Source organism: Budorcas taxicolor, chromosome 5 (genome assembly GCF_023091745.1).
Source record: "Budorcas taxicolor isolate Tak-1 chromosome 5, Takin1.1, whole genome shotgun sequence".
NCBI classification, from domain to species: domain Eukaryota; kingdom Metazoa; phylum Chordata; class Mammalia; order Artiodactyla; family Bovidae; genus Budorcas; species Budorcas taxicolor.
In genome coordinates, this window is record NC_068914.1 from 154,502,777 (window position 1) to 154,642,872 (window position 140,096).

The following is a 140,096-nucleotide window of genomic DNA, read 5'->3' on the forward strand; positions in this document are numbered from 1 at the left end:
ATCTCAGGCACTGCTGGACTTCCTTGGTCCCCAGTCACATTCTCCATGAAGTAGGAATAAGCATGGTGTGCATATCATAGGACTGTGGTGGAAATCAACATGGACAGTGCATAGGAAGCCCTTTGCCCATTGCATGGTATAGGGTCAGACTCAGTCAGAGCCTCTGTGATGCTGTGATGGTGGTGGTGATGGTGATGGTGGTGATGATGGTGGTGATGATGGTGGTGGTGCTGGAGATGATGATGATGGTGGTGGTGATGATGGTGGCGGTGGTGGAGATGATGATGGTAGTGATGGTGGTGGTGGAGGTGGTGATGATGGTGGTGATGGTGGTGATGGTGGTAGAGATGATGATGATGGTGGTGATGATGGTGATGGTGATGGGGATGGTGATGGTGATGGTGGTGATGGTGATGGTGGAGATGATGATGGTGGTGATGGTGGTGGTGGTGGTGGTGATGGTGATGATGGTGGTGGTGGTGGTGGTGATGTTGGTGATGGTGGTGGTAGTGATGGTGACGGTGGTGATGGTGATGATGGTGATGGTGATGGTGGTGATGGTGATGATGGTGGTGGTGGTGGTGATGGTAGTGATGGTGATGGTGGAGATGATGATGGTGGTGATGGTGGTGGTGGTGATGGTGATGGTGGAAATGATGGTGGTGGTGATGGTGGTGATGGTGGTGGTGATGGTGGTGATGATGATGGGGGTGGTGGTGGTGGGGATGGTGGTGATGCTGATGGTGATGGTGGAGATGATGATGGTGGTGGTGATGGTGGTGGTGGTTATGGTGGTGGTGATGATGGTGGTGATGGTGGTGGTGATGGTGGTGATGGTGGTGGTGATGGTGGTGATGCTGATGGGGGTGGTGGTGGTGGGGATGGTGGTGATGGTGGTGGTGGTGATGATGGTGATGGTGGTGATGGTGATGGTGGTGATGGTGGTGGTAGAGATGATGGTGGTGGTGATGGTGGTGGTGGTGATGGTTGTGGTGATGATGGTGATGGTAGTGATGGTGATGGTGGAGATGATGATGGTGGTGGTGATGGTGGAGATGGTGGTGATAGCACAGAGATGGTTAGGGTGACAGCCATTGGGGATGACACCACTGGCCCCATACCTGCTTGGGCAACCACCTTCATGGGTCCTATAGCATCTTTCCATCTGTGCCACTTTGCCTCTTCACAGGAGCCTGCAGAGGGAGGCAGGAGGAAGGCTGAGCTTCACAGAGAGAAAACTGAGACTCCAAGAGGCCAGTGGAGTCAGGAGTAGGTGGGGGTATGCTGTAGATACAGTGGGATCCTGATCCCGCCCTTGGTCGTGGAGGCCAGTCTAGTCACACAGCACTGCCTGTGGGGCCACCCTGGGAGCGCTTAGAGGGAGGAGGCTCTGAACATGGAGGCAGCCCAGACTCTGGGGCCAGATGGACCTGAGTTTGAATTCATCAATGCTGCCTACCACCTAAGGTGAGTGGTCTGCTTTCTCTGAGGCTCCATCTGCAGACAGGACAAAGCCCAGGGGGACCCAGCTGCCAACTCCCCAAGAACCTTCAGCCACAGACAATGAGCAGCTGGGGACAGGAGCTGGGCTACAGGCACAGAGCAGAGGGAATTGGGAATGGAGAGCTGAAGCCGGAGAGCTATGGCCTGGGCAGCTGCGAGGGAGCAGGCCAGCAGGAGATGGCCTGGAGGGTCACGGGGGAGCAGGTCAGAGGGTGGAAGCTGGGTAGGGCGGTGGGGAGTGGATTGGTGGCCTTGGCAGTCATGGTCTCTAAGAGCCCTGCAGTGTGGGAGGAGAGGCGTGAAAGCAAAGGACGACACAGTGTGACAGCTTTACACAGGGCCAGGTAAGGCAAAGAGCAAGTTAGTACCGAGTGGATTGAGCTGAGAGCGGGGAGGGGAGGCGGTTCTGTGCGGTCCCAGGGGCCATGGCAGCCGCTACCACCTCTGCTGTTCCCAGCAGGGCTTTGGTGGAGCTGGGCGAGGTGGCACTGGGGCCAATGCCAGGCCAGGCTCTCCTCAAATATACCTCAAAGCCACCCCTTTCTTTCCACCTCCTCCAGCATCCCAGGCCAGCCCAGCCCATCCCCCCAGGCTCCTTCTGGTCCTCCCCTGCCTCTCTACTCTCTTTTCAGCCCACAGAGGGGTGGGGTTAAAACGCAGCCCCAAGCACGCCGCTGCCCGCATAAACCCTTCCATGGCTTCCTGTTGCACTTGGACTAAAACCCAAGCTCCTTCCGTGGCTCACAATGGGCCCTGCCAAACTCTTCAGTTTCATCCCTCCTCCCTGGTGCCAGCTCCGCCACACTGGCCTCATTTCTGTTCCTTGGATGCACCAGCTGTTCCTGGTACCTGGAGGCCTCTTCCCACCGAGCATCCATGGCTGGTGCCTCCAGGTCTTGTTTTTATTGTAAAGGTCGCCATTAGAGGGCAAGATGGGTTCTTCCCGAGCCCACCTTTCTCCCTGTTTATTTACTTCCCAGCACTTTTTACTTATTTAGTCACCAACTGTTTGCTGAGCACCTGTTATGTTCTAGGCACTGTCCAGGTGCTGGGGTGAACGACGCAGACCACAGTCCCCGGTCTCTTGCAGCCCCCTTTCAGGTCGGGAGACAGACACTAAATCATAAATATGTAAATACATAAATTATGCGGCATGTTGGGTGGTGATAAGAGCTTTGGAAGCCTAGAGAGAGAAATGAATTGACCCGTGTTCCTCTCTCTCTCTTGCTGGACTGAAGGCTAAATGAAGGCTGATGCTGAGTCTGGCTTCTTCACCAATGTAACCCCCTGAGCCTGCACGCTCCCTGCACATAGTAGGTGCTCAGGAAATCAGTGTTGGGCAAATGAATGAATCGTCAGGGCCCGGGAGAAGGGAGGATGGGAGATGGGGAGAGGGTGTTCTCGGGAGAGGGAGCCGCATAAGCAGAGGTCTGGGAGAGGAGGCAGCCTGCACCCAGGATGGGACGAGGCAGTGTTTGGCAGGAGCACGGGACCAGTGTGGGGAGCGGTGGACTCGGGCTGGCACGGCCGTGAGCAGACCTGCAGCCACCCTGGGGAGGATGTTTTTCCGCCCAGTGGTTGACACGTGGCGGGCCAAGGTGCCTGGGAGCTTATGTAAGGCCCATGGCTGTTTTTCTGGAACCAAGAGCAAAGCTCTGAGCTCAGGAGAAAACTCGGCCTCACTGACCAGCTGGGCGAAGAGGTAGGAGGTGCCACCTCCCGCCTGTTGCCCCAAGAGCCAGAGAAATGTCCAAATGTATCACCTCTGGGTGGCCCAGCTGACAGCTTAGCAGCCACGGGTGGCAGCTGGGTGGGTACCACTCATCCCTGACTCCCACTGCCCACCCTGGCACTGCCAGGGTGTCAGGGCCCAGGAGACTCCCCTGGAGGAGGATTCAGGGATTGTTAACCTCTTGGGTGATATGGGCAGTGGAAGGCCCTGCCCTTGACTGGCTGTGGAGGGGGCTGAGCAAGGCCGCAGTCAGTTGTCACTGAATCTGGAGGCTGGTGCTGGGCTTCTGGCCTCTAGACGTGCCCTAGTTTAGCCTGTGCCCAGGTGTAACCTGGGCATGCCCCTCCCATCTCAGTTTCTCCATCTGCTAAATGGGCCCAGTAAGGCTTCTGGGGTTGTAATGAGCATCAGATGAAGCCAGGCTGTCAAAGTACCTCTGAGTGGAAGTCAGGACCAGTTAAGTGAGTTGCAGGTCCCAGCGCAAAATGAGAATGTGGGCCCCTTGATGGAAAAGTATTAAGGGTTTCAAGTTTGTGACCGCAGAACATTAAACCAAGCGGAGGGTCCTCCTGAGACACTCAGGAAGCCAGCCCCGATGGAGCTCTGGCTCTGCGTCTGTCCTCTCTCTTCGCCGTGTCTCAGTTTCTCCAGCTGTAAAGAGGCTGGTGTGAGGTCCTTCTGAGTTCTCAGCTTTATGGAGCGGTGGGTGGGGTGTCCCTGGGCTCACCTGTAGGTCTTGGCTCAAGGGTCATTTCCTCAGGGAAGTCTGCCCTGATTCCACCCCGGCTTTCTCGGGTACCTAGAGGTCCCACAGCACCTCTGCTTTGTAGCACACATCATCCTGGCACTGTCTGTCTTCCTAATAACTCTTGTCTTTCTCTTGCAACTTTTCTTCAGTGATGCAATAAATATACAACTCTGGTCTCATTGGGAAAAAAAAACCTTACAACAGTATCACAACTGTGTTCTAAGAAGGTTTTATTCTCTCTACATTTCATCTCCTCCGAATGAGGTTCACCAAGGTTGACCAGACCTGCCCCAATACCACCAGCCTGGAAGTGGTTTCCAACTTGGGTGCCTCCGGGCCCTCAACTCTTCTGACCGTCACAGCCAGAGTGTGGGCGAGGCGCCTATGGAGCTTGAGGCTGAGCTGTCTGAGCCGTGTCCCTTTGTCGAGGGAGGCGGGTGCCAGGCTCGCCCCTAACCCCCTGCCAAGTGCTGCTTCTTTTTCTTCTGCAGGGCTCCCTGCTCAGCACCGACATGGCTGAGAACTCCCCACCGCCCCCTTCCCCCGCTGCAGCCCCGGTGGCTGAACCTGGAGTCACGGAGCAGCCGGGGCCCCAGAGCCCCCCTCCCTCCCCTCCTGGCCCAGAAGAGCCCATGGACGGAGTTGACCCAGAAGTCCCTCACCCGGACCTGGCCCCCGTTGCCTTCTTCTGCCTGCGACAGACCACCAGCCCCCGGAACTGGTGCATCAAGATGGTGTGTAACCCATATCCTTTGTGGGGCCTGGGTTTATCTGGATTCTGCCCGGGCCCCCGCCGGTCCCTCTGGCCAGGAGGCCTGTGGCCTGGACTGAGGCTGAGAGGCTGTGGTGTCGGTTAGCAAGCTCAGGTGCTGGGCCTGGGGGATCTCGGACTAGAGCTCAGACGGATGAGGACCTGGCGTCCTGCTGATGTGAATGTTCTGGAAGTTGCTGATGACCGTGGGCAGTCAGTGCAGTATCCAGCCGGCTCAGGAAGCCCTCGGGTGTGAACTTTAGGTCTGCAGGAGGAAGCAGAGTTAAGTCAGACCCTGGCCCGTGGCCCAGCTCCCGGTGCTCGAGTCATTCGGGGGTTGCTGACCACAGGGGTGATGAGAGATGAAAGCCTGTCGGGGAACCATGGGCCTGGACCACTGACAGGTGACCCTGACACGCAGGGTGAGGCTCCACCCACCTCACCTCCTTACAGAGCTTCCTGCCTCCACTTGCTGCCTCTCCTCTGCTCTGGTCACCCCCTGGTGAAGACCGTCTTGGAGGCACGAGCAGAGTCCCACCCAGCCCCCAGGGCCTGCCCCGCTCCCCTCATTCTGCTTCCCCTGCTCTTCCAGGCCTCAGGGCCTTCTCACACTCTCTCCTTTGAAATGCCTTCCCTTCCCTCTTCACTGGGCCAAACCCTTTGTTGCATCCTTCAAATCCCCACTTACATGTCACTTCCTCAGGGCAGCCCTCTGTGGTTTCTCCTCCACCCCTCTTGCTTGTTGTCCTTAGCTAGTGTGGGACTCAGAATCTCACACTGTCTCCTCCAGGGCACTGTCAGGTGACCAGGACACAGACCAAGCCTGTCTTTTTGACTGTGGAACCTCAGCACCCAGCACAGTGCCTGGCACATTGTGGGCGCTCCTGTAGTGCTCGCTGGGCGCGTGTCTCCACAGTGAACGGAGCAGAGGCCCCATCACGGGGCACTCAGGCTGGGCTTTAGGATCTTGGGGGGATGTAGTGGGATTCTTTGATTCCATGCCAAGGGCTCCAGGATTCTTCCCCAGCCACAAACCTCCCTCCCACCCCTCTTTCCTGGGAGGGAGCTCAGGAAAGGAGCATTGCATAACTCAGTGTTCCTCAGTGCGGGCAGGGTTGGCATTTGGAGTGTGATGGTGTTGTGCGGTCTGAGCTGTCCTGCACAGCACAGGATGTTTGCTCTTCCTGGTCCCTAAATATTGGTAGGGAGCAGCCCTCCATTATTGCGACAACCAAAAATGAGCCATTGCATCTGCAGACGTTGCAGGAGTCTGCTCTGCATCAAGAACCCAAAGGAATGGTGGACATGGAGGTGTCAGGGTCAGGCCAGCAGGGAAAGGCTGTCAGGACCTGCAGGCCTGGGTGGGAGCAGGGTGGTGTGGGAGGTCTTCCCCGGACAGACTGTTCTGAGCACCGGAGTCCCTGGTGCTGAGGGGCCCTGGCTCAGAGCCAGCTGCCCTTTGAAACTTGGTGCTTCCTGACTCAGCTCCTCTCCCAGACCAGAGGCAGGCCCTGAGTCACTGCCTGACTCACTGGAGAGACAGAAGGCCGCTGGGACCCTCCGTAAGCTGCCGAGCCCGGGTGGCAGAGGTCCACTCACCCAGAGGTCAACGCCATTCCTTACCTGGTCTGGGCCTTGAGCTCACACTGTCAGCCGGGTTTCAGCTGGGAGGACTCTGCGTCTGAAATGTCAGAGGGTCCGTTGTGCTGTTTTTTTTTTTTTTTTTTGAATCAACTAATTTATTTTGAAAAGTATTTATTCTGTGGCTGCTGTGGGCCTTAGCTGCCGTCCATGGGGTCTTTGTTGCATCATGCAGGGTTTTCACTGCGGTGCAGGGATTCTCTAGTTGTGGTGCGTGGTCTCAGGAGTTGCAGTGCCTGGGCTTAGTTGCTCCATGGCACGTGGGATCTTTGTTTCCCGACCAGGGATCAAACCCACGTCCCCTGCATTGGAAGGCACATTCTTAACCATGGGACTGCCAGGGAGGTCTCCCCTGTGCTGTCTGACTCATGGGTAAGTGGCATGTGGAAAGCATTGGGGACTGGAGTAAGACAGACCCATGGGCTGGTTCTGCCTGTTGTTTGCTGTGTGACCACAAGCCAATTTCTTAACCTCTCTGAGCCTCAGTTTCTCATCTGTTAAACAGAGGTGGTATTTACGCATTTTACTGGATTACATTGAAGACCAAAGCAGTACATAACTAGCACTTGGGAAAGCAAATCTTTGTAACCTGGAAAACCACACATGTGGTTATCACTCTTATTACCTGTGCCCAAAAGTGGTCAGGGCCCTCACTTGCAGCTGAGTAAACACTAGTCATGGTAGGTTCAACAAGACACTGGGCATCACATCTTTAGATAGAACATAATGCCTTCAGAGGGTGTTTTTCCAGGGAAAATCAGATTCTATCTCTGTGATTTAGGTAGATTTGTGCCAGTTACCATGCTGATACCCGTGCCCTCATCCATGCAGACATTGCTAATCGATCACGGCGTCCTCCAGCAGGGCACCCTTGGCAGCATGACTAATCAGTTTGAAACCCGTTTTCCACCCTCGATTAGACTTTGAGAGCCTTTCTTAGGCATGTCACTGGCGGCATGTGGGTGAACGGCCAGTGGTGGGTTGTATGCACTCTGGTTTCCTTTCCCTGAGCCTTAGTTTTCTCATCTCTGTGATGGGACAATTAAAGATGGTTAGGGATGATTCTTGCCAAGCACCCAGCCACATGTCCAGCCCAGAGGTGAGGCCAGGGGAGGACGGGCGGTGATAATAACAAGAGCCGGCACTTAAACTGTGTGCTGAATGCTTTGCCTGCAGTATCACCTTTTAACCCTTATAACCACTCCCCAGGAGGTAGGTGCTGTCAGAGCCCCATTTACACACGGGAAAAGTGAGCTCAGAGAGGTTGACTAACTTTTATCCAGGTTGCACAGCCAGGATGTGGTAAAGCTAGCAAATACCTCAATCTCTCTGAATTCCCCAGGCTCAGCTTTTATCCAGGACACGGCTGCCACCTTCGGAGGCTGGAGACAGGTTCTCCACACTCCACCGGAGCAAGGATGCTTTGCAGTTCTGGGCGGCTGGGCGGGGGTCTTCCTGGGTTCCAGTGTGTACCTTTGGCAGCCACCTCACTGTGCCAGGAGGACTTTGCAGCCCCCTGCCTCCCCACGTGCCCCTGGCTGCTGCCTGCCCCATGCCAGCTTGCGCTGAGCCAGCGCCGTGTGAGCCAGCCATGCGTGGTGGGAGCCAGTCGGCTGTGGAGGCTGCCTCTCTGCTGGGCAGGGGAGGGCGCCAGCCTGGGCCGGGAGGCGGGAGACACCAGCTGCCAGTGACCTTGGGCAAGTCACTTCCCCTCTTTCGCCCTCGGCCTGCCTGTCTGCAGGATGGGGAGACTCGGGCAGTCTCCCTGAGTCAGGAGGGGCTGTCTGGGGTGCCCGTTTCCCTGCTGCCTTTGTCAGAAAGTGTCCCGTGGTGTGCAGGGATGGGGCTCCGTGTTCCTGGTGGGCGGGCGTCCTCGCTCTGTGCTTTCATGGCTGTGCCTGGTTCTTATCCGCTCCTCCGTCCCACTTCTGTTTGCTTCTGGTGCCCCGCCTGGCTCTGCTGCTAGGACTGGGGGTCTGTGGGTGCACTTGCATTGAAGCCCACCTGGCTGAGACCCTGCCGCCTTGCAGACCCTCTGACCTGGGTCATCCTGGGGCAGGAAGAGACAGAGTCCATTTTCTCATCACAGCCCTGCAGTGTCAAGCCTTGTGCTGTTCGCTGTGAGGGTTCAGTGAATTTGCTGAGGTGGGCGAACGGGCTCTTGTTCATCCGTCCTTTACTCACCCATTCATGAGCTGGGTCGGCAAGCGGTTACTGAGTGCCTGCCATGTACCAGGCTCAAACAGAGGCCAACTGTGGCCATTTTGTGCAGGGGAGGGTCATTCTGGCTCCCTTGGCAATAAGCCAGCCAGGAGACCATCATGAGAGGGGATCTGGGGAGGCCGGTGGCTGAGGGTGCTGGTGGGGCAGGAAAGAGGGGTCCGAGTGGAGGCATGGCTGCCTTGGGGTTGGTGTTGGAAAGACACAGGGGTGACCCCAGGGACTGTAGCTTGGTCAAGCATGAATGTTAACCTTCTTGGCCAAGGGGCCTTTGTCTTTGCTGAGCCTCAGTTTGCTCATCTGTGAAATGGGAACTTCAATGACCCCCATTTGGGAATATCAGGGGTTCCAGTGAGAATTCCAGGGCAAGCATTGACTGGGTAAACTGTTAAGTGTGGAGTAGCAGCTGTGTGCACCCTGGAGCCAATGATGGAGCTGACAGGGACACACCTGGGGTGAACTGGGTGACCCGGCTCAGAACAAGGGTTTTCAAGGCTGGTGGGTAGCTGGGTCCCGTGTCTGGATGATGGTCTGAGAAGCCTGTGGGCCGGGTTGCCCCCAGGGAGAGAGGTGCCGACTCCTGCAGGGTGGAGGGAGGGCATGAAGTTTGGGGAGTAACGAGGAGAAGGCCTGGAAAGCCCTCGCCACGGGAAGAGAAACGGGGCGTCACCACCCTCCATCGCCCTGCTGTCCCTGCTCCAGTCATTTAGTCCATCCCCCTGCCTCTGGTGGGCTACCTCTCTGCTGCATCAGACGGGGCCTGGGGCCAACTGATAAGTACCTTTTGGGCCTTCTGAGGCCCTAGGCTGACTCTCAGGAAGTCCTCCTTAATCTAACCCCCACCCCTCCTGTCCTGAGCCCTTTCCCTGGGTCGGGGCCGTTGGGAAATCTGGGCCTGTATTTCTCCACCACCTCTTGTCTAAACAGGTGGCCTCTGGGATGTCACCCCTCCTGCCCCACTGACAGCTGGCATCTTCCTCCTTCCTCTTCCCTGCACGGTGGAGACAACCCCCAACCAGGAGCCCAGAGTGTAGTGCCCTCCGATGAGTGCCTCTTTCCTGCAACCCTCTCCTCCCCGCTGGCCTTCATCCTCAGGGGGTCCTGGGCTCCCGGTGTGGACGTGGTTTGTCATCAGTCAAGTGCTGTTTGCTCCCTCCCTCCCTTGCTGCCTTCTTCCATTTGTTTGCTTATTCATTCCTCCCTCAGAAACCTTCAGCGGCTCTCTCACCCCCAGAATAGTCTCACTTAGCCTGGATTCGGGGCCTTCCACCATCCACCTGGTTGGCCTCCAGCCGCCTTTCTGCTGTTTCCCTTCACACACTCTATCCTGAAGCCCAAACACGCTGCTGGTGTTTCCTGACACCCCTGCCCGCCCGCCTTTGCTTACGCTGGGTCTGCCCCCTGAGACACCCTCTCCCCCAGTCTCCAGGGTGCCAAATCTTGCCAGCCCCATCAGCACCAGCTTCCTGGCCACCACCTGCAGGAAGTGTTCCTGAATCTCAGCTTTTCCCTCTCTGGCCTCCTGCAGTCCTTCCCTAGCCTCTGGCCTCGGGAAATTGTTGGTGGCTAGCCTTGTCTCCTCCTCCTCCACTGGGGTCCCAGAGGGCTGGGCCTGTGGCTCTCACTTGATTCTGTCTCCAACGCACAGGCGTCTCATCACTTTCCGGTTTACAAGGTACTTTCCCGCTCGCCACGGCTTCTCAGATGCTCTCCTCCCGCGTGGTGCCGGGCCCAGAAGTCTGCCAGCTCCCCATTCTACAGCCGGGAAGCCTGAGGCTGCAGAAGGGAGCCTGACCTGCCCGAGGGCACATGCTGAGTAGTGGACAAAGCCAGTGCAGATCAGAGCCCAGGACTCTCAGGCCAGGGCCTGCTCGTGGCTGGGGAAGGGGTTCTTTCAGGGAGGGTATCCGCTCCTCCTTCAGCCCTGGCCCAAAGGGAACGTCCAGACGGATGGCAAGTGTTGCTGAAAGAAGCAGCACATGTCTGGGAAATTGTCCGTTTCCCTCCATCTGGCGTAGAGAAGGTTGTTTTTCTCAGAAGTACAAGTCAGCACCAAGCTGTGCCTGGGGATGCTCACGGTGGTCAGAGTGGGTGCTGCATGCTCACTGATCAGCAGGGTGGACCTGACGGCCAGTCAGAGGAGCCTGGCTGGGCCAGGGAGAGCCTGACCCACAGGGCAGTCTCAGGTCCTGTCACCTGGAGATGCCTACATAAACAGAGCTACAGGTGCAGAAGCTGCCCCTGACAAAGCCTAGGAGGGTTGGTGAAGCCTGCCTGGAGGAGGGGACGTTTGGCTGGGTCTTGCTGCATGAGTAGGAGTTCCCTAGGACGGCAGTTGAGGAATGGTGTTTTAGCAGGGAGACTAGTGTCGGGAACAGGAAGGAGTTTAGTGTGGCTGGAGTGGTGTGAGGAGGGGCGGGATAGCAGGGTATGAGATGCCAGGTTGGAGCTTACTCTCCATCCTGTGGGCACTGCAGAACCACTGAAGGATGTCCAGCAGGGATAGGGCACGTGTAATTTCATTTATTAGAACAGTTCCTCCTGGAGCAGAATGGCAGGTGCTTGAGAGAGAGAGACTAAGGTCAGGAGACCAAGCAAGAACCACCTATTATAGATATAGATCAGTCGATTGATGGATTCAACAAGTGTTTAGCGAAGCCCAGCTTCAGTAGTGTTGGACACTGTCCTAGACAGAAGTGGAGGGCTGTTCAGCCACGTTGGGTGGGGCCACGGTGTACCAGGCCTGGCACCTGGCCTTGGCCCCCGGGAGACTCCAATCTGATGGGGGAGGCAGAACCACACCCAGATCGTACTCCAGTGAAGAAAAACGGGGTAAAGACTGGGCAGAGGGACTCTGAGCTGGCTGTGGGCACCAGGAGGCTGGTCAGTCCGTTGTGACTGGGAAGCTGCAGGAGCCCTCCATGGACGAGAAGCAGGGCAGGAGAGACTTCGGTGGGGGAGAAGGGGGGGATGGGGCATGATATCCCAGTTGAGGAAATAGCCTGATCGGGGGCTCCGAGTCAAGCTGGGGTCACCAAGGTCGCTGACTACAGCCTGGGGGCTGGGCTGGGAGACCAGAGGAGTGGAGTCTGAGCACAGAGGGGCATTCGGGGTCTAGATTCTGGAAGGCTGTGCCAGAGAGGACACTGGTGATCCTTAAGGGCCTCCCATGTGCTGCTGGGTGCAGCTCAGGTCCCCCCTCGAGATTTCCCATTTGACACCCGAGGCTCAGAGAGGGGACGTGCTTGTCCAGACCACCCAGCTGGGAGGTGGCTGAGGGGGCTTGGGGTGGGGGCCTGGGCCTATGTCGCCAGCCCCTCGAAGCCCCGAGGTGAGCCCAGCTGGGAAGCCTCGTTCTGATGGATACAGAGCGGGTGGATTAGAAGGAGGGCTGGCTGGCTAATGAAGAGTCAACCCCCTCCTGGGGCATTTAAAACGCGATTGGAATTTTACTTGTCAGTCCCGCCTGGGCTGCAGCTTCGTGTCAGAAGCTGACTTTGACCTGTCGCCTCCCTCAGACTGCCTCGCGGTCCTGTTGGGAGACAAATGGCCCCGTTCATTTCCCTGGGAGAGAAATCGATATGGCTTTTTAATCAGCCAGAAGGTCTTCCTGCTCATCTCCCTCCAGCTCTCCTATGGGGCGCCATCCATGTTTCCTTCCCCAGCTGCCCTGGGGAGTCCTGCGTCCCTGTCTCCCCACAAGTTCAAATCCTGACTCTGCTGCTGACTGCTGTGTGGTGCTGAGCAAGCCACGTGACCTCTCTGGGCTCCCATTTCTATCTGGCTCCTGTATGTAGATGAGAAAGCAGAAGGAGAAGCCTTGGCTGACTGTGAGATTCTGTATGAATATTGGGGGCTGGGCTAGGGGAAGAGACCCAGCCCATGTGTAAGCCCTGTGACCTCAGGCGGTCACTCCTCCCGTCTTCATCTCAATTTCCAAAAAAAAACCAGGACTGAGGAAAGGGTTGAGCCATATCAACCGTGATCTTCAGTTGGGAGTGATTTTGCCCACGGAATTTGACAATGTCTCCAGACACCCACTCCAGTGTTCTTGCCTGGAGAATCCCAGGCATGGGGGAGCCTGGTGGGCTGCCGTCTCTGGGGTCGCACAGAGTCGAACACGACTGAAGTGACTCAGCAGCAGCAGCAGACACTGTTGGTTGTCACAGCTCGGGGAGGGTGTGCTACTGGGCGTTGTTGTCTTTCAGTTACTAAGTCGTGTCTGACGCTTTCCGACCCCATCCTTGGACTTCAGCACATCAGGCTCCTTTGTCTTCCAGTATCTCTCAGAGTTCGCTCACATTCGTGCCCATTGAGTCACAGATGCTATCTAACCATCTCATCTTCTGCCACTTCTTTCTTGTTTTGCCTTGTATCTTTCCCAGTGTCAGCATGTGCTACTGGTTGCCAGTGGGTAAAGGTCAGACAGCCTGCAACGCACAGGACAGCCTACAACAAAGGGTCCTCCATCCCTCGATGTCAATAGTGCGGAGGCTCAGAAGGTCCTTGAGATCTCCTGAAGCTCCGAGAGTGTGGAAAGCATGGAGCTGAGGGTCCTGTGAGGAGGAGGGCTGAGACGGAGGGAAGCTGAGGATGATCACTGAGAGAGAAGAGGAGGACGTGCAGAGTCCCAACTGGCAGGGTTTCCTGTGGTCTCCTAGCCTTGAGTTTGAGTCCTGGAGCTGCCATTTAGTGGGAGTCACATTCTCGATCACCCCCCTCCTTCCACCCACCTATCTCCCCACCCGCCTTCCTTTGCTTCATGCATCAATTCATCCAGCCACTCCCCAACCCACTCATCCATCCATCCACCCATCTATCCATTCATCTTTTCATTTCTTCATCTGTTTATCTGCACACCCATCCATCAATTCACTCAGTCCTTACATCTGTGCATTTATCTACCCACCTTCCCAATCATCTACCCATTCAATCATCCATTGCTCCAACCACACAAAGGCCTCCTTCTCAACCTCCTACCTACCCATCTATTAACCATTCACTTATTTGGCAAATGCAGAATACCCAGCCCAACCCTCTGTTGGGCACCATCACTCTCTCCTTGTAGCCCTTACAAGACCTCTTGTACCTAACTTCTTATTTTCACCTTCTGCTAGACTGTGAGCTCCCTGAGGGCAGGCTCCGTGTTCCATTAATGCATGTCTCTTCTTTAGCCTTGACCCTCAGCCCTATGCTGCACATAGTAGGTGTGCAGCAAAGCTTGCAGCAAAGCACATCCTAGTTAACAAGGTTGGAGGTGGAGGTTATACAGACAGAGAGGAGGCTGGCCAAGAGCTCTTACACAATGGAATGCAGAGCCGAGGAATCTGGAAATTCTCTGGAAGGCAGTGGGGAGCCATGGAAGGCTTTTGGTTTTGGAGGAGCCCTCGGACTGCTGCGTGGAGGATGTGTCAGGGAAGGCAGGGCTGCAGGAGGGGCAGGCTGTTCATGGACTTAGAAGTGAGAGAGCGAGGCTTGCCTGGGGCCATGGCGTTCAGAGGGGGATGGAGAGGAGAGATTTAGGGGGTGAGATGGACAGGTCTCTGAGATGGACGTCAAGGGTGAAGGGAAGGAGGGCCCTGATGGGTTCTAGCCTGGACAGCTTGCAGAATTGGTGGTAGTTGGGGTCATCGTTCATGGGATGGGAAGTTCAGGGGGGAGTTTGGTGGTCTGCAGAGAGGATGACCTATCCCATTTTGGACATGATGACTTTGAGGTTCCCTGGGACATCCCAGAGCCTGTGGCTCACTCTGGACCTGTCAGTCCAGGGCAGGTCATCGAGGCTGTGGGTCTGGGTGTGGGTTCGGTGGATGGAGAGGGAATCTCAGGGGCCTGGGGAGCCCGGGAAAGGCCAGCATTTAAAAGGTGAGGTCCACCAAGCAAGATGAGGGTCTGTCCAGGGGCTTGTGGTATCCCCAGCGCCCAGCAGGAGTTTCTGGAACAAGGGTCTTAAACTGAGGTTCGTCCACTTGAATCGGGACAAGCTGCATGTTTGGTTTCATTGACTTCTGACTGAAATGTAGCATTTCTTTGTATTATGAACAGAGGCAACCGAGCACAGTGGGGTTACCGGCAGTTCCTGCCACTGTCATCCGCAGCAGTCACCGATATTTTTGAGCCACATCACGGTTCCTTGTAGAGCTCTGGGAATGTCATTGTCATTCTCCCCAGCTTCCCAGGCACACAGGCTCAGACCCGCCCCTGGCTTTGGTTATTCATTGTGTTGATAACGAAGCACACAGAGTTCTCCATCACAAATTTGTTTTTCTAAAAAATATTTTGACAACTATTTTAACATAACTGGTTTCTTTCCTTTCTAATACTAAGCCTTCTTTAAAAAAAAAATTATGCACTTAAAAACAGTATTCTGAGAAAGGGTTCATGAACTTCCCCAGGAGGTACAGAAATGCTTAAGAGCTGCTGGAGCGGGGAGAGAGTGGGTCGGCCGTACCCAGTGCTGCTGCCCCCAGGGGCCGTGGAGGCTGGTGTGCACACACTTTGGTGTGTGTAAGTGTGGGAGGGGCTCTGTGGGAATGCACATGTGAACATGTACACACGTGTGGTCAGGGGCAGGCAGAGAAGACGTGTGGTGGGGGACAGGCCCCCAGGAGGCCAAGGAAGAGCGTCATCACCCTCTGTCCAGCCTTCACCCTGTCCAACCTCATCTCCGTTAGTGCTTGTGTTTGCTCATGGCTTCTGGAGGGCAGGGACCATGTCATCTTCATTCAGGGTTTCCAGGGTCACTGTGGGCCAGACAGAGGTGGAGCGGGGGCTCAGTGAAGAGAGGCTGAATATATGAATAGTGAGTGATGGATGTTAGAAAGGAGAGGAGGGGGAGTTCGAGGTGGGGAGGGGGGCTGCAGGTCCCTTCAACACAGAAATCCCTCTTTAGCCTCCTTGATGCCTCCAAGTGACGGGCACCTCACTCCTTTCCCCGAGGCTGTAGATGCCCTGAGCTGCTGCTCCAGGTGGGCCTCTGGGCAGAGAGAAGGTCGGATATGCGCTGAAGGTCGGATATGCGCTGCCGCTGGAGAGCACGGCCTGGTTGGGGGTGGGACGCCAGGACAGAAACATGCTGTCGTCAGGGGCACGTCTGAGGTTCTGTAAGGGCCCAGGGGAGGCCTCCACACGCCCTGCTAGGACTCCAAGAGGCTCCTCTGCAGGCGCACCTTCTTTGTGGACGGGCTCCTGAGGCTGGCTGGGTCGGCTCACAGACAGCTGGACCCTGGTCCCCAGGGGCCTTCCCTGCCCTTCTCTTCAGCAGTGGCTGGAGTGTGGCATCTGGTGAGTCTCCTTGGCTGGAGCTTCCTTCCCATGGACCATCCACCCCAGTTTCCTTCCCAGCTGGCGGCCCCAGTTCCCTCGCCCCTGCCTCCTCCACTCCGGCTGTCTGCACTGGGCACAGAGGCCTGCTGGGCATCTGGGAATCAAAGACTTTGACCAAATTCAATGAGTTGTCAAATTACACAGACTCTAAGAAGTGGGTTTGGGGGCAGTGACACTGTTTCTAAGGGATCTCAGCCCACTGAACTTCCATAGCTTATAACTAGAACCAGTCAGCCTGGGGAAGGGCTGTGTGTCATGTGGGGAGCTCCCTGTCACTAGAAGCATGTAAGTGGAAAGAGGATGAGGACCATCTGCCCAGTGGGTCCGTTCACTTTGTGGAGCAATTTTCTGTCTCAGCTGAACCACTGTGTCAGCTTGGGATAATCCTGCCATCTCTGAACCTTCATTTTCTTTTTTTTTTTTTGGCCACACCACGAGGCATGTGGGATGTGAGAGCTTAGTTCCCTGACCAGGGATCAAACCCATGCCCCTTTCATTGGAAGCGGGGAGTCTTAACCACTGGATCGCTAATGGAGTCCTAGGACCTTCATTTTCATATTTGTAAAGTGGGTGGAATGATGTCTGCCATGCCCATCTTCCAAGGTTGCCGTGGGCTTGGACAGAAGAAATTCTTAAACGAAGACAGAATGCTGCGAGGTTCAGATCCCTGTTCTGTCCCTTGCTGTGGCCTTGGGCAAGTCTGTGAAACAGGGGTGACACCCCTCCTTTGCAGGGTTGTGGTTGAAGGTCTTCTGGGGGGTCCGGTGCCCCAGCAAGGGTTGTGGCTTTTTAATTGTTGCATTTTATATTTCCCTATATCTGTAGCTCGGCATCACTTTTTGTTACACTTTTTATTGTGATAAAATTTGCATGCAATAGAGCTCGCAAACCTTAATGTCCAGCTCAAGGCATTTTTCCATGTAAACACACTCCTGTGACCTCACTCCGTCCAAGAAGAACATCTCCAGCCCTCGCAAGCTCCCTCACCCCACCCGCGATGAACTCTCTCTCCTCTAGCATTACTGCCCTTCTGACCTCTTTCACTGTTGCTTCGCTTTGCCTGGGTTCTCACTTCATATAACTTGGACGCTCTTTGCTCTTCTGGCTCCTGTTTCCAGCGTTAGGTCTGGCCGCTTCAACCACGCTGCTGTAGTAGTGTGTTCTTTTAGATCACTGAGCAGCGTTCCATCAAAGGAATGTGCTGCCGTTTCTCAGCCTTGGCACTGTGGGCATTTCAGAGGATTCTTTGTGGTGGGGCTGCCCTGTCATTGTGGTGTGCTGAGCGGCATCCTTGGTCTCCATCCACCAGATGCCAAGAGCCTCCTTCAAAACCCAGTTGTGACAACCCAAAACGTCTCCAGACATGGCCGCATGTCCCCCCGGGGGCCCAGATCATCTCCAGTTGAAATCTCCTGCCAGACTCATTCTCCTGTTGATGGACACTTAGATTGTTCCCAAGTTGGGACTGTTAAGGGTAACACGTATCTTTTTGTGGACTTCTTTGGGCATTTCTCTGGGGGCTGTGGACCCAAGAGTGGCACAGCTGGATCCTAGCATGGGCTTATGTTTTTTAAAGTCACCCTTCTTTTTTAAAAAATATTCATTTGTTTAACTTTCGGCTCTACCTGGTTGTCATCGCTGCACAGGGCTCTCTCTAGTGGCAGAGAGTGGGGGCTACTGTCTAGTGACGGTGCGTGGGCTCCTCACTGTGGTGGCTTCTCTTGCTGTGGAGCCCAGGCTCTAGGGTGCTCAGGTTTCTGTAGTTGTGGCACATCGGCTCAGGAGTTTGTGGCACATGGCTTAGTTACCCTGTGGCGTGTGGAACCTTCCTAGACCAAGAATTGAGCCCATGTCCTCTGTTTTAGCAGGCGGGTTCTTAACCATTGGATCCCCAGAGAAGCCCTCTGTTTAGTTTTAAGAAGTGCTGCCAAGCAGCTTTCCAGAGTGGTTGTGGCTCATAAAGATAAGTTGAATGGATGAGTGAGTAAGTGAATGGATATCCTCTTTAAAGCCCAGGGCCTGCAACATAGCCGACATTCAAAATGGTAGCCACTTCTGGTACAGTGCATACTACGTGGCCTCATACCATGGCAGGTCCTAGAACAGGTAAGCACTCTGGGCACCTCCAGCCTGGCTCATCTCAGTACACTGATGCACAGGTCAGATATCCAGTAGGTGCTCCATGGATGCTTGTGAACCTGGCCTTGGAGGAGCACAAAACTGGCCCAAGAATAAGGGTCTGGAACCTCAGGCCTTGGTCTATGAAGGCCTGAGGCCTGGGTGCCCATCCTTGGATGCCCTGGAGACAGACAGAGGAGGGAGCTCTGTATAGGGGCAGGCTCACCTTCCCTGCCTCCCTGGTTTAGGAGGATGTAGCTCCAGGCTTGCTTTCTCCACTTGATTTATTTAGACAACTGAAGTGCACATTGGGAAATGGATCTGATTTCAGATTTGACAAAAATAAAAACAAACTTGGCTGCCCCAGCCAAACTGAGCACTCCCATCCCCTACCCACCCTCCCAGAGCCCCCTGGAATTGCAGAAACCATGACTGTCAGCTGAGCTTGCAGGATGGAGGGTGGTGGTTGCCGTGGTAACCGTGCAGGCCTCTGGTTCTGGTTCCTGGAGAGGAGGCTGCCCTGAGGGGCCTGGTTGGGCTCTGGACATTGCCCAGCCAGTCAGTCTTCTCTTTAGGAAGTGGCAGGTTCAAGGGGGCCCCTGGCATCATAGCTTTGCTGGTGGCCCTGTCCTCAGGTCACACCCCATCTTCTTAAGACAGGCATGGGATGGAGATGTTCCTGGTCTGGCTCAGCTCTTGCTGGGGACTTTGAGGCTGGCACCCTCTCCTCACTGGCTTCCCCTCCCACCCTCTCCTGCACCATCTCCTTCCTTCCCAGTCGGAGTGAGTGAGTGAGTGAAGTCTCTCAGTCGTGTCCAACTCTTTGCGACCCCATGGACTGTAGCCTACAAGGCTCCTCCGTCCATGGGGTTTTCCAAGAAAGAATACTGGAGTGGATTGCCATTTCCTTCTCCAGGAGATCTTCCCGACCTAGGGATTGAACCCGGGTCTCCCGCATTGTAGGCAGACGCTTTACCATCTAAGCCACCAGGGAAGTCTCCCAGTCGGAAGGGAAAAGCAAATATTCCACTGAGCATGTGCCAGTCCAGGCCCTGTTCCCTGAGGCCACAGCATGTGGCTGAGAACATGGGGTTTGGAGTCAGGAGAAGCATGTTCAAATCCTGACTTTGCCACATACCAGCCATGTGACCCTGGGTGGCTGTGGCTGGAGCCCTGGAGCCAGTGCTGATGCCTCAGTTTCCTCATCTGTAAAATGGGGTAACAGTAGCACTGGCCAGTTGATGGGACTCGGCTGAAGGTGAAGGGCAACTTTCCAAGTTGTAGATTGATTGTATTTAAAGCCTGTGAGTGAAGGTTCAGCCGTTGGGAGGCAGCCATGGTCTAAAGGGTTTGTGATCGCATCTCTTGTCCTTACTCAAGGTCATGTTAAGTAATCAGCAGATAACACCAGTCTGAGATTCTCAGTCCTTTGCTGGTGAGGTGGCTTTTTTTTTTTCACCCCAAAGCCAAAGAATGGGAACCCCTGGAGCCTGTTATAGAAGAGGCAGACAAGGACAGGGGCTTCCCTGTTGCACATACATGACAAGCCCTGGTTCTTGTCCACAGTCACATGGGTCTGTGCTCTGGGGCCTCTGGGCTCCCTTCCTCATGTGCTTACTGTAAGGTTTAAATGACGTATTATTAATATATGCTATTTCATTAGAAAAGCGAAAAGCTCAGGGACCTTGTGGCTGGGGAGTCTCTTTTCTGAGGGTCACTTCTGCTCCAGGGTCATCGTGTCCCTGGGATGCTCTCTGCCCCTCTGTGTCCCCTCTGTGCAGTGGGGGATGGGATCAGGGGCTCTGTGAGGGCCGGGATGGGGTTATTCTCTGGCAAAGATCACCTGGAGAGGCGTGAGAGTCTGGGTGGCCAAGTGGGCAAGGTGGCAGGGTCCTAACCACAGAGCCTTGGGTGCCAGGTGGGGGCCCTGAGCTTCGCCATGGGAGGCCCTCGTGGAGCTGGCACCCGGGCCCCAGCCTGCCCTGTTCCCCAGTGCAGGGAGCCAGCACGAGGAGTCCCGCCTGTGGCAAAGGTCATGAGGTTAAGGGGCCCGACAGGCAAAGGCAAGTCGGGCCATCCTGTACCACCCTCTTTGGGCCCCTGTCCTCTCTTGCACTGTCCCAGAGTCCTGGAGCTCTGCTTGACAGCCTTCAGAATTCCCCGGTGCTTGTGACTAATGATGGCAGCTCTGGGCACTGGGCCAGGCCACCAAATTGCTCAGCCCAGGACCTTCACTCCTTCCACCACTCTCCTTCCCACGCCACGTGGTCTGGTTTAACTTCAAGGAGGGCTTATGCCTTTGATCCCCGAGCCATTGGGGAGTGTGTCAGGATCCGCAGACAGCGATGCCAGCTCTGGCCTGACTTCTGAGCCTTGCAGGCTCCTGGAAAGGGCCCAGCCCTGCCATCTGGGATTTCCCTGAGTGCCTTGGGGCAGGGCTGAGACTGTCCATCCCTGAAGCTGGGCCATCTAGAGGTGAAAGCCGCTCCATCTGCCCCTTTCGAGGGACATGCACCAGAGGTGGCCCTGCGGCAGCGCAGCACCGCTAAGTCAGACCATTCGGGCGACTCACTGACTGTGGCCTTGGCCAGGTCACTCCAGCTCTCCGGGCCGTTTCTCCGTCTGCTCCCTGTGGGCTATGAGAAGAGTTAGGGCCATGTCCCTAGGGGCCTGGCAGGCAGTAGTCATGACTACTGCCAAGTTCATTAACGCGATATGAGCTAGACCAGGTGGGTGGGGAGCACTTCGGGAAGGAGGCTGAGCCACCACTAGGTGAGTGGGGAAAGGTGCTTCAGGAAAGCTTCCAGAAGAGGTGACGGATGACCTGGGCTGTGAAGGATGAGTAGGAGTTTGCCTGGTAAAGTTGGTAGAAGGATATGCATGTTGGTAGAAATGTATGCATGCATACCCCATGTAAAGGGTGTAATTGGGGACAGCCAGAAGTTCAGTGCATGCCAAGGCTAGCGGGAGAGAAGGCTGGAAGAGTTCACTGAGGTCAGGGTGTAGGAGGCTGTGGGTGTCAGACTAGGGAGGGTGATGGGAGCCGCCCTCCCATCACCTCTGGAAGGCTTTTGAATAGGGGAGAGGTCTAATCAGAATTGGGCTTCAGCCAGATTAATTTAGTGATGACGAAATGGGGCAAGAACAGCAGGCTCTGATTTTGTAGCTCAGCTCTGCCTTTTTCCAGCTGGGGTCCTTGCGTAAAAGTGTATTCCCCTTTGTGACTCTGTTTCCTCACTTGTAACTGGGGCTTGTAATAGGGCTGGAGGATTAAATGCAATAACACTTGCAAAGAGCTTGGATAGTATTGGCCACACAAACACCTCAGGACTGTGTGCAGGGCAGATTGGAGTAGCAGAGACCAGAGCTGGAGGCCAGCAGGGAGGCTGGCAGGGCTCAGGTGAGAGATGCTGAAGATGAGCTGAGGCCTCAGAGGAGGGCAAGGAAAGACACAGGAAGAGACGAGCCCTGCATCACAGAGGAGAGCAGGTCTGGTGTGAATCTCAGCTCCAGCGCTTCCCAGCTGTTTGAGCTGGGAGAGACCCCTCATTTCTCTAAACCTCAGTTTTCCTAATCCGTAAAATGGGTCTGCTGACCCCCACGGCTCAGGGCCTTGGTGAAGAAGAAGTGGGAGTGCCAGGTTCCTGGAAGACACCTGCCAAGTGCACTTTGAACTTGAAGCTGGCAGGACGGGCAAAGGGAGCAGAAGAGGTGGCTGGAAGGAGAGATAGCAAAACAGGCTAGGGGAAAAGGCAAAGAGGATGGGGGACGTTTGCTGGTAATTAGAACGTTTGAACTTCAAAAAAGTTAATTAATGATGAAGCTGCTGCTGGAGCGATGCTCAGGCTAGAAGGGGGCCCTGGCAACGACTGAAGTTAATTACAGGCTGTGGCAGGAGAGTGGCAGAGGTTTGAGGGGGCAGGAAGGAGCAGAGTTGGGGTAAGGAGGGTCTGACAGGGAGGCGGGAGGGAAGGCAGTATCCCAAGGTGAGCAAGGACCGGGGATGGGAGGGAGGCTGTTGCCAAGGAAACTGGGTCAATCTTCCATTAGGCAAGAGATCCTCGCCCCACCGCTGGGTGGGGTCTGGCTGAGAGGCTGACTGGCATAGCTGCATCTGAGGTCAGAGTAAGGGCTTTGAAATTGAGGGGCCAGAGCTTTCATTTGGGGACACTCAAGAAGAATCTTTGGGTGTCAGAGTGGGCAGCACCTAGAGAGGTTTACTCAGTCACGACAGACATTTATTTTGCTCCTTCTAGATGCTTGTCACTGTTGGGGCATGAATGCCACCACCCTGTCCCCTTGGAATGTAGGTTCTAGCCTTGGATAAAGACAATGAACGTGTCAGCAAGTTAACCCGTGAATGACCCAGGCCCTTGGGTCCTTCTGGGTTCTGGCTCCCCTGGTTCCCCTGGGGGCTTGGGGATTCTAGGTTTGGGAGGGAGGTATGGGGCTGAACATCAGTGGGCTGTGTTCTAAGACTGAGCAGGAATCAGCCAGGAAGGAGCAGGGTGTTAGAGAGGAGAGCAGCCTGGCCTGGAAAGCCCATTCACTCGGTCCAAGCACGTGCCCTTGAGGCCCGGCCCAGCTGCTGGCTGTAGGAGCCTTTCTGCCTGGACGTGCCTGAGGAGGCTGAGCCCCACCCTGATTCGTGCAGGGGCTGGGGGGAGCCCAGGCACAGACCTGCTGGAGTCTGGCGATGAGCTGTAACCCAGCCACAGGAGAGGAGGGAAGTACAGGGTGTCTGGCCAGTCTCAGCCATGCTGGACGGATGCTCTGCAGGGTTCAGATCCAGGGCTTGGGTAGAGCTGGAGGGGGCGTGGGTGGGGCAGGGGAGGGATGGTCAGAGAAGGGAGGCAGTGACAATCAGAGGAAGGAAGTCAGAGTTAGGCTGGGAGAGTCTGGAGATGGTCTCCCAGTCAGGACTCTGGGGACCTCTTCCTTTCTGGGTCTGGGGGAATTCAGGCTGGGGCAAAGAGGTCGGGGGCGGGCTGTGGGGAGGGCATCCTGGCAGATGGTGGCTTAGTGGAGTTCAGGTTCTCTGGTGGATTTGGCCGTGTCTGTTGTGAGGAGTTGGGGTAGGCTGTTTAAAAGGTCTTTGAAAATATAGGCACTGACCCACCAGGGGAGGCACCTCTGGGGGGCAATGGGGTGGATATCTGTGTTGGTGGTGGGGGAATGGCCCCCCAGCTGTTGTGTCCTTGACTTGGTGCGCACGTGGTTTGAATGTATCAGCATGCTGGTGATCCTGCTGAACTGCGTGACCCTCGGCATGTACCAGCCGTGCGACGACATGGACTGCCTGTCAGAGCGCTGCAAGATCCTGCAGGTGAGGCCGGCTGCCCCGCCCCTCCCAGCCCCTCAGGCCCCGCCCCGCCCCTCAGGCCCCGCCCCGCCCCTCAGGCCCCGCCCCTCAGGCCCCGCCCCGCCCCGCTCCTCAGGCCCCGCACCGCACCGCACCTCAGGCCCCGCCCCGCGCCTCAGGCCCCGGCCCGGCCCCGCCCATCCTAGCTAGGCCCCGCCCCGCCCCGCCCCGCCTAGCCATCTCTTCACTCCTGGTCCTGCCCTCGCTGTGCTCATCCTCTTGCCTCACTGCCAGCTGGTCCTACCTGCCTCCCTTCCATCCTCTCTCCTTTCCGTCCTCTCCTCTCTGTCTCGAGGCCTCTGCCCTAGTCCATGCCCTTCCTTTTCTCCCATCACCAACTTCCTCCTGGTCTCCCCATCCCCACCCCCCTATCCAGTAGAGCACAAGTGGCCTGACACTCCCTGAAGAAAGCCTTGCCCCTCACTCCCAGTGATCCGGATAAAGGCCGAGCTCCGTCACTATGTCGATGCCGTTAGGAGCCGCCTCCTGGACCTCTCCTGTTCTCATCTCACGGAGATCCCAGGTGGAGGCCTGACATTTGGCCCCTATGGCACACGTACACCTGTAGTGCAGGGTGTTGGGTTTATACCCATTTTACAGGCATGGAAACATCTAATTCTGTCTCCCTGAGAAACTCAGATTCCTCCCGAGAGGAACTGCCCTCTGCTTCCTGTGTTCCCATAGGACTCAGAGGTTCCCAAGCCGCCCAGTTTCTCCAATTCCCTTGGGGGTACATGTTCAAGATCCAGACCCTGGCCCATACAAAACCTGCAGAATTAGAATCTGAGGTGGGTCTGGGGTCCAAGTGGGTAACAAGCTCCTGGGCCGGCCCCAGGGTCCTGGGTGGAGTTAGAACCTATTATTAACTTCAGTGAGTACTAGACTGGCTTCCCTACCAGGTGGTGAATTTAGCGAGCATTCATCTCTGGGCTCCCAACACTCAACCTATGAGCTACACAGAGAAGGTGCTCAGCCTCCATTTGTTGAATTGAATTGTCTTTAACCTTCGTTGATTCTGGAAGGAGGGATTCCACCCAGGCCCCATCCCCAGGAAATAGACATGAGCCGGTGATTGTGGCCGTATTTGGGGGCTTCCTTTCTGAGCAGAGGAAGACATCATGGGGACGTGTGCCCAGGGCGGGTGTCAGGCCTGTTTTGAGAAAGCTCCTTCCATGTGTGTTTAGGAGACAGGGAGACCTGAGTGTCATTTCTTCCCTTCACGGCTGTGGGAACTGTGGCAAGTTTCTGAAGCAGTCTGAGGTGCCGGTTCCTCATTGATAAAATGGCAGCATTCAAGGGGTCACTCAGAGAACTGAAGAGGGAATGCAGAGCAAGGATCTAGCCCAGGGCATGGCAATTATTAGGGAGACCCCCCTTTGCCCACTCCCATCTGGGTCCCTTGTCATTATGCTGGCTTTTAGGGAACAAATAGAGGGGGCTGGAAAACCCTGGGCAGGCTCATTCCCCATTCTGGGCCTCGCTCTCCTCCTCTGTGAAATGAATGCCTTGGACTAGGACCTCTGAGGTTCTCTCCCAGACCAGGAGAAGATGTTTCCAGGTCTCTCCCTGGGTCCTCGTGTCCATGCCCGTGTTCCCACCTCACACCGTGGCTCCAACCCTGTGTCCTGCTCTGGGACCTCACACTGTCCCTTGCTTCTTGTCCTCCTCCTGCCCCTGCAGGTCTTTGACGACTTCATCTTTGTCTTCTTTGCCATGGAGATGGTGCTCAAGATGGTGGCCCTGGGCATTTTTGGCAAGAAGTGCTACCTTGGGGACACATGGAACCGACTGGATTTCTTCATTGTCATGGCAGGGTAGGTAGACCATATCAGACAGGTCCTAGCCTCTGATGCATGCCAGACATCATGTAAATAATCTCTGGGGCTTCTTGGTAATAATGATAAAGCTGTGTGTTATTGTCTGGATTCCTCCTGGGCCCCTGTGATGGAAGGAATGATGTGCCTTCCCTGAATGGCCTAGACAAATAGACATTCCTTCCCCCTCATTCTGGTGAACTGTGTGACTTCCTGCGCTGTCAGCTGATACTGGGTCTGTTTTACACTAACTGTGACCTTAAGAAAGCTACTTAACCTCTCTAAACCTCAGTTTCCTCATCTGTGAAATGGGGATAATGTATAACAAAGGACAGCTCCATTAAGGTGAGCACCCAACAAATGTGAGCTATTATTATTATCATCCTAGATCACTTAGCAAGTTAGAGATCCAGCACAGACTCTACCGTCTGACTCCAGACTGTGGTTATTTCTGCCAAGATGTAAGCTATAGTCAGAAAGAGGTCAGGGGACAACAACCTGTTTGGAGCATCTCGGACTCTGCTCTGTGCCTTGTCCTTCCTTTCCTGGGTTAAGCCAGGCTGGTGGCCCATCCACACATTCATCCCACAGTCAGCAGTTGACTGAGCTGCTACCAAGTGTCAGCACTGTCCCAATGCAGGGCAGGAAGGATAGCAGATCTAGACATAAACTTTATCCTTCCCGAGTACCATCTGGAGAAAGGCATTCAGCAGCCACACGGGTGAACCTGCCACACACTGAGACCAGGGCTCTGGGAAAGAGTTATGATTCTCTGAGAGCATCTTTGCACTAGGCTGGGGACTTGGGGATTTGACGACTTGCCTGAGGAGGTGACGCACGCACAACAGCTGGGAGATGGACAGGTGTTAACCATGCCCAGTAGCGGTCAATATGGCAGAAGTGAAAAGCATGGTCAAAGAGGCTAGAGACCCACGAGTGTGTGTGTGAGTGTGTACACGTGTCAGTGTCCGTGAGAGCATGTGGATTTGCATACATGTGTGTGCCAAGATATGTGTGTGATGCCCTTGAGAAGTTGCAGGTAGGGTGGCCAGGCAGGTGGCTGAGATGGGAAGTCAGTATCCCCATGTACACACTGAATTCCGCCGATGTGTCCTGAAGGGCAGTGGTTTGCTCGCTGGTGTTCTTTAGAACGTGACAGTATCCTTTCCTCAGAGCTGTATTCAGTTCCACAGCCACATTATCAGCGATGATTTAGACCGAATTAGAAGGTAAACTGGGTCCCTACGTGGGAGCTGTGTTGCCCTCTTTGTCAGATTTTTCCTGCTCATTCTCATCTTGGTTTGGCTGGAGGACATCCTTAAGTAGTTTTTTTTTAAATTGGATTGGCCAGAAAGTTCATTTGGGTTTTTCCATCACATATTAAGGAAAAATCCAAATGAACTTTTTGACCAACTCAATAAAAAGAAAAGGTGCTTGGATAGTGTCATTTTTCAGTCTTGCCTGTCCAAGCATATATCCCTTTGATCTCGGTGGGTGAAGGGCAGTTTTTGTCTGCACTGCTCCAGAGTCGCAGTTTTTCTCCATCAGAGCCCTGCGTGCGGTATCATCCAAATCGACACCATATATTGCAGCCGAGGCCACTAGAGATCTGATTCTTCTTTGTTGGGAGAAACCTGCTTTTCCTTTGTTAGAAGCTTGAAGGTTTTCTCCTTACCTTCAGAATTCAGACATTTCTCAAGGACAGGGATCGCTTCCGGTGGGGCCTTTTGGAACTCAAGACTTGTGCATCCTTCAGGTCAGAAAAAAATTATTCCGTATCTTGTTTGTGACTGGCCATTCTTCTCTGCTCTCTCCTAGAATTCCCAGTAAGTGGTTATTTCCACCCTCTCTCTATTCTCTACATGTTTTGTTCACCTCTCTTACAGATTTCATCTGTACTAAGAGAGAATTCCTTGACTTGGCATTCTGAATCACTAACAATGTCCTTTTCTCAATTTACTGCCCCTAATGGAAGTGTTCATCTCATCTGTGTCTTTTTAATTCTCAGGATTGCTTGTTGCTCTTGAATTTCTTATTTTTCAGAGCAGCTTGTTTTTATGGATGCAATATTCACTCATATCTCTTCGTAGATACAAATTAGGCTTTAGTGATCCTGAAGTCAAAGTATAATTTCCAGAAAGTTAAAAAAAAATTACCCTCACACAAATCTTAGGAGGAACATGTATATTACAAATTTATTCGACTCATTAATGAGGAATCAGCAGGATGGTAATTGTCAGAATCAGGAAAACAGGTAATGGAAAAAAAACCTGGGGATATGAGGTGCTTAGAATCAAAGCTGGTTAATGGCCTTATAGGGTCATAAAACCGTAATCTTTGGGGTTATCTTTTTCTATTGGGCAGAAACCACTTACAAATATCTCCAAGTTCACATGTAATTTCATAGCAGCCAGACCTTTAATTAACAGTAAAGAGTGAATCAGACCAAGTTGTGTTCCCCCAGATAATGAAATAATCTTTAGATGGGTCTGTTAAATAGTGCTCCAAATGATATCACGAGAAATGCTGCCCTTCCTTTGCCGAAATTCCAAATTTTAGGATGATTTTTCTTAACTCTTGTTTCAAGGAAGTCATTTGTTTTGCTGGCTCCACTGACTGCCTCCCATGAATGCCCCCGCCCTGCCCTTTTGCCTTGAAGAGTCTCCTCTATTGCTTAGCGGTTCCCCTCTGTCTGCTCATATTTATTAAAAAAGACAATAAAGATCTAAACTGAGTGGTCTAAGGATCTGGGTTGGCTTCAGCATTGTGGCGAGGTCTCCGTTTGATATCTTCTCTTGGTCTTTGGGGTGGAGACGGGACGGGGGTGGGGTCCACAGGCCAGCAGCCTCCTGGGGGGTCAGGGAGCGCTGGGTACATGTGCAGCCCCATAGGGCCCCATACTTGAAGCAATGCTCTGCTTTCATCAGTTTGAAATTCTTTTTTCTTTTTCTAGTGGTTGTTGGTCTTCCACAATGGAATTCTTTCTTTGAAAATTTTTGTTGGAGTATAGCTGCTTTACAATATTATGTTAGTGTCTGCTGTGTCAGCAAAGCGAGTCAGCTGTATGTATACATATATCCTCTCTCTTTTGGGTTTTCTTCCTGTTTAGGTCACCGCAGAGCCCTGAGTGGAGTTCTCTGTGCCACACAGGAGGTTCTCATTAGTTACCAGTTTTAGACGTGGAAGCCCCAGTTTATATGTAGTAGTACATCTCTGTCAACCCCAACCTCCCGGTTCTTCCCACCCAGCCCTTCCCCACCTTGGTGTCTGTGCATTTGTTCTTTATGTCTGTGTCTCTATTTCTGCTTTGCAAACAGTTTCATCTATGCCATTTTTCTAGATTCCGTATATGTGTGTTAACACGTAATATTTGCAATTCTTTTCTTAAAAAGATTCCACTTTACGTTAGTTTTTCTTACTTTTGGCTGCGCTGAGTCTGGTGCTGTGCGTGTGCTTTCTCCAGTCTGGGCAAGCAGGGGCTACTCTCTGGTTGTGGTGCGTGGGGTTCTCATTGCAGCAGCTTCTCTTTTTTCGGAGCAGAGCTGTAGATGCCTGGGCTTCAGTGTTTGCAGCACATGGGCTCAGTAGTGGTGAAGCTTAGCTGCCCCGAGGTATGTGGAATCTTCCCGAACCAGAGATCCAACCCGGGTCCCCTGCATTGGCAGGCAGACTCATCCGCTGTACCACCAGAGAAGTTCGGAAATTCTTAATACACTTTGAACAGGAGCCCTACGTTTTCACTTAGCACTGGGTCCTGGGAGTTACGTAGCCAGTCTTGGCTTGGCGGTGGGCTCAACAGAGACATTTTTGTGAGTCATGAAGAGCCCCATGTGGGATGCTAGGAACTCTGGTGACCCAGAGCTCTGGGTCCTTCCTGTTCTTTGTGCCTAGGGATGGTGTGGGTGCAGAAGGCAGGATGGGGAGCCACAAGCCTGGGCTTCAGAGCCCAGCTCCCCCCACCCAGTCCCACCCAAGCCCGCAGCTATAAATGTCCCGTTTCCTGAGCAACAGGCCTGCCATTCTGAGGACGTTTTCCTCCTTCCTGCTCCTCCTTATCCCCAAATTACTGGCTCGCTTTTCAAGCACAGAGAAGACAGAACCTCCACACTGGAAGGTGCCTGTAGAAGTCAGAGCCTTCACCTCCATATCCAGTCAGCCCCTGCTTGTGTGCTGCCACTGGAGGCAACTCACAAGGCAGCCAAATGCAAACTGGGACAGCTTTTGTTGTCCAGTCCCTAAGTTGTGTCCAACTCTTTGCGACCCCATGGACTGCAGCACGCCAGGCTTCCGTGTCCTTCCCTGTCTCCTGGAGTTTGCTCAAACTCGTGTCCAGCCTAATGTGCTGGAAAGTTCTTTCAAGGAGTTTGAAATTTGTCTTCCTGTAGCTCCCGCCTGGTGGTGGATCTTGACACTTACTCATTGACAAAGTCAGCATTTATTGAGCACCTACTGCATACCAGGTGCTACGCAGAGGGCACACAAAAGGAACAAGACAGATGCTGCTGTGATTTCATAAAGCTCACGATTTAGGAAACAATATAAAACAGATAATAAAGTTCTAGATAAATTCTACTTGGGACCAAAGCCGTTGCAGCAAAGTGTAGAGGGCCATGAGGGTGTGGACTGGGTCTGTATACAGCTTCCTGAGGAAGAGAGGCCTAGGGGTAAGAGTTGACCAGCAAGGGGTTGGGGAGGGTGTCTTGGGTAGAGGGGACAGCACGCAGGGGTCCTGGAGGGGCTATTTGAGGAAGAGGAGGCTGTCAGAGCCCAGGGACCCATGGGGTGGGTGGGTGCTGAGAGACGAGGCCAGAGAGGGGGCAGGGGCCTGACCGCTCAGAGGTGTTAGGGGCTCAGTTATGTCTGACTCTTTGTAACCCCATGGACTGTAGCCCACCAGGTTCTTCCATCCATGGAATTCTCCAGACAGGAATACTGGTGTGGATTGCCATTCCAGCAAGGGTGTCCCCAAAAGACTCGTGACAGCCTTCACACGTTGGAAAGAGGCACATTTCCTCCCCTAGTCTCCCCTTCCCCATATAAAATGTTCCCAGCCTCTCCCGCTGTTTGTCAAAGGAGGGGAGGTGGCCTCCGCTGCTGGACCTACTTTAGGCTGTCTTCCCTGGCTGGGGGGAAGGACCCCGGCTTCCCACTGATGACTTGTGGGAGAGAAAAGGGACTGCCCTCGCCCGGGACCATGCGGGATTGTGGCCTGCTGAGGGGCTTCGCTCTCTGGCCCCCCTAGGTTGTGTGCTCTCCAAGCTAGGCCTCTCCTACCCTGGAGCTAAACACAGGTGATTTTTAAAAAAACACACAAACACCCACCTTTGCATTTATTGTTATTAATTTCATTTTACAATGATCTCTTAGAGTCTTGTTTCCATCACTCATTACATTTTCTTCCTGTGCTTGATCAGCCCAGGACAGCAAGGCCCTTGGCACCTCACTAGAGGCTCTTCCAGTGTGTGACAAAGCCCCACTCATCAGTGGGTAATAGTGGAACCTACCTCACTGTGTTATTTAAGCTATGCATCTCTGCCTTAGTCCATTAGGAGGTCATGAAATATTCACTGACATTCTCTTTGAACTTGAGATTTTCTTTATCTATATATCTCCCTTGCTGCATCATACTGGTAATACTACCACCTCCCTTAACCAAAAAAATAAAACCACATGAAATGGCCATTGACAGCTGTGGGGAGGGGTCTGGGTACCTCTGTTAAAATCTTTCCCAAGAATTCTGATGACTGGTGTCTGGGAGGGGTGGGCATGGTGAGCCAGGGCTGTAGGGCTGGGCTGGTAGGGACCTTTCTAGAATGAGTCTGAGCCAGTGCCCTGGCCAAGGTCATGGCTGGTGTGGGTCCCGCCTTGGAGGAGCTCAGGGAACAGGAGTGGCCTTGAGTCTGATGTCCCTTAAAAGCTTTTGACTATGATGGGATCCTGGAGAAGGCCTTGGCGTGGAAAATGGAGCTGCTGAGGAATAAGCATGAGCTGATCAGGAATGGGCTCTTAAACATATGTGCAAACTTGTACCCCTTCTCTCTGCTCCTTGAAATTCAGAGAGCCACAGGGTTACTGGGGCACAGGTTAAAATACAGATTCTGGGGCCTCATCCAGGGGATCCTGACCCAGCAGGTACAGAGGGCCTAGGCATCTGCATTTTATGCAAATGCCCAGGTGGGTCTGGGTTCTTTGGACCCTCACAGAGCTCCTCATCAGGAGTCCTTCGAGTAGTGAGCATGATTCCCAGTTCTGGGAACCACAGGAAGAAGAAGAGGCCTGGGGAGGGCTCTGTCTCTGATCCGTGCCCAGGATCTGAATTAATTCTCAAGACAAGCAGATGTGCTCTGTCAATGAAACAGTGGGGACTCGTAAAAATTTCTGTCATCGTTAATAATATTAACACGAATAGCGGTAACACCAGGAACTCTGCACCTTGGCCAGGGAGGAAGGAGGAGGAGGGGCTGGGCCAGGATCTATCGTGCCCTGGAAACAGCTTCTCCCCAGAGTGCGAGGGGGGCAGCTTCTCCAACCTGACTCTTACAAGCTCTCGGGCAACAAAATGTCAATAAGAATTGTTCCTTATCCCTGAACTAGAGCTTTCTAAAGAGATCAGGCAGGCTTGTCCCCTCTGTGGTTGCTTGCTGAGAGTTCCTATTGTCCAAAGTGGCCCATCAGTGGGACTTTAAAAAGCAAAAGGAATTGAATCCTCTTAGGCATTATCCAGGTGAAAAAAAAAAAAAAGAGCATCTACTGTTTGCGGAGTACTCACTGTAGGCCTGATGCTGTGCATTATCCGGCCTAATCTTCAGACTAGCACTGTGAGGGAGGGATTGTGGTCAGTTCCATTTCACAGATGAGCACAGCGACAGGGAGTGACCTGCCCGAGGTCACGACCTAGTAGGGGGCAGAGCCAGGAGTTGCATCCAGGCAGCTTGGCTCCGTGGGCTGGCATCGAATCCTGGTTCTGTGTAACTTGCTGGTGTATCTGTCAGGGATGCATTGGACTGCAAGTTAACAGGACATCTCACCACAGCACAAATACTGGGATGTTTTTCCCTGCATAACATGATGTTCCGAGGTCAGTGGTTACCAGTAATGGCTCTGTGATGTGGGGGCTGACGTCCTTGTAATTTTCCAGATCTTCTTTTCATGGGCACAAGGTGGCTGTTGAAGCTGTGGGCGTCATGTCTGCATTGAAGGCAGGAAGGGTGGAGGGAGACAGGACTATGCTAGCTGTGCGTGTCTACTTGGATCTGGAAAACAACATTTTCTTTTCTAGATCCTTCCCCATCCCAGCACACTTGGCCAGAACTGGGTCTCATGGCTGTGCTTAGCTGCAAGGGAAGCTAGGAGAATAGAAAACATCATTGAATTTGGGTAAATCAATCAAGAATTGTTCCCTGGGGCCAGGCAAGATTGAAAGAAGAGAGAGTGCACTTTGGGTGGGCAACTCTCAGAGTCTGCCACCCTCTTCTCCTACAACCTGTGTTTCTTCATTTGCTCTTGGCCAAAGCTGTGGCCCTACCATGTCTCCAAGTCCTAATTGGAGCCTCAGGAGCCCTGCCTGGGCTCTCTGGGGATGTACATGATCTGCTGAGAAGTCTAAAGTCAATTGCCAACCCGTGGAAGCCCCGCAGAGGCTGGTGCCCACTAGCAGGCTTGCTGTGGTTACTGGTGTGAGAGGGTCACCACCCGGCTGTTTCCCGAAGCCTTTGCTGCCTGCCTGCCTCCTGCACGGCTCTATGTACTTGATCTCTGGGTCAAGGAAGCACAGCACATGTCGCCAGGTAGAATCCTCTTGGGTCTATGACTGATTTATCCTGGGCTCTATAGGTCTGTCTCCTGCAGGGCTTGTGTGCTCCAGGGCAAGGCCAAGGCTGAGCCATTGTCCCGGAGTCCCTGGAACTTGGCCCCAGGGCCAGCACAGAGGGGAAGCTCCATATTTGTTCCGTATCTTTGTGTCCTGTCACTGCAGAGCTGGGGTATCTGGGGCCATTTTCTTTTAGCTGAATCGGCCCTTGGGTGGGTGTGGACCTGGGAAGGTTCCAGGGAAAGTCCTGGTGTGGATGATTCTCCATTTGCATATGGAATAAAGTGGGAGGGAGAGACAGCATGATGATCACCACTCTGGTCCGTTTCCATGGAAACAGGATGCTAGATGACATGGAGGACTGGGTAGGGGGTAAATCACCAGAGATTCTCAGGCTACAGGTTGACAAGCCAGACACCAGTCAATCATAAATCAGTCATGATTCTTTCAGTTTATACAAACAGGAACCCTCTGAACCTTGTTTAAAGAAGCTTACTATCCCTTTTCCTGAAAGTCCAGGGGTCTCTGACTTTAGGACCCGCTCAATCCAGGATCCTGAAAGATGTCACCAGGCAGTGTGCCCTCCCATCCTACAGCTCTTTTCAGTCCTCTGACTGAGGACTTCCATCCATGGCAGATTTCCTCTGGTTTGGAGGGGGGTGGGCAGAAGAAGGGCACAAACTCCTCCCTCCAGTTCAACAGAAAGACACCGCTGCTTCCTTAGCCACTCTAAGCAGAGTGGGAGCGAGCCTCGTTGGCTTGGATTGGCTGGAAAGGGTCATGTGCTCATCCCTGAGCCAATCACTGTAGCCTAAATGAGGCAGCACTCTGATTGGCCAGACCTAGGTCAAGGTATATGCCCTGGGCCAGGTGTGAGGTTGACCTCTCTCATACCACATGGTCAGAGAGTGGGGAGGGTGCATTTGGCAAATCCCAGGACTGTTACCTACAAGCAGAGAAGGAAGCTCCAGGTAGGCACAAATCAGTGATGATGCCTAGGTGGGTTGTCAGAACTAAGGTTTCCTGACTGGGTTGTGCTTTCTTACTCCCCCACTGTCCTGAGAACTTGAGGCTGTTAACCTCATTTCCCAACTGGGGAAATGGAAGCTCAGAGAGATCAGCAGCCTGCCTCAGGTCACACAGCCTGTAGGGACTGTGTGATGTGTTCAGGTACGACTGTCCCCAGAACCCATCCTGACTTGCAACTTGAAGGGTTTTACCTTTTCAGAGGCCAAAAGATCCCAGTCGCTCTGCCCTGGAGGACTTGGATGGCCTCACCAGCTCTCAGAAGGATGTGGGATGAGTCCCGGAAGAGGGACTTTTTTCCCTGAGGCTCTGGTGGAGCCGATAGAATCCCTATCTGGTTTCCAGCAGCTGTGCCCACCGGCCGTGGTGCCAAGACTACTCTGGAGTAAGGGAGCTGAATTTTGTGGGAGGCAGTCAGGAGGCATATTTTGGATATATACTAAAAAATGATAACACTATTTGCCTGAAGTTCAGACTTAACTGGGCATCCTCTATCTACCTGGCAACTCTACCCAGAGATAAAGCCATTGAGTGTTGTCCCCTGCGTAGAGCCTTGTGGAGAGATGGCCCAGGGTCTCCTGCTGCCGAGGTCCCCAAATTTCTTTTGTGGCCCCCAGTTCCTCCTTTACTCTGAACTTGGCCTGACTTGGTTTCAGCCCATCAGTTTCTTTGTCAGGTAGGCTTAAGAAACCCAGTTCTTGGACTTTGCTGATGGCACAGTGGATACGAATCCACCGGCCAATGCAGGGGTCGTGGGCTCGATTCCTGTTCTGGGAAGATCCCATATGCCGCGGAGCAACTAAGCCTGCACGTCACAACTATTGAGGCACCACTCTAGAGCCCGCGCTCCGCGACGAGAGAAGCCACCACAGTGGGAAGCCCGCGCACCCCAGTGAAGAGTAGCCCCGCTCGCAACTAGAGAAAGCCTGCGTGTAGCAAGGAAGCCAGTGCAATCCGCTCCCCGCAAAGAGAAAGAAACTTTTTTCTGGTCTCGTAAGATTTGTGTGACGGTATCTGGGCAATAATGACCACCAGTCATGAAACACTGGCCAGAGTCAAGCGTTAACATTATCAGTCCCTAATTTTCTCTTTCCGTGATTTCCTCTCTCCCTCCTGCCCTCCCTCCACTGAACACCTACTATGTGCTGAGTGCTGGGATGCTGGCATAAGCTGGTGGTCTAGTTACCGCCCGACACGAGCTTGAGTCATCATAGAGTTGCCTCCTGACAGATGAGTTGCCATTTCCAGCATCTCAGCTTCCTTTCCATTAGCTACATCTTACATTACATTTTAAGAAAGCCCTGTGAGTCCCTCGTAAAGATTGAGGAAACACCCTATTTTTATCAGTAACACTCAGAAATCATCTCCTGGGAGGGGTATTTCCTGGAAAGATGTTAAGTCTCAGTCATTTTATGTTGCTTCTTGTCAGCTCCTAGATTTTTTATTTTTATTTTTTTTTTCTGATCTTGTCCCTCAAGTTATTTGCTTGACAAGCTGGCAGGGGGAGCTGCCTCCAAGCCAGATGCTGGAGAGGGGGCTGGGGACCTAACTAGGGCTCTGAGCCATGCCCTGAGGAACAGGGAAACGACAGCACCCCCTCGAGCCAGAGGTGGCCTGGGGTGGGATCTGAAAGCTGGGAAGGGCGTCCCAGGGAGAGAGGCTGACGGATGCAGAGGCATGTCTGCTGGTGTATTCTGGGCAACTGAGATGTTCGGGTGTGCCTGGACTGCAGGGCAAATTGTGGGTGGTGATGGAGTCTTGGTTGGGGAGCCTCCAGAGGCCCTTATCGCCTGGGCTTCCCCCGGAAGGAAGTGGGATCCAGGGAATGGTTTAAGCAGAGAGCATGTGATTCGTGGGCCAGTGTGCCCCGAGGCAGCAAATAAGGCTGTGATGTAATAATGGCTGGCTTTCGTGTGCCAAACCCTGTCCTGGTGCTGAATCCCCATGTGAACACATTTCATCGACTCCGGGAGGTCAATTCAGTGACTTGCCAAGGTCACCCGGTGCAAACCCCAAGCAGGGATTGGAACCCAGGCTCTGTGCTCTAAACATCCGGTAACACAGCCTCCACGGTTGCTGGCCCTATTCCACATGCTGCCGGTCCGATTTACTGGCTGGCTGTGGGAGTTGCTCTGCCGGACCTGATGACTGATGAAGTGTGGGGGGCAGGTCGTGCAGAGCTCCTGGGCCCCTCACTGCTCAGCTGGGCTCTGTCTGTGCCTCAGCTTCTAGGGTGGGTTCCCTACTTCCTCCAGGGGAAGGGCTGTAAAATGCCTGGCACAGGGCGAGTGCTCCGGAAAGCCCTCTGAAGCAATAGGACTCTGCAAGTTGCCAGGGAGAGAAACCAGTTCACATGACACCTAAGCCCCAAAGGGAAGGGGCTGGCTCGTGTGCCTGGGCAGAACAGAGCACAGATCCACGGTTTGGGTGCAGCTGGGGGGGAGTGCTCCAGCCATATGGTCAGGATCCTGCCTCGCCCCGGTTCTGGCCTCTGCCTTCCTCTGTGTTGGCAGAGATTTCCGGCCACCATGGAGGCAAGATGGCCATTAGCGCCTCCGGGCTTCCTGGTGGTGGCTTAGCCAGGGAGAGCATCTCTCCTCTGCAGTCCTGGCTCAAGGGCCAGCAGCTCCTCACGGCCCATCCGGAACTAGTCATGGTGGCTGGTGGTGGTCATGGGGGCCAGTGTCTGGCAGTAGACTGGGCCTGGGTCTCTGTGCCTCTCCTGGGAACCAGGGGAACAGTACAAGGGGGTGGCTTCTTAGCAGGAATCCATGAGGAGGGCCCTAAGAGCAGGTGTCCAACCTGTCCGCCCACCCTGGCATAGCCTGCACTTCAGCATGGCCACACCCGAGCCCCTCTCCCCAGACGACGACACCCCATCTGACACCCCATCCGGGAGCTGGGTGCAGTCACCCTCCTCCTGGGGTGATGTCAGGACGAACACGCTTGCTTTAAAGCAAAATTACTTACCTAATTAGGCGCTTGGGAGCTGGCAGGAGGTAGTGGGGGGGGTTTTGTTGGTTTTTTTTTTTTTAGACTTTTAGCACTGAAGCTGCACGATAAAGTAACTGTGTAATTAGGGATTAATTTCTCACTCCTGCAAGTGATGTCTTACTTGGGGCCTGAGGGAAGTCAGCCGGATGGTTATTCACCCACAGAGCAGCTCTCTTCCCCTTCTCTTTTGTTGGTTGAGGGAAGAATGTGCCTTCAGCTCTCCCGAGGGGGGAGGTGGCTTCTTCCGTCCCAGGTGTTCTTCGTGCTGCATAGATTCCCCGAGTCAGTGCTGTGCCAGCTCTGTGTGGTGGGGCTGGAGCAGGCTGTGTCTGAGAGATGCCCGGCCAGCATCCAGCTGGTTGTTCAGGGATAACGCCTCAGCCCCACCCCCGCTGGTCCAGGTCTGATGCACACAGCCTGTCAGGGTCCCCACTGGGATTGCACTCGCTTTGCGTTTGCAGCGTAACCTGCTCACTAACAGCCCCTTGCTGATTTTTCCCTCTCTGCTCCCTCTCTGGGCCTCCTGGGATCACCTCCCAAGTAAACTGAGGCTCCTGAGTCCTTGGCTGAGGTGGTGTTGGGGGATCCCAAGCCAGACTGGAGGTGAGAACAGAGTGTGGGAGGAACCAGAGCCCAGAGGGGTGAGGGCAGCCCGCGGTGCAGGGAGGGGAGAGCAGGGCTTCCTGGAGGAGGGGGTCTTGAAGGCGGAGAGTGAGGAGGATGGGCTCCACTCAAAGGAAAGGGACAGGGAAGTGTGTTTGGTGAGCTCGGTGCGCCTGGTGCCCGAGAGGTGTGGAGTAGGAGCAAGGGGTGGGGGAAGGGGGCCGAGGCCAGACTGCAGGGCCGTGAAGACCCTGCTCAGGGGCTTGGACTTCGTTCTGAGGGCAGTGGGGAGCCATTGAGGGTTTAAGGCCAGGAGTGATGCAGCTAGCCTTGCGTTTCAGAAGCTTTGGGCTCACCAAGGCTGCTGTAGCTGTCAGCAGAGAGGGACGGTGGCTGGGCAGGGGCAGGGTGCTGAGGCTGTCAGTGACTGTCCGCGTTGGGCTGGTGGGTACAGTTACCATCGGGGCAGAGACTCAGACCTGCGGTTCCTACCTCCCGGCCCGTCGCTTGGCTCCTGTCTCCCCATCCTTGTCCAACAGGCAGCTTTCCATCCTCTTCCTCTCAGGGAACTGTGAGATCTGCTGGGTTCCTCACCGTGTGCCTGCTGTTTGCTCTCTACCTCTGAAAGCATTTATACCTGGTCTTGCTCCCCCAGATAGGAGATGCAGCTGCGGCAGGACACCCTGATAGGTTCACAAAATACAGAAAAGAGAGTTAGGACCTGGGAGAAGTGTTCAGGCAGAGGAATTCCCAGGGCCAAGGTCGATCATGCTGCCATGGACTCAGTGACTCATCGCATTTCCCCTTTGGACTCGACTACCAGGAAGCTCGGAGAAGGCAATGGCACCCCACTCCAGTGCTCTTGCCTTGAGAATCCCATGGACGGAGGAGCCTGGTGGGCTGCAGTCCATGGGGTCGCCAAGAGTTGGACACGAGTGAGCGAGTTTACTTTCACTTTTCATTTTCCTGCATTGGAGAGGGAAATGGCAACCCACTCCAGTGTTCTTGCCTGGAGAATCCCAGGGACGGGGGAGCCTGGTGGCTGCTGTCTATGGGGCTGCACAGAGTTGGACACGACTGAAGCGACTTAGCAGTAGCAACCAGGAAGCTCAGAGCCAAGATCTTGGCACTAAGTTCTTCAAGAAATTTATCTTGGGGAGTTTTTCCGTGGGGACCTGGGGGCTTGCAGCTGATGAATTCTCAGGGGAATTTTTGCAGTGGAGGATCAGGTCAGAGGTGAAGGGAAGGGGCAGGGCCACTGTGTTGGTCTGGGTCTGCCAGGCTGTGGCTGTGTAGTCTCCGTTGGAGATGGGACAAGAGTCAGATCAGCCTCCATGAGAGGGCTGGGGTCTAGGAGGTGTTCAGATTCTAGGGCTCACTACTGTGGGTTATAGCGAGCCTTGGTGACATCCAGTCATAGCTTGTATTGCGCTCAGGAGGCAGGGGCCAGCCCCGCTTGTTTTAGAGAAACACATGAGGAGGGTGAACCCGATTTCTCGCCGTCGGTCCTGAGTACGCAGGGCATCTGTACTTTCCCATTCCTGCCCTCCAGCCTATCCTGGGTCAGGGCCATGGTGGATGCTCCTGACTTAATTAAGAAGCTTTAGTCTCAGACTGTGGGCTGTGGGTTCTTTGGGAGGGGATCGGCAGCACGGAGCCCGCGAGGCAGAGTGGGGCGGGGCAGTCAGGGACCAGGCGCGGCTGTCCTGAGGGCTCCCAGCGCGGAGCGAGCCCTGTATGGCCTGTAGCCATGGGTCTGCCCTGGTCCAGGGGAGCAAGCAGAGGGTGAGGCAGGATCTGAGTGATGTCGAGGGCACTCAGGAGGTTAACTGAGGTGAATAATGAGAACACACGCAAGAGGCCCTCAAAATCCGTTCTCTTTCCTCTGTCTACCCCTCTGCCTGTGAAGCAGCTATTTATTTTTATTGTGAGACGTGAACAAATCCTGGACTGGCACCTGCTGGAGCTCAGAGGTGTGGCCGGGGCTCCTGGAATGTAGTCCCTGGGTGGGTTCCGTCTGGCATGGCTGGGGAGCCCCCCACCTCCAGCACACCTAGCAAGGCACCAGCTGAGCCGGTTGCCAGGATGGAATAGAACCAGGCAGAAGGGAGAGGGTCTGTGCTGGTGGGGATGGGGGAAGGGGGAGGGGCTGGCTGGAGCTGGGCCTGGCTGCCTGCCCTGGGGTGGCTGTCCCCAACCTGGCGTGTGTGTGTGTGTGTGCGTGCGTGTGCCAGTGGGAGAGCCTGTTTGTGTGCCCACGTGTGCCACCCCCGCAGCGCCTCCATCACATACATCTCCCGGGCTGCCTGGAGAGCTCTTTCTTCCAGATAGGAAAATGACAGTTTGGCTCGCCCACGCATGGAATCCTCACGCAGCCCCCCTCCCCCGGCGCCCCCTTCTCACGTCACCCGCTGCCCCCGGGCGGCTCAGCCCTTGCCCTCTCTGCCTGGCTGCTGCCCCCTGTCCCCACCCCGCATCCCCTCCTACCTGCTCCTCTGGTCCCCCTGGTGGTCTCTGCCTCTAGTTCTGAGGTCTCTGTCACATTCCTTCATCCAAATTTGGGCTCTGGTAGGAGCGAGTGTGGATGAGGGCATTCAAGGAGTGTGTGTGTATGTGTGTGTGCACCAGAGGTTGTGTGCAGGCGTTTGACTCTGGGTTTTGTGAGTGTGTGTGTGTGAAAGAGAGAGGAGACAAACAGAGGGAGTGAAACCTGGGCCCCAGAAAGCTGGGGGATGGATGGAGGCGTTTGAGGCAAGCAAGGCTTTCACTCAATTACTCTTCAAGCAGCGAGGGAGGGTGGGGGGCGGGCAGCTTCACAACAGTCGGACAGGTTTGCACGGTGTGGAGGAAAAGCCTTCATTTCCACCGATGGCGGTGACAGGTGGAACTGGCAGCCGGGCCCGAGTCTCAGGCTTGAGCGCCCAGGTCTGGTGATTGGGGCATCCGGGGTGAGGCTGGGGTGGCAGGCCCCTGGGACCTGCCTTGCAGAGGTGGGGAGCAGGTAGCGACTGAGCAGGGAGGATCTGGTGGATGTGTTGGGAAGTACAGCCCAGGCCCCCCTGCCCGCTTCCTGAGATCTGCCTGCTGCGGAGATCCATGAAGGCCACCTGGAGGAGGCAGACTGTCTCTGAATTGCTGCTGGACTGGTGGACGGTGGGAGGGGCGGGCGGGCCTGTGGGGAGAGGCCCCGAGGATGAGAAGGAGGGCCGCGGTGAGGGCTCCAGGGCCGTCTTTGCCCTGCCTCCTTGTGAACTCCTGATGGTAGGGGCCAGTCTGAGTCGTTCTTGGGTCCGTAGCACTTGGACTGGCCTGGCTTATCATGGACCCAGGTGTGGAGAAACTGCCAGGTCTCCAGGGACTTCTTTACAAAACCCGATTAAGGCTTCAACAGAGGAGGGAGGTGTTCCAGGCGGAAGGGACAGTGGGGGGAAGGCCTGGAGTGGGACAGCGCAGTGAGCCTGCGAGGCTGGAGCCTGCACACCTTGCAGGGGCTGGCCGATGGGTGTGCCCCAAAAGAGGGGGTTATTCCTACAGGTCAAGTACTGCCTGCCTGCCACACCCCCGAGCTGTGGCCTGTGAAGCCTGGCCTCTCAGAGACCAGGTGAAACTCAGAGACAGAGAGGCGGCAGAACTGGGATGGCTGCTGGCTTGAGTTTCTAAAGAAAGGCAATGCCAAAGAATGCTCAAACTACTGCACAATTGCACTCATCTCACACGCTAGTAAAGTAATGCTTAAAATGCTCCAAGACAGGCTTCAGCAATACGTGAACCGTGAACTTCCAGATGTTCAAGCTGGTTTTAGAAAAGGCAGAGGAACCAGAGATCAAATTGCCAACATCTGCTGGATCTTGGAAAAAGCAAGAGAGTTCCAGAAAAACATCTATTTCTGCTTTATTGACTATGCCAAAGCCTTTGACTGTGTGGATCACAAGAAACTGTGGAAAATTCTGAAAGAGATGGGAATACCAGACCACTTGACCTGCCTCTTGAGAAACTTATATGCAGGTCAGGAAGCAACAGTTAGAACTGGACATGGAACAACAGACTGGTTCCAAATAGGAAAAGGAGTACGTCAAGGCTGTATATTGTCACCCTGCTTATTTAACTTATATGGAGAGTACATCATGAGAAACGCTGGGCTGGAGGAAGCACAAGCTGGAATCAAAATTGCCGGGAGAAATATCAATAACCTCAGATATGCAGATGACACCACCCTTATGGCAGAAAGTGAAGAGGAGCTAAAAAGCCTCTTGATGAAAGTGAAAGAGGAGAGTGAAAAAGTTGGCTTAAAGCTCAACATTCAGAAAATGAAGATCAAGGCATCCGGTCCCATCACTTCATGGCAGATGGGGAAACAGTGGAAACAGTGTCAGGCTTTATTTTTTGGGCTCCAAAATCACTGCAGATGGTGATTGCAGCCATGAAATTAAAAGACGCTTACTCCTTGGAAGGAAAGTTATGACCAACCTAGACAGCATATTAAAAAGCAGAGACATTACTGGCAAAGTAATGCCAAATCAAGCTCTGTCTAGTCAAGGCTATGGTTTTTCCAGTGGTCATGTATGGATGTGAGAATTGGACTGTAAAGAAAGCTGAGCGCCGAAGACTTGATGCTTTTGAACTGTGGTGTTGGAGAAGATTCTTGAGAGTCCCTTGGATTGCAAGGAGATCCAACCAGTCCATCCTAAGGGAGATTAGTCCTGGGTGTTCATTGGAAGGATTGATGTTGAAGCTGTAACTCCAATACTTTGGCCACCTGATGCAAAGAGCTGACTCATTTGAAAAGACCCTGATGCTGGGAAAGATTGAGGGCAGGAGAAGGGGACGACAGGGGATGAGATGGTTGGATGGCATCACCAACTCAATAGATATGGGTTTGGGTAGACTCTGGGAGTTGGTGATGGACAGGGAGGCCTGGCGTGCTGCAATTCATGGGATCGCAGAGTCGGACATGACTGAGCAACTGAACTGAACTGAACTGAGCTTCTAAAACCCGTTTGCTAGGTGACCTGGGACATGTGACATCACCTCTCCTACAGCCTTATCTCATCATAAATCCAGGCATCTAACCCTGGCTTGGGGGGTTCCTGGGGGCTTGGGGAGATGGAGGGACTGGGGAGCTCCACCAGACGCTGCTGCTGCGGCTGTAGCTGTGACGGCCAGTCACCATCTCAGCTCAGCCTGGGGCCTCTGGGCGCCTCTGTTCTCCCCCTTGGGAATGGGGTGACTTCTCCCTGTTTGGGGGGCTGCCCTGGAAATGAGGGCAGGAGCTGCCAGTGCATTGCTGGACAGGCTTTGAGGACCCAGGGTCTCTGCTCCTTATTCCCTCTGCCCCCGGCCACATCTACTGGGCTCCTCCGGGCAGTCTACACGATGGACGTCACCAGCCTTGCTTACGGAGAAGGAGATAGGCCCAAGGGGACAGCCCGAGGCCACAGGGCTGACTGGGGCTTAGCCGGGGTTGCTGACCACTTTTCTTACCCCATCCAGGCAGGGGTGGGCATGGCCGGTCTGGCCGTGGCCCCACCGTCCTTCGAGTTCTGGGTCTCACTCCCCTCCTCTCTCTTTGCAGGATGGTCGAGTACTCCCTGGACCTCCAGAACATCAACCTGTCGGCCATCCGTACCGTGCGTGTCCTGAGGCCCCTCAAAGCCATCAACCGTGTGCCCAGTGAGTTGGTGCCCCCAGCCCTGCCCCAGGCCCACCCTGCCACTCACACACTCAGCAAGACTGCCCAACACCTCCCAGTGCCAGGCCTCTGCTGGGCATGGGACCCTTCCGTGACAGTACAGATGTGGGCCTTGCTGCCCAGGCCTCTCGGGCCATTACTCGGGCCTGAAGATGCTGGAGGGTGGCCCTGACGCCTCTGGGTCCCCAAAGCACTCATACTGCAGCAAGTTTCTGGCTTGTTGGGGACAAGGTTCCTTGCAGGGGCGGGGCAGTCAACGTGGCAGGTGTGTGAAAAGAAGCTGGTTGGTTGGGAGGGAGGTGTCATGAAGCTTTCTACTGGGGAGGGGCTCCTGGACCCCCCACTTGTGCCAAGTGACCTGGAACCTGAACTCCTGACCCCCCACTTCATCCCCCATAGGTTCACCCCCCGCCACATGCAGGTCTATCCACCCACTCGGCTCCCCCATCTGATCAGCTGCCCATCCGTCCACCCACCTAGTATTGAGAGAGGTTATCTGAGAACAACAATCCCTGACATCTGCCTAGACTCACACCGCTTTGCAAGCCTTTCATCTCTGCGATTTCTTTTGAGCCTTACCGTCCCCCTGGGCAGGAGCGGGAGGTGGGCTGTGCTCATGAAAAAGAGATGAAAAAAACTGAGACTTGGAGGAGACACGAGGTTACTTGCCCAGGAGGTCCCCTGACTCTTTTCCACTGCTTGGTGTCAAGGATGGAATGGGATTCAGGAAAGGAGTGAGGGGCCCTGCCCCAGGGAGCTTCTGTCCTGATGGAGAAGGACAGGAGCTTTCAAGAGCATCCGCCCACCTCCTGTGTGTCAGGCTCTTGACATCTTGATGGCTGACTTAACCCCCTCGACAACCTATGTGAGGTTCAGAGAGGTTAAATGGCTTGCAGAAGGTCACACAGCAATTCAGGGGCAAGGCAGGAATCTGAGCAGAGTTCTGTCTGTCCCGAGTCCCGCTCTTCCTGGACTCGGTCTGAACTCTAGTTCTTTTCCCTGCTTGAGCCTCTGTTTCTTCTTCTGCAGAAGGGGAAGGGGCTCCTGGTACCTCGTTCTCCTCCCCAGTTGGTACTGACCCTGCTCCACCCATTCCCAGCCTGCCCACCTGTCTGCAGCCGTCCACCTGACTCTGGGCTCGTGTCGGTCAGCCTGGGCAGGCCTGGCGGGGCAGTGGAGGCTGTGCTTTGGGATGTTTGTGGAGCAGAGGGACTTGGGGAGGGGGTGGGCTGGCTCAGACTGGATGAGGTACAGAGGGGGAAGGGCTGGTGTCTCAAGGTCACATGTACAAGGTCACCTCCCCACACATGAGCCTGGACATGATGGGGAACTCAGGGGCCCCTGAGAGCTGCTGTGAGGTCCCCAGGGAGGACTTGAGAGGTAGGAACCAAGAGGTGGGCAGTGGAACTCAAGGTGTCTGGGAGCGGAAGGAGCAGTTCACCTCTGTCCCCTCCTGGTCCCAGGGAGACTCCCTTGGGGCAGAGAAGGGGCATCCAAAGAGGCCATCCTGGCTGGCATCCTTTCTGTCCTTCCCACTTGCCACCAAGCCTAGGAGTCTCCTTAAAGATCACCTCATTCTAAACCATCTTTACCCCTTTTAACAAATGAGGCCAGTGAGGCCCAGAGAGGGTCGTGGCCAGCCCAAGGTCACACAGCAGGTCAGTGGCAGGGACTAAACTGGAGCCCGTTTCTAAGCAGCACGCTTCTCCCAAGGGTGCATGTTCCCCTCCCCAGGCCCCATCTCCTCCTGGGAGGCCGGCCACAGGCAGCCTTTGTTCCCGCAGCGCCCACAACTCTGTCTGGTGTGTAGCAGGGGCTCAGTAAATAGGTGTGAAGTGGAGCCGCTGGGCAGGTATATCGAGCAGCTGTCCTGTGCTGCCCGTGCTCAGACCGAGGGATGCCGGGCATGTGGAGGGCACAGGGGTGCAGGGAGGGGCACAGCTGGGGGCACTGGGGGTCTGAGGTGGTGTCTGAGCTGAGACTCAGCAGAGTGTGGGGACTGAGCCGACAAGGGAGTGTTTTAGAGATGGCTGGCAGCGGTGGGCAAGTGGATACAAGACTGCTCCAGCAATGTGGGTGAACGAGGGCCATGCTGGGCAGGGTGGAGAGGAGCAGGTGGCCGGGAGGTCTGGTCCTAACTCTGGAGAGTCCCGGAGGGAATCAAGTGTCTGGCCTGGGCAACCCCACAGGGAGGGCAGGCAGGGGCTGCATCCCTCCTGGGAGTCCCCCATTGGGTTCCCCATTTCAGGCCCAGAGAAAGGCAGGGCTGCCCCCAGGGGGCGGCAACCACGTGGCCACTGTCACCCTCCTGGGCACTCAGCCCGCAGGGCCGGCCCCCTTTCCAGAGACGCGTGTGCCGGGGTCACACAGGGGCGTTTGGAGGCCATCCTACATTCTGCATCTCCCGTCAGGTCTCAGGTTCTGACAGGCGTGGGAACAGCGATGCGACAGGGCATTTCTGAGAGGTGGTCTGGGTGGGGGGTGGATGATCCCTAGACACACAGGGTATGGGTCTCTGTGGATGGGTTTCTGTATATTTGTGCATGTGTGTGTGTGTGAGGGTCTCTCTCCTTGAGAGACTGTGTCTCCTTGAGAGACTGTGTGTATATGTGTGTGCACATGTGGGAGTGTGCACATGTGGGAATGTGTACACATGGGTGTGCACATGTGGGAACATATACATGGGGGTGTGCACATGTGGGAATGTGTACATGTGCGTGTGCACATGTGGGAACATATACACGGGGGTGTGCACATGTGGGAACATGTACACATGGGTGTGCACATGTGGGAATGTGTACACGTGGGTGTGCACATGTGGGAATGTGTACATGTGGGTGTGCACATGTGGGAACATATACACGGGGGTGTGTACATGTAGGAATGTGTACATGTGCGTGTGCACATGTCAGAACATATACACGGGGGTGTGCACATGTGGGAACATGTACACATGGGTGTGGGAACGTGTACATGGGGGTGTGCACATGTGGAGGTGTGGGCCCACGTGCCTCTCCTCCCCCCACCTCACTGCCTGTGTGAGGAACTCATTGGCGGCTCCTAGCTGTGGGGGGTCACTGGCAGGCCCCCCGTGCCAGTCTGTCCAGTTCTCTAGAGAAGGGCCAGGCTGGGCCCCGTGCTCATGGAGCTTCTGATTTTGGAGGCTGGGCGGCCCCCAGGGCCCAGAGAGGAATCCAGGTCTTTCCTCAGGGGCTTCTTTCCCGCTAATAGGCTTTGCTAGGAGGCCCAGGGCTGCCTGAGGTGGGCAGTTCTGTTCCTGCTCTGAGCTGTTTCTGCCTCTCACCTGACAAACAAATCTCTTGCTTTCTCAGAACCTGGCCGGGGGGGATAGTTATTGAGACCATGAACTCTCCAGGATCCAAAATATAGCTAATGTGCCTCAGCCCCCTCCCCAAAAGGGACCTTAAGATAAATCCATCTTCACGAGCAACTCAACAGGAGCCTCAAGCTGTTGGAGCGGGTGCACTAATCCAGACCTCACCACTTCCTTCCCAGGTGTTAGGTGCTCTGCCCAGAGTCACTGGGAATGAGTGGCCTGTAGGAGTGGAGGGTCACTTAGAAATCTCTTTGAGAGGTTTGGTTGGTTGCCTTCTTTTTCCCTAGCTGTTTCCCTGAACATTCCAAGTCCTCCCATTTATCTTTTTAAGGCCGTCCCACATGGCATGGGGGATTTAGTTCCCTTAGTCCCAACCAGGGATCAAACACGCATCCCCTGCATTGGAAGCATGGAGTGTTATCCACTGGACTGCCAGGGAAGTCCCCCATTTATCTTTATTGCTGCTTCTGCCCTGGGACTCATTCAACATTAGCCTGTAGCTTTCAATTTGGCCACAAGATGGCAAGCTAAAGGATTAGGACGGCGAAGTCAAATTATGGGTTATTAATTGCAAAGCTGTGGAGAGGGAGGTGGCTGCCTGAAGTTTAAAAACACAAGCAACCAGGAAGACTCAGCTGGGTTGTTGGGGAATGTAAGTTCTGCTTCTGAGCTCTGCTGAGAATCTGCTTTGTGACCTGGGAAGCCCTTGGGAGTCTCTGGGCCTGTTTCCCTGTTTGCACAAAGGAGGAAGAGGGACTTTGCCCAGGATGGATGGGGCACCTGGGGGTTGTGCTCTTTACAGAACATCATAAAATGTGTCCCTCCACCCCACGCCTGTAGGTGTGTCCTGGCCACTCAACCATTGGTGGATAAAGGGCAGGAGAGTGTAGAGGAGCCAGGGAGGGAAGGAAGAATCACTAGACTGCCAGTCAGGAGGCTAGGTTCTGACTTTTGATAAGTCCTTGCTGTGTGACTTTTCATAGGTCGCTGTCCCTTTCTGGGCCTTGGCAAGATGGGGCTGGTTTATCTCTGAAAGTGCTCCCTCCTGGCACCAGCTGACTCCAGGCTTCACCCACCCTACACACCCCTCAGTCAGCTGTTCAGTTCACTCACTCAGTCATGTCTGACTCTTTTCGACCCCATGGACTGCAGCATGCCAGGCCTCCCTGTCCATCACCAACTCCCAGAGTTTACTCAAACTCATGTCCATTGAGTCAGTGATGCCATCCAACCATCTCATCCTCTGTCGTCCCCTTTTCTTCCTGCCTTCAATCTTTCCCAGCATTAGGGTCTTTTCAGATGAGTCAATTCTTCGCATCAGGTGGCTAAAGTATTGGAGTTTCAGCTTCTGCGTTAGTCCTTCCAATGAATATTCAGGACTGATTTCCTTTAGGATGGATTGGTTGGATCTCTTTGGAGTCCAAGGGACTCTCAAGAGTCTTCTCCAACACCACAGTTCAAAAGCATCAAGTCTTCAGCGCTCAGCTCTCTTTATAGTCCAACTCTCACAACCGTACATGACTACTGGCAAAATCATAGCTTTGACTAGACGGACCTTTGTTGGCACAGTCAGCTGTGGTACCTCCCAAAGCCCATTGACCAAGCCATTTAAATATGAAAAGTGCTTTTTTCTCCGTTAAGAAACTAGGGCTGCTGCTGCTGCTAAGTCGCTTCAGTCGTGTCCGACTCTGTGTGACTGCATAGACGGCAGCCCAACAGGCTCCCCCATCCCTGGGATTCTCCAGGCAAGAACACTGGAGTGGGTTGCCATTTCCTTCTCCAGTGCATGAAAGTGGACTCTTTACAACCCCATGGACTCTAGCCTACCAGGCTCCTCCGACCGTGGGATTTTCCAGGCAAGAGTACTGGAATGGGGTGCCATCGCCTTCTCCGAAGAAACTAGGGCAGTTACTGCTAAAGCCTGAGCCGGCTGAGTCTGAACTGCTGGCCTACCTGTGCCCCTGTACACCCTGACCCAGGCTGTGGAGGGGGTTGGGAGGGAGGCCTAGGGAGCTCGGGGCAGCTGTCCACCTCCTGGAGCCCTATCTGGCTGACAACCCCTGGGTCAGCAAGGACCCACCTCTGTGCAGGGGCCTCTGGGCTGGGGCTGGGCTGGGCAGGGCCCGGGGACAGGGAGGCAGAGCTGACTGTGCTGTGTGGAAGGCCCCTGTCGGGCCCCAGCTGCAGGCTCAGGACTGGAGATTAGCTCTCTACTGACAGGCCCCACTTCTGGTCCTTTCACCCACCTGTTGTGGGACCCTGGGCCTCTATTTCCCAAGTGATAAGATGGCATTAGTGATACCAGTTACTATATGGTTTTTTAAGGACAAAATGCTCCCATGTGTATAGCGAGCTTAGCCTGGAGCCTTGTATGCAGTAAGTGGTCAACAGGCGCTACTCTAATGAAGAAGGTGCTTGGGAGCATTGGGGTTGGAGGGTGAGGGCATCAGGACCTCTTCACAGAGGTTGCTTGTGGAAAATGCTCACCAGGAACACAGAGAACTGGGAAGGGTGGTCCTGGCAGACGGAGCGGAATTGCACATGCCAGGGTGGAGAAGAGGAGCTCTCCTGGGACTGTGTGTATTTGTATGTGCACATGTGGGCTTGCGTGCACGTCTTAGTGCGTAGGCGCAGAGCACTGCCTGTCATGGGGAGGCGTGAGGTGAGCATTCCACGTCTTCTAGGGATTTCCTAATAATGATAAGTGGCTAAAATTTATCATATGCTTTACACAAACTGTATCATAACAGTCCTAGGATGTTGGTACCACTGTGATGCCCACTTTACAGATGGGAAAACTGAGGCAGAGAGAGGTTGAGTAACCTGCCCAAGGCCACACAGCTGGCCAGCGCTTTGTGCTTCCTTTCACAACCTCCTTCCTTTCCTTTTAGTGTGTAGGCATCTTAGCCACCCACTCCGTCTGCATAGGGGCATCAGGAAAGACACCTGCCCACATCCAAGGTCAAAGCAGAAAGGCCCCATGGGCTGAAGTAGTGGCCCCTTCTCTACCCCCAAGTTTGGTGTGCTCCAGACCTCTGAACGCCTTTCACTGTCAGGGTGAAGAGTTCTCGTGGTGCTCGGCCCTTTGCAGCCTGAGGGGGTGAGTCAGGGCAGGAAGGAGGAAGGTAGAGTGGTTAGTGCGGAGCATGGTGTCTGAGCTGGCCTGCCAGTGTTCAGAGCTTGGGCCTGTGTTCGTTAGCTGCAGGACCTGGGAAAAGAAACCTCTCTTGTTTTGGACCCTTGTCTGCACAAGGGGGATGACACATGGCACCTCAACGTGGGTTAGTCTGCAGTGCCAGATGTAGATTAGGCTCTGGCGAGCTGCTCCATCCCCGCCCCCTCAGAGGGAGGGTCCCAGTGTCAGGGCTACAGACCGCAGCATCCAGAGCAGTTAGACCAGGGTTTGTGCCTGGGATCTTGGCCACCTCTCAGACATCAGTTTCTCAGTCCATAAGATGGGTCCCAGCCCTCCCTTGCTAGGCTACGGAGTAGCAAAGCATCTTCATGACACCTGCTCCTAGAAGGTGCCCAGTGAAGGTGCCAACCCTGTACGTTGATCACGGGTCTCACATTGTTGTTGTTTAGTCGCTAAGTTGTGTCTAACTCTTTTGCCACCCCATGGACTATAGCCTGCTAGGCTCCTCTGTCCATGGGATTTTCCAGGCAAGAATACTGGAGTGGGTGGCCATTTCCTTCTCCAGGGGGTCTTCCAGACCCAGGGACTGAATCCACGTCTCCTGCATTGACTGACAGGTGGATTCTTTACCACTGAGCCACCGGGGAAGCTCGAGTGACTGCTCATACTCCAAATGTCACACTCCAGATCTATTGGCAGAGGGGCTGGGTACCCGGAAACAAAGCTTGCAGGAGAACCTCAGCACTTTCAATCTGTATGTGTGTTCGGGGGGGTTGGGGTGCAGCTGAAGCGGGGCTCTGACCCCAAGCAGGACCTTGAACTTCAGACTGTCTGTCCTTGGCACCCACACAGCTCCCCCAGCTGCCACATGGAAGAAAGGTCTGGCAGCCACCCGAGAAGGAAGGGAGGGAAGGAGGGAGGTGGGGAGAGAAAAGAGAAGACAGTGAGCAGGGGCCCGATTTCCCCAGAGAGATGGGGGTGGGCTGGAGAGCCTCTGGACAGACCATCTGATGAGAGCCTGACTTGGGAACAGGAAAGAGCAGCCGGGACTGCGAGAGCAGAGATGCTTGGGGTGCGGCTGGGGTGAGGGCAGCCCCCTACTCCCCCTCCGCCTCCGCACTGGGTCAGATTCCGCTTTACACATCGGGAGGGTGTGATTCCTGGACAGGACACCAGATCAAGGGAGAGAGCCACTGCGTGTGTGTTCATTCCTTCGTCCGTTCACCCAGAGTAGCATCCGCTGTGGGGCCACAGAGCTAGGCCTCGGGGCAGACGTGGGGGTCATGGAGAAGGCTCTCATGCCGCCCCGACTCTGTAGGCAGATGCTCAAGCTGGGCAGCTGTGGGGCTGGGGCCAGGGGCCCTAATGGAGGCAGCTGGGCCGAGGGGAGGGGCTCCCGACACCGTACTTTGAGGAGGCTTCAGGGAGGAGTGGGCAAGAGACTTTGGAAGAATGCGTGAGAGGACATCAGGGGCCATGGTGGGGTTGGGGACCTTCAGCAGGACAGGGCCGGGCTGTGTGGGCTGGGGCCAAACAGGGAGGCCATTAGGGACCCCAGCCTGCAGGACGGTCTACAAACGCCCCTGTGTTTGTAGTGAGCACTGACTGCCTTGGGGAGGAGCCAAGGCCTCCCCTGGGGTGGAGGGCATGGTGCCGCAGACCCCTTGTGCGGGCATTGCTTCTCATCTCAGGAGTGGGCACTGAGGCCCCACCTCAGTCCACAGGCCCCTCCCCTCGGGCCTGGGGCCAGCAGCTGTGTCCTCGGCCACCTGGCCGTATGCTGCCTGGCCCGGCCTCCCGGGCACCCACTGTGCCTCTGATTAGTTGGCCCTGGCCGTGGCAGGAGCAGCACACAGCCTCTCCCAGCTGCTCAGCAGCCTCTGCTGACCTGGGCAGACCAGGGAGAGAGGGGAGCCCCAGGGCCAGCCGCTGCCTCGCTGCCCCTTGCCCCAGGCCTACTCCCTTCCTCCTGGCTGCGGGCTGGGCCCCTGGCAGAGGCTAGCACAAGCTCGGCTCTTTCTACTTGAGCTGCCCTGGCAGAGCGGCTGTGCTAATCTGGGCTGACAGCTCCTGTCTGCGGAGAGCACCCCAGACCTCCAGGGGAGAGGCCTGTCAGGAAGTGCACCCTCTTCGCCTCCTGGGCGCCCCACTGCCACCAGGGGCCCTAGTCTGGCTGATGCCCAGCTTTCTTTATGGCAGAGGGCCTGGTCCAGGGGCTCGCTGGAGAGAAGGGGGTGAAAAGGTTGAGCAGCTCCATCAGTTTGCCCACCTGTCATCGTCTCCCCCAGCTCCTGGCATTTAAAATTCCACCTAGAGGGACTTCCCTGGTGGTCCAGTGGTTAGGACTCCACGTTGCCTATGCAGGGGGAGCGGGGCTCGATTCCTGGTCTGGGAACTAACATCCTGCATACCTCACAGTGTGGCCAAAAAATGAAAACATAAAATGCCACCTACAAACTGTTTCTACCCTGATGCCACTCACGTGATGCTCCAGGCCATACTTCTCCCTCTGAACCCCAGACCCTGAGATCTGATTTCACAAAGGTATACACCAGGCACCCCCAATTCCACATATCCTCACAGACCTCCATCTCCACTGAGGGCTGCTGTGTGCCTCTGGGCTCAGGCCCCCAACCTTGGAGACGCCTCAGCTCCTCTGTTCCATTCACACCCACATCCTACCCCTGACTCAACCTTCGGAATGCCTCTAGAGCCCCGCCTCAACATCCCTCTCCACTGCCATGTCATCTGAACCCAGCCAGATGTGTGCTATCAGGATGGCAGGTGAGCGAGGGCTGGGCCAGGCCAGGTGGCCTGAAGTGGAGCAGGTAGACTGAAGGCCCGGTCCCCACCCTGGAGAGTCCCTGGAGAGTGCCCAATCCCAGCATCTGGCCTGGGCAACCTCAGCAGTGAGGGCACCGGGCAGGAGCCTGAGTCTCTCCTGGGCACCCCCCCGAAAGAAAGAAAGAAAGGAAGAAAGAAAGAAAGAAAGTGAAGTCACTCAGTCGTGTCTGACTCTTTGTGACCCCATTGACTGTAGCACACCAGGCTCCTCCATCCATGGAATTTTCCAGGCAAGAATACTGTAGTGGGTTGCCATTTCCTTCTTCAGGGGATCTTCCTGACTCAGGTATCAGACCACATGTCTTCCGCATTTCAGGCAGACACTTTACCATCTGAGCCACCAGGGAAGCCCCCAGGCACCCCCTTGAGGGATCCCTATTTCAGTCCCAGGAGAAGGCATGGGGTGCCCTCAGGAGGCACGACCACGTGGCTGCTGTCAGGCTCCTGGCCATGCAGCCCACAGGCCCAGCCCCCTTTCCAGATGCGTGTGCGGGTTCCAGGGTCACACAGGGGCGTTTGTAGACCATCCTGCAGGCTGGGGACCCTAATGGCCTCCCTGTTTGGCCCCAGCCCACACAGTCGTTTTCTTCCCAGCAGCCGGGAGACCACGTCTGTCTTCTATCTGTGACTCTCAGCGCCAGTCAAAGCTGGAGTCACACGCTCTCCTGCAGGCAGCCCTGTGCCCTCCCACCTTTGCCTGGCTCTTCCCTCTCCTGGAGAGCTCTCCCCGAAGTGGGCACACAGCTGCTCTGTGCGTCTTGGCAGGGTGGCCTTTCCCAGCCCCCGCTTTATGCCAACTGGGCCCCTAGCCCCAGCCTGGTCTTTCTGCAACCTACTTTTCGCTTTTGTAGCACTTACCACCCAACAAAGGAAGAAAGGTACTTGTTTATCATGCTTGCTGTTTCTTTGTCTCTATCTCGCTTGTTGTTTAGATGCTCAGTCGTGTCCAGTTCTTTTTGCGGCCCCATGGACGGTAGCCCACCGGGCTTCTCTGTCCATGGGATTTCCCAGGCGAGAATACTGGAGTGGGTTGCCATTTTCTTCTCCAGGGGATCTTCCTGGCCCCGGAATCAAATCCACGTTTTCTGCATTGCAGGCAGATGCTTTACCGATAAGTAACCGGGGAAGCCCCTGGCTCTTCCTACCCTTAACCTAGAATGTGTGCTTCACAAGGGCAAGGGTTTGATCTGTTTGTGTGTGTGTGTGTTTAAACTGATATATCCCCAGAGCTTAAAACAGTGCCTGGAATGTAGTTGGCCCTCACTCAACATTTGTAGAACGGATCCATCCACCCAGCCCATCACTCCTACATTCGTTCAGGCCCCCCCCCTCGGAAGGGTTACTCTGTACTGGGCCCCAGGCTGGACTGGGGGATGCAGAGCACCCCAGGTGGGCTTTTCACTCCTGGTTTCTGGGGAGAGAGGAGGGCAGAGCTGTGATGAAGGATGACAGTGTAATAAGTGGTGTGATGGAGGGCGGACAAGACTGTGACAGCTCATTGCAGGGGCACGAGCCCAGCCCTGGGATCCAGGAGAGGTGACCACACAGCAGAGGTCTGAAAACGGACGAGAGATGGCCTTCTGAGCATGTGCGAGGGCCCAGCAGTGACCCAGAACCTGAGCTTCCCAGGGGTTGGAAGTGGGTCAGTCTGGCTCCAGCATGGACCCCATCCTGCCTTGGCAAGTGAACTTGGCATTGCTCTCAGCAGTGCAATAGTAAAGGAACCCCCCTGGCAGAGAGTGGGGGGGGGGCGGTGAGTGGGGGGCAGGATGTGTGCACAGGTGGGGAGTGGGCGTGCTGGGCGTGTCTGCAGTCTGGTGGAGCAGCAGGTTCAGGCGTGGCCTGGAGGACAGAGGGGGACAGATTGGAGCCTGATGGTTGCGGGTCCTGCGATTGGGGGGTGGGAGAAGGATTTATACTTTCCCCATTGGAATGGGAGGCTTTGACTTTGGGGGCGCCCCCCACTGAGGTGTTCTGGCCTTGGGGTCTTCCTGAGGCTCGACAGGAACCACTGTCTTCTGTAGTTGAGGCCTCTGGGGCCCAGAGAGGGCCAGCTCTGCCTCAAGGCTGCCCAGCCAGATCTGGCCCCCAGATGTCCTGTCCTGAGTTGGTGCTCTGTTTGCTCATCAGAGAAAGGGCTACACTGGATGTTCTGAGGACTCTGGGGTCCTCTTCCATCTTAACTAGGGGAGCAGGGCCCCAAGCCACACTCGTGTGTCACCTGCAGCCTGCCCTCATTAAGGCCCACCTGGTCTCCATCCAAGGCTCAAGAGTCACAGAGACCAAAACCAGGTAATCTCATCCCGGGAGAGGAAAAGGGAGAGCCATAGGGAGTGAGAGGCAGGAAGCCTTCTGAGTATCTGGGGGTGAGAATCAGAGAAGGCTGCCTGGAGGAGGAGGCCTTGGCTGAAGAGAAGTGTGGAGGATGAGCAGAAAAGATAGTCTGAGGTAGATGGTGATAGGTCTTAAGAGCGGTCTCTACCTCTTTTTCTCTGCCTCTATTCTCTGTCTGCAGTTCTCTCTCTGTTTCACTTTATCTGTCTCTCCTGTAGCAGTTGCCAGGGGAATCAGGGGCATGGCGGAACCCTCCGACTTGCTTGAGCTAATTACTTGACTGTGGGCGTTGAAAGGAGGATTAGCTGGGTTCTCGTGAGGTCCTTCCTGGCTCCCTAATCCCGTGGCCCCTGTTCCCTGGCGCGGAAGCGATGAACTTGCTTTGAGTCCCTAATTAGCTAATTATGCCCTGGCTCTGTGGCCCTGGGACTCCCTGGGCCCCAGGGGGGCTGTGAAGTGAGCTGGGGTTCAGCTCAGCAGAGGGGAGGGAGGAGAGGAGGAGAGATCGGGCTGCCATTCAGGGAAGCCGGCGGCCAGGCAGGTTCTCAGGAGCCTTTCAGAATTTCAATGTCCTGGAGAACTGGGAAATGTAATTAATTGAGCAACAACAGCTGGGCCCGGGGGGAGCAGGCGGGAGCAGCCAGGCTGGGATGGCACAGAGCTGCCTCCTGCAGGCCTCTCTGAGCCCACCACTTCTCAGGGCCACCACCTGGCCCTCCATGCTTGCCTCCTGCCTCTGTCCTGTCCTCCAAGATTGTTCCATCGGCTTTAAAGCCCGGAGCTGGTCAAGGGCTCAGCCTGCTTAGAAACCTCCCAAGTGGCTGCCTAGCAGAGGCCCCCGGATGCCCTCTCTGGCTGGTCACTCCTCTGTGCCTTTGCCACCGCTCCTGTTATCCTGCAGGGCCCAGCTCGAGTCAGCCCCTCCAGCAATGCACCTAGAGCTCCCTTACTCCCCAGGCCTCGTCCCTTTCCCCAACACTGGGGTCCCCTGTCCCTCTGCTGGCAGACTGCAAACTCTGCAAGGGGTGAAAAATGGGATTTGGGATTTCCCATGAGCCCAGCACTGTGCCTAGTATGCTACGCAACAGTTCTTGTCTAAGTGTTTGATGAATGAATGAATGATGGGGCACCAGAAAGGCCTGTGACTGACTGACTTAACGTTTGGATGGATTGTAGGCTGACTGCTCTGAGTTCTCACTTCCCTCTTCTGCACACCCCCTGTTGTGGGGGCGGATGTGGAGGGAGTGGGATGCTGAGCCCTCACTCACCCTGGCTTGCTCTCAATTGGAGAGCAGGAGCTTGCAAGGGAGCCCCACTGCCTTTCCCAAGAGGAGGCTGACCTAGTTTTGTGGGGTGGGAGGATGGGGGTGAGCATTAATTACTGATTGGAAATCACTCCATACAGAGCTCGTGATGCAAATCCCAAATAATTACCTCGTTAATAACTACCTCAGCCATTGCCCCTGGAATAAATAAAAATCTGGACAGAGCCACTCTTCTTGTCACCATCCTTTCATCTTCCCCTCTCCAATATTCCACCCCCTCCCCATGACTTTGCACGTTGTTCATTCACAAGCAGTCATTCAATAAATGTTGAATGTAAATGGCTGAGACTCTGCTCTGGGCCAGGACCTGCTGGGTTTTGGGAGTACTGAGGTGACTCAGATAGACCCTGTCCCCAGGAACATATAGCCCAGTGGAAAAAACAGGAGAGTAAATGGATAATTATATGTTAGGGTTAGAAGATTAGATGTTGATGTAAATGGTGCCTCCAAGGTTGTGCAGTATGCAACCTGCACAACTGTACATGACAGCCTGTGCTAGGTCAGAGGTGCTAAGGTGGCCCAGAACAGAGGAGTGAGAGATAGGTTTAGAAGGGGTATGGGAAGTCACAGAGAGACTTCACAGAGAGAAGGCAGATCCTTAACTGAGCTATGGTGGCTGAATTAAGGTTTGCCAGGCACAAGAGAGGTGGAAGAGTGTTCTAGAAAGAGGGAATAGCATGAATAAAAAAAGCATGGAGGTGTGAAATCCCATGGTATCCTTGTGTGTGTGTGCTTGCTAAGTCACTTCAGTTGTATCCGACTCTGTGTGACCCTATGGACTGCAGGCTGCCAGGCTCCTTTTTCCATGGGATTCTCCAGGCGAGAACACTGGAGTAGATTGCCATGTCATCCTCCAGGGGATCTTCCCGACCCAGGGATCGAACCCGCATCTCTTACGTCTACTGTATTACCACTAGTGCCACCTGAGACCTAGGGTGCACACTGGGGACAGAGGGAGGGAGGGAGGAAGATGAGGCTAGAGAGGGTACGCAGGAATCACAGGATCTTGGGTGGTGTACACTCGAGGGTGACCCACTAGCTCTTGACACTCTTTGGAGCCACAGACACTTACGTGGACCTTTTTCCCAGAAAAATTCATGGCATCATACTTGGATATTTTACAGCAATTTCGTAAGGTTCAATGACCTCCTGTGATGAAAAGGAAAGTGAATGGCTCCCCAGACAGCCACTTTGCTTTTTTGCATTTCTTTTCCATGGGGATGGTCTTGATCCCTGTCTCCTGTACAATGTCACGAACCTCAGTCCATAGTTCATCAGGCACTCTATCAGATCTATTCCCTTAAATCTATTTCTCACTTCCACTGTATAAGTCCTCCTCTTGATGAAAGTAAAAGTGGAAAGTGAAAAAGTTGGCTTAAAGCTCAACATTCAGAAAACGAAGATCATGGCATCCGGTCCCATCACTTCAAGGCAAATAGATGGGGAAACAGTGGAAACAGTGTCAGACTTTATTTTTTTGGGCTCCAAAATCACTGCAGATGGTGACTGCAGCCATGAAATTAAAAGACGCTTGCTGCTTGGAAGGAAAGTTATGACCAACCTAGATAGCATATTGAAATGCAGAGACATTACTTGGCCAACAAAGGTCCGTCTAGTCAAGGCTATGGTTTTTCCTGTGGTCATGTATGGATGTGAGAGTTGGACTGTGAAGAAAGCTGAGCGCTGAAGACTTGATGCTTTTGAACTGTGGTGTTGGAGAAGACTCTTGAGAGTCCCTTGGACTGCAAGGAGATCCAACCAGTCCATGCTGAAGGAGATCAGCCCTGGGTGTTCTTTGGAAGGAATGATGCTGAAGCTGAAACTCCAGTACTTTGGTCACCTCATGCGAGGAGTTGACTCATTGGAAAAGACTCTGATGCTGGGAGGGATTGGGGGCAGAAGGGGATGACAGAGGATGAGATGGCTGGATGACATCACTGACTCGATGGACGTGAGTCTGAGTGAACTCCGGGAGTTGGTGATGGACTGGGAGGCCTGGCGTGCTGCGATTCATGGGGTTGCAAAGAGTCAGACACGACTGAGCGACTAAACTGAACTGAATGACCTTCTGTAGTCCCAGAGACCTCCGCCACCTGCCAGGGATCCACAAACCCTGGTAGCTGATGAGAATGCCATCTGTTTGTACACATAGTGGTGACATGCCCACATTTGTGTTCTAGAGTGGCTGTTACCAGGAATTGCCCCCTCTCTGTCCTGGGCTCTGCTTTCCCTGGGCTGGCTTCAACCCCAGACAGGCACTATCCCTGGGAAGCAAGATGGCCCCACCAACTCCCAGCTTCACTCCTCCCAACTTGTAATCTCTGCAGCAAGAGAGCAACTCTTTTCCTGTAGTTCCATCAGAAGTCTCATTGCCAACTCTCATTGGTCCTAGATAGAGTCACATGCTCATCCTGGACCAACCACGGAGGCTAGGGAAACAGACTATGCTGATTGGCCAAGTCTGGGTCGTGTGATCTACATGTCATGTGATCTCCCACGCAAACCATGGAACTGGAATGGAAGAGTGATGCTGTGTTCAGAGGACTGGGGAATAGGGGCCGGGCAAAGCCACAGAGGTGGCCCACCTGTCTGGGGCATGCATTCCTGTGGATTCTCCAGTGACTGGGGTGGCTGGATCTTCTTGAGGAGTCAGGAGGGAGTGGGTGACATGCAGACTGTTACCGAAGCCATGACCGTGGCTGACATCACCCAGACTTGAGAGAGCAGGTGCTTTTCACAGCTGGGGGACGGAGCCCATGGGGAGAGAGGGCCTGGAGGGTGCAGATGGGTCAGCCCAGGCCGGCGGGGCAGAAGGGAAGGGTGGGGAGACAGACGTGAAGAGCGGTAAGTGTGTGGAGTGGTGCCGAAAGCTGAGCCTGTTCTCCACTTCCTCTGTGGGGTGGAAGCCCCAGAGTTTGCTGAGACTTGGGTGTGGGCCCTGAGCTGGGGAATCTTTGTAGCGTGGCTGCTGTCTTCTTGGGCCCCTCTGCTGAGGGGTCTTATCCTCCATGAGGGGCAGGGACTGGTTCAAAGTCCCACAGGTCCCAGAGGCCAGCAGCGTGAGGATTTGAACCCTGTTCTCTCTTCATCAGGGGCTATGTGCGTTCCACAGGCTTTCCCTACCTGCAGAGTTTTGGGATGTCATACCTCCCCAGAAAGTGACTGACATGTTCTGTTCCCCTCTCCATGCCTGCCTGAAGCCCCATTCAGGTTACCCCATCACCCTCCCTGGGGATGTCTATCTCCTCTCTCATTTCCCCATTTTCTCCTCTTGTTGCCTCTGGCTTGGCTTGTTCATTGTAGCTATTTCTAAGGAAAAGAAAAGTCCTCTTCCTCTGGCATCAGGCCAGGTCTGGGTACCTTGGCTGGCCAAGGTTCTTCTCTAGGTGGTTCTGAGAACTCTTCCTGATTTCATCATGCAGTGGGGGTGGGTCAGCAGGATGGTTTTGGTTGGTACTGATGTGTCCTGGCATGGTCAGGGGACCACTGACTGTCCCAGAGATCAAGGACACTCAGGACACAAGTGCCCGTCCTGGGTGGGTGCTGGGCATAGGGAGATGAGCTAACCTCAGTCCCAGACCTCCAGGTACTTGGGGGCTATGGAGAGTGCTAACTTGGTGTCAGGACACCTGGTTTAAATCCAGACCCTGCTGCTTCCTACCTGTGTGAACTTGGGCAAGTAGCTTCAGTTCTACGAACCTCCAGTTGCCTTTTCTATAAAATAGGGATAATATTACCACCCTCATAGAGTTGCCATGGAGACTGAAGAGCTCGTATTTGTGCATTACCCCGAAAAGCATTTGGCACGTTGAAAGTACTCCGTAGATATCTGCTTATTCACTCATGATCTAGTGGAAGTATAGCGGGATGCAGAGCCATTTTCATGGCTTCTGGGAGAAGGGGCAAGCACCAAGGAGGTCTGTCTGGGGGCCACTGAGCAGGTTGAGGGCAGTAAGGAGTCCCTGCCCACATGTCCCACCTCTCCTCTCACCACCCCCTCTCTGTTCCTCTAACCCAGCTCTCTGTGTCTCCTCTCTGGGCCCTCTGCCCCTGTCTGCCAATCCAATCCCTCCACCCTTCCCTCTCCCAGGTATGCGGATCCTGGTGAACCTGCTCCTGGACACACTGCCCATGCTGGGGAATGTCCTCCTGCTTTGCTTCTTTGTCTTCTTCATCTTTGGCATCATCGGCGTGCAGCTCTGGGCCGGCCTGCTTCGCAACCGCTGCTTCCTGGAGGAGAACTTCACCATGTGAGTGCAGCGCCCCATCCCCTGCCCTGGGACTCCTGGCCAGCTTTACCTGGGGTGTTGTTCATGCAGAATGTTTCCAGGCTAGGAAGGTCTCCCCATTGAGCACCTGGTCTCAATCCTTACTCCCGGTGGAGCAGAGAGATTAAGGGATGTGCCCAGGTGAGTTGGTGGTAGGTCTCCCATGAATGGTTGGACACCAAAATGAGCTCAGAAGGTCTCTGAGCCCTCCAAACTGTTATCACAAAGTCCCAGTCCAAGGCAGGCCCTTAGACGCTAATTTAGCTCCTACTGACTCTTACTTAACACATAGTTTTAACTTACTGGGTGAAAGTGAAAGTGTTAGTCGCTCAGTCGTGTCCGACTCTTTGCAGCCCTATAGTCTGTAGTCTGCCAGGCTCCTCTGTCTATGGGATTTCTCAGGCAAGAATACTGGAGCAGGTTGCCATTCCCTTCTCCAGGGATGTAACCCGGGTCTCCTGCATTATGGACAGATTCTGAGCCACCAGGGAAGCAGGAAGCAACTTACTTGGTAGTTGGGACCCGAAGAGTGGAAGCAGCGAACCAGAAGGAGGTTGGGTAGGAGGGGAAGACCCAAGCAGAAGTGATGACAGCAAGGGAAAACAAGATAGAAAACCTCAAAAGCAGACATGAAACCTGGCTGTCTAATTACAGCACAGACATTCCACTCGGTGACTCTGAGTCATCACGGAAAGGTCAGCTTGCATTTAGCCCACATGTGTCTAAAAGCAGTGGGGGTGGACAGCTCCCTAGAGAGAGGCTTGTCCAAAGCTATGTAAACAGAAATTGAGCTGTGGCTCTTGGAGAAGTTGGGTTGAGTCGTCGGAGAAACTGGACATCTGTAGCATCTCAGTGAGGAGGGGTAGGCAGCGCCTTTGAGTACACATACATGGCCATATGTAGTTGGACATGACTAAACTTTCATTTCGTTTCACTAATATGCATTAGTGCACTCCTGCTGTGTCCAGGCCGCAGGGACAGAGGTAGGAAAGCATTTTCATTCATTCTGTGACTTGACATGCTCACCGAAGCAGCGGCACTTGCCCAGCTCAGGGGAGCATGCAGCAGAAGGTGGAGTTCCAGCCCTTGGGGATCGAAGGGTGCAGGGACATGGGGACACTGCACAGGCATGGGCGGGGCCTCCCTGTCCGCCTGACTGCTGGTTGTGGGGATGGAGCTACGCTGGAGAGCCAGGGGGAAGCCTGGGGAAAGAACTGGCTCCCTCTGCAGCACTGTGGGGGCAGATCAGGGGCAGGGCACCCTTGTGGGTCAGGGCCCTGTGTGGGGGAGGGGAGCACGCAGTGTCAGTCATTTGTAAGGGGCGGGCCCTACTTCTCCCCGTCTGGCCTGCACAGATGGAGACGGGCAGGTGTGAGCTCTCAGCTTTGGGGGTTCAGGTCACATCCAGGCCCCTCTGTCCCCCATGGATCTTTTCCTAGTTCATCCCAAGGTGGCCCCCTCTCATTAACCCAGCTCAACCCCAGTGTCGCCTCCTCCGGGAGGCCTTCCCTCACCACCTCTTTCCCCCAGACATTATCCTGCTTGATTTTCTTGGCACTGTCTTTGTCTGAACCTGTCTCACTTGTGAGTTTATCTTCTGGGTTGTTGGGCACCTCTAGTCCAGTTTATTGACTTGGTTAACAAGGATGACACGCTCCTGTGTGACACGGGTGGTGGCGGTGGTGCTTGACTTTTGACCCCATGTGGAGACCCGGAAACAGGCTGAGAGAGGAGAACCTTGCTCCAGGACCTCCAAAGCCTACCGTGACCACCCCCCAGTGAGCGTGCACAGAGCATGCCCCAGGCACACAGGCCCCAGGGAGACCCCAGATGGTCAGAGGCAGGGTTCTTGATGAGCAAAGGGGATGCCACCCAGCTAGGAAGTGGTGGGGCTCCGTCTCATGTCCTCTGCAAAGCATCTGCTCCCTGCTGGCAGATTCTGTCTAGGCATTAATGCACACGCACGACTATTTACACCCCAGACAGGTTTTAAAAATGGGAATTGCTTAGGCAATGTGTCTTGAGTGTGTCTTACATCAGTGTTTCTTATTCCACAAATGAACCACAGTTCAGGATGCCAGCTTCTCTTGATGGACTTTGTGTGGTTACCAGGTATTTGCTTTTATGTGGAAGCCTGCAGGGAGCATCGTGTATGCTTGCCATCTTTGTATGCCCTTGTGTGATCAATGCCTAGACTCGTAATTGCTAGTCGAAGCGTAAGGCACACCTCTGAGATACTGTGGGTTCGGTTCCAGACCACGGAAACAAAGTGAGTCATACGATTTTTTTGGTTTCCCAGTGCATGTTAAGTTATGTTTACACCATCCTGTGGTCTGGTTTTTTTTTTTTTTTTTTTTTTTAATATTTCTTTTTATTTATGTGGCTGCCCCAGGTCTTAGTTGCAGTACTCGGAATCTTCGATCTTGGTTGCGGCATGTGAAATCTTTAGTTTCAGCACGCAAATTCTTAGTTGCAGCATGAGGGACCTACTTCCCTAACCAGGGATTGAACTGAGGCCCCCTGCATTGGGAGTGTGAACCACCAGGCAAGTCGTCTGGAGTCTGTTAATTGTGCAATAGTATATAAAAAAGAACATGCCCCAACTGAAAATATTTTATTGCCAAAAAATGCTAGCCATCTCTGCTGAGCCTTCAGTGACTCATAGTAGTAATAACAAAGCTCATTGATTCCAGATCACCATAACAGACGTAATAATAATGAAAGCTTGAAATAGTGCAAGAATTACCAAAATACGACACAGAGACACAAAATGAGCAGATGCTGTGGGAACAGTGGTGTTGATAGGCTTGTTTGAGGCAGGGTTGCCACAAACTTTCACTTTGTAAGAAGGGTAATAAAGCAAAGCTTAATAAAAGTGGAGCAGATGCTCTGGTGGTCCAGTGGCTAAGACTCCACATGCCCAATGCAGAGGGCCCGGGGTTTGATCTCCAGTCAAGGAACTAAATTCCACATGCCGCAAGTAAGTTTGCACACGCCCCAGCTAAAAAGATCCACAGGCCACAACTAAGATCCAAGATCCCACGTGCTGCACCTAAGACCCAATGCAGCCAAATAAATAAGTAAATACATAATAAAAAATAAATAAAATGAGGTATGCCCTGTGTCCATTTTTAAAAATTTTATTTATTTTTAAATTGAAGGATAATTAGTTTAGAGAATTGTGTTGATTTCTGCCAAATATCAACATAAACCAGCCATAGATATACGTATGTCCCCCTCGCTCTTGAACCTCTGTGTCCATTTTTTTATTTGCCTTTTTTGGTTAAGGTATAAATTACACTCAGCGCCAGGCACAGGTATTAGGTGCTGTGGGGGGCGGGGTGCTCAGTGAGGTTTTCCCTGGATTAAGCACCGGTGTCAGTCTACCCTGAGAAATTCACAGTGCCCAGCAGGGCTCTATCCTGCCCCTTCCTCGTCACCCTCCTCGCCGCGATGTAGCCGCTGTTCTGATCTCTTATCACCACGGAATCCCTTTGCCTGTTTCTGAGGTTTCTTCAGATGAAATCATATAGGCAGTTGCCTTCTGTGTCTGCATCTCTGGCTCATGGTCCTGTGTCTGTGAGGCTCATCCACGTTGCTGCATGTATCCGTAGCTCCTTCTTTTTTGCTGCGAGGCTCCCGCTGACTGAATACACCTCGGCATGTTGTGTTTTTCCGTTCTCCTGTGGATGTGGGTGGTTTCTGGTTCTTTGGTTCAATGACTCATGAATATTCTTGCCCATGTCTTTGGGTGGATATGGCCGTTCCTTCTTTTGGGTAAATTCCCAGGAGTAGAATTGCCAGGTGAAGGGAGTGCCTGTGTTTACTGGCTTGTAAATTTTGTCAAACCGTTTTCCAGGATGGTTGCACTGAATGTTCGCTAGCAAAGTCTAAGGAGTTCCAGTTGCCCCACATTCTGTAGCAATGTTTGGAACTGTCAGTCCTTTAATTTTTACTATTCTAGTGAGAGTGCAGTGGCGCCTTCTTGTGGTTTTAATTTGCATCTTAATTTGAATTTTCCTGATGGCTAGTGGTGATAGGCACTTTTCTGTTTGTTGATAAGCCATCAGTATATCTTCATGTGAAGTGCCTGTATGGTTTTTGCCATCTTAAAATTGAATTGCCTTTATTTTTCTTATAAATTTGTAGCAGTTCTTTATATTCTGGATTTGAGTCCTTCAGTGGATATATATATATTTATGTCCTATATCATATATTTGATTCCAGTTTGAATTTTATGTTTTCACTCTTTTCTCCCCCTTTAAAATTTTTTTTAATTTTGTTTTTTCTTTTTCCGTTTTTTATTTCTTTTTAAAGGTTTTTTGTACTTCTGTATTTTTTCTTTTCTAATCTTCTTTTTGTCTTTTTGCAGTTTTCACTTTCTTAATGGTATCATTTGATTGATAAACAGAAGCTCCCCAGTATTATCAATTACTTTTCTAGTGTTATTTTTTGTATCCAGTTTAAGAAATCTTTTTCTAACCCAAGGTTATGAACTATCCTCCAGTGTTTTCTTTTAGAAGCTTTCTTGTTTGTATCTTTCACATTTAGGTCTGTATTCCATTTCAAATAATTTTTAGTATGGCATGTGGTTGGGGTCAAGATTCATTTTTCATGGGGATGACCAGTTGTCCCAGCACTGCTGCTGGAGAAGTCCATCCTTTCTCCACTGAACTGTCAGAGTGCCTTTATTACCACCGGGGGACCATATGTATTGGGGTTCTATGTCTACATGCTAATTGTTGATGGATGTTGCCAGAGTACCCTCTAGAAAGGTTGTGTCAATTATACTCCCACTGCTAGTGTATGAGCATGTCTGTTTACACTCACCCTTCCCCACACTCAATGTTATCAACCCTGAAATGTTTGCTATTTGGATGGATGTAAAATGATCTCACTGTAATTTTTGTTCGCTTATTCCGGTTATTAGTGAGGTGAGCATCTCTTCCTGTACGTTGGTCATTTTGATTTCTTCTGTGAACTTTCCATTCTTTTGTCCTTTCCTTCCCTAGTGGATTCTTTTTCTTATTGAGTTATAAGAGATTTTAATATGTTTTAGATGGTTATATTGTACCTGTTTTACGTGTTTCAAATACTTTATCACAGGGGATGGCAAACTCTGGCCTGTTTTTGTGAATAAAGTTTCATTGGAACACAGCCATGCCCACTTGTTTATCCGTTTTCTGTGATGGTTTTCATGTTACAGTGGCAGAGTTGCGTGGGTGGGACAGAGACCATGTGGTTTGCATAAAGGAAAAAAAACTTGCTATTTGGCTCTTTATGGAAAAAGTTTGCCTCAGTTCAGTTCAGTTCAGTCACTCAGTCGTGTCTGACTCTTTGCTACCCCATGAATTGCAGCACGCCAGGCCTCCCAGTCCATCACCAACTCCCAGAGTTCACTCAGACTCACGTCCATCAAGTCAGTGATGCCATCTAGCCATCTCATCCTCTGCTGTCCCCTTCTCCTCCTGCCCCCAATCTCTCACAGCATCAGAGTCTCTTCCAGTGAGTCAACCCTTCGCATGAGGCGGCCAGAGTACTGGAGTCTCAGCTTTAGCATCATTCCTTCAAAAGAAATCCCAGGGCTGATCTCCTTCAGAATGGACTGGTTGGATCTCCTTGCAGTCCAAGGGACTCTCAAGAGTCTTCTCCAACACCACAGTTCAAAAGCATCAAGTCTCCGGCACTCAGCCTTCTTCACAGTCCAACTCTCACATCCATACATGACCACAGGAAAAACCATAGCCTTGACTAGATGGACCTGTCGGCAAAGTAGTCTCTGCTTTTGAATATACTACCTAGGTTGGTCATAACTTTTCTTCTAAGGAGTAAGCGTCTTTTAATTTCATGGCTGCAATCACCATCTGCAGTGATTTTGGAGCACAAAAAAATAAAGTCTGACACTGTTTCCACTGTTTCCCCATCTATTTGCCATGAAGTGATGGGACCCGGTGCCATGATCTTCGTTTTCTGGATGTTGAGCTTTAGGCCAACTTTTTCACTCTCCACTTTCACTTTCATCAAGGGGCTTTTTAGTTCCTCTTCACTTTCTGCCATAAGGGTGGGTGGTGTCATCTGCACATCTGAGGTTATTGATATTTCTCCCGGCAATCTTGATTCCAGCTAGTATTTCTTCCAGTCCAGCGTTTCTCATGATGTACTCTACAGATAAGTTAAATAAGCAGGGTGACAATATACAGCCTTGACGTACTCCTTTTCCTATTTGGAGCCAGCCTGTTGTTCCATGTCCACTTCTAACTGTTGCTTCCTGACCTGCATATAAGTTTCTCAAGAGGCAGGTCAGGTGGTCTGGTATTCCCATCTCTTTCAGAATTTTCCACAGTTTCTTGTGATCCACACAGTCAAAGGCTTTGGCATAGTCAATAAAGCAGAAATAGATGTTTTTTCTGGAACTCTCTTGCTTTTTCGATGATCCAGAGGATGTTGGCAATTTGATCTCTGGTTCCTCTGCCTTTTCTAAAACCAGCTTGAACATCTGGAAGTTCACGGTTCACGTATTGCTGAAGTCTGGCTTGGAGAATTTTGAGCATTACTTTACTAGCATGTGAGATGAGTGCAATTGTGCAGTAGTTTGAGCATTCTTTGGCATTGCCTTTCTTTGGAATTGGAATGAAAACTGACCTTTTCCAGTCCTGTGGCCACTGCTGAGTTTTCCAAACTTGCTGGCATATTGAGTGCAGCACTTTCACAGCATCATCTTTCAGGATTTGAAACAGCTCAACTGGAATTCCATCATCTCCACCAGCTTTGTTCGTAGCGATGCTTTCCAAGGCCTACTTGACTTCACATTCCAGGATGTCTGGCTCTAGGTGAGTGATCACACCATCATGATTATCTCGGTTGTGAAGATCTTTTTTGTACAGTTCTTCTGTGTATTCTTGCCACCTCTTCTTAATATCTTCTGCTTCTGTTAGGTCCAGACCATTTCTGTCCTTTATCGAGCCCATCTTTGCATGAAATGTTCCCTTGGTATCTCTAATTTTCTTGAAGAGATCTCTAGTCTTTCCCATTTTGTTCTTTTCCTCTATTTCTTTGCATTGATCGCTGAAGAAGGCTTTCTTATCTCTTCTTGCTATTCTCTGGAACTCTGCATTCAGATGCTTATATCTTTCCTTTCTCCTTTGCTTTTCACCTCTCTTCTTTACACAGCTATTTGTAAGGCCTCCCTAGACAGCCATTTTGCTTTTTTGCGTTTCTTTTCCATGGGGATGGTCTTGATCCCTGTCTCCTGTACAATGTCACGAACCTCATTCCATAGTTCATCAGGCACTCTATCTATCAGATCTAGGCCCTTAAATCTATTCCTCACTTCCATTGTATAATCATAAGGGATTTGATTTAGGTCATACCTGAATGGTCTAGCGGTTTTCCCTACTTTCTTCAATTTAAGTCTGAATTTGGCAATAAGGAGTTCATGATCTGAGCCACAGTCAGCTCCTGGTCTTGTTCTTGTTGACTGTATAGAGCTTCTCCATCTTTGGCTGCAAAGAATATAATCAATCTGATTTCGGTGTTGACCATCTAGTGATGTCCATGTGTAGAGTCTTCTCTTGTGTTGTTGGAAGAGGGTGTTTGCTATGACCAGTGCATTTTCTTGGCAAAACTCTATTAGTCTTTGCCCTGCTTCATTCTGTATTCCAAGGCCAAATTTGCCTGTTACTCCAGGTGTTTCTTGACTTCCTACTTTTGCATTCCAGTCCCCTATAATGAAAGTTTGCCTACTTCTGCTTTATTGCAATTTGTTGTTTGTATACTATTGTTTGTCTCAGAAATTTTTTATACACTCAATCTTGCCAACCTTTTTCTTTATAGATTTTGGATTTTATGTATCTTGTATAAGAAGGTCTTACCTATCCTGAGTTAACAAAAATACCTCATATGTTCTTGTAAAGTTTTTGTGGTTATTTTTGTTGCACTTATGCTTTTTTATTCACCAGGATTTTATTATTTAAAATTTTATGATATATTTTTCTTAGCCTAGTATGTCCAAAATATTATTTTCAGTGTGCGATCAATATAAACAATTGAGGAGCTAATAGACATTCTTTTTTCCATTCAATACCATGTCTTGCATAAGTTTACTTTTGTATATGGTGTGAGGTAGGGGTCTAACTTTATTGTTTCCCAAATGGATAGCAGATGTCTTAACACCATTTATGGCCCAGTCCTTCTGTTCTCCATGGATCTGAAAAGGCTTCTCTATAATATACCAAGTTCCCTTTTATACCTGGGTTTGTACCTGTGTTCTGAGGTGCTCCACAAATCTTTCTGTTCCTGTGCAATACCACACTGTTATTGTGACCTCTTGTAGGGCTATACTCCACTCACCTTTATTCTTTTAAAAAATTGTCTAGACTAGTCTCCCATTTATATAAACCTAGAACCACGTGGCCAGGTTTCATAGACAAAAGCATGTTGGAATTTCGATTGGGATTGCCATGAGTCACAGATTAGCTCCACAGGATGGGCAGGGTGGGGATCGCCATCTCTGTTTTACAGATGAAGAAATTGAGATCCAGAGAGGGGAATTGACCAGCCCAAGGTCACATAGACGGGACAGGGTGGAACAGGAAGGTATCTTACCTTGATTCGTTGAACCAGTAAAATTCAGCATTTGTATACTGAGCACCTGATCTGTGCCGACCAGACAGTGTGCAGGCACTAAGGGTGCTGAGTCCCAGTCCTCACCCTGAAAGAGCTCCAGGCTCCCAGGGGAGTTGGGTGCACTTTCCCCAAGAGCAATAATGGGAGTTTGTGCAGGGCCTCAGGCTCCCTGAGGAGGGGGGACCCTGGAACGTCCCTCAGTGAGTAGGTGGGAGTTTTTGTGACGATGCCAGAGGTGGAGAAAGGTGTCCCGGGTGGCGGGAACAGCACGTATGAAGGCCTTGAAGCGATAATGGCTGGTGGTTCCAGTCCTGTCGTGCCGCGTGGCGGTGACCCCTCCCCTTCTCTCTGCTGCACCATCACCTGTGCAGACAAGGGGACGTGGCTCTGCCCCCCTACTACCAGCCGGAGGAGGACGACGAGATGCCCTTCATCTGCTCCCTGTCGGGGGACAACGGCATCATGGGCTGCCACGAGATCCCTCCGCTCAAGGAGCAGGGCCGCGAGTGCTGCCTGTCCAAGGACGACGTCTACGACTTCGGGGCGGGCCGCCAGGACCTCAACGCCAGTGGGCTCTGTGTCAACTGGAACCGCTACTACAACGTGTGCCGCACGGGCAGCGCCAACCCCCACAAGGGCGCCATCAACTTTGACAACATCGGCTATGCCTGGATAGTCATTTTCCAGGTGAGGCCCTCGGGCTTGGCACCGGCCCCTGTGCTGGGGGCTGGGGGTGGGCAGGGGTGGGCAGGGGTCGGGGAGCAGCGTCACCCGGCACTCTGTGCTCGGCGTTTGCCACCTGAGTCACTGAGGTCTGCCTGGCCTGCCGGCACGACAGGCACTATCACGCCCATGTTCCAGACAGAGCAACTGAGGTTGGGAGAAAGGACTGTAGGCCCTCGGGTGTATTGCCTGAAGTCTCTGTGCCTCAGTTTTCTTATCTCTAAGATGGGGGTGGGACTTCCCTGGTGGTCCAGTGGTTAAGATTTTCACCTTCCCATGCAGGGGATGCAGGTTCATTCCCTGGTCGGGGAGCTAAGATTCTACATGCCTTGCAGCCAAAAAACTAAACATAAAATGGAAGTAATATTGCAACAGGTTCAATAACAACTTTAAAATAGTCCACATCCAAAACAACTTTTTTTCATTTAAAAAATGGGGGTCATAACAGCTCCCTCCCCCTGCCCCCCAACCTTGAGTGGCTGAGAAGAATAAACCAGATGTGAGCAGAGCCCAGCGCACAGCAAGTGCCGGGACAGGGTTACCTTCCTGCTGTGGTTGGAAGGAAGGATGGGGCAGGTGCAGAGGGTGGTGGCTGAGAAGCCGCTGAGAGGGCTGCTCTGTGAGCTTTGCTCTGGGGAGTGTCAGAATCATAGAAGTCAGAGCCGAAGCTGTGATGTGGTCATAGCCCAGCATCTGTGTTTGGAGACCTTCCGGTTCCAAGAGGGGGAATTGCTCCGTGCAATTGCCCAGAAGCCAACAAGACTGTGGTGCTGGGGAGGACCCAGCATCCGTCTTGCCCAAGGCTGCTCTGCTTTTCCTCTCTGAGAAAGTGCATGGGGGACAGAGTCATACCAAGCTCAGCACAGCCACTGTCCCTGGCTCAGCTGAGCTGCGCCCCCAGCCCTGCCGGGTGGGCTCTGTTAATCCCACGCACTGAAGAAGCAGCTGAGGCTCAGAGAGTGGCCCAGGGGGTGAGCTGGAGTTGCAACCCAGACCCCCTCCCCGCCACCTGCTTCTTCCAGTCCTGCTTTGCTGTGGAAGACTGAAAGGTAGGGAGCTCTGGAGCCAGAGGGACCAGGTTAAAAGTCCCTGATCCACTCCTTGCTGGCTGTGTGACATTGGACAAGTGTCCTAATCTCTCTGGACCTCAGTTCCTCACCTGCATGTTGGGGATGAGGCTGCCTGCCCAGTGGAGCCCTCGGGAGAGAGAACACGTGTAGTGCCCCGGTGCACTGGGGGACCTCTGTCTGGGGCACTCGCTTCACTGCCTGCCTTTCCAGAGGCTCGGCCGTCTCAGCCCGTCTCTGCTGCTCTGTTCTGGCTGCAGGTGATTACTCTGGAAGGCTGGGTGGAGATCATGTACTACGTGATGGATGCTCACTCCTTCTACAACTTCATCTATTTTATCCTGCTCATCATAGTAAGTGTCAAGGGAGCTGGTGCTCTCCGGGCAAGCTCCAGGACCCACGGGCCAGGGGGCCAGAGAGTCTTTGGGAGTCCCCAGGGAGACCCTCCGAGCCCACAGGGCTGAGTGGGAGAGAGCAGGAGGGGCAGTTTTTAAATGCATCCGAGCCACGGGTGATGGAAGGAGCTCGTTGGGGGTGGCTGCTGAAGGCATCCATCGCTTCTGATTGCCTTCATTTCTCATTTCTGGGAATTGAAGTCCACCCAGCGCTCGAGTTTCTGTGTCTTGCAGTCTCTGGGAATACATTCCTTTATGACCATAGCAGGGATGCAGCCCCCAGATGAAGCTTCTCAAGAGCTCCAGCATCTCCCTCATTTCCTGGGGCGGGAAGATGAGATACTGTGAAACCAAAGCCTGGGGTGGCTTCCCAGGCAGAGTCTGGAGGGGAGACTGAGCCTGGGTGTGGGCCCCTGGAGCTCCTTGGAATTCTTGGAGGGACCCACTCCTCTCGGGCATCTCTGCCTTGTGGGGGAGACTTGGAGGTGAAGGGGGGCTCTCTCTACCCCCGGAGAGGCCCCTCTGCTGGCCAACCCCTCTACTCCCACCACCGTCTCCTCCAAGCTTAGAGCTCATCCACTGTGTCCTGCCTGACAGCCTCAGCCACAACACAGTCCTCAAATGTCAAGGTGATTCACTCCCAGGAGAGTCACTGCTGGCTCCCTGCTGTAAGGCTGGGTTGTCTGGCTCCCTGGTGTTAGGAGGGGGTGCGCTTGGTGCTGCACCCCCTCCTGGGCTGCTGGGACTTTGACCTGGGGGTTCAGGACAAGCTAAGCTGAGACACACTCACTGCTGGCTTAGCTTCAATGCCGTCCTCTGGGTGCTGAAATGCCTTCCATAGGAAACACTGCCGATAAAAGAAGATCCCAGGCTTTGTTTAGCATCCCCACCCATCCGCTGGTTCGTTCATTCCCCAGCACTTTCAGGGAAGCCTGCACTGTGCCAGGCCCCGAGTGCTGGGTGCTGAGCAGTGGATCTGGCCTGCCCTGCCCTCTGGGAGCTCACAGTCTCACTGGGGAAAACGGGCTGCAGCAGGCAGGGGCCAGCCGCATTTTAGGAGCCGCCTCAAAAGGGAGCCCAAGAGGCTAATGGAGTCCAAAGAAGGCTTCTCGCCCAGCCTGGAGAAGGGATGGGGAAGTGAGAGGTTTCCTGGAGGAGGTGATGCCGGAATCAAACCTTAAAAGCTGTAAGGGGTAGAGCCAGAGGAAGCACCTTTCTGGGCAAGGGGTGTCTTGTAGAGACCTTGAACCCAGACAGACTCCTGCAGTGGGGCAGACTCTGAAGCACTGGGGTGGCGAGAGGAGCCTTGAGATCCAGGGAGAAGCGGCCAGATGCTTCATCTGCTTCTCCTGATGGAGTTAGGAGTGGGTCTGGGGTTGGCAACTTTCAGCGTGATTCTGGGCAGGCCCCTTGGCTCCCAAGCTCATGGTGAAGTGGGGAACAGTGGCAACATCTGGTTCACGGGCCCCGGGGAGGGTTAGAGGAGACAGGGCCTGCCGCCTGCCCAGCTCCTGGCACACAGTACTTGCTCAGTAAATGTGTCCCGCTGCTGTTGTTGCTGCAATTATTGGGCCCCGGGTGGTGGCCCCATCTCAGGGAAAAGGGTGGCTGGCGGGAGGCCAGGGTGCTGGGTTGGCCAGGTGCTAGGAAGGGGGTAGCGAGCCCTGGCCCGGCCGGGTCACCTGCCCGTTTCTCAGGTGTGGACCCTGACCCTCAGAGAGGCGAGGCACTTGGCTTGGACCACACAGCCAGTGAGGGTTCTCAGCCCTAAGACCCAGGTCCCCTACGCTCCTTCTGGCTGGATAAGTCCTAAGCTCGTCTGAGCCTTCTGTTTGACAGGTGGGGAAAATGGAGGTCCAGAGGGAAATGGGGTGCTGTCTGGTCACCCAGGGACAGCGGCTACAGAGGCAGGCTGAGCAGAGGCTGCCAAGTGTGAGCTCCCAGTGGGCGGGGTCCCCGTGTCCCTCACAAGGACCTGTGGAGCCCGTCTCCCGGAAATAGAGAGAGCAAACGAGTGAGGTATTTTCTTACTTTAGAAGCAGGGGATTTTCCTAGCATCCTCTGGGCCAGGAAGCCCCCTACAACCCTCACAACCCCATCTCCCGAACCCCAGCTCCCAGCCATGCTGTGGGGGAGAGGAAGGAAGAGGGGATGAGGGACCGACTGTCGCCTGCAGGAACCTTCTGGTGGGCAGCCTGGAGGAGGGTGCAACCCCACTGCCTCTCTCACTGCAGCTGAGTCTGGTCCAAAGCTCAGCCCATGTCTGGGAGGAGCCTGACTCTGGAAACTGGGGCGGGAAGGGCCCTTCTGCCTCTGGTGGCCCCTGGAGCAGGGCCTGAGGACTTGAGGTAGCAGAATTCCTAACCTTTCTCTACCACCCCATCCAAGCACACAAGGAAACCTTTTCTAAAGCAAACCTCTCTAGTGGGGTCTGTGGGCCCAACTAGGGCCCAAGTCAAGGCCATAGCGAGGGCAGGGCTGGGGTGGGTTTCAGGGCTAGCAGAGCCTGCTGGGTCTCTGCCTCCCTCCCCTGCCTCAATGTTGATGTCCCAGGCGGGAGGGCAGCTGTGGTCAGGATCTAGGGGTCCGAAGTAGGTGGGCTTGGAAGCAGGCCTCAGGGAAGCAGCCTTCTTGGGGGGCTGCCCGGGCCACCCCTGTCCTGGGCCCCAGCCTCCTCTGGGAGCCAGGCCTCAGTGATCTTTTCTTGTTCCTATCTGTGCCCGTGCCTCTCCGTCTCTCTGGGCCCTCCACACCCCGCCCCCTCCTCTCTCTCCCTGTCCCCACCCTCCCCCCCGCCGTCTCCGTGCCTCCCACACCCCCCACCTCTGTCCTCTCTGAGCCTATCTCACCCTCCCTCGGCATCTCTCCTTGCCTTTCTCTCTGCATCCTGCTGTCTCTGGCCGTCTCTCTGCCTGTTTCATGGCCGGGATCCGCCCTGCCCTTCCCCTGGTCCTCTTTCTGTCTCTGCATCCCCTCTGCCCCTCGCCCTGCCTCCATCCCTCCATCTCCACCGCTCTCTCTCCGCCCTGTCTCTCCTCCCTCTCCCACCCTCCTGCGGCCGGTCCCCCCCTACCCCCACCCCTTCTCACCCCACCATCCCCTCTGTCCCTGTCCTCTCCCGTTGGTCACAGGTGGGCTCCTTCTTCATGATCAACCTGTGCCTCGTTGTCATAGCGACCCAGTTCTCGGAGACCAAGCAGCGGGAGCACCGGCTGATGCTGGAGCAGCGGCAGCGCTACCTGTCCTCCAGCACGGTGGCCAGCTACGCTGAGCCCGGCGACTGCTACGAGGAGATCTTCCAGTACGTCTGCCACATCCTGCGCAAGGCCAAGCGCCGGGCCCTGGGCCTCTACCAGGCCCTGCGGAGCCGGCGCCAGGCCCCGGGGACGCCCGGCTCCGCCACGCCCGGGCCCGGCGCCAAGGAGCCCAGGCACTACAGTAAGTAGCGGGGCCTCCAGGGTGCTCCAGCCAGGCCTGGTGTGTCTCCAGCTGGGGACTCAGAAGCGGCAGTTTGAAAAAGTGGCCTGTCCCTCCAGCACAAGCAGAGGTGTCCATCTAGTTCAGAACCTGGGCCTTCCCCAGGAGCTGCAGTCTACACTCTCAGTTCCCTGTCTCCTTTCCCGACCACCTGCTGGGGCCTGGCCTGGCCTGGCCCTGGACTTGGGGGGCCTAGCCCCACCCTGGCGGAGTTCCCTTCTGACCCCAAGTGTGCACAGGACTCAGGCTCTACCGTGGGCTCCGTGCACAGAACGATGAACAGCTCTCTGTCGTTTGTTGTTCCGTGGCTTGGTTGTGTCTGACTCTGCAACCCTGTGGACTGCAGCACACCAGGCTTCCCTGTCCTTCACTGTCTCCCGGAGTTTGCTCAGAATCATGTCCTTTTAGTCAGTGATGCCCTCCAACCGTCTCACCCTCTGTCATCCCCTTCTCCCCCTGCCTTCAATCTTTCCCAGCATCAGGGTCTTTCCAGTGCGTCAGCTCTTTGCATCAGGTGGCCAGAGTACTGAAGCATCTGTCCTTAGTTTCCAGTTCAGTCGCTCAGTCGTGTCCGACTCTGCGAATCCGTGGACTGCGGCACGCCAGGCCTCCCTGTCCATCATCAACTCCTGGAGTTCACTCAGACTCACGTCCATCGAGTCAGTGATGCCATCTAGCCATCTCATCCTCTGTCGTCCCCTTCTCCTCCTGCCCTCAATCTTTCCCAGCATCAGAGTCTTTTCAAATGAGTCAGCTCTCCGCATCAGGTGGCCAAATTATTGGAGTTTCAGTTTCAACATCAGTCCTTCCAATGAACACCCAGGACTGATCTCCTTTAGGATGGACTGGTTGGATCTCCTTGCAGTCCAAGGGCCTCTCTAGGGTCTTCTCCAACACCACAGTTCAAAAGCATCAATTTTTAGGCGTTCAGCTTTCTTTATAGTTTTCCTTAGTTTCCTTCATAGTTTTCCTTAATTTTATGAAACTATAAAATCCCTTTCCATTGCAGGCCACCCCCCTCCCTGCCCCCGCCCGTGGCTCCCTGCTGCTGCCTGCCTGCCTGCTGGCACACCTGAGCAGGCATGTCGGGCGCCTCACATACTGTGATCTGCTCCTGCCTTGGGGCCATTTCTCTTTCTCGACTGTGGATGGTTCCAGAGAGTTAGCCCCTTAGGCTTCAAAGGGTTTTCCATTCATTTTCTCATCTGTTCTAGAAAACAGTCTTAAGAAGGGAGCAGAGTAATATCGGCTCCTGTGTTCAGATGGGAGTGCTAAGGTCTGGAGGGATGAAGGGAGTCACCCAAGGTCACACAGTGTGTCAGGGACATCAGAGTTACCGGCTCTGTCGCCCCCCACCCCCCACCACCCAGGGGGACATGAACCTCTCCAGTAAGAGGAGGCAAAGGAGCCACAGGAGGTGAGCCCCACCCCAGGCCCAGCCTTGCCCCCCAGTTGGTGCCAGTGAGGAAGGCAGCCAGCCTCAGGACCGCACCCAGGGCAGCGGCAGCTGGGGCCCTGGCTGGCCCGGCTCCTCTGTGGCTCTCCGGCCTCCATCCATGGAGTGAGGATGAGGCCAGGCCCTGTGGAGTCAGCCACCCCAAGCCCGGCTCCTGCAGCTCTCATGTTCTGGGAGTCTGAGGTGCTCAGAGACAAGCTGGAGAATTCATCCTCGGGGCGGCCGCCCACCCGTCCCCAGGCGCCAGCCGTCCAGGCGTGGTCTTGGAGGAGGCTCCAGGTGGCCCGTGGGCTGGCCCGGCACGTGGCCGGGGGAGCGGGGGTCTGGCCAAGGCGGGCACCCCGTGTTCCTGGATGATGTGGGGAGGGTGTTTACTGCTTAGGGACTTCCTGCTGTCGCCCACTACTCGCTCCCAAGAAACTGCGTGGAGAGAAGCCCTAGAAGGCTTCTGGAGGGAGGTCGTCCCCTGCCCTGGGCCTCCGTGCCTCCCCCAACTCCTCCCTTCCTTGGGAAACAAGCCTTAGCGGGGGCGACCCCATGCACAGCTGGGCTGGGAAGTGCTCTGGTCTGACCTCCGATGCTGAGGTGGGCCCACCCCTGGCAGCCCCACCGGTCTAGAGGGTGAGTGAGTCAGAGAGTCTTGTCCAGAGGTATTTGGTAGCAAGTGTGGAAATGAAGGGTAGGCATTTCAGGCTTTTCTTCCCCTTTAACGTTATATATATTTTGCTACACAAGCAAAACCCGTTTATTCTAGGAAAACATAGACAAATATAAAGAAGGAACCAAGCCTCCCAGATGGAGCCTCTCTGACGCTTCTTTGAAATGGTTCACGGATCATAGAACTTGGCTCCAATACTGGCTGAGTTCCTCACCTCTCTGGGGATAGCCCTGGGATGACAGCTCCTGCCCCTACCACGTGTGAGGACCTCCTGCCCGCTCCCCAGGGCCCACCTCGACTCAGCTGTGTGGAGGGGAGCCTGGTGGTGGGGAGAGGTGCTTCTAGAATGAGGGTTTTCCTTTGCCCAGGGCTCCTGTCCCCTTCTTTCCTGGATGCCATAGACCCCAGGAAAATTGAGGAACATTGAGGCCACCTTGGCTTCCTCTGAGGGGTATCTACCCTCCACATCGGCCTTTTCAGCCGTTTTCCAGGCTCCATGATGCCATGAAGCAAAACAGTGGGGACGGGCTGGGGATGGACTAATCTCGGGGGGCCACAGGTCAGGAAGTGATGCAGCAAGGACACTTCTCACGGCTCATCTGCATCTTAACCAATAGAACCCACCCCTGTGGCTCTGTGGGGTGGGTGCTTCTGATCCCTGCTTTTCTTCGGGGGCCAGGAAAGCCCAGAAGGGGAAGCACGTTTCCCCAGGAACCACCAGCCGTCCTCCTCCAAGCAGCGCTGGTGGGTTCCAGGCAGACTCTGTGGGCTCACGCGGGTGGTGACCCAGGTTATGCCAGACCGACTGCAGGTGGGGACTGCCTCCTGCATGACCCGAGGCCCCGACCCTGACCCCTGCTTCCTTTCCAGAGTTATGCCCCCGACACAGCCCCCTGGACCCGACGCCCCACACGCTGGTGCAGCCCATCTCCGCCATGCTGGCCTCCGACCCTGACAGCTGCCCCTGCTGCCAGCACGACACCGGCCGGCGGCCCTCAGGCCCGGGCAGCAGCAGCGACTCAGGCCAGGAGGGCTCGGGCTCCGCGCACGCAGGAGTCGGCGAGGGTGAAGCCGGCACGGATGTGGCCCGCACCAGCGAGGACGGGGCCTCCTCGGAGCCGGGGAAGGAGGATGAGCAGGGGCCGGCCGACGGAGCGGCCTGGCTGTGCGAAGACGTGTGGCGGGAGACTCGAGCCAAGCTGCGGGGCATCGTGGACAGCAAGTACTTCAACCGGGGCATCATGATGGCTATTCTGGTCAACACCGTCAGCATGGGCATCGAGCACCATCAGCAGGCCAGTGGGGAGCGGGGCGGTGGGGGGGCATGGGGTGGGCTGGCATGTGTGTGCCCGGGGCCTGGCACGCACCCGCTATGTGTCTGTCTTGTCCGGGGTCCCATTCAGCCACGTGACCTCGGTGCCCAGCCCAGGGCTAGGAATGGAGGAGGCAGAGCTCAGGGTGGACGAGTGACCCAATGGCCACCTGGGGTGAGAGCCAGGGGGAGCACTTCCTGTCCCTCTCAGCGTGGACACCTGCTCACCCACAGCCCATCCCTCGCTAGTCCCTGCTGAATCCTGACTTCCGTGCCTCACCTCTGTACCCGAGCCTTCCTGTCTCTTCTCTCCAAAACCCCTGAAGTGGTCTTTCCAGAGGCTGGGAGCGCCCTGGCCCCAAACTTCCACGGCCTCTGTTGCCCTTGGCACAAAATGCAGACCTTTTCACCGATGGTCAAAGCCCCTTGTGCTCTACCCATGACACACCTTCAGCAGGTGGGCGCGTCCTCCTATCCCTGACCCCCACCCCAACTTCCTCCCCCCTTCCACTGTAGCCCCACGGCACTGAGGGCCCCTGTGGGGTTGCCCTGCTGCCCCCGTCTCCCTTCTTGGCCGAACCTGTGGCTTCTTCTGTCTTCAGCTCTGGAGGCATGGGGGGCAGAGACCGTGTTGACGGAGTTAAATGGTGGGTCCCAGGTCCCCTGCGCCACGAGGGGTATTACCCAGGGTTTAGAGGTGAGGCAAGTCAGACATGACTGAACGACTTCACTTTCATTTTTCACTTTCATGCATTGGAGAAGGAAATGGCAAACTCACTCCAGTGCTCTTGCCTGGAGAATCCCAGGGACGGGGAGCCTGGTGGGCTGCCATCTCTGGGGTCGCACAGTAGGACACGACTGAAGTGACTTAGCAGCAGCAGCAAGTTCAGAGAAAGGGTCCCCCACGGGGGTGGGGGTAGCTGCCCATGGGGGCGGGGACAGCTACTGGAAGGTGACAGGAGCACAGGGAGGATGTGTGGTACTAGAGGGTATTTATGGGGGCACAGGACGGAGGGCTAGGGGGTTAGCACAGATGTCTCCATAGCTCACACTTGGCTGACAGCCTGGACAAGTCAGTCCACCCCTGGCTCCTTTTGGAAAAACATCATTTTCTGGCTCCCATGGTTCCTCAGCTGCTAGGTGGGGTCCCTCCCTTAACCTGCACCCCAGCTGTGTAGGAACTCTGTCTAGGAGCCAGAGGGGGAGGCTTGAGGCCCAGGGAGGGGGCCTCAAGATCCCACAGGCACTGACCCAAGATCCCACAGCCAGTTGGGGTCAGATTTCATCCCCCATAGGGTCTGAACACCCCCTTGGCTTCCCAGTGGTCCTCTTTCTGTGGGCCCCCCCACCCGCCCACAGCACCCCAGGGCGGGCCCCACTCTCATTTCCGTCTTCATTAGCCCACCAGGCACAGGCTCCATTCAATTTACTTAAATGCGGCCCCTGGGGCTGCCACCGCACTCTGCTTGGAGCTGCCCATTTGCCAGCCATTCCAGCTTAATTATGAGGGTCTCTGGGGAGGGCCGGTGGGGAGGCTTTCTGCAAGGGTAAAGTTAGTGAGACTGGCAGCCTGGACCCCCTCGCCTCCAGTCTAGTCTCCTGGCCTTTGTCTGACCCAGCGTCCCCAGGGAAGGCCCCGCAGTGAACTGGTGCTGCCGGGTTGCTAGCTCTAGCTTCTGGATGGAGCAGCACCCAGGGTGCCTGTCGCAGTCCCGCCCCACCAGGGCCTGAGCATGGTCCCTGCTGGCGGCTTGTGGAACCAGCTTTCAGGAGCCCATTTTCTCAGATTCCAGGATTTTGCAAGCCCCCCCTTTCAGACGGTTTGGCCATGGAAGGAGGGGTATTCACCCCGTGGAAACTGCCCTACGCTGCAAATCAGGGCTATTTTTCAGAGGCCTGTGCTACTGTGCCACTGGTTCCCGCCTTCTCAGCCATCCCTCCAAGGCAACACGGTGGCCGCAGCTCTGACCTCTGGGTCCAGCTTCTCCCTCTCCCTGCAGCCCCAGACTCAGGCCAGGCCACGGTCCCTGCTCGAGTGCTCTTGGGGTCTCCCCGCCTGGTCTGGCCCGCCTTGTCCTTCTGCCCCATCCTTCTGGGCAAACACTCCAGCCTTCAGATGGTGGGGAGGGGGCCTCTTCTCTTGGTGCTGCAGGCCCCCTTTGGTCAGATGGCGGGAGGGGGGTCTCTTCTCTTTGGTGCTGCAGGGCCCCTTTGGTCAGATGGCGGGGAGAGGGGCCTCTTCTCTTTGGTGCTGCAGGCCCCCTTTGGTCTCCCCACTGGGGTGCCCTCACTGGCACCCTCTGCCCCTTCACAGGATCCTCCCTGGCCTCCTTGTCCACAAGCAGATGCCCTGACTTCATGCCCTTTCCCTCATAGGGATTGGCTCCCTGGCTCCTACTAAGCACCAGGCCCTGAGCCAGCCTGGTGTACTGAATTTTCACCACCATCCTCAGCAGGTATTACCACCACCTGCCCCACCCCCCAACCTGACGACTTCCACCGGAATGCTGAAACCTGCCGCTTCATCCCCTGGTTCTGCTGCCGCCCAGCAGGGTAACCTTGGGCAAGTCACTTGGCCTCCTTCAGCCAGTAGCCCCGTCTGGAAGTGGACACACGAACCTCCCCTCCCAGAGCAGCCGGGAGGGTCAAATGCGTTAAGGAGCCTGGCGCATAGACCGTGCCCTCTAGTTAGGAATGGTTTGTGAACTTTTGTCGGAACCTTATACCACCCTTGGGGCTTCCCTCATAGCTCAGTTGGTAAAGAATCTGCCTGCAATGCAGGAGACTCCGGTTCAATTCCTGGGTCAGGAAGATCTGCTGGAGAAGGGATAGGCTACCCACTCCAGTATTCTTAGGCTTCCTTTGTGGTTCAGCTGGTAAAGAATTCGCCTGCAGTGCGCGAGACCTGGGTTCGATCACTGGGTTGGGAAGATCCCCTGGAGACGGGAAAGGCTACCCACTCCAGTATTCTGGCCTGGAGAATTCCATGGACAGTCCATGGGGTCATAAAGAGTCAGACATGACTGAACGACTTTCACTACACCACCCTTGGGGTGAGTTTACCCAGCTACCGTCTGGAGCTTAAAAAAATTATTAAGGAAGAAGTGAGGGGGAGGGAAGATTTTTAAAAATATTCTCTTTAAAGCAGCTCGGAGCGGCAGCCATTGTTTGGCGGAGCTCAGCACAGGGGCTGCTCGTGGGGCGCGGGTAGCTCTGCTCCACGCCCCTCGCTCCCATCCCAGACGGTGCTGGCAGGAAGCGATCCGCCCCCGAGTCTATTTTGAGCAACTCCCGTCTGAGGTGGTGCCGGTAGAGAGAGAGGTGGCCCAGGGCTGCCAAGGGGCAGGGAGAGAAGCCGGGAACGGGAAGCGGAGGCCGGGAAACACATGCAGCCCGTCCCCTGCAGGGGAGGGGGCCGGAGGGGAGGCGTCCTGGGGAGTCCCTCGTATGGCCCCTGCTGCACACCCTGCAGGCGGCGAGATTGGTGTGGTCACCGGGTGGCAGGGGTGGCAGGTGACGAGGGCATGACAGAGATCAGGTGTCACTTTCCTTTTCCGTCTGTGAAGGGGCCACCCTTGTGTGGTCACAGGGGCTCAGATGAGAGGTGAGACGGGGGTGCCCATGGCCTCTAGGTGCTCACTGCTGCCAAGATCACGAAGGACTGTCGCCAGGTTTCTCGTGGTCATGGATACCTCGTGCAGGGACTGGCCTGGGAGGAGGTGACCGGGAAAAGCAGGAGTCAGCCAGGCAGGGGCCTGTGTGTGACCCACGAGGTGGTCAGATGGTGCTGAAGTCTGCTCCTGACCCGGCGCAGCCCTGGCGGGGAGGGGGCCCAGAACCGTCTGGAACGGAGTCTGCGTGACAGGCAGGTGGGTGGGGATGGCTTGGGCAGCCAGATTCCTCCGTCGTCATCTGCTCTCCTGTGTTGTCATATCTCTTCCTGGTATGACCTCATGGCAGCCCCTGGGGAAGGTGGGGTGAGTGTCTTGTCCCCACTGGGCAGGTGGGGAAACTGAGGCTCAGAGAGGTGAACTGGCTTGCCCAGCGTGGTGTGGTGAGTGACTGTCAGAGCTGGGCTCCGAGATGCTGAGGTTGAATTGGAGGTTCCAGAAGGCTGATAGGAGGTGAAGGGGAGGCACCGCTCCTGGGAGGGGGCTGTCTCAGCCCCACCTTTGCCTGGCACTCTCTTGACCATGCCCATGACTCCTCCCGAGCTGGGCAAGGCCTTCCTGAGACTAGAGGATGGTCGCCGTGTCGGACAACACAAAGAGGATTAGAAGCTACCCTCGTGGTCCAGTGGTTAAGGCTCTGCCTTCCAATGCAGGGGGCGCAGGTTCGATCCCTGCTTGGGGAATTAAGATCTCATATGCTGCAGTGCAGCCAAAATAGAAAAAAAGAGGGTCAGGTTGAATGGAGTGCAAGGCAGGGGTGCAGAAACCCTCCCTAGAGCAGGGCTGACCCCAGCTGGGGTATGTCCACTGGCTCTAGCTCCCAGGGGACAGTATTCAAGGCCTCCAAATCAGTGGATGGGTCAGAATAGGTTTTATTCTCTTTTCAGCAGTCCTGTCAAGTCACTGCCAACCTAGATCTGAAGTGACTCTAGGAAGAGGAAGATGGGATAGCTTAGTGCCTGACATTCCAGCTCTATGGGGGCTTAGGGGAGAGACACACCAACATGGGCTGCAGTCAGGGAAGGCTTCCTGGAGGTGGTGGCACTGGAGATGGATCCTGAGGGATGACTGGGATTTCAGTAGACAGAGAAGAGACAAATGCAGGCACTAGGAACATAGGTATTCCTATGGAAGACCCTCCTGAGCCCTCAAGGTGCATATGCACAGGCCAGGGCAAACAGCCCAGGAGGCCCGGGGGCTGTCCATTCATGAAGGGTCTTGAGACTGGCTATATCCTTAGGGCAGTGGGGGAAAGGGGCATGGAAGGCTTTTAAGCAGGGTAGTGAGTCTGTTGAACTAGAGCCTCAAGTCAGAAAGGCAGGGAGGTGCAGGCACCTGGACCATGGGGAGGTATCGGGCCAGAGGGAGGAGACCTGGGTTTGAGATCTGATTCTTCTGCTGACTGTGTGTGGCCAGGGAAGTCACTCTTCCTCTCTGGGTCTCAGGTTTTCTGGCTGTCAAATGGAGCTACTATAGGATATTGTTTTAGCCTTGAGGGAATAATTCATGGAAAGTGCTTAGCGCCACCTGGCACATGAGGATGTTTTCAACACCAGCTGGCATTGTTGTCGTGGGGGTGATGCTGGGCTCGAGGGGTTCCTGGGGGGCAGCTTAGGTTCCTGCCCAGCTGGGCCCTTGTCTGCCCCTGCAGCTGGCCCTCCCAAGCCTGGCATCTATCAGGGGTGAGCTGGCCGTGCCCCTGCCCCCGTCTCCCTCTGCTTCTGGCCTCTCCTCCAGGTTGCAGCCCCCCTCATCGGCCCTCCATCCTCCCACCACTGGTGTAACCTGGTTTTTCTGCCCTTCCGCACCTCCCCTTCCCCTGGGTGGGTCTTTGCCATCTCCAGCCGTCTCTCTGCAGCCTCTCCGTCTGTCTGCCTGCCTCAGCACTCTCACTTGCTGGCTCTGCCTCTGACTTGCCCAGTGTCGCGATCGCAGTCTTTCATTCTGTGTTTGTCTCTGTTTTTCTCTTTGTCTTGTCTCTCCACACCGTGCGTTTGCTTCTCACTCCTGGGTCCATATTGGTCTGTCTGTCCACCTGTGTTTTGAGTCTCCCTTTGTCCATCTCTCTGATGGCTGCCCTGTTCCTCTTCCATGCCTCCCCGCTTGGTCTCTCACTCACTGTGTCTAGGTTTGTCCACCTGTCTGTCTCCCAGAAAAATGCTCGCAGGAGTGATGGATGGTCCATTAGAAAAAGATTAACAGGTGTGTGCTTGACTAGAGAAACAGCTGTTGCGAGGGAGGAGGGGATGATGCGGGTGACGTTTTGGGGAGAGCCGGGCGGCAGGCTTCCCATCGGTTGTGGGTGGGCGGGCGCGTGTGCGGTGCATGGCCCCGAGTGGGGTGATCGCTGTCACGGACTGTCAGCAGCCACTTCTCTCATCTCCCTTTTGGCGGGCTGGGAAATTGGTGACTCTCAAGAGCATCTGGGCCCTGGCTCAGCCTGGGATGCTGGGCCCCAGCCCCTCCCGCTCTGGGGGCCTCTCTCAGGGTCCCACTCCCCTTTTGGGACCATTTTGTGAGTCAAATGTAATTACAGATGGAAATGGTGCCTTCTCCTTTGATCTGGCCTTGAGAGGAGCTGGCAGTTTTATTAGATTTCCCAGGCACCAAGCGGGAAGCAGAGGGTTGGGCTGCTATTTTTTTCTCTTCTCCTTTTGACCCAAGTGGAGTCAAAGTCAGGCCCTGAGTCCCTGTTGCTCTGTGGGAGAGGTGGGCCAGAGTGGGCGGACCTGATATTGGGATTTCTCCCATCTCCCTCCCTCGCTCCAGCTGGTCCCTCTGCCTAGACACCTTCTCTTCTCCCTGTTACCCACTCCCCCTCTTGGCTTTGAGCTCTCCTTGAGATGTCACTTCTTCCAGGAAGCTGCTCCAGACTCCACTGACCCTATGGCCTAAACCACCTTCAACTTGCCCGTTTTTATCACCTGCTGACTGGTTTGTTAAGCTGCACGAATGGCTTTGCCAGTGGAGCCTGCACTTCTCAAGGGCAGGAAGAATGTCACGATTGGCTCACCACCGCCCGGCCTGGGTAGCACAAGCCCAGCCCTTGACCGACGCTGGGGAGAGCCTGCAACAGTGGATGAGCAAATGGATGGATGGATGAGTTCGGGGGTGGGCATGGGGACTGGGAGCGCAGTTTGAAGTCTGACTTGGTGGCTCTGCCACAGCCTTGCCAGGTGACTCAGCATGGCAGTTCCTTCTCTGAGCCTCAGTTTCCTCATCTGTAAAACGGAGATGACAACAGTGGCCTCGCAGGGTGGCTGAGGTGTCAGTAATTGAGTTGGGGTTGAGCTTAGGCCTGACAAATGGCCCTTTCCTGCTGCATGATTTGGGTAGGAACAACCTGACCTGGTGGTGAGTAAAGACCTGACACTTGACCAGTCCTGGAAGAACCAGGGGAGGCGAGAGAGGTGGAGAGAGAAGCGGCTGGAGCCCTGTTTAGCCCTCCCCTCACTCCATCTCCCATTTTATGGATGAGGCAACTGAGGCCTGGGCAGTGAGGGTGGACTTGCAGCCCCACCCCCAGTTGTGGCTATAGGGTAGCTTGTTTAATACACTGGCATTCCTCGGGTAGTCCCACATGTAGCGGTGTCACGTGCTGCTAATAATTAGCAGGTATGCAGCTCCAGGGGCAGAGGGTGGGTCTGTGGACAGAGGGGCTAGTCTCTCTCTGAGTAGCTGGGACTTTGACCTTCAGGGGCTTCCCTCATGGCTCAGCTGGTAAAGAATCTGCCTGCGATGCAGGAGACCTGGTTTCAATCCCTGAGTCGGGAAGATCCCCTGGAGAAGGGAACGGCAACCCACTCCAGTGTTCTTGCTTGGAGAACGCCATGGACAGAGGAGCCTGGCGGGCTATATACAGTCCATGGGGCTGCAAAGAATCGGGCACGACTGAGTGACTTTCCCTTTGACCTTCAACCTCTCTGGGTGAAGTAAGCCCCACTGACCGGGTGGTCCAGTGTACTGAAAGCCATGGTGGCACACGGTAGGGGCAGGGCCTCTGTCTGCCCTTCACAGCGCTGGTGGTATCAGCCACCCACAATCTTGAGGAGGCAATTGCTAAGGAAGGAAGGAGGTCGGGGGAGGGCTGGGTATGGAGGGGCGAAGGGCAGAGACTTGGAGTTAGGCTGCCTGGGTTCAGATCCAGGTACTAGCTGTGCAGCCTGAGGCAGGGGACTGGCCTTCTCTGAACCTGTCTGCTCATCTGCATAGTGGGCTCTTCAGTTCAGTTCAGTTGCTCAGTCATGTCTGATTCTTTGCGACCCTATGGACTGCAGCACGCCATGCTTCCCTGTCCATCACCATCTCCTGGAGCTTGTTCAAACTCATGTCCATCAAGTTGGTGATGCCATCCAACCATCTCATTCTCTGTTGTCCCCTTTTTCTGCCTTCAATCTTTCCCAGCATCAGGGGCATTTCTAATGAGTCAGCTCTTCGCATCAGGTGGCCAAAGTATTGGAGTTTCAGCATCAGTTCTTTCAATCAATATTCAGGATTGATTTCCTTTAGCATTGCCTAGTTGGATCTCCTTGCAGTCCAAGGGTCTCTCAAGAGTTTTGTCCAACACCACAGTTCAAAAGCATCAATTCTTCAGTGCTCAGGCTTCTTTATGGTCCAGCTCTCAGATGCATACACGACTCCTGGAAAAACCGTAGCTTTGGCTAGACAGAACTTTGTCAGCAAAGTGATGTCTCTGCTTTTTAATATGCTGTCTAGGTTGGTCATAACTTTTCTTCCAAGGAGCAAGCATCTTTTAATTTCATGGCAGCAGTCACCATCTGCAGTGGTTTGGGGGCACAGGAAAATAAAGTCTCTCACTGTTTCCACTGTTTACCTATCTATTTGCCATGAAGTGATGGGACTGGATGCCATGCATGATCTTTGATTTTTGAACGTTGAGTCTTTAGCCAGCTTTTTCACTCTCCTCTTTCACTTTCATCAAGAGGCTCTTTAGTTCCTCTTTGCTTTCTGACATAAGGGTGGTGTCATCTAAATATCTGAGCTTATTGATATTTCTCCTGGCAGTCTTGATTCCAGCCTGTGCTTCATCCAGCCTGGCATTTCACATGGTGTACTCTGCATATAAGTTAAGTAAGCAGGGTGACGATATCCAGCCTTGACGTACTCCTTTCCCAGTTTGGGACCAGTCCGTTGTTCCATGTCTGGTTCTAACTTTTGCTTCTTGACCTGCACCCAGATGGGCTCTTGTGAAGGACTAAGTGACATGATACTTAAGAAGTGCACAGGACAGGACCTGCACACACTCACTAAATGGGTTAGGGTCATGGGCAAACAGGGATTCTGCAGTCACTGGTTTGCCTTCCTGTCTTGCTCTGTCTAACTGTGTGACCTCAGGCTGCCTTCTGAGCCTTGTCTTCCTTATCTGTAAATTGGCTATCATAATGTGGCCCTCAGTGAGCAGTACAGGCATCATTGCCCAGTTGATGGGAGGTCGGCCGCATGTGTTCTCATCTCAGTAGCCCTCTTGGGACAGCAGAGACGATGCAGAGGCCAAGTGCAGGGGGATGGAGGATGGAGGTCCAACGAGGACACCGACCTGCAGGCCATGGGGCCAGGGTGGCAGAGCCAGGCCCTCCCTGGGGGTTTGAGAGCTGAATGGTGTCCAGAGTGGGGGATGCACAGCTGCCCTCTGGCCTGACCGGGTCCCTGTCCCCTGCCCCAACATCCCCACAGCCTGAGGAGCTGACCAACATCCTGGAGATCTGCAATGTGGTCTTCACCAGCATGTTTGCCCTGGAGATGCTGCTGAAGCTGGCTGCCTTTGGGCTCTTTGACTACCTGCGCAACCCCTACAACATCTTCGACAGCATCATTGTCATCATCAGGTGCCGACCCCACCTCCCCAGCCTGCGGACTTAGAAATAGAGCGAGGCGGGAGGGGGATTAAATGCGCTGACCCCAGCCAGTAAATGAAGCTGTTGTTGTTCGGTTGCTCAGTCATGTCCGACTCTTTGCAACCCGGTGGACTGCAGCACACCAGGCTTCCCTGTCCTTCATTATCTCCCGGAATTTGCTCAAACTCATGTCCATTGAGTCAGTGGTGCCATCCAACTATGGATGTAAATGAAGTACATAAGATCAAAGGAAGTCAATTATACTGAAAACCAGTTAGGAAAATATTTGAAAATGTATGATTTATCAATATAGATGTGCTTCTGGGTGAATGAATTAAATATCAAGATCAATAGTAGTGGGTCCATAACAACCACTTTCCAGAGAAAGGATAAGCATAACTAACGTCTGGAAATATCTGTATCAGCCGTCACGTGGTAGAAAACCACCAGTGATTTCGATTGGCCACAGGGTCATAGGGACTGCTAATTAATTCTCTGCTGTTTGTTGTTGACCTTCATAATTAAAGGAATGTTAAATCTCAAAAAGAGGTCAGCGATATTCATGGGCTGTAGACTTCTTGAAGGGGGTGGTCCGTGGAACCCAGGTTCAGAGCCCTGGGTTTAGGGTGCCAGGAGCCGCAGCGACGTGGCAGACAGTATCCGTTGGGTGAACGAGTGTATGAACGGAACGTGTGCATCTCCGTCTCCCCAGCCCCGCTTCTTCCTCTGGCCTCGTCCCGCTGACCCCTCTTGCTTCTCTCCCCTCCCCGCCCTGCCTGCTGGTCTGGCCGCAGCATCTGGGAGATCGTGGGGCAGGCAGACGGCGGGCTGTCAGTGCTGCGGACTTTCCGGCTGCTGCGGGTGCTGAAGCTGGTGCGCTTTATGCCCGCGCTGCGGCGCCAGCTCGTGGTGCTCATGAAGACCATGGACAACGTGGCCACCTTCTGCATGCTGCTCATGCTCTTCATCTTCATCTTCAGGTGAGCCCTGCCTACCCTGGTGCCACACCCGTGGGGTCTGCTAGGGCTGTGGGCAGGGGCCTGGGGGAGTGTGACTGATCTTCTCCACGCAGCACCCCAGACCTGGGTGTGAATCCTGACACCGTCACTTCATCCCTGGGCAAATCCTGCCCCTCTGAGCCTTCATTCTCTGGGCAAATCCTGCCCCTCTGAGCCTCAGTGTTCACATCTGTAAAATGGGACCAACTCTGGTGCTTCTCCTCTTAAGTGGGCTGTTCTGAGAATGAAACAGGGTGGGCGGACAGAGAGCTTGGTGTGTGTGTGAGCCCCTTGAGCCACCTCCATCCTTCCCCCAGCATCCTTGGGATGCACATCTTTGGCTGCAAATTCAGCCTGCGCACGGACACAGGAGACACGGTCCCCGACAGGAAGAACTTCGACTCCCTGCTGTGGGCCATCGTCACGGTGTTCCAGGTGAGCCCCGGCCTGTGTCCACGGGTGTCTGTCACTTTTTGGAGGTGTCCCCAGCCTTAGAGAGTCTGGGGAAAAGCAGAAGCCTGCAAGGAGGCCCCTCTACTCCAGCCTCCAGTGGCCAGACTGCCTCAGCTCTGGCTGTGAGAACTGGACTGACCGCCCAGAGCCCATCCCTGTGCGTCCACTCCTGCCCCGAGACTTTGGGGTTGATTCTTCCCTGAAACCGTTTCCTCATGGGTACTGTGATCGTGGGGGTGGGGTTGTGGGGGCAGCCAGGAGGGAGCACTGGTCACCTGGGAGTGAGTGTTAGGGCAGGAGTATGTGATGCAGGCCTTGAGGGTGTGGGCAAGCCAGGCAGCAGGAAGAGCAAGGGGTGTGTGTGTGTGTGTGTGTGTGTGTGCACGTGTGTGTGTGCACATGTGTGTGCACACATGCGCATGAGCTTGGGTCTGTGGCTATGCCCCAGCCGAGGCCATGATATGCGAGGACCCTGGGTGCACGATTGTGTATGAGAGGATGCTGTATGCAAGTACACGCGGGCTGCTGCGTGCCTGCAGCTAGGACACCCAGTGGGCTGGGGCCTGGGGATACTCAGGGGCTAAGCAGCCGATCCTCTCCCCTCACAGATCCTCACCCAGGAGGACTGGAACGTTGTCCTCTACAACGGCATGGCTTCCACCTCCCCCTGGGCCTCCCTCTACTTCGTTGCCCTCATGACCTTCGGCAACTATGTGCTCTTCAACTTGCTGGTAGCCATCCTGGTGGAGGGCTTCCAGGCGGAGGTGACTGTGGCCTTGGTGGAGGAAACACCCCTTTGAGGCCTGTATGAGACTGGGTGGGGGGGGCCTGGATAGAGGAGGATGGCAATTCAAACATCTAGCAGGCAACGGGTCTCCAGAGGAGGGTGTTACCAGTGAGGTGGTGAGCTTCCCATCACAGGAAGCATGCAAGTGGAGGCTGCATCTAGGACCCCTGCCTATCCCCCAGGAATGTAGGAATAAGCCTCTCCATCTCTGATATCCGAGAGTCCCCAAGATCTGGGACGCTGGATCCTGCCTGCTCCATTTTCTGAGGCTTGGGGGACACTTGCAGTCAGGCAGATGTGGATTTCTGGCTGAGGTCCTCATTAGCGTCTCACTTCCCTTTTCAGAGCCTCAATTTTCCCATCTGTAAAATGGTGTGTGTTGAGGGGGAAATGGTAAAAACACCCATTGAAAAATTCAGGAGGGAGGAGAGGGCTAAACTGACTTTCGTTCCAATGTGAGGGACGGTCTCCCAGGGTGATGCCAATCGCTCCTACTCGGACGAGGACCAGAGCTCATCCAACATGGAGGAGTTTGACAAGCTCCAGGAGGGCCTGGACTGCAGCGGAGGTAACCAGAGTTCCACTCATCACCTGGGAGGCCAGGACTTTTCCCCAGAGCTCCAGGCGGGCAGAGGGTACAGCATCTAGTTTCCCCTCAGGCCAAGGCTCCAGGACTGCTAACTCTGTGGTTTGTTGTTTACGTTTATAATAGACAGAAATGCTGAATCTCAAAAAGGTCAGTGACAGTCATGGCTCTCCTGAATTCTAGCCATGCGGCCCACCCTCACCCCTCCACACAGCTGGCCTGTTAGGAAGAGTTGTGGGCCTCAGGATGCCTGGGTTCTGTTGAGTACTTCTGGGCAGCTGGAAAGAAACCTCCCCAGCCCATGCTGTGTCCTCAGCAGCTGGGCTAGACAGGTTCTGCCCTCTTCCTGCATTGAGTACAGGAGTGAGGCTCCTGTGCTGGGTGAAGCCCAGAGCTGGCCTCTAAACATGGAAGGCAAGGGCTTCACTCATCCAAAAGTAAAGCTGAAGGCCTTGGAGATGGGCATAGGGGAGGCACGTGTAATGGGGTCCAACCAGGAGGACTTCCTGGCGGAGGAGGTCTCTCCAGAAAAATTCTTCTTTTCTGTTACTGTCCATGTCTATTTCTTCATCTCACGGCTTCTTTTGCTCTTGTTCTGTCCTCCTGTCTGCCCCTCCTTCTGTCTCTATCTGAACCCTCCAGATCCCAAGCTCTGCCCAATCCCCATGACCCCCAATGGGCACCTGGACCCCAATCTCCCACTGGGTGGACATCTGGGCCCTACTGGGGCTGCAGCATCCACCCCCCGCCTCCCACTGCAGCCAGACCCCGTGCTAATGGCCCTGGGCTCCCGCAAGAGCAGTGTCATGTCACTGGGGAGGGTGAGCTACGACCAGCGCTCCCTGGTGAGTCCTTGTGGGGTCCTCTGGATGGCTGCTTCCTGCCGGGTGTGTGCTGAGTGACCCAGAGAAGATGTGTCTGCCAGTCTGGTACCAGCCTCAGGCTGGTACCTAGGCTTAGGACACCAGACTGCCCAGCTAGAACCAGGCAAGGACCATGTCATTATATTCCTGGGTGCCCAGGGAACAAGGAATGAATGAATAAGTGCCAGTGGGTCTGGTGTAGAGTTGGGTTTTGGTCTTAGCAGCAATGTGCAGGGTAAAGAGCTGGGCCTTGGGGTTGGGGAGACCTGAGCTTCAATCTGGCCTCTGCCACCGCCAAGCTTTGTAACCAAGGCCAAGTTAGAATGCTTCTCTAAGCCTCCAGTTTCCTTTCCTGTAAAATGGGCAGATGCCCTAACTTGCTGTACCTTTCTCACTAGAAATGAGGTGGCAGGAGGGGCAGAGCCACAGGGTGGAGGTGACCAAACGTCCCAAGATGAGGATGGAGTGAGAGGCAGAGCAGGGACAGGTCTCCTGGGGTCTAGCCCCTTCTGTGCCCCAGTGGCCAAGTGCGTGGCCCCCTTTGGGCCTCAGCGGGTATGCAGGTTGCCTTCAGTCACAGCCGTGACTGTGTGTGATGGCGCTGACCAGAGCCCCGGGCTTCCTCCCAGTCCAGCTCTCGGAGCTCCTACTACGGGCCGTGGGGCCGCAGCGGGGCCTGGGCCAGCCGTCGCTCCAGCTGGAACAGCCTCAAGCACAAGCAACCGTCGGCGGAGCATGAGTCCCTGCTCTCCGCTGAGCGTGGCGGTGCCCGGGGCTGCGAGGGTGCCCGGGACGAGGGCCCGCTACGGACAGTGCCCCTGTACGCCCCACACGCCCACCATGCACATCATGGTCCCCACCCGGCGCATCGTCACCGCCACCACCGCCGAACGCTGTCCCTCGACACCAGAGATTCGGTGGACCTGGCCGAGCTGGTGCCCGCCGTGGGCACCCACTCCCGGGCGGCCTGGAGGACGGCAGGCCTGGCCCCCGGGCACGAGGACTGCAATGGCAGGATGCCCAGCATCGCCAAGGACGTCTTCACCAAGATGGATGACCGCCGGGATCGCGGGGAGGACGAGGAGGAGATCGACTACGTGAGGGCGCGGGGCTCTGGGGCAGCCGAAGGGACCACGAGGTGGAGAGCAGGCATAGAACAGGGAGGGGCCGAGGGGCGGGGCGTGAATGGGGCCCCACCTAAATGGGCGTGGGGAGAGGACTTCAGGTGCGTGAGCAGGGGGCGGGGCCCGGACTGCCCACCTCTGAGTGGGCCCACCCCTGGCACAGAAGTCCTCCTGGCCTACCCTGGGTGGGGCGAGCATTCAGGTCTTGCTAGGAGAGTTCGGAGGTCATCCAGTGGCCACACTCTGCTAGATGGCCAGGATGGGTGGAGGTGAGCAGCTCTGGGCAGCGCTGACCTGCCTGACCCCGCGGCCTTCTCTTGACAGACTCTGTGCTTCCGAGTCCGCAAGATGATTGACGTCTACAAGCCTGACTGGTGTGAAGTCCGAGAGGACTGGTCCGTCTACCTCTTCTCCCCTGAGAACAGGTGGGCAGGGCCAGGCTTGGGGTGCCGTTGGTGTAGGAGGTTGACGTGTCTGGGAGGGAGAGATTTCTGCCAAGCCAAGCAGGACCGTTGTGGGGGCGTCACTTATACCTCAGAGCCTGCAGGGGAGGGAGGGGTTCGGGTGGGGGCTTTTCTGAGCATCTTCTCTACCCTAAGCCATTCCTGTGCTGGGCACCAGGTTGGATAGATCTTCTGAGAACCTGGAGTGCTTCCCTCTGGAGGGGGCATCAAAGGGCTTCCTGGAAGAGGTGGCCTTTGTGCTGGGCTTTGGAAGCAGACATTCTGCAGATGAAGAAGGAGGTGTGAGAAGGTGGAGGCCGGTCCAGGTGGAGAGAGTAGCCTGAGGAAAGGCCTGGGGGCAGGAGCTGAGGGTACCTGGCCGTGTGTGCCCATGCGGCTGAGGACAAGGCTCAGGGGCATGGACTGGTGTCTGGAAAGCTTCGAGTGTCGAGGCTAGGTGGGCACCCATCATCCTGGGGTGCTGGAAGCTTGCAGTGTGGTCAAGTGGCATCCTGAGATGTGAAATCGCCACCTGTGATGTGTCCAGAAGAGAAGGGTCAGCTTTCCAGGAGACCCTGGTCCCCACGTGTGCCAGGGCCTTCTGCCTTCCTTCCGGCTAGGGTGAGGGACAAACCAACGCTCACGTGGTCCCCTGCCCACCCTGCCCAGGTTCCGGGTCCTGTGTCAGACCATCATTGCCCACAAGCTCTTTGACTATGTCGTCCTGGCCTTCATCTTCCTCAACTGCATCACCATCGCCCTGGAGCGGCCCCAGATTGAGGCTGGCAGCACCGTGAGCGGCTGGGCCTTCAGGCGGTGCAGGGGATAAGGCGGAGGGACAGGCCGCCAGGGCCTGCTGTGGGACGGCATGCCGGGCTGGGGGCAGGGGGTGGGAGAGCTTATGAGGCCGGATGCCGCGGAGGGAGGTGTGGCTGGGAGCATGCCTCTGGAGAGGGGGCCGCCTCCATGGACTGTGAAGTGGCAGCCTCTCCTCGGTGCCCCTTGGCTGAAGGCAGAGGCTATCAGTTCTGGGAGGCCCCTGGACCCACAGCCTCTCCCGGCTCTTTCAGGAACGCATCTTCCTCACTGTGTCCAACTACATCTTCACAGCTATCTTCGTGGGCGAGATGACACTGAAGGTACTGGCTTCACCTGGGACCTCTCCTTCCCCCTGTCCGGGGCCCCAGGCTCTGGTCCAGCCTCCATCAGCTGGTCATCCACTTGCCCCTCAGCAGCATTCCACAGGGGGCGTTGGAGGCCCATCCCCACTTGGTGCCAGCCACTGGGTTGGGCTCCTGGGGCGGAGGAAGGAGGAGGGAGGCAAGGTCAGCTTCATGTCTGCCGGGTGGGCGCTCACAACGCATTTCCAGTGTCATGAAGGTACCTGCTGGGGGCGTGGGGCACAGGAGAGGGCTCCGTCTAGGATGCTTCCTGGAGTGCTTGGCTTCCAGTGGGGGTTAGCCAGATATGCAGGGAGAAGGGAACCGGGCAGTCGTGGGCCTGTGCTTCAGGGAGCGGCTCCTTGGGTAAGGGGACACCTATAGCCTGCCTTCAGAGGGGTGGCAGTGGACGCATCCACTCCTGCCCGCGGGCTCCCCGGATGCCTACCTGACCCCGCCCATCGCCCCGCCCCCAGGTGGTCTCGTTGGGCCTGTACTTCGGGGAACAGGCGTACCTGCGCAGCAGCTGGAATGTACTGGATGGCTTCCTCGTCTTCGTGTCAATCATTGACATTGTGGTGTCTGTGGCCTCGGCTGGGGGAGCCAAGATCCTTGGCGTCCTCCGGGTCCTGCGGCTCCTGCGCACCCTACGACCCCTGCGGTGAGGACCCTGCCCCCGCGGATGGGGGACCCTGCCCCCGCGGATGGGGATTCCTGCACTGCCGGAGGGATCTCCCAGGGTCTAAGCGGACCCCTCACTCTCTCCCTCTGCACCCACGCTGTCCCCTGTAGCATGTGTTGGGCACCATCTGAATCCCGGGCTGTGGGCCCTGCTCCTGGGGGCGGGGCCTGCAGCAGGTGCTGGAAGGTGGAGGCTGAAGGTGGTCCCCAGGGCTGCTACCCACTCTCTGTGTGTCCTTGGGGGTCTCACTGCCATCTCTGGGCCTCTAGTGTCTAGAGGAAGGTGCAGCGTGTATCCCAAGGATTGGGGTAAAAGCGCCGCGCCTTGCTGTGCATAGAGTCTGTGGCCTGGGGGTCTCTGTTCTGGTGACTCGGGCCTAGTAGGGGCTGTCCCAGGTCTGGCTGATGGCTCATGGTATCCTTGGCCCCTCCCTGCCTGCAGTGTCATTAGCCGGGCACCTGGCCTGAAGCTGGTGGTGGAGACACTCATCTCCTCCCTAAAGCCCATCGGCAACATCGTCCTCATCTGCTGCGCCTTCTTCATCATCTTCGGCATCCTGGGGGTGCAGGTGAGGGGCCCTAGGCTGGGCTGGCAGTAGGCTGGGCTCTGTAGTTGAGGAAGAGACTCCACGTTCCTGCCCAGCTCTCGGGACTTTGTGCCAGATGCCCTGGTGGAGCAGCCATGGTCTCTGCCAGCAGGGAGCTCCCATTCCAGGCAGGGAGGCAGACAGGGCCCAAAGGGCTGAGCACAGAGCAGGCGGGGGAAATGGGATCACAGGGGGCCAAGGGAGGCAGGAACACAGGGCTGGGCCGGGGACAATGGGGAAGGAGGTGGCCTTTTCACCAGGCCTTGAAAGACAAGTGGTTTGGGCAGGTCACAGTAGGGGCAATGAATGTCAGGGCAGATGGGCACATGGGGAGGTGGGGACAAGCAGGGCACTGGTGTAGAGAGTCCTGGAGCTACGACTGGCATGGAGAGGTGAGCTGGACCGTGGGGGCGAGACCTGGAAGGGCAGCTTGGCTTCACAGGGGTGGGCACCATGGAGAGCCTCTGACCCAGGCAGGGCCCTGAGCTCACTCAGATTTTGGTTTGGAGCCCAGTTTGGGTATGGGATGGTGCCTCAGGGCTGGACGGGGAGGAGGGGTTACAGACCGTAGACTGTGTATTGGGGGGTGGCCAGAATGACCTGGGCCTTCTATGGTCCGAGCGCCACAGAGATGCTCTTTCTTGAGGGTCCGAGCCCTGTTCTGAGGCCCCCAGGCTCCCCACCTGGTCCTGTGCTCTGGGCTGTAGCTTTGGAGGAGCCCCGTGCACAGGGGTCCTTTGGGGTCGCTGAGAGATCACAGCGTGGCTGCCTGGGCAGGAGCTGCTTCGTGCAGACAGTGGATCTGCCCCTCTAGGCAGTTGACATGGAGAGGGCTTGGGTCCCTAAGAGGGTCCCCTTGCTTCTTTCTCTCTCTCCCTTGGGGAGGTACAGGCAACTTTCTTGTGTGGAGTCCCTGTCCGAATCCCCAGTGTACGTACTGAGGTCTGATCTCTGGGGTCTGTGGAAGAGCTGGAAATCAGACCAGGCTGTGAACTTTGGCTCTGCCACTTCCTGAACCTGATGACTTTGGGAAATTAACCTAACATCACTGGGTCTCAGTTTTCTAACCTGTGAGATGGGATAAGCATAGCCCTGCCTCATGCTGGAGGACTTGGAGAGCGGGTGGGGTAGAGTGGGTTGGCTCAGGCATGCACAGAGGACGTGCCCCTGGAAGGGCAGGTCCTTTTTCTGATTTGCACCCCAATTGCACCCCATCCACCACCATCCCCTGGGAGCACTGGCTAGATGGTCACTAGCCCTGTGTCCCTACCCCCAGCTCTTCAAGGGCAAGTTCTACCACTGTCTGGGTGTAGACACCCGCAACATCACCAACCGCTCCGACTGCATGGCTGCCAACTACCGCTGGGTCCATCACAAGTACAACTTCGACAATCTGGGCCAGGTGAGCACCCGCTCCTGCTCTTGACCTGCCCCACCCCAGATGGGTGGGGGTGACAGCTCTTCAGTGCTAACAGGACTATAGACCAGGCTTCAGTCTTCCCCTGCCAGGGCTTCTGCTTTTCAAGCTTTAATTTTCTTTTCTGTAGAATGGGTAGGGGTAGAACTCCCTTCACAGGTAGTGTGAGGCTTAGGGACCCTGAACACAGAGTGTCTGGCAGGTGCTTGGCATTTAGTAAGTGCTTTAGTGGACATTGGTTCCCGGTCCCCTTCCCCCACCCAGCCCTTTCGCATTCTGGAAACTCTGCTTAATGGCAGGCTGATGACCTTAGACCCCTGAGTAGGTCTCCGCAGAAGCACGTGGGAGGTTCCAGCATGGCTTGGAACCTTAGATCCCTTCCTGGACCTCTTAGTAGCTGTGTGCCCTCAGGCCAGCTCTGTCCCGCTCTGTGCTTCAGTGTCTTCATCTGTAAATTGGAGCAGTGATAGCAGGTCTGTAATTCCAGGGTCCCCAGGCTCTCTGCACTTCAGACCTCTGTGATCTAAGGGCTCACAGGGACATTTGCCCCTTGAGCTGGAAGGACTTCGTGTGCTTCCCTGGTAGAGAGGGCTCCCTTTTTGTCCCCTGTCCTGTTCCTGGGCCTGAGCCCTTTCCAGGCAGCCCTCAGCACCATTCCCTCTGGGAAGCAAAGAGGAAGGGTCTGAGGCCTGGATGGATAGGACGGAGGGGTCAGTACAGGTCAGGAGACCTCTCCCGTGGATGCTTTGGCCTGCTGTCCATATAGAAGCCTTGGCTGACTATCCCCTGGGGATCACCTCTGTTTCTAATATCATTAGTGAAGGTAAATATTGCCATTTACAGACAAAGAAGCTGGGGCCCAGAGACATGAAGGAACCTGCCCCAAGACACACAGCCAGTGAGTGGCAGAAATTGAGCTGGTCCTGACTTCTCTTGAGAGCTCCTGTTTCAGGCGCTAGAGGCAGGGCCCCTCCTGTTTTCAGGAACCTTCCAGTTTAAAGTCTCCGCTGATCCTCGGCCCTGAAGGGTTAGCGCCATTCTGTGGGTGAGGGGAAAAGATATCATGAATTTTTTTGCCTGGTTAATTTCAGAGCTGAGACTGGAGCCCAGGACTCCCAGTCCAGTGCTCATTCTCCTGCAGCAGTGCCTGCGGGGCACATGGCAGGCACACGGTGTGTTCTCAGAAAAGGTCTGTCGGTCAAGGACACAGCTCTGCCCTGGACTCGGGGAAGGCCTTTCTGTTCCTCCGAGGGGGCAGATGCAGCCTGAGATGCCCATGCCATCTCCCCACCCCCTTCCTCCCATGTCTTCCAGGCCCTCATGTCCCTCTTTGTGCTGGCCTCCAAGGATGGCTGGGTGAACATTATGTACAATGGACTGGATGCCGTCGCAGTGGACCAGCAGGTGGGCATGGCCGGGCCAGGTCTGCCTGGGCAGCAGGGGAACGACACGGTGTCTTTGGGGCCCCCAGGTCTGAAGCAGGTGTCTCCCACTGTCAGCCATACCCGCCCCTCCCTGTCCCAGCCTGCGCCCTTCCCGTTAGGGCTGCGCTCTGGCTGGTCCCTGCTCCGTTTGCTTCTGCAAGCCTGCTCTCTGCAGGGAGAGCACTGTGAGCTGGCTCTGTCTGGAGGGCTGCAGAGCCCGTGGATAGAGTAGCAGGAGTAAGAGGAGGCCCAGGCCTGGGCTAGCTATGAGGACAGCAGGTGTACGCCTGGGCAGGACAGTGACAGGCTCAGGGAGTCATGAGGCCAGGGCCGGGGGTAGGAGGTGGAAGGAGAGTGGCAGGAGGCAGGTGGAGGAGGTAAGCAGGGCAGGAAGGGCAGGAAGGGCAGGAAGTGCAGGAAGGCCTAGGTGTGCAGTTGGGGTTGGAGCGGAGGGCAGTGGGCATCAGTGAAGGGGTAACAGTGAGGTGAGCTTGTGGGAGCCTCCTGGGGCTGCTGAGTGAGGATGGATTTGGGAGTGGGAGGGTGGAATGGATCAGTGAGGAGGCTGGGTCTGAGCCCTCACCCCCAAGATCCCTCTGAGAGCAGGGGTCCCCTCGGGGGCTAGGTGGGGGCCTTAGGCAAGACACATGGCTGATCAGGGTCAGCAGTGTCCTGGCTATGGAAGTCATCGGGAGAAGGAGCAGGGAGATGCTCTAGGTCATGCCAGGACCCACTCAGTGAGGGCATCGGAGCTGGGGATGCCCCTAGGCCTGTAGGCCCCTTCGGGCTCTTGGCTTCACCCTGGATGGCTCTGGAGTGGACATAGAGGTGGAGGTTGGGGATATGGAGGAATGAGAACATGTGGTGACATCACCTTCCGCTTCTTTGTCTGTACACTCTTCCTGCCTGCCACCTCCACTAACACACACAGACACACACAAACACACACACACCATCAGGGCTGTGATCACTCCTCTGCTGGCTGCTTTGCTTCCTGGTTTGTTTCTAGATGAATGAATAAATGAATGAATGCTTGGATGAATAGATGGATGATGAGCACATGGATGAATAACTGGATAGATGGGTAAATGGTGAATGAGTGGATGATGGATGGGTAAGTGGATGAATGAGTGGATGATGGATGGGTAAATGGTGAATGAGTGGATGATGGATGTGTAAATGGATGAATGAGTGGATGATGGATGGGTAAATGGTGAATGAGTAGATGGATGGGTAAATGGTGAATGAGTGGATGATGGATGGGTAAATGGATGAGTGAGTGGATGGATGGGTAAATGGTGAATGAATGGATGATGGATGGGTAAATGGATGAATGAGTGGATGGATGGGTAAATGGATGAGTGAGTGGGTGATGGATGTGTAAATGGTGAATGAGTGGATGGATGGGTAAATGGATGAATAAGTGGATGATGGATGGGTAAATGGATGAGTGAGTGGATGGATGGGTAAATGGTGAATGAATGGATGATGGATGTGTAAATGGACGAATGAGTGGGTGATGGTGTAAATGGATGAATGAATGGATGATGGATGTGTAAATGGTGAATGAGTGGATGGATGGGTAAATGGATGAATGAGTGGATGATGGATGGGTAAATGGTGAGTGAGTGGATGATGGATGGGTAAATGGTGAATGAGTGGGTGATGGATGGGTAAGTGGGTGGATGAATAGATGGTGGGTAGAGGAAGAAGACAGATGGCAGGGAACGGGGCACTGTCTTTGCTGAGCACCTTGTGCCAGGCAGGGTGGGCACTTCCTACCTCCACCTTCAAATCTCCCAGTTGCCCAGGAGGCTGTTACCAGTGCCCGCCCCGCACGGAGGCTCGGGGAGGGAGGGCACCCCCCGCAGTGGGCCCCACGGTGCCTGGCCAGCCTCCCTCAGCCCCGTCTGGTCCCCGCAGCCCGTGCCCAACCACAACCCCTGGATGCTGCTCTACTTCATCTCCTTCCTGCTCATCGTCAGCTTCTTCGTGCTCAACATGTTCGTGGGCGTCGTGGTGGAGAACTTCCACAAGTGCCGGCAGCACCAGGAGGCCGAGGAGGCGCGGCGGCGCGAGGAGAAGCGGCTGCGGCGGCTGGAGAAGAAGCGCCGGAGTGAGTGGGTGACCCGCAGGGTGGGGGACGCTGCTCTGCGGAGGCCCGGGCCTGACCCCAGCCACTGGGCCTCTGGACCCGGAGGGAACGGATGTCTCTGTGCCCCTGGCCTTGCTCTTCCCCAGCATCTGCCTGACCTGACCTCTGTCATCAGTGTCCATCCAGAGTCTGATGATGACCCCACTGCCTGCCCAAACGAGGCCCGGCAGCTCAGTCCAGGCAGAGGGCAGAGACAGAGTCCAGATGCCCAGCCCTGAGCCATGGGACCCCTATCCTGCCCCCAGCAGACCCAGAGCCCCTGCATGGGCACATTTGGGGTGGATGAGGATAATCAGGACACAGAGGACAATCCCTCTTTGCCACCCTGCCTCACGTGCTAATGCCTTTCCCTCGAGGTGCCCTGGCTGCGTGGGGTGGACCTAGCTGACTCCCAGGGCCTGGGGTGGACCCGATCTCTCCCCCTCACCTCCTCCCTCCCGTTCACCTCCCCCTCTGTGTGCTCTGCCCCGACCTCTGCGCCAACCCTCTGTGGTCTGCACCACCCACCCCGCACGCCGGCAGAGGCCCAGCGGCTGCCCTACTATGCTACCTACTGTCCCACGAGGCTGCTCATCCACTCCATGTGCACCAGCCACTACCTGGACATCTTCATCACCTTCATCATCTGCCTCAATGTGGTCACCATGTCCCTGGAGCACTACAACCAGCCCACGGTGAGCCCGGCCTGGCCCCTGGGTCCTCAGTGGGACCCCACCCCAGGGATGGGCGGGCCAGGGTCTGAGCAGGTCCTGCGCGGGGTCCGATGCTTAAGAAGCTCAGGGCCTGGTAGGATGGACGAGTGAGAGGGAGAGGTCGCTCCTTTCCAGGGCAAGGTCCTGGTGAGTGGGATGGGATGGGTGGGGCGGGGGGTGACATTCGGGTCCAGCCTTGAACATGGGTGACAGTGGCTGTGGTGTGCTTCCTGAGCCTCTTTGCAGGACACACTACGGACATTAACTCTCCAGTCCTCGCAGCAACCTTAATGTGTGTGTGTGGTGGGCTTTCTCCAGATTTTGTAGATAAAGAAACTGAGGCTCAGAGACATAAAACACGCTGCCCAAGTCTTTCAGCCAGTGAGTGGAGGCGGGACTGGAATTTTGGTTTGCCACCTGGCTCCCCTGCTACTAGGCATGTGGAGCCTGGCAGAGGGGCAGGGCCTCTGAGGGCAAACACCGGGGTAGGAGAGGCGACCGGTTCCCAGCTGGTTGCAGGCAGTGTTCGTGAGGGACATGAGGGGTGTGTTATGTAGGGGCGAGTCTGAGAAGACCTCCTGGAGTGGGGGAAGAGGGGAGAGCAGAGCCTCCAGATGAGGAACTGGTATGTTATTTTAAATGGTAGGAGTGAAATACAATGAGTGCAGGCAGCCATTGATGGAATGCAGCCGTAATGGTAGAACTTCTAAATTAACATGAAGAAATGGAATAAGAATAAGTTCATATTAACCAAGTATTTATTCTGTCTGGTCTTGGACTATGACCTCATTTAATTTTGATAGCAACTTTCTGAGGTGGGTGCTATTATCATCCCCAATTCATAGGCTGGAAAACTAAGTCCTGGAGAGGTCAAGTGACTTGCCAAGGCTACAAAGAAGGAAAAAGTGCTGCGTCTGAATTCACATTGATCAATAAGTGGTCTGGTTCTTAATCACTACCTTAACCATTACCCCATACTGCCTCCACTGAGTGGCAGAAATAAGGAAAAGCAGCAATCCAGAATAAATAGCGCACGTTAAGTAAGGGGGGAGAGTAAAAGCAGATATGTAAATCATTGCGGTGAGTGTGAATGGAGCCAATGCTCCCCTTACAAGGCAGAGACTTTTCTGACTGGAGTAAAGCCGGCGGACAGGGCCTGGGGCCTGGGGCCTGGATCATGCTTCTTTTTGCTGCTCCTGCAGTCTCTGGAGACAGCCCTCAAGTACTGCAACTACATGTTCACCACCGTCTTTGTGCTGGAGGCTGTGCTGAAGCTGGTGGCATTTGGTCTGAGACGCTTCTTCAAGGACCGGTGAGCAAAACCGGGCTGGGCCGAGGCAGCGGAGAGTGCACTGCAGGAGGGGGAAGCAGTCCTGACCCCAGGGGAAGCTTGGAGCAGCTGGAGGAGGGGAACCAGTGGGAGTCTGAGGACTGACGGCCATTGACCCCAGGCGCTGCCTTCAGCCCTGACGGGTGCAGGGCATTCTGCCGAACCTCTCTCATGGGTCCTCCATACCCCACAGGTAGAGCAGGGCATACCTCATGCGAGTCCTTCTTTTCAGAGGGAACAAGTGGAGCTCAGAGAGGTTGATGGACTAGCCCAAGGCCACACAGAGGGAGCAGCTGGCTCGAGATTCAGACCTAGGAGTCAGAACCCATTCCTCCTCAGATGTTCCTTTAGCCTGGTCAGCCTCTTGCTTGAGGGATAGAGGCTGTGGTGGGGTTGGGGTTGGGGGGCGACAAGGGAGCTGGAACCACTGGGATCTGGAGGGGCTATTAGGGATCCCTGAGGGCCGTGGCAGGAGGGTGGAGGGCTGGGACACTCCTCCCAGCTGGAGCGTATCTAAACTCAAGCGCTTCTCGCCCCGCATCTCACTCCCACCCTCCTCTGCTCGGCCGCACAGGTGGAACCAGCTGGACCTGGCCATCGTGCTGCTGTCGGTCATGGGCATCACGCTGGAGGAGATCGAGATCAACGCGGCGCTGCCCATCAACCCCACCATCATCCGAATCATGCGGGTCCTCCGAATCGCCCGGGGTGAGGGTCCGGCGGGGGGAGCGGGGCAGGATGGGCCGCCTGCTGAGCAGGGGGGTAGCAGCCCGTCTCTGACACACACTCGACGCGCCCATGCTGTGTGCCCACACTTGTCCTTGTCCTGACAGCTCTGTACTGCACCCTGGCATGCCCCCTCCATATAACACCCTGCCCGGTGTGGTCCAGTCTCAGGTGGGGTTGAAAGGACCCCAGTGCAGCCGAGAAGACACTGGGTCCTCACCAGCCTTTCTCCAGCTCTGGCTGGGACACCTTGTCCTTGAAACCCTCTTTCTTCTCCCAGAAGCCTCCCTTTCGCCCCAAGGCTGTCCTCATACTTGTTTCAAAAAACCTCCTGCCTCTGGCCTTGCCCTTCTACCTGCCCCGCCCGTTGCCCCCAGATTGCAAGGTGGTGAGGGGGCCGGTGGAGAAACTCAGCAGTCACCCTGGGGCCTCTCCAGCCAGAGAGGAAGGGAGATACCAAGGGGCACTCGCGCACTGGTCACTGGGGCCTCATCACGGTGACTTACGTGCTCATTCACACACCTGATATCCCTCTGCCCCCTTGTGCCTGCCCTCCTCCTCTCGGGCTTTTTAACACTGCCACCCCCCCGGGGCCTGTTTTTGTGCTCCACCCCCATTCATCTGCACCCAGGGGGTTGTAAGTGTGGCACCTCTTGCACGCTCCTCCACCTTCTCGCTCTACTGCATTCACACGCGCACACGCGCACAGGCCTGTCCCCGCTGGTCTGGGCTGAGTGGGCTGGGTTGGGTGTTGCCCACAGTGCTGAAGCTCCTGAAGATGGCCACGGGAATGCGGGCCCTGCTGGACACCGTGGTGCAAGCTCTGCCGCAGGTAAGAGCCGCCCCTCCCCCAACCTGGCCGTCATCGGTGTCACGCTGGCCCCACTGGGGGGCATGGGCTGTGACTTCCCTTCTCTCCAGATCTGCCCTGAACCAGGCAGTCTTGCCTCCAGAGAAGCAATTGTGAGCTCAGGGCGTGAGAGATGGGCGGGTTCCCATCGACTTCTTCCTTCCTTTCTTGGCTGAGCACTTGGTCCCTCCCGCCACCCGTCCCCCACCTGCCTGCTCTGTACCCAGGTTCTGCCCCCAGGAGTCTAGGGGAACGACAGAGGCCTCAGGGCAGTGTGGGGAAAGGCCTGCACATGGGGAATCAGAGAAGGCATCAGGCACTTTAAGCATGACCTTATAGGGCGGCTTGACCTTGTGGTGGCTTGGTAAGAGGTGGTGATGCGGACAGAGAGGTGACAGGTATGACATTCTAGGAGGGGATAGCATGAGACACTGACCTAGAGGTGGGGACCCTGGGAAGTCAGGAAAGCATCCCCCACCATTGGTGAGGGGAAGGGAGGTAGCGTCAGGGCCTCAAGAGTGCATCTTCTGTCCTCCTGGGAGCTCTGCAGTCCCAGGCCCCTCCTCCCCTCTGACCCAGCTACTGAGGCTCCTCTTCTCCCTCCCCTCAGTGCGGCCTCACCTCGCTCTGAGGTGAGCCTCATATACATTCATGTATTCACTATGAATCATCTAGTCTTAAGGAACTTTGGGTGTCTTAAGGTAAAAAGCACAGATACAGCATGCTAAAGATGAGGATGAAAGATTAACAGCCCAGGGAAAGTGAAAGCAAATTCTCTCAGGCACTTGGGCTGAGGATGTTGAGTTCCATTCTCAAGTTTGGTGTGAGCTTCCTGGCAGCCTTGTTGCAAAGGGAAAGCGACACAGCAGACAGCAGGTCTGGATGGAAAGCAAGGGCTTTCATTCCGAGAGCTGTGGTCTTTCCTAACATGAAATTCCTTTGGAAGAATTTGTCACATGGGAGATGGGAGTGAATTCTGGGCAGATAGTAAATGGGTTGGAGACCAGACTCAAGCCTCCCTGAAAGGCAGAGTGTTAGTCACTCAAGTCGTGTCCAACCCTGCGACCCCATGGACTGTAACTCACCAGGCTCCTGTGTCCGTGGAATTCTCCAGGCAATAATACTGGAGTGGGTAGTCATTCCCTTCTCCAGGGGATCTTCCTGACCGAGGGATCAAATTCGGATCTTCTGTGTTGCAGGCAGATTCTTTACCATCTGAGCCACAGGGAACCTATGGTCAAAGCCCAGTGCCCTGTGAGAGCCTGGGGATGAGGTGCCTTTATTTTTCTTGCTTGTGAAATCGGGGCGAGGGGTGGTGGTGGTAGTAGTTCTTATCTCAAAGGGTTGTTATGAGGTTTAAAATAGTTAAAGCTTGTAAAGCACTGGATCTTAAGAAGGACTATGGAAGCGTCTCCTAAGGACAGGAATGGGGGTGGCAAGTGTGTGCCCCCCGCCTGCCTGGCCTCCTGGCCCTTTCCCCTCTCCCTTTCCCCTTGTTCTGATCCCTGGGCATCCTAACCCTACGTTGGCATAGCGTACATGGAGATGCCTAGGAGGTCCCAGCTTCAAGTAAGAGACATGGGATAGTAATTACAACTACTTTTAAGACATGTGTGTGCCTGGGACCATGTGGTATTGGGGTGAGGGGCTTACCCCTCAAAATCTATTAGCCGATCCTGGACATTTCCTTGGTTCTTTGTAAAGTGACATGAAAACAAAACCTCAGCCCTTTCCTTCCAGGCTTTGTCTCAGGCACACTGAGAGGAGGCATAAGGGAAGTCTTCTAAGTGGAGGTGACCCCTGGTCTGGGTATTGAGGGGTGGGGAGTAGGTGTTTTCTAGGCAAAGGCAGAGAGAAGGTCTTCCTGGCAGAGAAAACAGAATATGCAAATGGGGTTTGTTCTCTGTGTGGCTGGAGTCTGGAGTTGGGTGATCAGTCTGGGAGGGGTCCACAGGGCTTGACCCCAGCAGCTGGGGCCTCACACCTGGCCTCAGAGGTGCTCAGTGAGAGCTTGTCTCTTTAATAAGCCAGCATCATTTAATTAGACACTGTTGGTATGATTGTGGTGCAGCTCAGAAGGAAACCCTTGTCTGGAGTAGAGAAAAATTAGGAGCCTGTGATTAACACGGTTTACTTTTCAGCAATTGACACAAACATCCTCAGATTCCATTCATGCAGGTCTTCTGAGGGTTCTCAGCGACACTTCCGTTCTAGGGCAAGAACATGTTGGAGCCTTATCTTACCCATAACATGAGTTAAAGGCGGTCTCTGGCCTACAGATAGACTTGAAACAGGTTTGAAATCTGAGATAGTTTTCTCCCACCGGAGCTGTGGGAGGGGGGTGGCTGGGTCTGCAGGAGGCTTCTGGGGGGCCCAGTCTTGCATGATTCCTGTGTTCACGCCTTTCTGGGGCCAGGGCTCGTGCTGGCGCAAAGGAAGCAGATCTGATTTACCCCAGCCGTGCCCCTGCCCTCCAGGACTTCCCAGACTGGCAGAGACAGTGACAGGAACGCAGCAGTTACACTCAGGCTGTAAGACTGAGTCCCCGTCTGTCTGACGGAATTCAGGCAGGCTTCATGAAGGAGGTAGCATTCTTGATGTAACTTCCTTTTCCCCCTCTCTCCATTCACCCGTGGGATGGTACTGACCACGCACAGGTGTAGAAGCTGTGTGCAGAGACCCTGGGGCCAGCCTGCTAGGCTTGACCTCAGTCCTACCACTACTAGTGGTGTGGACCTGGGCAAGGACTGCACCTCTCAGGACATCTGTCTCATCACCTGAAGAATGGGGGTAAACAAGAGTCCATAGATCATTGTGTGCAGCCACGACTAAGGAATGCTTGAAATCAGACCACTCATAGGAAGGGCTTCATGCTTTGTTACTTCGGTCGTGTCTGACTCTTTGCGACCTCATGGACTGTAACTCGCCAGGCTCCTTTATCCGTGGGATTCTCCAGGCACGAGTACTGGAGTGGGCGGCCTTCTCCTAACCAGGGGAACTTCCTGACCCAGAGGTCGAACCCACATCTCCTGTGGCTCCTGCACTGCAGGCGGATTCTTTACCGCTGAGCCACAGGGGCCACCAGTAAGGGCGTCACACGCGTTCTATTATTGTCGTGTGCCCTGTGCTGGACCCAGCCGGCCCTCCAGGAGGTGGGGCGGGGGGGCCAACACGGACACAGAGCCTGCCCTGACCCTCCTTTGCCTGGAGCCTGCCGTGCCCCCTCCCCGGACCCTGCCTAGCCCCACCTGCTGTCCCCACAGGTGGGCAACCTGGGCCTCCTCTTCATGCTGCTCTTCTTCATCTATGCCGCCCTGGGAGTGGAGCTCTTCGGGAAGCTGGGTGCGTGATGCTGAAGCTGGCCTGGGGGGTGGGCTATGGAACAGGTCTGGTAGTGGAGGGAGGGTCCCGGCAGGGTGGGGAGGCCTGAGACACCCTCCTCCAAACAGACTGTTATGCCATGGTCTCTGTGATGGGGAAATGTTCCCACAGAGAGCCTTTGGGGGCTGGATGGGTGACCCTCAGCCATCCACACCCCCTTCCCAGTGTGAATAGAGGCTTTGGAGACATGCTCGCCTGGGTCCGTGGGCACTCCCATACCTGTGCAGAGGACCCCACACTTGGAACCCCCCCCGCCAGCTGTCTGACCTCTCAGGGAGGCCCCTTCCAGTCCCACCTGCCAGTGCCCATCCCCAGTCAGTGCCACCCCAGTAGGCAGAGTGGACAGGCCCAGACTGAGGGCGATGCAGCCCACATCCAGGCAGCCCTGCACAGGGCCAGCTCCAGCAAGCTGGGCTCCTCTGGGCATGAGCCCTTACCTACCTTAGCCCAGCTTCTCCCTCAGAAATTGATACCTGGGTAGAGCGAGGAGCCAGGCTCACCTGAACTTGAGTCTCCACCAGCGTGCCACCTCTCTGAGCCTCAGTCTCTCCATCTGTGGGCGTGCACAGCCTGCACACGCCTCTGAGGTTGTCTGAGATGAGGCTGAGAGGCAGCAGCGCAGGGCAGGCCCTGCAGGGGACTCTGCAGCGGGCCAGGCTGACCCCACTCTCCTTCCAGTCTGCAATGACGAGAACCCTTGTGAGGGCATGAGCCGGCACGCCACCTTCGAGAACTTCGGCATGGCCTTCCTCACGCTCTTCCAGGTCTCCACTGGCGACAACTGGAACGGGATCATGAAGGTACACGTGGTGGGCAGGGGAGGGAGAGTCAGGCTGGGCTCTGCCTGCCCAGCGGCCCGTCGCACACGGGGGTGTGTGCAGAGCACAGAGACGCAGGGGGACCTACCCACGGCCCTGGGACACAGCAAGGGGGACATGAGGCCAGAGTGGGTTTCTGTCTGCCCTGAATGCTGCGCTGGGATGAGGGCTCAGATTCGAGGGGACAGGACTCTGCCCCGGGGCCAGGGACTCCAGGCACCACTGCTCTGGGAGCCGGGCCCTTGGCTTGGGCTTCACTGCCCATCACCCAGCACGGGTTCCCTGGCTCTGGCCTGCAGTTCAGCCTGGGCTGGGTGGAGACGGGCCTCATGAGGACAGAGATGAGGCCTGTGTCCCAGACCCCCGGGCCTCGCCACTAGCTCCCTGCCGCATCCCACTCTCCCGCATCCCCGGTGCAGGACACGCTGCGGGACTGCACGCACGACGAGCGCAGCTGCCTGAGCAGCCTGCAGTTTGTGTCACCGCTGTACTTCGTCAGCTTCGTGCTCACGGCCCAGTTCGTGCTCATCAACGTGGTGGTGGCCGTGCTCATGAAGCACCTGGACGACAGCAACAAGGAGGCCCAGGAGGACGCCGAGATGGACGCCGAGCTGGAGCTGGAGCTGGCCCACGGCCTGGGCCCCAGCCCGCGGCCACCCGCCGGAGCCCCAGGGGCGCCCGTGACTGCCCATGGGCCAGGAGGGGCGGCCGGCGAGGGTGACCCCGAGGGCTGCCTGCGCCGAAGCTGCTACTCGCCAGCCCAGGTGGGCGGGGCCTGGAGAGGGCAGCGGGGTCGCCGAGGGCTGGGAGGGCAGCTGGGCTGGTGGGAGTGGGGCTCAGGCAGAGAGCTCAGTCATTCCAGGCCCCGTTCGCTCAGCTCCATTTCAGGGGTGACCCTGTGATGCGGGGTCGGGCCCAGGCCACGGGCGGAGAACCAGAAAGGCAGCCCGCGCCCGCCCACCCGGCCATCCCGAGCCGGCCGATAATCCCACCTGTCCCCACCCCGTCCCCGTCCGCCTAGGAGAACCTGTGGTTGGACAGCGTCTCTTTAATCATCAAGGACTCCTTGGAGGGGGAGCTGACCATCATCGACAACCTGTCCGGGTCCATCTTCCACCACTACTCCTCGCCGGCCGGCTGCGAGAAGTGTCACCATGACAAGCAGGAGGTAGCGGCAGCGCCCCCAATGGAGCTGGGGCCTCGGGGTTGAGAGGGTGGGACCAGTCCTGGTGGAGGGCCAGCCTGAGGGGTGAGCCGCTCTGGGTGGAGGCCCGCCAGGGCCAACTTGATCGAGGCTGGTCCCAGGGGGCTGTGGTGGACGGGCCTCCTCCCCGAGCCCAGCCTGGCCTGATCCGCTGCTCAGTGCAGGCCTGTGGTGTGGCCTCAGGAGGTGTGAGGCCCTGCTCTGGGCCTGTACACAGCAGGTGCTCAGAAAGGGCGCTGCCCACCGTGGTGGTGAGTTGCGGGCGCCAGCAGGAAGCCCAGGCATCACCTCTGGTGCAGTGTGCCCTTTCTGTGACATCAAGGGGTCACCCAGGACCATCGTTCCAGAGCTCAAGGCCTGAGCACCCCGGAGCTTCTTCCCAGGGCCCCTGCCCTGGTTCCAAGGCTCAGTCCTGCCCTCCCCAGGTGGGGTTTCCCTGATGGGCACTGCAGGGCATCCGTGGCCTTGGGCCTGTCTTGTACAGGCTTAGGCGGGCCCTGTCCCCTCTCCCCACCCACGTGGGGCCCTGAGCACCTCCCTAGGAGTGTCCAGCCCCCAGGGATCCCCTTCAGCCTGAGGTGACTTCAGACTCCCCAAGGTTCTAGGGGCTCACAAGCACCCCCAGCCCGTTAGGGGAGCCTGCACAGGGCTACAGGTGAGTCAGACCCAGCAGCCTTGAAGGGCATTTGGTCTGCTTGGACCAGCTTTGGTTCACAGCCCTCAGCAGCTCACCTGCCCGCTGGCCCAGCTCAGGCCTGGCACTCTGCCGTCTGTGACATCCTCGGGTCATCTCCCATCCCCAGCCCAGGCTAGGTCCCTGCACAGGATGGACGTGCCATCTGTGCTCAGATCTCTTGCCCTCTCTGACCGCTGCCCTGTGTCTCTCTGGAGGACCAGCCTGCCCCACTGCAGCCCCAGGGGTGACCCGAGGTGGCCCCCTCTCCCTGCAGGTGCAGCTGGCCGAGACGGAGGCCTTCTCCCTGAACTCAGACAGGTCCTCGTCCATCCTGCTTGGCGATGACCTGAGTCTGGAGGACCCTGCAGCCTGCCCCATCGGCCCCAGGGACGGCAAGGTGAGCACCCAGTGGGCTCCCGGGCAGGCGGATCTGAACTTGCAGCCTGGCCTCCGCCTGCCATGCTGGGACACTGCCCCTTCCTGGCGCACCATTTAAGTGGCACCCGCTGCATGCTGGGCCCTCATCTCCTGTTGGTCAGATGAGGGCTGGGGACAGAGAGGTGGAGTGATTTACCTGAAGTCACACAGCAACAAGCCAGGGCTCCAATCACAGGATCCAAGTGGCCCTGGCCACTCACTGTAGCTTTGGATGTTTTTGCTGTATTGGGAGTTGTCCCTGGTGGGCACACTTTACAGGGGGACCGGGGGAGGCTGGAGAGTCTAAACAGGTGCAGGCACCTACTGCGTGCCATTCTGTCTGCACTCAATGTGCCCGTCCCCCAGCTCTGTGCGTTAGGGGTGATGTGACTCCATTCCACAGGCCAGGGCATGAGGGCTCTGAGAGGTGAGGTGGCTTGTCCTGTCACACAGCTGGGCATGGTCCCCAACCTCTGCCCTCGAGGTGGTCAGTCTGAGGGAGGCCAGGAGGGCTGGAAGGGCTGCTCTGTTGATCCTGCAGACTCAGGGAGGGGAGGTCTGCCGCCGGGCTTGTGACCTCAAGGCAGAGTCGTTCTTTTTTTTCTTTTTTAAAGTATTTATTTGTTCATTTGGATTCCCTGGTGACTCAGATGGTAAAGAGTCTGCCTGCAATGCAGGAAACCCAGGTTCAATCCCCGGGTTGGGACGATCCCCTGGAGAAGGAAATGGCAACCCACTCCAGTATTCTTGCTTGGCGAATTCCACGGATGGAGGGGCCTGGTGGGCTCCAGTCCATGGGGTCGCAAGGAGTGGGACACTTGGGTCTTAGCTGTGGCATTCAGGATCTTCACCGCATCATGTGTGGTCTTTTGTTGGCACACAGACTCTCGTGGTGTGTGGTCCCAGTAGCTGCATCGGAGGGCTTAATTCCTCCAAGGCATTCTAGTCGTGATTGCCCAGGCTGCGGGAGGTGCGAGAGCCCCTGGCCAAAGGGAGTACGCAGTGGGCCTCCCCTAAGAGAGTCTCTGTCCCCCTGACCCCTGGCGCAGCCTGGATTTGGCACCACCGCCCTCAGGGCTGTCCTCCATCAGCTCCAGGAAGGTGGGGATAGGGGGAGTGGATCTTCCTGGCCCCCTCTGTCCCCCTTCTGGAAGCTGACAGCCCCTGTCCCCCTCCGCCCCCAGCCCCTTCCTGCATCTCCTGCATCCCTGCACTGTTTACCCACACAGGATGTTGGGGTGCACAGTTTCTAGGGTCTGGTGGGTGTTAGGTGGGTGCTGTTTTATTAGGACTCAAAGAATAGTTCATAGGGGGCTCATCTACCTTGGAGGGGGCATAGAGGCAGATTTGAGGCGCATACTGTTCGGAGGAGACCTTGGGCTGCAGGGTTGAAGAAGGGCAGGGCTCAGGGAGTGCCAGGAAGGAGAGCTGGTTACCAGAAGGAGTGGTTCCTTTCTCATTTATGGATGTGGAAACTGAGGCTCAGCCACGGGAAGGGACCTGCCCAGGGTCACACTCACAAGGGGGCTTTTAAGCTGCTTGGTCTGTCTTCTGGTGCCTTCACCAGCTTAGGCTTGGCCTTTTTACTGGCCAGGGTCTGTACCACTTGGCTACAGAGACAAAGAAGACTCTCAAGAGTCTCAGGGTCACAAGGGGAGTAAGTGGGGAAATTGCTACCTGCCTGGGACATCAGAGAGAGCTTCCTGGAGGTGGGGTCCTTTCACCTCCAGGAAGTTTTGGAAGATGATGATTGCTGGCCAGGTGAAGGAGGTGAGGAGAAGGCCGTCCCAGGCAGTGAGAGCAGCGAAGCCAAGGGGTGTAGAGCAGGGGCATGAAGGCAGCTGTGGTGGGCTATTCCCCCCTCCACCATCCTGCCCCTTCCACCTCCCTTTCCCTGTAGGGCGAGCCTGACCCGCCTGAGCCCATGCGGGTAGGGGACCTGGGCGAATGCTTCTTCCCCTTACCCAACACGGCCGTCTCATCGGGTCCGGAGAACTTCCTGTGCGAGATGGAGGCCATCCCATTCAACCCCGTCCGGTCCTGGCTGAAACACGAGGGCAGCCAAGGTGAGCGTGGGAGCCCCGCCAGCTCCCATGGCCCTGATCTCGGGTGTTGGCTTCAGAGGGAGCTGGCTGAGATTTTTCCTTAGCAATTTTGCCTAGACTATTACATCGAGTCCAGAAAGAACCAGATGGTTAATTGACAATAAAAGATAGGAATCTCAGGCCTGATAGAACAATGACAAAAGACCAGGAGCCAAATAATACAGAGAGATGAGGTCATAATTATACCAAAAAATCTGGGCTAATGGATGATTCACACTGAGTGTCCTGGGAGCTGTGGGGAAAAAGGAAACAGGTTGGCACACACAGCTCTCATCAAGCAGAAGGCAAGCTGCCTAATTATTGAAGCGTTTTTCTAGAGCTGAATTTGAGAGGTGTTTATCCCACAAGATTGTCACACAAGGTGATGCTGAACGGCAGAGAGCCTGTGGTCCTCAATAGCTCTTTCGTACAAAGCCCTACCCTCATTGTCCTCTGTATGCACTTTGGGCTTATGGCTGGGCTCTGGGCTTGAGGACAGAGGACTTGACTGGCCCATCACAGGTTCACCTTCACCTCCAGTCTCTCTGGAAGGTGATGGGATCTGGCTTCATAGTACTGGCTGGGGAAGGGAGGCAGAAAGACGAATTCATCAGAAGAGGGGCCCTGAGATCCTGAGCTCACCCCACGTACTCTTCTGGGAGGAGGCTTGGCCTTGAGCACCTTCCAGGAGCTAAAGGTGGAGTGACTCTTCCGAGGACCTTCCTAAAGCTGATGGCCTCTGGACTGGATATGATGGCTGAGATGCCAAGACCCCAGACCTCCTGAATCAAAAGTTAGGGCATGGGACCGAAGAGCCTTTCTGATCAGACGAAGTCCCATCTTCTTTACCTAACCTTTCATTAGCATTTTTCCTGAAATAAGATGACATAGATGAGGAATCCCCCTTACCTGGGGACATTTGCGCTTCCATCCTCATCCTAGAAGCCACTGAGGGGGCCATGGGCAGAAGTTGCTGTCCCTACCCACTGAACTGCCCCTGCTCTCATCTCCACCTCACCTTCCCTTTGCCCCCTCCATGCGCAGCACTCTCTGCTCTGCTGTGCAGCGTGGTGCCCACCTGTGTGCTGTCCTTGGGTGGGGGCCCCCAGGCCTGGCCAGGCCCCGAGGGTGTCGGCACTGGGGAGCGAGTGTCTTCGTGAGCACTGCTGTTCATGGGGCTTGAGCTCCATAGCTGCCTCTTGCTCTTGCAGCCATGTCTCCACTCCTCGAGGTGGGCAGCTGGTCCCCATTTAAAGGGGAAGGAACCTAGGGGGGCTTGAGCCTGGGTCTGCTTGGCTCCAGAGACTGCCATCACCCAGTGCCCATCCTCCCAGGGCTCACAAGGCAGGCTCGGTGTTTCTTGCTCTCACAATGGACTCCAAGGCTCAGAGAGGGAGGCTCGCCTGTGGAGTCACAGCCAACTTGTCAGGGGGGCCCTTCCTGCCAGCCTACCCTCAGGGGCCCACAAGCCTGAGGCTGCTCCCCTGCCCCTCTCCTCCCTCCCCAGCAGCACCCCCGAGCCCTTTCTCCCCGGATGCCTCCAGCCCACTCCTGCCCATGCCGGCCGAGTTCTTCCACCCTGCCGTGGCTGCCAGCCAGGAAGGGCAGGAGAAGGGCGCCAGAGCCGGGACCCTCCCCAAGATCGCCCTGCAGGGCTCCTGGGCCTCCCTGCGGTCGCCGAGCGTCAACTGCACCCTCCTTCGACAGGTACGGTCCCTCCCAGCTCTCAGAGCTCTCCTGTCAGGGGACATGCGAGGGGGATCTTGAAATCCAAGGTGAGGGAGGAGGGAACGGGGCCCAACCAAAGGCACCAGGCAGGGCGGTGCCAGGGACACTTGGGAAAGGGGCATAGTGGTGAGACTGGAGGGAGGAGGTGACAGTAGAGGCTGATGAAGTGGACAGGGCTGGGTCCTAGGGCACCTGGGGACAGCAGAGTGTGGGGAATGCCCAGGTCGGGGGCCCTGGAGGAGACCTGGGCTCTAGCTTGAGGGCACAGGGAGGAGGGGGCGTTGGGAGTCATTGCATGGTGTGGGGTGGGGTGAGGGGGTTGGGGCGTGATTGCTAGGAATGGAGGTCTCGGTCTGCGGGGCCGCCTGTATTGAACTGGCCAGGGCTGCCACCTGGGCACCCCTCAGGGCACAGAGCAGAAGGGTCTGCAGACCTGACATCCCTGGTCTAGGGTGGGGATGGGGGGGAGCGGGGGCGGGGGAGGCACAGTGCGGGAGGCATAGTCAGCCCAGGGCTCTTGCAGTTACTTGTTCGCCCAGGGACTGTTGACCCCAGCTACCCACCAGCCAGGCTACAGCCGGCTGCAGGGTGAAAAAAATCCCTGCCCCCCGGGGGGTTTACCATTTAGCGTGCTGCAGGGATGTGCCAGGAGAGATGATCAGAATAAATGCACAGAAAGTATAGTGTGTTTGGCAGTGGTGTGGGCCAGGGAGAATGCTGCGCGGGAGACGGCCGGGAGCTGGGCGGCGAGTGGAGTGCCAGCAGTTCAGGTGGAGGCTGGGAGGGCAGTGAGCACTGACGCAGGTGTATCAGGGAAGAGCTTTCCAGGCAGAGGTGCGGGTGAGGGTGCGGGGTGGGGTGGGAGGAGCCAGGCGAGTAATGGGGGAGAGAGGCCCTACAAGGATGGGGTGGGGCCCAAGGGCTTTTCCTCCCAGCGAACTTGGATCCCCCTCTGCTGGGTGCCAGGGCCTGACTGGGGTCTGAGCAGGGTGACGCTGGTGGCACCCTGAGGACCAGGCAGTTTTGGGGGGGCCCAGTCGGAGGCTACTGCAGGGACCACCAGGAGGGCCACCCTGCAGCTCAGACAGCGGGAAAGCCTCACTAGGCCCGGTGTGTTCCTGAGGGGTCGGAGGGGCGGGAGGGGGTGTCCATCGGGGGAGGGGAACACCGGGCGGCCCCCCGACCCCCTGTGGCCCTCCCCGCAGGCCACGGGGAGCGACACGTCGCTGGAGGTCAGCCGCAGCAGCTCGGCGGGCAGCCTGCAGACCACGCTGGAGGACAGCCTGACCCTGAGCGACAGTCCGCGGCGAGGGCTGGGGCCGCCGGCGTCCGTCCTGGGGCCCCGCTCCGGCCCGTCGCCCGCCGCGCGCCGCCGCCCGAGCCCGCGGGGCCGGGGCCCGTTCAGCCTGCGCGGGCTGCGGGCGCACCAGCGCAGCCACAGCAGCGGGGGCTCCACCAGCCCGGGCTGCACGCGGCACGACTCCATGGACCCCTCGGATGAGGAGGGCGCGGGCGGCCGGGCCGGCGGGGGCGGCGGGGGCGCGGGCAGCGAGCACTCGGAGACCCTCAGCAGCCTCTCGCTCACCTCCCTCTTCGGGCCGCCGCCCCCGCCGCCCGGCCTCCCGCCCGCGCGCCGGTTCAGCAGCGCCAGCAGCCTGGCTGCCGGGCCCGGCCGCCCCCGCGCCACCGCCGCCCCCGGGCCCCGCGGCCTGGCCCGCAGCCCCTCCTGGGCCGCCGCCGATCGCTGCAAGGACCCGCCGCGCCCGGCCGAGCCGGCAGTCCCCCGGGACCCGGAGGCCCCCGAGCCGCAGCCCCCGCCACCGCCGGGGCAGCAGCCGTCCGGGGACGCCGCGAGCCAGGGGAAGAGATGAGGGCCGCCGCCCGCCCGCCCCGTTTCACCTTTCTTTACCTCAGGAGCCAGGGGCAGACAGCAATACTTCGTCCAGTCCACCACCTGGACCTGGGCGCCGCGCCGGGGGGCCGCCGTCGGGGCGGGAGGAGCAGGCCCCCCCACACACCCCTGGTGGCCGAAGCTCAGAAGGGCCCAGCTGTGGTCCTGCCCGTGCGTATACGTGTATACATATGCATATACATAGAGAGAGACAGACATATATATTTATTTTTTCTACCGAGAGCTTATGACTTCCAGAAAGTGCTAAAGTTGAGCATAGCCGGTGGGGGCCCACTCCCGGGGCACTGGCGGCAGGAATTTCTGGTGTCTCCCTCCAGGGTTGAGAGTGGCTTGGAGAGGGCTCTCAGGCCTCTGAGGGTCCCCACCGTGGCCGGGGAGACAGGCCCAGAAGAAGAGGTGGAATTCAGGGTGCATTTTTTCCTTTAAAGAAGAAACGCTGCTAAGATCCCGCCCCTCTACATGTTGGGGTGTCTGTCTTGTTCCTGACCGTCTAGTTGTGACAGTCCTTCATAGATGCCCCAGAGCACACAAACTCTTAGTCAACCAGTTAGATGTCTTTCTTTAGAAAAACCAGGGGTGAGTCCTGGTATTACTTTTAGGACGGGGTGGGGGTGGAAGGTGGCTCCACGACTGAGCAGGGTGGGGGGCCTCACCTTTAGGTGAGGTTCCAGGGGCTTTTGCCCCCAAGGAGCTGAGAGCAGCAGGGCTGCAGGAAGGAGAGGGATGGTGGAGGATTAATCAGATGAGGTAGTTTGAGGTCAAGGGAACCCTCCTGGTCTGTGCTGGTCGGGCTGTCCCCTAGGGCTCCTGGGTTCTGACAATCAGTGGCCGGTTACTTATTGCCTTTTACCCCCACCCCAGGGTGGACCCTGAGCCACGGCCATTGCTGGAGGTTGTACACACCCCTCCACCCCCTGTCCCCTGACCAACTCTGCTCCCTGCCCCCCATCTTCCATGGAGTTCAGGGTAAAACAGATCTGACAGGACCCTAAGTAGGGGTAGGGGTACCTACCTGGGCCCTGGGATCAGCTCTGGCCCCTGCACCTTCCCACACCCGCCTGGCACCTGGAGAGCCACATCCCTACATCTTCTCTCCCTGCTGCCTGCCTCTGAGTCTCTGTTTTATTCCCCTTCCCAGCTTTCCCAAAGCTGCAATACTTCTCAAATGGGTTCCCAGACGGGTATTTATTTGAATAGTTTTGCATTTATCAGATGGGTATTTATTTGAATAGTTGTGCATTTATTTCAGTACTTATTAGGAAAAAAAACCCAGTACATTGGACCCATGACGTCACATAGTGCTCAGATCAAGGCTGGGTTTTGAGCAGTGAATGGACTTGAAGTCATTTTGAGGAAGAAGGCTGGGTCACGGTGATGCAGTGATCTGCAGACATGCAGAGGTTGTGGGGTGGGAAAGGCCGAAAGCTGGGGACTCACCACCCTTCAGCAATAACCAGGCCCTCTGCTGGTGTGAGAGCCTCTCAAAGGCTTCGGCTGGCCCCGCTGAGGGGCCCTTGACCTTGTTCCCAAAACCTGACCTTAAAGTGTTTGGCTTTGGGCTGGGCAGACAGGTTTGGGAGAAAGGTCTTCTTGACAGGCCCTGAGTCTTCTGGGTGGCAGAGGGACCCCTGGGGTCTGGGCATCATGCAAAGGGAGGAGGTAACATGGCCTGCAAAGCCTTTGCCCAAGAGCTGGTAGGGGGAAGGGTTGTTTGGTCCACTTCACACCTGAGAAAGCCAAGGTCCACCCCAGCGGGTAAAGGGGCCACCCCAGGACCCTCAGAGCCAGGGGAGCAAAGAGGCTGGGGCGCCGTGGGCGGCCAACCCCCGAGTACCTGAAATGTGAAACAGGGACCTTGTGTTTCAAAGCAGGTGGATTCGGAAAGTCACAGCCGGGCTGCGGGCCTCTGCTGGCAGTGGGGGGGAGTTGGGCCATCTTGGTGGTCAGTCCTAGACTTGCCCCTGAGCCTCTGGAGCCTCCCTCTCCTCACCTGAAAGTGTGATGGTGGGCAGTCCTCTTTGAGGGGTCGCTGTGAGGCCACACAAGGCAGTGCCCACACGCTCTGCACTCTCCCAGGTGGCAGCCTCTGGGGAGGGGTTGGCTGGGCCTGGGGTCATGTTCCCTCCTGCCCCCAGGGGCCCATTGGCTGGAGGCAGAGGCTGGGCACTAATCCTGAGCTGCTTGCTCCAGAGAGCCTTGCACTGGCCGCCTGGCCATGCTGATGGTTTCATCACTGGGGTGCTTGCTCATCTGGGGAAGAAGAGGGTGGTGGGTAGCCACTGCCCGGGCTCTGCCTCACCCTCCCTCCATGAGCCACGCCAGCCCCAGCAGTCGAGGTGGAGGGGAGGCCGCACACACAGTAGGTGTGCCCGGCAGCGTGTTCCTGGAGGGATGTGTGTGTCAGGGGCTGGAAGATGGCCAGTGGGGCCTAGGAGGCCCGTGTGGAGGGTGGGTGGGGTTCAAGGGGATGGCATCTGACTCCGGTCAGCAGCCCCCGTTTTCTGGGCTCAGGTGTCGTCGGGTGGCTCTGAGCCGCGTGCAGTGCCACTCCACACACAGACCGGGGAACTGGCTTTCCTGGTGTCACCGGGTTATCAGTGGCTGGGCACGGAACACATCTTGGGTGTGTCTGACATAAAGCCATCCTTTTACTGGGATCTGTGTGACCTCAGAACAAGCAGACACGTGGGAAGAGTGATCCAGCCATCACTTGAGTGATGGTGGGAGGTCTGGTCAGAGCAGGATGTGTCTCAGAGCTGAACACGGAAGATAGAAGCATTGCCCGAGGGAGTCGTGAGAGATGGGCTTGTTCCTGGAGGGCCTCAAATGCTGAACCCAGGCTCCTGGTCCTGTTCCTGGGAGTTACAGGTGATAGGGGACGAAGGAAGCTGTGGTTGGCTGGCCAGGACAAGCCCAAATGGCTAAGGGTTGGGTGATTAGCCCCTTTGCCCTCTCTGATCCCGAGGCCTGTCTATCACAAAAGCACAAACCTACCCTAACCCACGTGGCCTGGCCCTGAGGAGAGTGGGGACCCTGGTGCTGGACACCCCAAGCTGTGTGTGTGCAGATCTCTGTAGGATGGTGGCTGGCAGGCACCTCAACACCCCTATACAAAGGGACCCAAGACCAGATGGGACATGGCCTGCCCTGGCCAAACCCTTTTCCTGTCCTCTTGCCAGGCCTTCTCCTGCACCAGGCAGCCCCCTAAAAGTGGACCAAATGTGCACAGTATCAGCCTGTCTGCCTGTCTCCCCACCCCCCAATTCTTCCCACTGGAGCTTTCTGTTTCCAGGGCCACCTCTGGCCCCCTTTGCTGCGCTGTGTAAGGGCTTGGGGTCTTAGAAACCGCTGTTTAGCCCAGATACACATACTCTTTTTGTCTTTGTGCAATAATCAGTGTTCCTGGCAGAGCCTGGGTTGAGCCAGGCTTTGAGGAGGAGACAGAGGCCGCCTCCTCCTGGAAGCCCTCCACCCAGCCCTGCTGCTGTGACTATCGCACTCCCAGTCGCGGCACAGTTTCTATGGTGTGAATAAACTTCCCTCCTAGTTGCTGATGGCGCTGATACCTACTGGCCCAGACCGCCTGGGGTAGAGAAACCAAGTGGCAGGCGCCACCAGTGTTGTTTTGAATAAAACCCGAAGCCTATTTCAGAATTTTTCTGTGTGTCTGGGCTGTTCTTTCCCTAGTGGCGGGCGTGTTGAACTGGGGGGTTTCCCGGTGTGGGGTTGGGTGGGCGTGGTGGTGGTGATGTGTTTATCATGCCCAGGCTTCGGGGCCTGGGGTGTCTGGGACCTAGAGACACCCACAGAAGGGTCCTCTCCTGGCTTGGGTGTGGGTCGAGGGCTGCTGCTGGGCTGGGGAGGAAGCAGAACCTGGCTTTGTAGTGAAGACGCTGGACCCGGGTGAGAGAGTAACAAGATAGTGCCATCTACTTACCTGGGACTGTTACCTAAAGTCATACTGTGGGTATTTTCAGGACTCTTGGTTCAGTTCAGTTCAGTTCAGTCGCTCAGTAGTGTCTGACTCTTTGTGACCTCATGGACTGCCGCACGCCAGGCCTCCCTGTCCATCACCAACTCCTGGAGTTTACTCAAACTCATGTCCGTGGAGTCAGTGATGCCATCCAACCACCTCATCCTCTGTCATCCCCTTTTCCTCCTGCCTTCAATCTTTCCCAGCATCAGGGTCTTTTCCAATGAGTTAGTTCTTCGCATCAGGTGGCCAAAGTATTGGAGTTTCAGCTTCAGCATCAGTCCTTCCAATGAATATTCAGGACTGATCTCCTTCAGAATGGACTGGTTGGATCTCCTTGCTGTCCAAGGGACTCTCTAGAGTCTTCTCCAACACCACAGTTCGCAAAGGACGAAAATCCAACTCAAATGAGCTTGAAAGAAAAATCTAGAAGAGAGGAAAGGAAGGCAGGGAGAAAAGAGAGAAATACGATGAAAGTAACTTAGTGGCTCAAGCAGCTAAAAAGTCCAGAGGCAGAGTCAGCTTCAGATGCGGTTGCATCAAGGGCTCCAACTATGTTGCTAGGACGAGGTCTCTCTCTACCTCTTGCCTCTGCTTCCTTCTGAGTTTACCTCCCTCCTCTCCGAGTGGCCACCAGAAGCCCAGCCTTGGGGCCTATCTGCCCACCCCCAGGTGAAGGAGGGTGTCTCTCCCTGACAGTCTGGCAAAGTTCATGGACTCTCATAGGTTGACTGGGGTATGTGCCATGCTCTGACTGGCCAGGTCTGAACTCTGGGATCCAGGGATGGGGGTGACCCACTGGCATCATGGTTTGAGAGCAAGAAAGGGAGAAACTGTCAAGGAGAACCACTGTGTGCTTGTCGGAAGGAGGGGCCGAAGGCTGGCCACGCAGAGAAACCTGGGCTGCCTCCTCTCCGGCTAAGCTGCGTGCGGCTTCATCCCTGGGAAGGGTGCTCTCGTCACTGCCCCTCAGATCAGACCAGGGACCCAGAGAGGCCCAGAGACTGAGCGCCTGGGCGTCTACAAGCTGTGGGAGTGGAAGAGCCAAGCCAGTGGCTAGCGGGCCTGCCTGGTCCCCACCAGCCTTATCTAGGCCACTGGCCCCCTTGGTGTGTGCTCTCTATACTTGAGGGCCAACCAGGGCCTTGGCCTGGACAGGGGAGGGACGTGGGGACGATGCGGGTGACCTCCAGTGCTGTCCACTTCAGAGAACAGCAGAGAACAGGAAGACCTGGGGCCACCCCACAGACAGGCCTGTAACCCCGGCTTTCCCATCTGCTCTGAGACCCCTTCTGGTGGCCCCTGGGGGCTCTGGGTGGGGTGGTGGTGGTGTGGACAGAGACATCACTGCAGCCTTCCAGGTCTCTCTGCATGGCGCCCACGTGGATGCTTCCAGCTGCAGGCTTTGCTGCTCAGAGCACTAGGTTTTCCCTGCTTGAGGAGGGGGAGGCGGAGGGGGTCTCACCAGGAGCCCTTTCGAGGCCTGGCCGTCTGCCTCACCATAGACGAGGCCGTGGGGGCAGGGAAAGCGGCCCGGCTGGTGGGGGCTGCTGCACACGCACTGGTGCACGTGGGCCCGCCCCGGGCCCGCCCCCACTCCTGGATGGCCCGCCTCCACCTAGGGAGGGGTCTGACGCCCATTTTCAGATGAGGAAACTGAGGCAGGGCAGGCCTTCCCCAGAGCAGGCAGAGCTCTGAGTCCCAGGGTAGGTCCAGGCCCCAGCCTGAGCCTCGCTCATCACCCGTGAGACGTGGTCCAGCTGCTCAGCCTCAGCTCTCATGGCTGAACCTTCCAGCAAGCCCTGACTCCCTGGGGAGACGCCCTGCTCCAGCCCTTCCTCTCCCAGCCCTTAGAGGCAGGCCTGCTGGACTCTTCCATGGGGCACTTCAGACTCCACCTGTTCAAAACCTCTAGACACCTGACCCCCAACACCCATCCCTCCGTGGAAGCCTGGGCCCCAGACTCCTCTCCTCCTCCACCAGGGGCCCCTGGCCTGACCACCCACCTCACCCTTGCTTGCCTTCTGCTCCCCAAGCCAGCTCTCTGTCACCTCCCAACCCTCCCTGCTGACCCCCCAGGGCACATTCCTTGGCCCCTCAGCTCACCTTTCAGGGCCCTTTGGAGGTGACTGTCCCTCCTCCTTGAGCTCTCTGCTCAGTCCCAGCCCCCAGGCTCTTTGCCTCCTTTCCAAGCCTCACTGCCTCCGTCACTCTGCAGACCACCCACATGGTGCCGAACCCACGCCTCTTCCCCCTTGTCCTGTGAAAACAGCCCCTCCCCTACCTAGCGTCCCTTGTTCCCTTTCTCCCCTTCCCCTGGCTCTTGCTTACCACTTCAGCTTACCCGAATGCCACTTCCTCCAGGAAGCCTTCCCGGCTGCCCATGGCTTCGCTCTCCAACTGCCACTCCTCCCTCCACACCAACTCTTTATCCCCGTGGCCTTGTCTGTCTCCTGAGTCCCCATCACACCACATCAGTCCAACAAAGGCAATCATGGTCCCTCCGCCCAGCCCAGAACCGAGTGCCCAGCTAACCCCCTCCCTCACTTCTCTCCCCGAGGAAACTGAGGCCCAGAGAGGCAGTATGCCCTGTGCCAAGTCACACAAGGGGGCGGTGCCAGAGGTGACCAAGGCCTGCCCGCCCCTTCCGTAGTGGGGAGCAGCATCCCTCTCCGGGCCGAGGCCACTGCAAGCCCTAGAGAGCAGAGCTGTGCTTTGTTTTGCTCTCCCTTACGCGTTAATAATGGGATTAAAGGCAAGTTGCTGCCAAGGAGAGAGACTGAGAAAAAAAAAAAAAGAACATTTTAAGAGAATGAAAAACTTCACCCATCAGCACTTTTTATTTAGACCTGAATTCATGAATTTTAACCAAATAAACACTGGCATGTTAGGTATTAATATATGGACGATTATGCAAAACCGCTATTATGGCTGTAATGAAAATTAGATTCTGACTCGGAGGTAGCGTTCCAGGAGGGAAGCGTCCTCCAGTTTCCTGCGCTGTGACCTCGGATTGCTGTTGTCATGGTAACAGGGTTGCTCTGGGAATCAGTGGATAGGAGACTGGTACTGTGGGGAGGGGGCGCCAGAGGGCCCCCTGGGCTGGTGCAGACCTGCAGGCCCCCGAATTCGGGCTGGGCCCCCATAGCGCTGTCCCCCGGGGCAGCTCTGAGACTCATGGGAGAGCGGACAGGTCACCAGTGGGAGGGGTGGGCTATGCACAGTGTCCCCACGTCGCCCACGACTCTTTCTCACTCCCCTTCCTGGTGGCTCTGCCCTTGCATATTTCAGCAGATGTTTGCTGAGCACCTACTATGCACTAGGTGACAGTTGCTGGGGACACAGTGTTGATGGGTCCCCGAGTTCAGGAGCCTGCTGTCTCAGATGGGGTGATAGAAAATAAACAGCAAGCAGACACACGAGTGGGGTTGTTCCAGAACCTGAAAGCGCCAGGACCGCTCTGGACCAGGTGCTCTGACGAAGGATGACTGAGGGCAGGGGGCGGTCCTTCCGCCAGGGGAGACCTCTCTGGAGGCGAGTCCTTTGAGCCAAGGCCTGGAGGACGAGAGGTAGACAGCCACGCAAAGGCACTGGCCACCCCTCAGAGAGTCGGGCCGCCAGATCAAATCCAGGACGCACAGTTAAATTTGAATTTCAAATAAATCATGAATAATTTTTTAGTGTATGTCCCCATACCATACTGGGCACATACCGACACCAGAGCCCTATCTGTGGTTTGTCTGGAGGTCAGATTATTATTTGCTGATCTGCCAATCCTATCAGAGGGAGGAGGTGACTGACTTGCCCAGGTCGAGATCTGGTCTGACCTTCTCCTGAGTGGCTGCCTGGGGTCCCTGAGCGCCCCCACCCCCACCACCGGGGCCAGGCTGATGGCCGCAGATGTCAGCTCCTCAGGATGAGGTTTTTGAGTTTCCCCTGGGAGATGTGGGGCGCAGGAAGGAAGGTCTCCCCAGTGCTGCCGCCAACACCGCCATTCACCCCATTGCGGCCCATCAGTGTTGGCCTCCTGGCCCCTGAGTCTCCGCTGCTGCCATCCCTCCCTCTCTGCCCCGCTCCGCGTCTGTCTCTCTCTGTGCATCTCTCCATCCGCTTCTGTCTCTCTGCCTTATTTCCCTCCGTCTCTGACTCTCCACTGATATCCTGACCATTTCCCCCTCATATTTGCAATAACAGAAAGCACATCACCAGCCAGGCGGCCACCCTAGGCCCTCTGTGTTCAGTCCCCGCGGGGAGGGCGCTGAGGTCTGCAGGTGGGCTGGGGGCCGAGTCACAGCCACAGCCCGATTCTATGTTCTTTCCTCCCCACACGGAGCCTGTCACGTGCGCTCTCACCTCCTCTGTCTTGGGAGATGGGAAGGACACTCAGGTCAGGGTCCCTGTCCTGCCCACCCAGTGACCATGGTCCAGAGTCACTCTGCTTGGGCAAATCAGGGAACAGCCTGCTGTGCTGGTGCTGAAAAGGGCCAGCTCTGGCCCCGAGGAAAGGTGCCACCGCGACTTGTCAGCTAAATGTAGAACTGGGGGGGTTCCCACCCCCACTCCAGGGCACCCCGTATCACATACTACCCGGAGGGGTGTTCCCCAGAAGACACTCCATCCTGGGAGCATGGAGAGGCAAAGGTCAGGGACTCAGGGCCCCATTTGGATTTGGGATAGGGCCCGGGCCACCCCCAACCACGAAGAGGAGCATCTTCCCTCCAGGAGGCCGCCACAAGGGACACAGGCACCATCACCATGGTTACCTCCCAGAGCCAGAGGAAGATTTGCAGAGAGAGAGCATCCAGGAAGACTGTTCCCAGCAGGGGACGGACAGGCCCTGGGTGTCTCACCCAAGGAAGGTGACAGCTTGTCAGATGGTGCTCTGTGAACCTTCCTCCTGGTATCCATTCCCTTGTAGAGTCCCCACCCTTGCATGTGGGCTGGACCTAGTGACTTCCTTCTGATGGCTAGACTACGGCAAAAGTGATGAGATGTCACTTCCGAGAGCCAGTGGCAAGAATCTGGCTTCTATCTCTGACTTCTGTCTTCCTCGCCTTGTCTGGCCCGCTCACCTCCTTGCTCTGATGGAAACTGCCACACTGTGGGCTGCCCTATGCAAGGCCTACGTGATGAGGGATTGAAAGATGTAGTCCTCAGGCCAGCATCCACGGGGGTGAGGCCCCGAGTCCAACAACCCTCAAGGTGCTGATTCCATCCACGCCCATTCCAGTGAGCCGGGAAGCTGACTTCCCTCAGCCAAGCCTGCAGATGAGAGACTGCAGCCCCTGGCAGTGTGTGGATTGCAGCCTTAAGGGACCCCCAAGCCAGAGGGTCCAGTTAAGCCAGGGAGCTTTCCAGGTGGCTCAGCGGTACAGAATCCCCCTGAGATGCAGGAGACGTGGGTTTGATTCCTGGGTTGGGAAGATCCCCTGGAGGAGGAAATGGCAACCCACTCCAGTATTCTTGCCCAGGAAATCTCACGGACAGAAGAGCCTGTCAGGCTACAGTCCATAGTGTTGCAAAAGAGACACGGCTTAGCGACTACACCACCACCACCCGGTTAGCCATGTCCCAGTTTCCAGCCCAAAGAAACTGTGAACTCTTAGGTGGTGATGTTTTAAGCTGCTCAGCTTAGGAGTAATTTGTTATACAGCTGCAGATAGCTGACACAAGTACACACAGCCCTGTGTTATGAATCATGATCATGTGAAATTCTACAACAGGAAGACTAACCTGTAGTGGAAATAATCAGAACAGCAGTTGCCTCCTGGAAGCAGGGGCAGGGCTGCGTGCAAAGAGGCGGGAGGACGCTTTCTGGGATGATGTATGCTCGGTTACTGGGTCGTGTCCAGCTCTGCGACCCCATGGACCGTAGCCCGCCAGGCTCCTCTGTTCATGGGATTTCCCAGGCAGGAATACCGGAGTGGGTAGCCATTTCCTTCTCCAGGGGATCTTCCCGACCCAGGGATCGAACCGAGTCTCCTGTGTCTCCTTCATTGGCAGGCAGATTCTTTACCGCTGAGCCACCTGGGAAGCCCCTCTGGGATGATAGTCATATCCTTTATTCCGATATGGGTTTGTATTACTTGTTTATATGCAAATGACTTTTAAGTTTTGTGCATTTCACTGTATGTAAATTTCACCGTATGTAAATTTCACCCCCCTTCCCAAACAGTAAACCAGGAAGCATTGAAGGGGAATTGGACTGACATCATCAATTTACTTTGAAATGCATCAAAAAGTAAGACAGACTGATGGATGGATATTGATAAAGCAAGTATTATGAAATGTAAATGGTAGAATTCTACTGTTATAGAATCTGGGTGTTCATTAAAAATTCTTTCCACTTGGCTGTGTATTTGAAACTTTCATAATAAAATGTTTAAAAAAATCACTCATTTAGCAAATACAGAGTGCTTAATGGGAGAAAATTAGAATAATAGCACTGTGGTCTGGATAGTCATTTTAATCAAGGTTTATTATGTTAGGCATCTGATGAGGCTCTTTCACATGAGTTATGTCATTTTATCCTTAGGGCCAGGGCACAGGATACTTTGATGTCTTTAATTTTTTACAGACAGGAAAACTGAGGCACAAGAGAATTCCTTCCATCAAGTTTATGTAGAAAGGGAGCTGCTGAGCAGGGGTTTTCTTGGTCCGAGTACTCAGAAGGCTTGAGCTGTGTCAGCCTAGGGGAGTCACATCCTTCTGGGCTTCAGTTTCCCAATCTCTGAAGCCCTTTAACAGCAGCTATGTGTCTCAAGGGCTGCTCCATACAGGCTCATGCTGCAGCCACAAGCAGCTTGTGGAATGCACGGTGAGACCCTCCATCCCCATGGTCCTGCTTCCTCCATGGGCAGAAGGAAGGCGCACAGTAAGGGCGGCACACAGTAGGTGGTTCTGGACAGGGAGACATGTCCTCCCTTAGAGGCTGGCCTCCTCTCTTCTGTGGCTCTCATGCCTGGTCAGGGGTTTCTGGAGCCTCACTCCTGTGTGGTCCAATTCCTCAGGAACGTGACTTGCTGTAGAGATGATGATGCCTCGCGGCCTTGGGACTCCACGGGGCCCTCACCCCCATCCTTCCCGTCATGAAGAAGGAGGCTGCTCAGTCCATCTGTAGCCCTGGCCTGAGAGGAAGGCTTCATCTCCTCCATCCAAGCCCCTACTTCTTCTTTTTTTAAATTTTATTGTCTCCGTGGGGTCTTGCGTCATGTGGGATCTTTATTGCAGTGTGAGGGCTTCTCTCTAGTTGCCGGGTGTGGGCTTAGTTGCCCTGTGACACGTGGGATCTTAGTCCCCCAAACAGGGATGGAACCCACATCACCTGCATTGCAAGGCGGGTTCTTAGCCACTGAACCACCAGGGAAGTCCCAAGCCTCTGCTTCTAAAGTGTATCCAGGGGCACAGAAAACGCCCCTAAAACGCCTCTGAGACCCTCCTCCCCACCTGAAATCCCTCCTCCCTGTCACTCGGGTCATCTTCTCTGACCCTCCCATCCCCCTCCTTCCCCTGGGATCGTGTAAGTTGTTACACGTCCTGTGTCCCCACAAGCTTCTCAGGCAGAGACAGAAGGAGGGAAGAGAGGAGGGGGTGGGAGCTCTGGGCACAGAGCGCCAGATGCCGGCTAAGTGCTTCCAGTGTGGCCCTTCACCCTTATGGCCGCCTGGTGGAGGGCATGCTGTTATTCCCATGTCTGTGGGAAAAGGAGATGGAAGCTCAGAGCGGTGAAGTGAAGCCCAGGGCCCTCCGCCACTCAAAGACAGGGCCGAGATTTCCAGTCCTGGCTCAGTTGACACTGCTGCTGCTGTGCTGAGCCCAGTCGTGTTCGACTCTTTGCAACCCCATGGACTGTAGCCCGCCAGGCTCCTCTGTCCGTGGGATTTTCCAGGCAAGAATACTGGAGTGGGTTGCCATTTCCTATTCCAAAGCATCTTCCTGATCCAGGGATCAAAGCTGCGTCTCTTTCGTCTCCTGCATTGGCAGGCAAGATTCTTTACCATTCAGGCACCTGGGGAGCCCGTAGTTGACACTGAGGTCTATGTTATTCCCAGTTGGCTCCATGGGGTTTAAGATGCAAATGAAAATGAACTACCCTTTCCAGTAGTCTGCAGGTTTCTGAGTTTCCTTAATATCAAATTGCTGGGCTCATCTGTGTTCACAGCTTACCTTCTGCTCTTTATCCCTACACCCAGAGGCTCTACTCCACGGTGGGATAACCAGAGGAAGAAGGGGCAGAGGAGGGTTATTTTTCTCTGGAGTGCAGGGCAGTGGCCAAAATAGTCCCCATCTAGGTCAGAGGGCTGGCCCAGGAAATGTCGGGGGTTGACAGGGATGCCCGGGGCTGATATCACCCTTTGCACCTTATTCCCAGGGGGCCTCCATCTGCAGCAACGGCCTCCATCTGCAGCAACGGATGGAGCTGGGTTGTGACCTCAGGCCCCAGCATGAGCCCCCTCTGGCCTGTGGAATTTATGATCTATGGAGCTCAGGGTGGGAGGGTGGTAGGAGATGATGGGCTTTTAAGTGGCACTTTGTCTCCCAGGAACCTGGGCTCCCTGTGGCTGTGAAGTGAGCACTGGGCAAGTGTGGCCCAGTGACTGTCCATCTCCCTAGGTGGCTGTGCGGGTCTCCTCTGTCCACTGAGCTCTTCCAGGACCGAGGCCAGGCTGGGCTACCCTGCCTGGCCGCGATCTTGTCCCGTTCCAGCAACTCCCCAGGGTGTGGAATGCACTCAGACATTTTATTTTGGGTGGGTGGGAGTCAGGCTCAGGTTGAGGCGGGGTGGGCACAACATTCCAGAGCAAAGTGCAGAATGCTCAGCCTGTCCCTCAAAGGCTTTTCCAAGCTGGGCCTTCGCCGGTACCTCTGGGATCTGAGGAGCGTCAGGGTTGGCGTCCTACATGAGTCTGAATTCCCTGCAAGGCCACCAGGAATGGAAAGACAGGGGCTGCCCCTCTGTGTGTGGTGCACAGGAAGCTCTCGAGACTGTGGTTTGGTTGAGGAGGCTGAGAGGCAATTGAGAGGGAAAGAGAGAGGAGGGAACCGAGAGACTTACTTGAAGAAATCAGCTTGCATGACTGGAGGCTGGCAAATCCCAGGCAGGCTGGGAACTCAGGCAGAACTTCCGTGTTCCAGTCTGGAAGCAGAGTCCCCTTTTCTCTGGAAAGCCTCTATTTTTGCTCTTAAGGCCTTTTCCCCATTCGATGAGGCCTACCCACCTCATGGAGAGCCATCTCCTTTACTCAAGGTCAACTGATCGTAAATGTTATCACACCGGCAAATTAGCCCCAGAGCTACGTCTCCCCAGTGCCTGACTAAGCAGCTGAGCATCACAGCCCAGCCAGGTTGACACATAGAAGCGATATCACAACTGGGTCGTTCTAACTCACACCTTTGCTAGGACAGACCACTTAGCACACATGTGATCTTGTGGGTGGGAGGTGAGGGGGCTGTGGACACTGCTGTTACCAGAGCTGGAGGGGGCAGAGGAGGAGACGTGGTCAGTTCCCAGCAGGAGGCCCTTCCTTGTCTTTCTAGGCTGTGAGCCATTGAGGGTGGGGGTCCGGAAGCCCATTCTCTGGCCTGATGTGTCTTCGTGTTGCAGGAAGGGGGACCCCTTCCAGGTCCCAGAAGGGGGCTCTTGTCTAACACTCAGAAATGAATCATCCGAGGAGACATAGAAGCTGACTTCATTGGGAAGGGGTGCCCAGGGGGAGAGCAGGAGGATAAAGGAACCCAGGAGGACTGCTCTGCCACGTGGCTCGAAGTCTTGGGTTTTATGGTGATGGGATTTCTTTTGCTGGGTTGTCTTTGGCCGATCATTCTGACTCAGGCTCCTTCCTGGTGGTACACGCATTGCTCAGCCAAGATGGATTCCAGCGAGAAGGATTCTGGGAGATGGTAGGACACGTGGCGTCTCCTTTCGGCCTTTCCTGAACTCTTCCAGTTGGTGGTGGCTTATTAGTTACCTGTTCCTTGCCAGGACCTCACGAAAACGGTTACCATGGTGCCTGGCCAGGGTGGGCAGTTTCAATCAATGTTCCCCTGACAACTGTATCCCTACAATGTCACCAATGCCCAGTGGTGGCCCTCATCCCTGCAGAAGGGGTCAATGAATGTTTGTGGCCTCTTGAAGACATGCATGCCCAGTGGGTGACCTGAGGACTCCAGAGACCAAGCAAGGTGTCATTAAAGACTGTGGAGATGAGGCTTTTCTGCATGGGGCAGCCTCAACGTCCTGCTGGCTCTGGGCCACATGCCCACATCCAGAGCATGCCTGGGCTTCTCCCTGCCAGGCGGGCCAGGCTGCCCTCTGGAATCTCGCCTGCAGGGAACAGAGCAGGGCCCGCCTGATTCTCTCCTGAACCTTGGAGCTGGCAACCTGGTACTTCCCAGCCATGCCCTGACCCTCAGTCTGAATGGGCCATCACCTGAGTCATCACTCCACTACAATCCATGACCACCATTATCTTCTCATCCCAAGCTTGCCTATGTCTGCGTCTGTGTCCCCAGTACACAGGAGCTCCTCAAGAGCACGGCCTCACCTGCATGGTCTGGGGACCTAGTGGCCAGTGCAGGCCTGGCATAGAATGGTGACAAGGCAGAGAAGGGGGATCCTTCTCAAACCAATATCCCACTTGCAACTCCAGTGAGCCACTCAGGCTCTGTGAGCCACAGTCTTGCATCCTGGGAGCCCCTTGAATACACACACTTGAAGCCCCCAAGGCCTGAAAAGATTGTATAGGTTTGAGTTAGGAGATAGATGGGCTCCAGGTTAGGTATTTATAGCTGGCCTCCTGTTTGCATTTCATGGGCCACAGAGCAGTGGGCTTCAGGCTGGATACTTACAACTGTTAGCATTTCCTGAGACAAGAGATAGGCGGGTTCCAGTTAAGGCATTTACAAACAGGCTCCTTTTTGCCCTCTGAAATGAAAATAATAAAAGAAACAGGGTAAATAGCCAGTGTTTGTCTCTTGTAAACACCTTAAGGTATTAGCCATGGCAAGGACAAAGAGGGGCAAAACTCTGTTTGAGTAAAGGATTAAGGGATCTCCGCTGCCCCCCTCTTTGGGGGCAACGGAGACGCTACATATGCGCACAAAGGCTCCTTGTGGGTCAAAAGTCAAGGGATAATGCCAGGATATATGAGTCTTGCTCCTCCCAGAAGACGTCACTTCAAGATTCATCTTGGCTGAGGGGTACATGCACACCCAGGGGAGGGTCTCAGGGTAGGTCAGGTGTGGGGAAAAAAAAAATCAGATAATTGGCCTGAAGGAAGACAAAGACCCTGAAGAACTGGCCTATATAACTGACTCAGCCACCTCTTTACTGCCTTCTTCCTCGCTGGGGGCACACCCACACCCTTCCCCTCTGGGTGTGCATCTCTACCTTGCTTGTATCTCATTTAAATAAACTGTTTCTCTGTGTGCTCTTCCATTTGTTGGTGTACTTTGTCTCCAATCATAAACTTTGCACCTGCATTTATAGTTTCTGCCTTCGTAATAAGTGCATTTTTCACTGGGGGCAAAGATCCAGGGAAAAATATCTTCCAGCCTCTAGGCCTTGCTGGTCTGGTGGCTAGGATTCCTGGTTCTCATCCAGCTTAGTCACTCAGTGGTGTCTGACTCTTTGTTACCCCATGGATGGTAGCCTGCCAGGTTCCTCTGTCCGTAGGGATTCTCCAGGCAAGAATACTGGGGTGGCTTGCCATGCCCTCCTGCAGGGGATCTGCGCAACCCTGGGACTGAACCCAGGTCTCCCCCATTGCAGGCAGATTCTTTACCACCTCAGTCACCAGGGAAGCCCCTCATTCAGCCTACCCAGGTTCACACGCTTCACACGTTTGCTCACTGCTGCCTCGTGAGATTAATACTAAACTACTGGACAATTCTACGTGAGACTTTAATTCTGACAAACGGTGGACCAGTAGCCTAAAGAACACAAGCTGCTGTCACAGGTTAATCCTTAAGTCCCAGGGATTCTTTTTTTCTTATTCATCTAACGTTTGAAATGGCAGGCAGTTCTCCTTCAAGCAGTGATTAGGGACACAGGCTCATCTGTCTTGTGACTCTGCCATCTTCCCCTGTGGATTGTGTGGGAGGTTTTCACAATCCTGACCTGGGAACAGTTCCACTAGACATGCTACCATACTTAGCTGCAAGGGTTGAGGGTAGCTAGGGCTGTGGTCTAGGTGTGAGCCCCAAAGGAAGAAGAGATGGTTTGGTGAACAAGTATTTGTTCTGCTACAGTCAGATCCTCTGGGGTTGAGGGACACTTGCTACAAAAACACCTAAAAATGCAGGTTCAGTTATTACAAACTTCTTTATTCAATGTGTAGCTAAGTTTGCAAGAAAGTAAGGGAAATTCCTGAGAGCCAGTAATGATGTGGGAACTGATACCGGAACTAGAAGCAAACACTGCCTTGAGGCATTTGCTAACAGAAGCCTAGAACTGGGTTTTAACTGCAATGCACACGTTATCTTTGGGGCTTCCCAGGTGGCTCAGTGGTAAAGAATCCACTTGCCAAGCAGGAGATGCGGGTTTAATCCCTGGGTCAGGAAGATCCCCTGGAGAAGGAAATGGCAACCCACTCCAGTAGTCCTGCCTGGGAAATCCCATGGACAGAAGACTCTGGCGGGCTGCAGTCCATGGGGTCACAAAAGTGACACAACTTGGCAACTAACCCACAAGACATTGTCTTATCTAGAGCTCGTGGGAGCTTGGGAGTGTGAAGTGAGATCTTTATCTCAAGCTGGGACCCTCCAAGGCAGTACACTCAGCATAAGGTTGGGCTGTATAAACCAAACTTTTAGCAAAGAAAGAGAGCAAGGATATTCATGTGTCTGGGGCCCTGCAATGAATGAAGATAAAAAGATTCCTTCCTGAGAACGTGTCAATTTAGGCTGAACTTCACTAGCAACTGGGGCTCAATTTGTGAGATCAGTGGTCCAGAAAACCCCAAGCCCAGAAATTAACCTAAAGTGGTGTTGGGTGGATAGGCCTGGGACACATGGCCAGAGCACACCCATGTCTTCTAGGTCTTTCTGGGTTCCTACAGAATATCATTTGGCTACAATCTCAAATTGCAAAACACGTGAGAAAACCATGCATGATGACTCAGAGTCAGCAGAGACCACACATGCAAAACTAGATCAAAAGATTTCAGATGTTTGAGTGATCAGAACTAGAAAAAAAAAATAAGTTAAAAATGTTTCAAGAAAGAATTGAGAATACAGACAAGGAGGAGAAAAAAAGACTATAAAAGTGATCCAAGAGATTGAAAAAGAGCCAGGTAGAACTTCCAGAAATGAAAAACGTAATAACTGAAATACAAAACTCCACAGATGGGAAGAACAGCATATAGACCCAGTTCAGGAGGGAATCAGTGAACTAGAAGACGGAGCAGAAGCAATTACCAGGATGCGTCAATGCGGGACAGAGGAAAAAGCCAGAAAATATGAGACAGAGGCTAAGAAGAGGGAGTTGGGGTGAGAAATAACGCACAGCTGCATGGAGGGCCAGAGGGAGACAACCGAGAACCGGAGAGACGGTCGTTATTTGAAGAGGTGATGGCTGAGAATTTTCCAGAATTGATAAAAGACATGAATTTCAGTTCAAGGAGCACAATAAATCCTAAGCAAGGGATTAAAAAAAACACACAAAAAAACCCACACACAGACCCATCACAGTGATGGAGAATAGCAAGTAAATCTTACAAGAAGCCGAGAGAAGAGAAAGTGACCCATCTGTGAATGGCAGACTCCTAAAGGCAGTGAGAGAGGCTAGGAGCCTGGAAATCAATCTTATCAAAGACTAAAACAAAAGTGAATTCATTGTCCAACTGGAATCTGTATCACGTAAACATGTCTCGCAAGAACAGGATGAAGGCATCTTCAGACAAAGCCCAGAGGGGACAAGAGACCCCCCACAAGAGCCACTCCTAACGGAAGGTGATTCCTGATGGAAGGAGGCCCCAGAGGCAAGAGCAGGGGGCAAGGAGATGGTCCACACGGAGGGAAGCCTGGAGGTACGTTGTCTTCGTAGAACAATCCTGTTGCTGTTCAGTCTCTGAGTCGTGTCCGACTCTTCTGCGACCCCACGGACTGTAGCCCGCCAGGCTCCTCTGTCCATGGGATTCTCCAGGCAAGGATACTGGAGTGGGTTGCCATTCCCTTCTCCAGTGGATCTTCCCGACCCAGGGAATGACCCCACGTCCCCTGCATCTCCTGCACTGGCAGGCAGATTCTTTACCGCTGAGTCACTTGGGAAGCCCTTGAGCAATCCTAGTACTGTCTAATCTGGGGGATAAAATAGATAAGATGTCCGAGATTCTGGCATTTCACATGATGACGATCTTCATGCTCTTTGGAAAAACACTAAATATCAAGTTTTTTGAAACCAGGAGCACACTTTATAGACCTGAAGGATGGTTCAGCACCTGGACAGGAGCCCAGAACATGCTTTGAGGCCCCAGAGTCTTGGCCAGAGGAAAGAATTCCCAGAATTTGCTTTCCTGATGCTGATTTTCCCACGGCCCAGCCCATGGGTTCTCACCTGAAGCACCTGGAGGACATTCTACCATCTGTGTCTGGTTCAGCCAGAGAATCTACATTTCTAAAAGTTCCCAGGTGCCCCTGGGCTTGGACCAGTTTTAAAACCATTAATCTAATCATGCGAAATCTCTCCCGTCTGTTGCAAGGTTAACACCCTTCCTCCAGGAAGCCTTCCAGCATGCACACACACCTCACAAAGCAAGAACTGTGTCTTTACGATTACCGCTGCATTTTCATCATTTGCCTGCTCAGAACAGAGCAGATGCTAAGTCAATTTTAGTTGAGCAACTAACTATATAAACTTAAGGTGTATCTTTTGGCCAGTGGGTCTTTGAGTGGGGGTTCAAGTCAAAGATGTCTTCCCAGGTAGCTCAGTGGTAAACAACCCACCTGCGAATGCAGGAGACTGGGTTTGATCCCTGGGTTGGGAAGATACCCTGGAAAAAGAAATGGCAACCCACTCCAGTATTCTTGCCTGAGAAATCCCATGGACGGAGGAGCCAGTCAGTCTACAGTCTATGGGGTTGCAAGAGTCAGACATGACTTAGCAACTAAACAGTTCAGTTCAGTCGCTCAGGTGTGTCCGTCTCTTTGTGACCCCATGGACTGCAGCATGCCAGGCCTCCCTGTCCATCACCAATTCCCGGAGCCTACTCAAACTCATGTTCATTGAGTCGGTGATGCCATCCAACCATCTCATCCTCTGTCATCCCCTTCTCCTCCCACCTTCAATCTTTTCAAGCATCAGGGTCTTTTCCAATGAGTCAGTTCTTCGCATCAGGTGGCCAAAGTATTGGAGTTTCAGCTTCACCATCAGTCCTTGGGATTTGTCCCCACCAAGAAATCACTGACATGCACACACAACCCATACATATACACAATGCATACACCACACACACACACACACACACACACACACACACACACCATTTCTATTTACCAGAGTTGCCACATCTCCTCTGCCCCTTAGCTTGAGGGCTTACTTGAGGGCTCTCTGTGTGCCAGGCTCCCCAGGGGCTATGGAGGGTGCGGGGCTACTTGTGGCTTTTTCTAAAGACTCTGGACTGCTTCTAACTGCTCCGCCCCCTCCAGACCCTGCTTTATTCTCCGCCCCAAGGCCATGTCCCTTAGGGATTGGTCCAGAATCCTGGAAAGCCCTTGTTTCCTCCCCTCCAGTGAAGATGTCAGGGCCTGGCAGGGGGACTAAGTGGAACGACACGGGCAATTGATCCCAACAAGCTTAAGACGTCCTGGTGCCGGGAGAAGTGTCTGCTGACAGGAGAGGCAGCTGCCCGGGCTGCTGGTGGAGTCTGCTGGAGCAGCTGGGAGCCCCCAGCCTGTCGTTGAGGGGGGTGCACGGTGGGGAGGAAGGAGGGTGCTGGGCATGTTGGGGGAGCAGGCCCTCTCCTGGAGGGGCTGGCGGTCTCGGTGGGTGCTGCCCTGAGAGGTGCCTAAAGGCCTCCATGAGTGGAGGGGGCTGTGGATGGGTGCCTAAGGAGGCCCAGATGGCTGATTTATGAGGTCAGATTAAGAAGATGGATGGCCTGTCCCTGGGCCAAGAAATGAGTCCTGTTGCAAACCTCTGAAGGGCACGGACCAAACGTGGAGGAGAAGATTGAGAAGGAGTCGTTCAGGAGAGTAATGAGGAGTAATGGTTTGAAACTGAGCCGATTTCAGGAAAGAGATCTTGGCTGTGACATCTGCTTGGGCTGGAAGCTGGCTCTGGGAAGAAGAGAATCCTGGGGTAGCTACTGGACCGGGCTGGGTAGACGCAGGAGAAGAGACATGGGGCCCCTCGGAGGACCTCCTGCACCACCTCACCCTGAGCTGGAGAGACCCGGCCTGAAATCCCCACTCCCCTGCCCCTCCAGCAAGGAGAGGGTCACAGCTCTAGGGCTGCCTGGGGTCAGGAGGAGTGGGGGCCCAAGGGATGGACAGCTGACAGAGAGCTGGGGGCAGCCCAGCCCTCTGCTCTGCCCGTGGGGGACCGAGTAGGCACCACCACCCACTCTTGGACAGGGGGCAGGGTCACACCGACTCAGACACTGAGCAGACTTGTGTCAGAGCCCAGCTTTCTGTTCAGAGTCCCTGCAACCGATGGCGCGGGAGCTGGACGTGCGGGGACCTTGCCGCGTGGCCACGTCCTTGGGAGCAGAGCACCCCCAGAGGTCTCTAAGACGCCTCCAGGGCCTGGGGGAGCCTCTGCTCCCTGGAGCTCACTCCCAGGTACCCTGAGTGACTCAGCTCCCAAGAGCGAGGCCACCCCTCCTTCCATGCAGGGCCACGTGCCAGGGCGGCTCTCATACTGGGGGATGTTGCCCATGACTCAGGTGCCAGCACAGTGCCCAGCCCAGGGCGGGAACAGGTTGCACCCTCAGAGAGCCTGGGAGGGGGCGGCAGGGCTGGGGAGCAGTCAGGGGAGCCCCCTCCTACATGCCCGGCCTCCAGCATGCCTCCTGCTGGGGCGTGGGGGCCTAATTCTCCCCTTTTGTAAATGAGAAGGTTGCCGTGAGGCCTCGCCCACTGGGTTCTGGGTTGTCGAGGGCGGATGGGGTTGACCCCCTCATTTCCGCCATGTGAAAGGCCGCGCGTCTCTCTCTGTCATTAGTTAGGAGACCAGTTGCTTCGCCACCCTCAGTCTCGCAGGAAAAGGAGTCAGGACCTGATACCCACTCCACAGGGTCCAGGGAGCTGAAGGTCCAGCCTGGCCCCCAGTAGGTCCTTCTGCAGACCAGCATGGGCCTTTTCCCTGCTGAGGCCCCGGGGCCGTGAAACAGGGGTGTCTTCCTCATGCAAAACGATCGGTCCTCGTGGGCCTGGCACCCACCCTGGCAGCAACTTGCTTTGACCTCTGTCTCCGTGTACAGTCTGGTCTGGCCATCCTGGATCTGTCTGGGCAAGTTCCACCCACCCCCAGGCCTCACCCAGCCGGGCAGCCAGGGCCTGCCCTCCTCTCCCCACTCTGAACCTCCCCTTCCCCTCCTGATTCACCTCTGGCCCTCCCCTCCCAGCCAACTCCCCCTGCTTCCAGCCCTCCACTCTGAACCTCCCCTTCCCCTCCTGATTCCCCTCTGGCCCTCCCCTCCCAGCCACCTCCCCCTGCTTCCAGCCCTCCACTCTGAACCTCCCCTTCCCCTCCTGATTCCCCTCTGGCCCTCCCCTCCCGGCCACCTCCCCCTGCTTCCAGCCCTCCACTCTGAAATGACCTTGCTGCTGTTTTTGGAACTCTCTTGCTGTCCGAAGGCAGCATGTGGACTTTAGCCACCCATGAAGCTGAAGCTTGGTACATGACAGATGAGGAGTAAGAAAGAAGTGTGAGTGTCGGCTCTGCCTCCCGAGGGGACCCGCCCCCCCAGGTCAGCGCTGGTTCCTGGGGGGCCCGGCCTCCCCAGAGGGGAGCTGGGGTTCGAGTGCTGGGCTGCAGAGCTGACAGCGCACTAAGCCACTTCCCTTCCCCATATAGATTTGTATTTTTGGAAGACTTGGGGGGAAAGTAATAAAACATGAAGAAAAAAAAACAAACCCCAACACGTCCCAACAAGATTTCTCCTCAGTTTGAAAGATGGACTAGGACCTAGGTCTATAATGAGGAGACTGGATTGTGTCCTGATTAAGCTGTCTGGCGCTTGCCAGTGGCGCTACAGCTCCATCCTGACCTTCACAGAGGTCTCCAAACAGTGAAGCTCACTCCCAAAGAGACACTGCCCAGTTTGGGGTGGATTTAAAGCTCCCCATCCCCTCACCCGTCAAAGAGCAGCCCTCTATCCCTCCCAGCCTCCCCTGGGAGAACAGAGGGGAGGGTGCTGGTGGAGGGGCTGTGTCTTCTCTTTCTGGACCACAGACTCCTCCCCATTGCCTGGTGATCCTGCCTGGATAAGCGGAAGGATCCTCCTGGCCCTCAGCCCACCCTCTCTCGGCACCCTTTCCTCTCCTGCTTTTGCAGCGCCCCGCCCGGTCATCTGGTGAGAGAGGGGAGGCCCGCTGCCCTGCCCTGCCAGGCAGGATGTTGCTTCCTTTCGGCTGGGGCAGGAAGCCATCCCTCCAGCCCCAGTTCCGGGGCTCAAGCTCACCCAGCGGTTCTAATTGGAGGCGGGGAGTGGCTGTGCATGAGTCCTGTGGACTTGGACTATGCTAAACCAGGAGTCATCTCCCAGCTTAGGGGCATCTTCTCCCTGGAGAAAGGTCTTAAAGTGTCTAATGAACAAGCACAAAAGCTGCTCGGGGCACTCTACGTGAAGCTCCAGTGGTGACATCCGCTACATAAAAATGATAAGGGCCATTTATCTTCTGTCTTTGGAACAGGAAAGCAGACTCTTAAGCCTGAGACTATGTGTATGGAATTGTTATTACCTGCAGCTGACCGTGGCACCCTGCTTCTGGACGCCAGGCCTCCGGGGCGGCCTGGAACCATCATTAGAGAAGGTTTTACATGCTCTTAAATAAGAGACCAGGTTTAACGGCCTCTCCCGCCCTTGGGCTCTGAGTGTAGTGGCCTCCTTCTTGCTTTCGCCCTGGACCACCTCATTGGCACTCTTCTGCCACCTGCGGGCTAAAGCTCACCTCGGTTCTGGAAACTGAGCTTCAAGCCCTGAGAACTTTGCCTCCTAAGTGTTTCTGGGGTCCTTCTTCCGTTGCCAAGACCTCTGTGCTGAATCACCTTGCCAGCTTTCCCCAGGACCCCACGGGGTCTCCTGACTCGCCTGCCACACTGACCACGGGACCTACGTGAAGCGCGAGTGAATCTGACTGCATCAACCCCTCAGCTTTGGTGGCATCCCAGTGCTTTTCCACAAGGCTCTCTTGACCTGATGTCACCTGCCCTCTGCCCCCTCTTCCAGCCTTCTCTCTGTCCCCTGTCTCAACACTCCATGCTAGCGGACTTCCCTGGTGGTCCAGTGGTTAAGAATCCATCTGCCGATGCAGGGGACACGGGTTCAATCCCCTGTCTGGGAAGATTCCACGTGCTGCGGGGCAACCAAGCCCACGTGCCACATCTACTGAAACCAGAGTGCCCTAGAGGAAGCCCGTGCTCGGCAACAAGAGAAGCCACTACAATGAGAAGCACTGCAGAGTAACTAGGAGGCGGCCCCGCCCTCGGCAACTAGGGAGAACCTGTGCACAGCAATGAAGACCCAGCACAGCCAAAAATTAATAAAAAACAACCTCTGCGCTGGCTACAGCACCCCACCCAGCTCACGGCCCCCTCCATCTCTGCTTATGCTAATCCTTCAGCCTGGATGCTCCCCTTCCCAGC

The 140,096-nt window shown here is 55.5% G+C and overlaps 1 protein-coding gene across 1 annotated transcript; it reads left to right on the forward strand.

Moving 5' to 3' along the window:
* The first annotated feature begins 4,495 nt into the window (after positions 1 to 4,495).
* CACNA1I (calcium voltage-gated channel subunit alpha1 I) lies at positions 4,496 to 116,275 on the forward strand. The gene is made up of 36 exons (XM_052641077.1): positions 4,496 to 4,728; positions 23,254 to 23,365; positions 25,082 to 25,215; positions 43,221 to 43,318; positions 60,404 to 60,563; positions 69,578 to 69,893; positions 71,257 to 71,349; positions 74,523 to 74,829; positions 77,853 to 78,277; positions 87,660 to 87,811; positions 88,615 to 88,800; positions 89,136 to 89,253; positions 89,880 to 90,035; positions 90,533 to 90,626; positions 91,287 to 91,489; positions 92,137 to 92,604; positions 92,956 to 93,056; positions 93,744 to 93,867; positions 94,145 to 94,213; positions 94,711 to 94,895; positions 95,358 to 95,484; positions 96,779 to 96,904; positions 98,234 to 98,323; positions 100,267 to 100,459; positions 101,021 to 101,172; positions 102,393 to 102,502; positions 103,095 to 103,228; positions 104,008 to 104,078; positions 107,360 to 107,438; positions 108,156 to 108,277; positions 108,715 to 109,059; positions 109,317 to 109,463; positions 110,450 to 110,572; positions 112,493 to 112,658; positions 114,187 to 114,383; positions 115,610 to 116,275. Exons 1-36 carry the CDS (start codon positions 4,496 to 4,498, stop codon positions 116,273 to 116,275), a joined length of 6,582 nt encoding a protein of 2,193 aa, XP_052497037.1.
* Positions 116,276 to 140,096: the final 23,821 nt, after the last annotated feature.

Excerpts from the sequence above, each read along its gene's own strand:
- CACNA1I (XM_052641077.1), top strand. The coding sequence starts at position 4,496 with ATGGCTGAGAACTCCCCACCGCCCCCTTCCCCCGCTGCAGCCCCGGTG. Across the intron at positions 69,894-71,256 it reads CCTGGATAGTCATTTTCCAG|GTGATTACTCTGGAAGGCTG; the intron begins GTGAGGCCCTCG and ends TTCTGGCTGCAG. Across the intron at positions 100,460-101,020 it reads GCTGGAGAAGAAGCGCCGGA|AGGCCCAGCGGCTGCCCTAC; the intron begins GTGAGTGGGTGA and ends GCACGCCGGCAG.